Source organism: Pipra filicauda, unplaced genomic scaffold (genome assembly GCF_003945595.2).
Source record: "Pipra filicauda isolate LSUMZ 115617 unplaced genomic scaffold, ASM394559v2 scaffold296_size2174093_pilon, whole genome shotgun sequence".
In the NCBI taxonomy this organism is placed as follows: Eukaryota; Metazoa; Chordata; class Aves; order Passeriformes; family Pipridae; genus Pipra; species Pipra filicauda.
In genome coordinates, this window is record NW_024104416.1 from 404878 (window position 1) to 543895 (window position 139018).

General features: G+C 43.4%; 2 protein-coding genes and 1 non-coding gene across 4 annotated transcripts; 1 reads left to right on the plus strand and 2 right to left on the minus strand.

The window, feature by feature from the left end:
- Positions 1 to 43416: 43416 nt before the first annotated feature.
- SLC7A10 (solute carrier family 7 member 10) lies at positions 43417 to 84432 on the plus strand. 2 transcript variants are annotated; one of them, XM_027732863.2, is made up of 11 exons: positions 43417 to 43725; positions 68496 to 68700; positions 74259 to 74410; positions 75144 to 75269; positions 76409 to 76562; positions 78192 to 78315; positions 78412 to 78515; positions 79540 to 79636; positions 82570 to 82719; positions 83070 to 83247; positions 84105 to 84432. In XM_027732863.2, exons 1-11 carry the CDS (start codon positions 43632 to 43634, stop codon positions 84230 to 84232), a joined length of 1512 nt encoding a protein of 503 aa, XP_027588664.1. In that variant the 5' UTR covers positions 43417 to 43631; the 3' UTR covers positions 84233 to 84432. The 2 variants fall into 2 exon arrangements, with proteins under 2 accessions (XP_027588664.1, XP_027588665.1); XM_027732864.2 differs by lacking the exons at positions 78192 to 78315; positions 78412 to 78515 and having other exon boundaries at positions 43420 to 43725; positions 84105 to 84430.
- Positions 84433 to 93001: 8569 nt separating this feature from the next.
- On the minus strand, positions 93002 to 116904 carry LRP3 (LDL receptor related protein 3). The gene is made up of 7 exons (XM_027732854.2): positions 116750 to 116904; positions 111854 to 111901; positions 106041 to 106179; positions 97445 to 97653; positions 96073 to 97159; positions 94775 to 94907; positions 93002 to 93830 (listed from the first exon to the last, which is right to left on the minus strand). The coding sequence occupies exons 1-7, from the start codon at positions 116814 to 116816 to the stop codon at positions 93027 to 93029; spliced, it is 2487 nt and encodes an 828-aa protein (XP_027588655.2). The 5' UTR covers positions 116817 to 116904; the 3' UTR covers positions 93002 to 93026.
- Positions 116905 to 131730: 14826 nt separating this feature from the next.
- On the minus strand, positions 131731 to 131804 carry TRNAT-AGU. The gene has a single exon. It is a non-coding gene; the product is annotated as a tRNA-Thr (tRNA).
- Positions 131805 to 139018: the final 7214 nt, after the last annotated feature.

A 139018-nucleotide genomic window follows, 5' to 3' on the forward strand; every position in this document is an offset into this window, starting at 1 on the left:
CCCAAACTCATTCAGCCTTTTGCACATGAGCAGCCCAGGTGGCTCAAGAGGTCCAGATGGGTGAGTGTAGATCTTTACATCTTTAACACAGTGAAGCTTCTGTGTGCAACACAAAATGTCTTCAGGACTCAAAGACAACTCTGTTACAGAATATAGCAAATATAATCCATATGGTCATGTATTGCTTTAAATCATCTCTTGCTTCTTTTACACCACCAGTAGAAAATTAGGATTTTTCTAGTTATTTATCCTTATTGTCCTCTCTTGAAACATATCAGAGAGTGGCCTAACATTATTGGCAAGATCAGTGACAACCACACAGCTGGGGACTGCTTTGAGCCCTTTGCAGTGCACTATATCCATGTTCCTTCCGTGGTGATCCATGGGAAGTACAAACTTAAGAAACATGTGATTTGTGTTGAGCTCTGAGGACAGGTTAAATAAGCCAAAGGCCATTCTGACTCATTAAATTTAAATTTAAAAATTAAATTAAATTCATTCTGCATGTCAATAGGATTGCCTGTCCTGTGATAATTGCACAGTTATGCTCATGGATCACATAATTAACCTGCAATTTTGAAAAACAGATAGACCAGTCAGACAGCCCAAAAGAGGGATTCCTGTGGCACACAGCATTATGCACAATTACTACCCATTAACACGATCCTAATTATTAATCTTGTGTACTTGCGTAGTATTTTTCATCCATAAGTGCTTTGAAAGCTGCACACAAAGAAATCCAAAGAAATGCTGGAAGTTCTAGAATCCTGAGGCAAGAGCTCCCTGCCCTGGGAAGCACTCAGCAGATGGGGATGAAAGTCCTCGGCCACTTGCACCAAGACAAACCCTGACACAGAGGGAAAGTACCACAGGACTCCCAAAGTCCTTGCAGAAGCAGAGGGGAGCTCTGCTTTAACACTGAGGAAGCTGAAACTTTTGCATTTGTCTTACTTGGAACAATGTAATATTGAGATACCTTACAGGTGTTTCCACACAGAAGGACAGACACCTCATGTCACACCTCAGTTCTGTTTAAGCACACGCAGACTTCTGAATCAACTGGATTAATTGCACACCTTTTCCAGCCTTTTCCATGTCACTTCCACACTGGCCCCTTAATGCTGGGAACAGTTTTATTTTCCATGTCTTGCTTACTGTGCTGTTCTGCCACCTTCTACTCATTCAAATCCTTTCTCACAAAGCCTTGAGCAACACTAAAAACAACAAGCAAAATACATGTGGCTCACTATCTAATTATGAATAAGACCTCTCTCACCCAGATGATAAGTTCTGCAGAACAAGTTTTGTTCCTTTTTTTTTTTACTGTAATGGGACAAGCAGTTTGGTAGTTTGTCATCTTCTAATACGTGTATTTTTAGGCTTATGTAACATCTAAAATATACATATCTATTTGGTATTCAGAAAACATCAGCTCTTAGTCAGTTAAATCAAGTACTCCACTTGATAGGAACTCTCCCAGTCATTTACAAAACACATCGTTCAGCCACTCCATTGTAATAACTTCTTTAAAATACCACAATAGATACCACAAGAATAGAACAGTTTGAATTTTAATACAGGGGTATATCATACCCAGAAAACAGGTCCTGCTCAAGCACATCTGTACAGTGATGTATCAGTGAATCAGAGACATTACCCTCTGTTGGCATTCACCTCCTTCCAGGCAGTCAGCAGGAAAACTTCTGCCCAAAACAACTCCCACTTTCATGCCACAGCCATGACATTGTAATATAATCAGACAATACCAAAAATAAACATATATACATAAATAAATATTGTCCGTGCTGTCTCCTCACTCTTGTTTACATTTTAATGAACTCTCCTAGCAATAACAGTTTCCTCCACTTCCAGAAAGCCAGCACTCCATAAATATTGAGTTGTACTATTATCTGCTGATGTACCAATTTTCTATAAACAGAGAAAATCCAAACTTATCACTAGGCCTAGCTGTTGAAAAAGGTTAGTATAACTAAATAACAAAACAGGAATGTTGTTTACTTGTTAATGCTCTACTAATGAAAAAAAGCTGTTATGGCTTTGATTAATCTCGACCATACTGGACAATTCTGGCATAACTTTCCTTGAGGAGTGACTATTGATTTCCTTTTCATTCTACACTTTGATACTACATATCTGGAATCTAGCCCAGGTTTCATAACTGCTACTATCTCCACATTAACAGCCTGTGCAAGATTAGAAATAGCTTTTGAAGATACATGCGAGGGTGAGGCAATCCAAGAATTTTCTCCGTTTCCACAGGTTGAGCTTTTACATCTGTCTCTGTAAGAGCTTTTAAGGAATTAAAGGTGTTTGTAGGCATGATCAAATTCATCAATGGCAACTAATGAATTATACCATTGTTTAATCTTTTAGCACTGCATTGTTTTTTCTCTTCTCTCCTCTGTCTGTATTTATAATATCTGGTGCAGACACAGTTATTGCCAGATCCTATGGGATGGTGACTGCTTTATCAGCATGAGCCTGGGGGAGCTACACAGTCTCATAAACGGTGGTGAGCAAAACCATTGGTCTCAGGTAGATGCCAGTAAAAATCTTTGTGCTACCCCCCTCCATCTCATATTCTCCCTGATGATGGTCTGTATGCAAATCTGTATTCTATGTGGATCTCCCCTATTGATCATTACACACACAAGGCACAGGCATAGCTTGTCCAAGACTTGGAGGTTAGTATTTAGTAGCTTTCACCTATAAAGATCAAGGTATTCAAAAGGGGCCACAGGAATTTGGAAACAACAAGAAAAAATCCCTTTTAAAGAAATATAAATACAAAAATATTCAGCGTAGTGTATTTATTGCTTGGCATGTGTGAGACAAAAAAAATGTATTCTAGTCATTTCTAGGAACATGGAGCACAACAAATGACATGGTATTAATGACTCAGACAAGTCTTCTTTGAGAGCTGGGATGTTCCTTTTTTGCATTTTACTTCCTTTCTCAAGTCACAGGATAGCTACTCTAAAAATCCTGTGTCTGGAAGCCATAAAAGGCCATGCAGTGCTGGGTTACTAACCAAAGAACTGCAGTAAATTAGGAGTTCATCAGTTTGCAACAACAAAGATTAGGACCTGGCCCATGGAATGATTAGGGAGCAATGACACAATGCCCAAATTACAGAGACAACTGTACTTCCAGAATGGATCAGAAAAGGCTCTTTCAGCACTTAGGCAAATATTAGTGCCATGTAAAAAAACTCTTAAGTTTCCAGTCTCCCAAACAAACTGGTAATACTAATTTATCAATTTCTCTCAACTATCAGCAACTGGCACAGTTAAAGGTAATGAGATGGCCATTCTTACAGAAATATAGTTTATGGATCCCCTTTTTATAAAAATAATACCATTAAAACTGCTCTTTTTAAGTCTAAATAAATGTAGAAGTCAAATGACCCAAGTAAGTAATAGTAATAATAAATTGCTTAAGACAAAAAATGCCGTGTAAATTTTTTTACACCCATTATTGCTGCAGTCTGCCAAGCACTCACTACCACAGGGAAATTTTTCCTATCTAGGTTTCTGTTGGACAAAAAACATCAGAAAATGAAGCTGTTACACAGCATCTGTAATTATTATTTTGCAATTGTCGCGAACTCCAGAAGGACAAGACATGTGACAATAACTGTCAGACACAGAAGAGAAAGCCTGGTGAGTGGCAGGCTGAAGGAGATCTGAACAGTGCCCTGCTGTTGCACAGTGAGCAATCATCAGGTTGAGAAGCAAGAAGAAGCTACAGGTACCATGTGCTAGAGCTCTCTGCTCAGGTGTGGATTCAGGGGCAATTCAGAAACCATAAGGCTCAGGGAGCCAGAAACTGTGATCCATGCAGACACTGTGAAAGAATTAAAGCTGTCTCCAAACAGCAGAAAATCAAGTATTAGGTGAGGAATCTTTAGGTCTGTAAAAGGTTCCTGCTTGGACAGTATCAAGCAGTGTTGCAGTTCACTATTAGACAGTGCTCTCTAACACAGGGCAGGAGGGGCATGGAGTGATCTGCGGGCACTGGAGCTCTTAAGGGACAATTTACAGAAGTCTCTGTCTGAAAGGAGCAGAAACAGCAACAAAAGGTCCTTTCCAGGCCCCTTTTCCCCCCTCCATATACTAATGACCTTAGACAGTGCACACAAGTTTTCTACTTTCGTTGTTCAAACAGCAGAAATAAGTGAGGAAAGGCCCACTCTCAGCTTCCAGTGACACTGGACAAAACAAGTAGCAGTATTTGCTTTGTAGCCCTAAAAACACCAAGCCACACTCTGGATTTGGTTTCTGCCAAAGCTCATTTCAGAAAAGCTATAGCCCTAATGGGAGCACAGACTGGGCTTTTCTCACTGTAATCTAGTTTCCTGAAAAGCTAAAAAAACACGCTGAACTGAGCTACTGAGATGTTCCCTAGTGTGGAGATCAAAGGTCATGGGACTGGGCCATATTTCAGTGAATATGCTCCCTGTTAGTGATGAGATCCAATCTCTGTGCACAAAGTAGATTATTGTGCCCTCGATGACCAGTTGCATTCACGTGGGGACCCACTTGAAAAACTGAAACATTTGGTTCTTATATTTTAACTGGATATTACAGTAAACACTACAGACAAACACATGAAAGGACACAAGGGAAGCAGCAGTTTTAGACAGGCAAAATACATGCCATCCATTTTTAACAGCACAGGTGATTAATCAAGTCGTTAGGGATGTGGTGCTGAACTCTTTACATCAAGGTCAGATGCCTTAGCACCTAACTAGAGGATGCTGGTTTCCTGCAGGTATTGCCTGATGAAAGTCTTGGCCTTTACCATACAGGTCAAAGCATTCCCTTCCAGCCCAAAGAATGTGATTAATAAGGGCAGTAAAGGATGGAACAAAGGCGGCCACGGGCAAGAGCAACAATTAATAAATAATAGTTTGCAACACTTTAATATAGCCCTTCACATGTCCAATGTGATAACTAATTAATCATAGCAACAACTCTGTACTCCATGCTGCCTTTCATCCAGCACCTCAAAGTGCTTCACAAATGTTAATTAATATGGAGGCTGTACTTTGAGGAAAGATGTCATGGCATTGGCCCCAGCCACTGTTAATTTGTTCTTCAGCAGCACGGCTTGTGAAATCCGGTCGACTTTCCCAATGGAACATAAAATGTGCAAATCTTCCTGGCACAAGGTTGAAGATGTGTTTCTCCATTCAAATATAAGCTATTCCATTGTATTGCTGACAATATGGCATTCTCCATCCCTTCATGTTGTATTCCAGTATAACTCACATAACACAGCATGGTTTAAATGTAAGAGGAGATTAACTTTTCACAAGAAAATTGGATAACTTGTATTTTAGTCTGAACATCTGGCACATTTTTAGCTAAACTGTTTCTTTAAAAAGCTACTTTATTTTTTTTCCTCTGCATTCACACACTACAAGTGTTTGACTAACTTTAGCTCCACAGCTGAGATGAAAGCTAATTTCTTTGCTGCAGTGACCAGACTGGGGCTCCCCAACATGACTGGAGGTCTGCATAATTTACAGTTATTCTAATTCCTCTATTTAGCACTGTAAGTTTACATGACATTCTGTATACATTCAGCCATTTTCTGCTCATACAATCAATCTCCTGGCTTCAAAGGGGTGTGTGCTTGAATAAGACACACAGAATTTACCCAACAGCCCCTTTAAAAATCATAATAGATTGCTCTTTAAATTCTTTGAGTGTTCACATTGTGCACACATCCCCAACCACAGAGCTGCTGAAGCAGAACTTTTGGGGCCCCTATGAGCAGAGCTGGGAAAAGCCAGCTAGTCCCCCTCTGTTACACAGGTTAAGTAGAAAATGGTTAATAGCTGGAAAGCTTTAACCAACTGTCACAATTTCTTTTTTCTTGTCTTCTTAAAATCTCATGATAGCATATCCAGACAACCTTAAATTTACAGTTAGAAAGCTCTATTTAACCTCCAGAAAAATAAACTGAGGATACCTTATGTCATTCAGAGTTTGCATCAAAAACGTTTTTGCAAACATAAATAAACACACACACACATATTTGATTTGTTGGAAGGAAATGCTAAGGAGAGGCAATACCAAACTAAAATCTAAACCTAACTAATCTAACTAATCACTAAAACATCAACATCCTAGAAAAGACTGCCTAATATTCTGCATTAAAACATTTACCATTTATTTTGGGAACCAATTCCCACCTATTTGGTATAAAAATACTAGCAATGCAGGACAGAACGAGAACAAGCAGTTCCTAACTTTTGGAAAGAGTGCACAGGAGAGCCAAGTTTCACCTTAAGAGCTGAAGAAGAGAAGGAAGAAGGAAAAGAATGAAAAAAAAAAAGGGTGTGAGAGAGCAGAGTACAAGAGCTATCATTGAACAGGTGTCTGCATAATAACAACATGACTAGAACTAACAAGCTTAATTTCAGTGAGCTTTGAAGTCAGATGCAGGCTATTAAGAAAAACAGTGGGTTAGCATTCCTGGGAGCAGATTTACTAATAGTATTACACAAAAAAGAAGTGATCTCTTTACATCTTGAACGGTATAACCAGCTAGGGCTTAGAGCTTCCTTTTATCAATAAATTGAATAAGACGACCCCAGTCTGATGTAACCTAAAGAGAGACTCACCATGAACTGACACACTCTGTGTGTGGCTCTGTCTGTGCACCAACTGCTTACAAACTGTGCAAAGCATCTACCTGGGGTACATTGACCCTGAGTGGTTTAGAACTTACAAAGGCAGATCATGTAAACTGGAAAAAGATGGAAACCCCTATCTACTGATCAGTACCATGTTTCAATAAATCAGAATTATTCAAGGGGCACACCTAATACTACGGAACAGGAAAGAGTCAAACTGTTGCTGGGATCAGGAAGCAAGCAGCCTTCTGCTGCTCTTTATTCAAGACATATTTCAATTTCTCATTATTTCTCTTATCCTGGAACTTGACAAACCAGTTGTCTTAAAAGAGAAAGACAGCATGTCCCAGTGGTGCAGAGAGCCTTTTGATACTGTTCCTGTCTGGGAGTTCACATGTGATTTTTAATAAAAGTAAGAGCAATCCTTTTCTCTTTGAGATAATAAGAACTTATGAATGAATGCAACTTCCACCTAAACACATTTGAGTGTGTTGATACAGTATTTGAAATCTTAGGAGCACACAAAGGGCAGCCTCCTGACTTCAGCAAAACGCTGCCTTTACTTCATTGACTCCAATATTTTCTTCCATGATTACATCATTTAAAGCCTTTTAGACTAAACATAAAGACTGCACTATCCAAAACTTAGCATTTATGGCATAGCTGGAAATAGTAGATGTCTCTATTAAAACAACCTATTCCTCCATATATCTTTCAGTTCACCAGAAACTCTGAAACTTAACGAAGAACCATGATTACATCAGTTTGTGACACACTGCGTTTCTGGTTAGAATTTTTTCTTTTAAACCCACACTAGATACCCATTGTCAAGGTCAGGGATATTAAAAGTGATTTGTTAGATGTAAAATACTGTTTATTATAGTCTAAAGAGCAAGCCAGCTTGAAATAATAAATTAGTGCCAGATGAAAAACTGCCAGAATTCTCTATTATACATGCATTTCCCTGGAAAGCATCCCAGATTTTTTTCTTGATAGGCTCTTTTACTAAAGACTCCCTGACTTATGGAGTGTGAGCAAAAGTTATAGCTTATAAAAGGGTCAGCAAGGAGCATTAAGGGGCTCTGAAAACAACAACAACAAACAAAACTCATGTATAAACTGAGCTGTGCTTACAGCTAAATGGTACAAACTGATGAACTGCAACAAATGCTAAGAAAAACTTATGGAGTTCACTCACATAATTGCACTGGGTCAGATACTTGTAGCATCATCAGAAATCTGAAATCTGCATGAAGGAAAAAACCTGAATTATTCTCCTCTTCCCCACTGTTCTGCTCTGTGTGGTTTTACAGACAAGACGCGTCTCAAATAAATGAGTACTGTGCCTGAATCATGCATTTCATTCTTAACAGGAACTGAAGTGATTTGGGAACAACATACCTTGGCACCATGAAAGAAAAAAGCACTACTGGTATTAGCAGGAAGGCTGGACTTCAATGAAAGGCTGTTGTCACCAGGTGCACTGCAAACTGTTATCTGTTGATATTCTCCAATGGAAAATAGCATATTTCAAATTCATATCCTTTTTTTTTGTAACTGTGAGAATAAGGAGCAGTGGAAAAGTCAGCCTCTTTCTCTCTCTCTCTCTCTTCTCTCATGTACAATTATTGATTTCACCACCATGTGCTGAGAAAGCAGGGTGGGACCACTGGTCACTGCAAGGGACCCTTAACAGCAGGGGCATAAGGAAATGCTTAAAGCCAAGCAGCTGGCTGTGGCTGGGAACCTGGAGAGAGAAAGGGATGACCAGAAGTTTTCATTGTCCATATTGCAAATATTGTGTTGTTCCAGGTCTGTTGGCTTGCTGCATCCCCACAAATAAGCCAAAAAGTGCCATCAAAAGCAGCCTGCCAGCAATAAAGCAACAAAGAGGCCCCCACTGGAATGGCCAACGCTGAAAATAAAAGTCATGTTATAAATGTTTACATGATGTAAGTTTGGAGCGAGGAGTCCAATAATTCTCACTGGCTCTTCTCTCTCACTTCCGTTCTTGGCAGCTGGATAACAAGTTCAGCCAAGCAACTCACTTAAAATGTACTGACATGAATCCCCATAGTGTAAATAACATATCTTACCTATGAAGGGTGATTATGTTCCTTTTATTCTTTAAAATAATGCCTTCCTAGCCTTTTCATGAAAATCAATTGTTTGCATTCTTCATACAGTTTATAGCCTATAATCACAAGACTGAGTACTGCTGTTAATGACTAGAAGTTTGACATGGGCCCAAATCTAAACCATGGAGCTGACACCCCAGAGCAGAGAAGAAGTTTGAATCTGAACATTGCATCTCCAGTCTGTCTCTACGGGAAATGAATTCACAGAGCAATAATAATATCATAAACAGCACTTAACGTGTTAGGGCTGATCCTGCCAACCTGTACTCCTCCAGCACAAAAACTCTTGGCAGGTCTCACACACTGCTAAAGCCTCACTGAAACTCTCTAAATGGACCTTATGTGGGATTTTGGAATCACACTGCTGTCAAAGGGTGACATTAGCCCTTCTTGCCTGTACCACTGAAATCAGTCATCGTGCTGGTGTAAGCAATACATGTCCCATACAAGTAGATCAGGCCATACATCACCTCTGCAAGAACACCGGCCATCCCATTTTTGTCATCCTGCCTTTGGGATTTTATCACTAGGGCAGATAAACCTCATGAGCACAGAAGGCATGAAACACATTTGGGTCACCTTGTGCAACATAACAACTGCTGTTGTCTGCTCTGCAGAATCGGATCCCTTTTGTTGATGGTTTTTGCAGCTGACAGTCCAGTTCAGTCTGGCTGCACGTCTGTCAGGGCCTGGCCTGGAGGGTATCGTACAAACCGAGAGGGAAGCCAGCAAAGGCAAGTGCTGTGTTACTGGAGGAGCTGCAGACACGCTGAACATGTTGGAACAGCACAGCTCTGCTAGCTGAGATCTGTCCCCTGTCCTCACACTGTTGGCACTGACTGCAGTTTCATTCTCCAGCTGGCTAGATGTGCATCTTCCACAGCAGACCAGCATTATCCTCCTGAACACACATGCTTCTTGCCTGCAGACTTTCTCTGCTGAGATTTTCTTTTCTCCTAACACATGCACAGAAATTCAAGATTTGTCTGTATCTTAATACATTTTCTGAATATGAATTCCTGGAGCAGTTCTTTACCTTTCACTCTTCCACAATCTTCAATGAAAGCATTAAGAGTGAGAGCACAATGTGGGCAAAATTTCCAGACAGTGAAGAATGCTTTCAGTGCACAGAATGAACTGGCATATGCAAATACTGCATATGGATAAGATTACTTGCAGGGACAGGTACCATAAAGGTACTTGCACAGACAAGCATCTAAAGATATACACAGTATCCAATTCATACACTGTCACACAATGTTTGCACAAGAAATTCAGAGGTGTATCTTTATTTATTTATTGCATCTCTTATTAAGCTACTGACTTTTTAATGTGTTTCTTCACTCTAATGTGAAACTGAACTTCCAGGGATTTGTTGTGAGGAAAATGAGTATTTAGAACCATGGAAATTGCCTTAACAGCACTTAGATATTATCGTTGTCCAATTTAGGCAAGTATCAAAAGCTTAAAACAACAATAAAAACCCCAAATCTAAATACTGAGACACTTTCCAAGTTGAAGGATGCCAAAAGGTAGTACTCAGTTGCAGCTGCTCTAGGAAACTTAGTTCAAGACTAATCAGACTGACTTGGTGTGGATTCTTTTCAGTGCAGCAAAGGAAAATCAGCAGTACAGGTTGAGATCAGCAGGGGTCCAGCAGCACGGTTTTCAAAGGACACTTGTCTCCATTGGTTCTCCACTGGAACTTCAACAGGTCTGTGCCCTGTTGGAAGTGATGGAAAACCATCAAGGACAGAGGAGGATGACACTGCACTCAGCTGGTGTGAGACATGCTAACACCAAAGCTCAAGAACCTCCCTGGCACCAGCAGTCACAGGACTGATGTCACACGGCAGCTCCAAGCTGCTGAGAAAGAATTATCTGCTCTCATTGTTGTACTTAGCCCTTGATCTGCTCCAGGATACCAACCAGAAAACCTGTCACTGAAAGACAAAACAGTCAACAGGAAGGAGACGGGAGTTTCTGTGTTTGAATGCTCATGGCTGATCTCTTTCTTCATGACACATTCCCACCCAGGATTCAGAGGATACATCACAGAACTCATATAATTTGGGATTTATTCACTTGTTTTCTTAAGGATTCCTCAAGGTAACTTGAGAATAAAAGATTGTAAAGCTAACAAACTGAGCCACGGAAAACCCCAAGTATCTCAGATGGGATAACCCCTATCAGCAAAGATAGCCAACAGCTGAGTGTCAAACACCAGCAAACCATATCTTCGTGGTTAAATAAACAGATGAGCTTACTAAAATGTATCTTCATGCTATATATGTAATTTGAACAGAGCAGAGTTGGAACCCTTTCTTATCAGAACTATAGCAGACAGCCATTAAAACCTCTGCTGCAACACAGCAGTACAGCAGATCAGCTTGGAATTCATTCTCTCACACACTTAATGTTGTATGTGTTTTTGCCTTCCACTATCAGACAAAACTCTCAGAAAAGCACCTTTCTAACCAGCTGCTGAGCCATTACACCTTCCCTTACCACCCCTCAGCAAAAAAGCAACACAACTTAGGATAAATACGTAAGTACTGGTTGTACAATCATATTGCCCATTACTTTTAATAATGTTACCTCCATTATTTGTAATAATGTTTTCATTTGTTTCTGCTGTCTGGCAACCTGTGGCAATTTTCAAAATTAAGTCCTCTCTTCATACCATGATTGAGAAACTGCTGAAATACTACAGCACTGAAATACTGTTATAACTTCATTGCATGTGAAATAAATTCACCTGAACAGTGATGATTTTTTTGGGGTGTTTTCAGAGCTTCCATCTGAAGTGAGATGGTCCCACCATACAAACAGCAGTGTGTGAGATTTGCTTAGCAGTTGCATAGACCTTTTCATCCACAGACATCAAATACTCCAAAGCAGGGGCAGAACTTTCAGCTTTATTTCACAGCCAAGGGAAAAGACAGCAAACAAGTACCAACTCTGCAGAAGAGCTGGTACTGAAACCCAGGTCTTCTCACATTTCCTGTTCCATGACTTACTCACTGTGATTGCATTCCTTCCATTCTCTGGGCATCTTTCCACCTTTTCATTAACCTCCAGTAGCAACCATTAACTTGCCCGGAATTACTAAAGAAAGGGGAACTGAAGGTCATCTGTGTTTTTGAGGAGATGGGCTAGAAGCCCACCAGCAATCTAATATCAGGCTCACTCCTGGCAGGGAACACTGCCACACGGTTCTTTCAAACCTTCTCTGGCAGCAGAAAGATACTGAAATGCAAAATACAGCCAGGAGTCATGAAGTCTAATGAAGAGCCAGAATGAATTCCTAGGCTTTTCCCACCTCAGTTCCTCTGATACAATGAAGTGATTCCCAACAAGCAGCACAATCACTCCGAGTGCCAGAGCATGAATCAGCACATTGGTCCTCTCTGACCAAGGATTCTCCAACAGTTATCACACCATTCTGTAAGGCCTTTGCTCTGCTCAGACCTCCCATTGCCAGCAAAATGAAACCTTCCGTGTTTTATTTGTAGGATCTGTCATAGCACCTCATTCAGGGTAAAGAAGTCTCTCACTAACTTATTCTGCATATTTCAGTGCTGTGGAGTCTCAGATCAGTTCAGACACTACAAGAAATCTTATAAAATTTATCCTTAAGCACCAGTGGAACAATGCTAACATGCTGTCATGTACACTAATTGAACACATGCTTCTCTCAGAGTCTGACAGCCAACATTCAGGGACTGTACTGCCATCCTCTTGGATCTTTTCACACTTCCTTTTTGACAGAGTACAACACTACCAAGAGCCAGTCACTGAAGGGTTTGCAATAACTAAGTTGAAAGTATAAGGTATTTTGTGTCCTGTGCATAGTGTAGTGCAACTGAAGTCAATTAAAGCACTAGATACAAGAATTCTGAATAACATGTCACTTCAGTTTACAAAAATATGTAGGGGGCTCGGGGTTAACTCTCATGAAAGATGCAGGCATTTGCAGTATCATTTAGGATACAAAACTGTCATACAAAAACCTGATACCTCAGCTGGATATGCCCTAATTCCAGAGGAACTCGTAATTTTTACCTTATTGTCTTGTTGCTTGAGTTCTGCTCAGAACATCTACAACCACTAACTTGGATTGGGATGCCCATAACTTGGATTCAGAGTCTGCCCATCAAAGGCTCTTGACAAATGGTCTCTGTCTCTGACAGCAACCAGAAGACCCCACTTTTCAAAATGCAGTCAGACAGCAACACACTGTCAAAGTGCCCATGTGCAAGAAAGAATTCAGAACTCACTGGACCAGAGAAGAAAGAGAAGAAGCCAACAGAAACTTACCTCCCTAGTCAGATGCTCAGAGACCTCACCTGGGAACTGCTTTGAATTGGGACTGGACCCTGATTTCTAGTGAATTCTTTAGTCACTGACAGATTCATTCCCTTCCTTGCACTCTCTCATACTGTCTCATATTCCTTCTTAGAGGCAGCTGGCACAGCTCTCCTGGGAGGAGAAAGATGCAGGCTGAAGACTGTCCTACCTGAGCAGGCTCTGAATATCAGTGTCCTCATTAACCTGCTGGATTATTATATACAAAAGTGGCTAAAAATCATCCTTTAAACCAAATTATTTCTACTTAATTCTTTGAAAGAATGGGAATCAACATCTGTCCTTGGGAAGGTGGCTTGAGCTGTGAATCCACAAATCCTGTTCTATATGGGTCCACTGAACCACTTGCCTACATATCCCTGCTGAAGACCCAGTGCCCTCCACTCTCTCTGTGGGTCACATGCTGGAGGACAGGACAGCCCTACAAGACACAGTGTAAAGCCATTTGGAGAGGCAGCAACGAGCTCTCAGTGTCTGATTTTAGGTACCAGACACGATAGAGGTGTGTTAACTTCATACTTTGCATAGGCAGGTTTATCCTGACCAGAAGGATGGCAGGCTGCCCCACAGGAGCACTGCACCAGCACAATCCCACTGTTTCCCATATCCAAACCAGCCTGTGCAGCAGTTGCTCTGGTACCACTGCACAGCCCTGTGCTGCTCCACACAGGGCATTGAGCCACCACTGCCTAAGAACTGCATTCCTACCTGGATCTACCCTCCAAGACTGAAAGCTCTACACAAAGGACTCCAATCAGAAGTTTCTCCCACCTCACTAAGTACCCACATGAACACCAAATCTTGCATTTCCCTTCCAAATTGATCCAGCTTCGATCCTTTGCAAATTGATCGACTCTTCGATCCTGTCCACTGTGCTGAAAAAGGTGTCATGGCAGAATTTCAGTGAGAGGAGGAAAGGGCTGAAAGGATAAGGAGGGACTCCAAGCCCAGAGTATGAAACTGTTGACCTGGAGCATCTCAGGAGTTGGCTGAGAGGAGATGGGGACAGGCAAACTCATCTGTCTTAGAGGTAAAAGGCAACCACAACAACTAATCCATACAAACAGGGATCTTCTCTACTTCTTCAGAGTTGCAGTGCAACATCTTGTAGACTGAGCCTTTCAGGGACGCAACATCAACTCAATTAAACTGAAAAACATGAAAACCTTTCTCTGTGTTCAAGGTGTAGCATTAGGAAACCAGTCTCAACTCTGGAAAACGTCTCAACTCTGTACAAAACCTACTGCAAAGCTACCTGAACCAAACTGTGGCTTACCAATAAGAAAACCTGACAGAGCTATCCTTCATTTTTTCATATGTTGTGCTTCTGCAATGAAAAGATTGAGTGCACCTTTTAAAATAAGTATAAAAATTACAGTTACAGTGTGTGAATAGGGAGAATAAACTTTGACAGACAAAACCAGAATTCTGCAAGAATATCTGACAGACATTTTACTGCTTTACAGTGGTTATAGCCAGCACTTCTGCAACAAAGGGGAGTTTCAGTTACTCTGGGGCACCAGGCACAGATTGAAACTCATATTTCCTTATCTATTTAAAGTTGCTCAAATAAGCATAAAGCAGTGGTGTAATCAGAGAAGCTGTTTCCATTAATCTTTATTTAGACTTTTTTTCTTAATCAGGCCATAAAGTTAGTTTATAGGGATGATCTTTCCTTGCATGCAATCTCACAGTGCACACAATACCTGTGGGTTTACCCAGGCAGAATTCCCATTCAATCTGCAGGGAATTTTTTCCTGATTATAGAGCACAGTCATTTCCAGTATTTTATATTAGTTATCTCTGAGATGAGCATTGCCAGTACTGGAGCAACTTTGAGCAGAGAAGCAGGACTAACTCCATAGTAGCTCTTGCCTGAATTCTGCTAGCTATGACATTTTGTAAGTCCAGAACCAGCTGTTATTAGGGTCCCCGGGTGTGTGCTAGGGCAGCCCGACTTCTGACACTCTGCATTTAATTAGAACTTTAGCTGAAATATATTGAGACAATAGTCAGGATAAAAGGTGCCCATTCCCTTCATTCAAGAGAAATTATACTCTCCAGCACACATGGGAGAAAATTATATTGTTGCAAATTCTAATTAGGAAAAAAATAGAAAAACAATTCAATTACCTCAAATGTATTCCTATAAATTACTCATACAGAGCACATGAATGCTTGTATCTTCGTTACAAACAATACAGACATGCATTTATTTCTACTCTACTAGCAATTGCAGGAGATGATGTAATGCACATAAAGCAGACTGCTGAAGAGGACAGCCTCATTTGGTAGGTTTACCTGGAAATAGGAAAAAGTGCACTAATCCGGGATACTCTCATTAACTTCAGCAGGCTTTGGATCAGGCTCTACTTGCCTGCCTAATTAGGGCTCTTCTGCCTTCCTGGCAGCGCATTTCCAGCTGGCCACCCTGCCAAGAGCTCTCCTACTTGCTGCTGACTCTACTACTCCCCCTCCCCAAGGAGGTGGGGGTTCTACAGCGCAGAAACCAAATACATCCTTTACTGAGCTGCCAAAACATGTATGAATCCAAATGTGCAATCCAAAATTCGGTTCAGCTTTAACAATATTTCCTTTGTCATATGGAAATTATTGCACGCTCTACTCCAAGGAAAACACAGATATCCCAAAATCTTACTCCAAAGTCCAGCTTTTAACACTTTGAAGTAAGCTACAAGAGTCGAACGCGCGGCGAGCGTTGCCAGCCGGTTTATCCGATGGGTTTTAATTGCCATCTAGCGGGAATAACGTGCAACTCCCGTCTCTCGGCCTTTCTCACGTTACAGCCCTTCACAGAGAAGTCCCGTCCTCTCCATTCCTGAAGAACTTGTATATCTGCAGGACGTAAACACCCAGAAGGCGTTTTTACTGGCCCGACTCACCTGGATAGTGACTCATTTTTTTTTCTGGGCCAGGGAATGTCTATCAAAACGAAGAGCTGGTGCTGTCCTTTTGTCCTCAAAGTCAAAGATACACCTAATCAGAATAAGCCTCACACTGTTCTAGGGTCTGAGAAACAAACTATTCCTCTATGTCATTCCCAGCGTGAGGCTTTCAAAACTCTGGAAAGACTTAAACTGAAAGGCCAAGAGCCTAGACTAATTTACAGCTACTCTTAGGCTGTATCTTAGAAGATACTGCAATGCTTAAGAATCATCATCAAATCCCAAATATTTATAGAGGAATAAAAACCATAATTCTTCACTTATAGGTTATTAAATCTTTAGGACTAACTCAACAAGTAGGCTAGTCCTAATTTACAAACATATAACCAAAAATCTTTTCTTATTTTCTAAGTGTAAAGCACTGAGCCCAACAGCGAACTCATTAAGCAAAAGCAATTTCCATTTATAAGAGCTTAGATTCAGCTTTCCAAATACCTCATTTCTATTCCTCCAATTAGCATGCCACATATGGAAGATATTATACCAGATACCCTTCACCTTTTGTCCTCAGAGCTATGAGAGAGACCAAGTGTTCCTTATTTCCTGATGAATCCTTAATTACCTGCAATGTGACATATTCCTCCTTTTTTTCTTTTTGATCCTACGATCTAAAAGGCAAAGCCAACAAGGCACAGTGTCTTACTCTGACCCTTTCATTCTATATATTTCCTAGTAACAGACTTTAAATAATAAACACTTGCAAATGTACAGTACCCCTCTGCATTTCCTTTCAGCCTGTCAGTCTCTTCACAGAGCCTCTCAGATAAATTCGTGTCCGTGATCAGTTATTCCACAAACGACAATGGAGATGTGCCACACAGCAAAGGGCTGTGTGCCCAGGACAGTGCCAGACCCACCAGACCCCAGGCACCCGAATGGTCACCGGGCATTACAGCACAGTGAGACTTTAGGCTGTGACATGACCTCAGATCTCAAACCCTACGTGTGGACATCACAGGGTGACACACACAGGAACTGCTGGAGTCCTCACATATTTCTGTGCCTAATCCCTGCTCTGAGAATGTTCCGGCACCATACCACTCCTGACAACAGCAAAGTGCATCAAGTAACCTTTTTTATCTAACAAATCTTACAAAATGTGTGTGCCTCTTCATTTGGTATCCTGTCCTACAAATAAAGTAAACCAAAGACAAAGTGCCTACTTGTGAGAGAACAGCCAGCCAGATGTGGCACTCAGCTATCAGCCTGGAGTTCCCATGTTAACAGACCTCCATCAGGGCTGGATTGGCATTCGAGAAACACTTCTAGTGTAAGTTTGGAATCCTGAACTATCTGGTCTGTGCTGGCAAAGAACTCTATTGCATAAAGTTGACAAAGCTCACTTTGGCCAACTCTATGCTACATCCGTCAGGATTATCAAATGGTACCTTATACTTAGGACAGAGACAGTGGGGACAACTACACCACTCTGAAAGGTTTTGCTCAAGAGTGGTTTTATCAGAGCAGGACAAAAATGCAGCTCCAGTGGATGAGCTGGGCCTGTGTTTTGCTTGGGTAGCACTGTGGTATGCACCTGCATGCTGCACCTAGAAAATGCAAGAATAGCATAAACACGCTCATGTCCTTTTTATTTTTATGCTCTAACCTACTGTAGAATAGGATGGCACCACAGCAGCCCAAGCAGTTTCCCAAAAACTATGTCTAACACCCAGGTAAGTTGTTTTCGTTGCATGCGTGGCCTTGACTGGAAGCGCCTCTGCAGACACTGCAATGAACACAGAAGTCCTGTGTGTGAGAGGAATTGTACAGTCACACTTTACAGTACATGGCAAGTGAGGACAACAGGAGTGTGACCTGCCTATAAAACAATAACCTCATTGAAGGAAGTTCATTATCCCAAAATGATCTGGCCTTATTTGTTAATACTGCCTTTCTATTTCAGGCTCCTGAACGCTCGGCTGCAAGAAAAGCCCAATCACATGCTCAAATCCATGGTGAAGTACAAGCACAGTTTATAACTCAACACTTTCTGACTTACGATGTCCTTGGGGTACGGAGTTACTGCTACAGTCAGTTATTTTTATGTCTCGTGTAGCAGTGATTCCATCTGGACACAACACAGTTATCTCCTCTCCAACAGGACAGCGTGCTTCCATGTGCTACGTGTCATCCCCGGTATCTCGGCTTTCCCGGGACTTCAGCTGGAAAAAAACCGGAGCAGCAGGGAGTGGCCTGTTGCACAAGGTACTCTCAGCTCCCCACAAGACTGGCCAACAGTTAAGGAGGCACCAGGCACCGATTGCTGGGACAATTTTCTGAACGATTGCTCCATAATGGTGTCTGGGTCAAGCCCGACCAGCTGCAAGGAAATCATCGACAGAGACTTTGCAGGCTGTTATTGCCGGGCTATTTCACTACATTTAGAGGCAATATGACCGTCTTACACCCAAGGGAATGATTCAAGGTGCCCAAAGTATCAAAACAGCCACACATTTTGTGACAATCTGCTAACAACCACTAACATTCACAAATAAAAATACATCTCCGTGCCAATATTAGTTTAATTACTTGCTGTGCTCTTAGGGACTAACTTTAAACCATACAAACAAAACTGAAAAGCAGTAAGTACCGTGGGTTTTGGTTTGGGTTTTTTTTTTTTTTTTCAAAACATGGTTAATAAAAGAATAGTAATAATGTATCAGAAAAACACAGACGCAACATAATAATTATCCTTCGCACTTGCACAGCACGTTTCATCTGAGAAACACAAGGTACTTGAAAGCCTGAAATTAATTCTAATTAAACCTCTCAGCCTCCTATGCAGTTACATGACATCTACCGAGCGGTAAGAGAGACTCAGAGGTTCGGGAGGTTGCACAGGATGATACAGCTTGTCATTGGTGCAGTCAGAGCAAAAATCAAGATCCTGGCTTCCAGGTCTGTTTTGACTGCTGGGCCACTCTGCTTTCTCTGGTCAGCACCAGGTTTTCTGCTAAAATAAAATGACAGATGGGGCAAAGGGAAGAGCAACCTATTTATATTCAAAAATTGTGAGATTTAATGACGAGCTAAATTGTTTTAATAACTGACTGCTTTCTTCAGGCTCTACATATGCTTCTCCATTCCCCAGTTTTTCATCTCATACGTAGTCTAAGCATGTTGAATCAAGCACCACGAGGATAGAAATTACCTCTAGAAGGGAAAGGTTTTGTCTGTCCACACAAGATGCATTTTCCAAATCTAGAATGATTTCAAAATACGTATAATAGCAGCAGCCATCACAAGCAGTGTTTTCCATTAGAAATAATTGTTAAAACATACATATTTAACTAACTGTATTTTAATGAGACTTTTTCTTTTAATTATTATTCAGTTCTCAGAGAAAAAAAAAAAAAAAAAAAAAAAAGGAGGGAAACTGAAGAATCCAGACAAGAGAAAAGATAGAGGGGGATGAAAAAGAAAGAAGGTGCCCATCAGATAATTGTTTAGACTAAAGATAAACACTTTTTAAAGTTTCACTTTGCAAGAGATGTAACATCTGCAAAAGACCAGATTTTTTTTTCACTCTTTTTTCTTACCTTATAGTTATTTAAACTATAATGCAGAAGAAAAGCCTTTTTCAACCAGTGAAACTTGTTAAATGTCCCTCAGATCTGTTATTTGAAAAATATCGGCAAACTTAATAATCACAGCAGTTATTTGCAGGTCACCAGGGAAAAGACATCATGTAAAAGAACCAACCATTCTGAATGCTGATGCCTCAGTTTCAACAATGTCATTCAAAATGTAATTAGTTTTGATAAAAAAATGTGATACATAACATAGACATTTGGGATATGGGAAGAAGATTGTTACTAATTCACAAAGAAAATTCAAGTTTCACAGTCCCATACTCCATATAATTCCTGGCCAAGTGGCTGCAGCTGACAGTTTACATGCAGCTTAACACTGTTGGCCCTTTCTACATGAAGGAAAGCAGGATAGAAAATTACAGATTTGATTATAGCCACCCATAAAAGGACAACATCAAGGGAACAACAATAGACAGGACAAACCATTGCGCTTAAAACAATTAAAACACATAACACAGGGTTAAATCTATTTAAAAGTGTGTATGCTGAATTCACCCATTTTTTCATAGGAAAAATTACTTATCCTGGTAATTTTGTTTCACAGTATTGAAAAATCTGGTCTATGATAAGTCATCAGTGGAATGAAGATATGCAGAACCAGATACAGGTGACAGAACAGCTGAGACTGGAAGGGACCTCTGGAGGCCCCAGGTCCAGCCCCCGTGCTCAGCACAGAGCCAGCCACAGCAGGCTGGGCGAGGATCAGCTTTTGAGCATCCCAAGAGCCGTGACTGCAACCTCTCCAGGCAGCCTGTTCCAGTGTTGGACCAGCACCCTGGTGAGAAAGAACAGAATGGAAAAGTATGAAATAGTTCCTTGATGGGCCTCCTTTTTCACAAAGAAATAACTAGCACTGGCTATCTGAACTCCTGGATCTTGCCCATATAACCCACAAGCATAAGGATGTTTGGTTTTTTCTTTCTTCCTGAGTTTTTTTGAGTTGAAGACCAGCTATTTCATGTGGCTTATGAGCAAACTGTAATTAATTAAACCAAGTAGCTGGAATCATCAACAGAAAAACCTTAGCATGCATTCCAGAATGAACAAGTAAACAATACACACAAAAAAACAGATGAAGAACTACTGTAACAATAAGCTGTCACTAATGGCAAAGACATTGCTGCTACAGAACCCTCACTTACCACCCAGACCATCACACAGAACTTCATTCTTTGCTGTTGTTCTTTGGATTCTAGGTGCATAAGGCACACAGAAAAACTGTGATCCTGGTAGAACTCTGTGTTGGGACAGGGGGTTGGGGGGGAGGTGAGAGATGAAAGCTGCTATATTGCAATAGCAGATCACCTTGCCTCACATTTACCAATCTTTTCCTGAGGAAAATGTCTTTCATATGAACTTCTACTTCCTAATTTAGCAATAAAACCTTCCTCTTTTTTTTTTTTTAACTCTAGCAGCAGCTGTTTAAAATATATTTTGTAATTTTGTCCAGTCTTTTCATTAAGGGGAGAGGGGTATTTTTTTATATTTAAGTTTTTACCTGAAACTGTAGTGTTATGCTGGTACAGGACACCATAAGGAGTAGGATAGGATACCATTCTCCAAAGGCCAGAAAATTGCTTGTTTTCTGCTTATGCTTGCTACACCTGAACACTTGCATGACAGAACTAATCCTGTTTAATAAGCAGACACTCATTTTATGAGAGTTCTGCTTTTACAATCCTCGATTTCTCAGAGTCTGTAATCCAATTTTTATTCACTTCCATCTACAAAATAATTGAAACTTCCACATACTGGTTCTTTTTTTTCTTTTTTTTTTTTTTAATGAAGAGACAAGGAAAAAGGAGCACAAAAATTGGATTCATTCCACTGGAAAAATCCTAGTTTCACTGACCAATGTCACTGAGAGAAATCAAGACACAAAAAGTTTTTTTTGTTTCTTTGCAGTGACAGTTGTCAAAACTGAGGGGACCAGAATGGAAACAGTGTAATAGGGTTTCTGTTTTGCCACAAGGGCCTGCTATATTATTTTCCATGTAGCCATTAACCTCTGAAGTAATGGATAGGCATGTCAACCATTTCATTAGAGCAGCACAAGAAGAAGAATGACTCTGTGGTTAATACAGAGCACTGAAAGGCAACGAGAAAAGTTCCTGTTCGTGCCTGGTACACCAACAGTGTGTAGGAATCAGGGCTAAATTGGATCAGTGATCCACAGAAGTGTTAGCCCATGGTATCCTGCCCAAGATACCTTGACTCTCAGTCCTTCAGGGCACTAACAGTTCCTGTGAAGAGGACTGTGTTCCTGGTCGTCCACTATGGTCATCATCACCCAAATCTAGGCACCCAAAATTTCAAGATTTACTTTGCAAATGTAAAGGTCTCAGTGTCCAGGACTCAGAAGTTGTGTTTGACATGTTTACATGCCTCTCAACTAGGGTGCAAAAATTGTGATGGGATCAGAGGCCATTGGCTGAATAATCCACTAATACAGGTAAAGACACTTCCCATAAAGACCTGTTTGGCTCCCAGATGCTTTCAGATGAGTATTGTTGAAAAATAACCATAACAGTGTTTGGAAATCAAAATAAGCAAAGGCTTACTACAACAGGCACTTAGAGATTCTATTTATGAAATGATAGTGTCAGGACCAAGGAACACACACAAGAGAGCAAAGTATATATTTTTATATACGTGTCACACGTGTGCAGTTTACAGCATTGGGCAAGAAAAGGGTGTATGTGGGTTTGATCTTTGTGGTGGGTTTGGCTGGGGTAGAGTTAATTTTCTTCACAGTGGCTGGGCTGGGGCTGTGAGTTAGATCTGTGCTGAACATGGGGTTAAGAATAGAGACGTGTTTGGGTTGTTCCTGAGCAGGGCTTGCACAGAGCCAAGGCCTTTTCTGCCTCACCTACTGCCGTGCTCAAAGGGAAGCTGGGGGTGCACGGGAGGCTGGGAGGAGACACAGCCGGGACAAGAGACCCCAAACTGACCACAGGGATATTCCAGACCACGTGGCATCATGCTCAGTATATAAAGTGGGGGGAAGAAGGAGAAAGGGGGGGTGTCTGGAATGCTGGTGTTTGTCTTCCCAAGTCTCCCTTGTGTGTGGTGGGGCCCTGCTCCCCTGGAGATGGCTGAGCACCTGCTGCCCATGGAAAGCAGGGAATTAATTCCTTGTGTTGCTTTGGTTTGGTGTGTGGTTTTTGCCTTCCCTGTTAAGCTGCCTTTATCTCAACCCACAATTTTCCAGCTTCTGCTGTTCCACCAGATTCTGCTGGTGGGGGAGTGAGTGAATGGCTGCGAGGGGCTTGGTTGCTGGCTGGGGTCAAACCATGACAACCTTCTATTTTTCCTCATGGCATTTTGTGTACAGCTTAGCTACTGTATTTGGTCTAATGTAAACAGCTATACTACCACAGATTATCTGTTACTAACTGCCTCTGTATCCATTTCCATTTTCCTATTGTGTAAAACACTATTTAGTGTATTTCTTACAGAGATACTAACCTTATTTCAATAAGGTCTCAAATACTTTTGTAGTATCAAACTGCTTGGATAGGAGCTCTTCCTTTCTTTACAGGCCCAGACTCTTACTGTTAATATTTTTAATTCAGTGACAATACAAAAGGGCTTTTTGCTGAGATTGAATTAGCAGGGGTAGATTTGTTTTGGAGTTTTTTAACATGAAAACCATTTGTGACCCATGAAGATACCCAATGGCTTACATATCACTGGTTTATTTTTCAACTTTTTTTAAAACCAGATTTTGCAACATAACAGGGTATCTCAGAATAAATAAAGAGACCCCAGATGCTGGGCTAGGGCACTCAGGCACTTCAGCAACAAAGTTGAAAAAAGCCTCCATTAGACTCCAAGAATTAGCTATCCAGTATTACCATTTTGGTTTCAAACAGTTGGTCTCACAAATCTGCTCTCCATACTTCCCAACATAGCGACGGTTTTCTTCCAAAAGTTCAAGTTTCTGACAATTTATTTTTTCCCTTACCACAAGTCTGTCCAGCTCTGGAGTCTCATCAGCATTTCATCTCAGAGAATGCACGAGACTCTTACCACACTAGAACCATTGCAGCTCTGGATTTCAGAACACACCAGCATCCTGGTCCACATGGCTCTTTTCAGATAACAGTCTTTGCTCACATCCTCTCCACCAGAACAGAAAAATGTTGTGGGCAATTTCCACAGAAGATCATAAGTCCTTGCCTGACTCATCAGGTGACTCACTCGAAATTTATTATCACTTAACTGCTGCTAAATTGTGAATATTATCCAGTGGCAAAAAAAAATTTGCAAGAGCACTAAGCATTAGGGCTGAGTCTCATATTTAACATAAATCTGGGATCACAAACTCAGCACCCTCTTGTTGATCTCGTTCAGAAAGCTCATTCTCAATCCTGGAGCAGACCTACCACACTGGACCTTGAAGGTACATCTGAAGGCAGACACAGTAGTTTTGGTGACCCTTCTATCCCACCAGTCCAGTGCACTGAAAATTTATCTGCAACGTAAGATATCTGACACATGTCCCATAGTCTGTGTGAGGGCCTGAACTATGTACACTTTTCAAGGCACAAGGTCCATTACATTCCATTGGGATTCCCAGTATGATGCTCATGGTGCAGCAAAGAGGATGAACCCTTGGCCGATGGTTGCAGCACTCAGCAGCCATGGACAGCAAAACTGAGCAGCTTAAGAGGCCCAAAGAATCTGGCAGTGGCACCTTTCCTTGACAACCTGGCTGGGAGAGCACTGGTGATTGTGTTGCCCTGGCTGAATCACCCACCCCGCTTCCTGGGGGAAGGCCCCGGTGTGCAGGGCAGGGTGATGGGGGTACAGCACAGGCTGTGTTGGTCTGTGGCTGTGCACAGCACCACAGGGATGCAGAGGACCTTACAAGTGGCAGTGCTGTCCAGCACACCCCCCATGCACTGCAGCAGCCCTTCCCAACTGCAGTAAATCCGAGCTGCCACACAGAACCACAGCAGCTCATGGGCAACAGCCCCAGCCACACACACAAGGACAGGGTCATTTCTGTGGGCTTCAGCCCACAATTCTGAATACAGTGAATTAGGTTCAATCCATGTGAGATAAGTTGATTCTTGGAGCTGAACTTCTCTTCAGTAGTATTCCAAGTCTGTCTGTTCTGCCTGTGTAACACAAGTTCACTGGTCAGGCCTTGCCACCCAGAAGCAGTTGATGCCTAAATATCTAGGATACAGATTACCAGAGCGGGTCCTCTCATTGTCTTTTTCACCTCTGTTCTGTTAGTTTTTTGCCCTAGAATAGAAGTGAAGAGAAATTTTTTAAAAAACCAGATAATTTGAGAATTTTCAGGGAGAAACCAGTCCTGTGTGCAGCATACATGTGTGTATGGGCACCAGAGTGATCTTCTTTATCCTTGGAGGCATAGGAGAAATTGAGCTTTTATTCTCTTCTAGTGTCTGCCTCCCTGATTCATGTTACCTTTTCACCCCAGTTAACATTCTTGCAAGGAGCATGCAAAAATCAAAGAAACAACCATGTACAACTAGGGGCAGTGCCCTGTTTTACAACAAAAAGCAGACAGCTGTAGGCATTCTTCAGAAATTGAAAAGCTAGCAAAAAAAGGGTGTGTTGGGGTATATGAATTTTAACTTCATAATTACCCTGTTATTTAAAGCTAATGAATAATTACTACAGCAACCTTGCTGTCATACAGCATACACCTACTTCACCCACAGCTCAGGATGAAACCAGAGAACCACATTTGGGGCCTAATCCTCCAAATACGTCTTATTGAGTTTAACACTTGGTTTGCCAGCATCTCATGGCATTAACCACCATTTACTGAATTAGATCCTTCAGTGGCATTCATTGGTCTCAAAACAGTTTCGGGTTAATCACATCGGGGTGTGGGGGGTTATACTTCAAAATTCTTGACAGTAACTCTTCCATTTGTGGTTACATTCCCCTTTCAATTCTTCACTGGAATTTCTTCTAACATTTAAAACTTGTCACGCGCTGAACTTTCCTTCAGAGGTGCTGCTGACAAGGAAAGAACGAACCCAAAAACCTTCATCAGTGCATGTGATTCACAGTAACTGAGGAATCCCAAAAGTGAAAGTCAATTCAAACAAACTGAGGTGAAAATTTTGCAACTCTTACAACATTAAAACTTTGAAAAATCAAGACACAATAGGGCCAGTACTAGGAAAGTTAAAATGGTTCTCCTATAATCAAACTTTATTTGCATTTGCCTTTAAGTAAAGCAGATTTTCTGACTAGTGTGTGCTCCTGTATGAGAATCAGATTAAAACCAATGTTTGAATTAAAAAAAGAGAAAATGCTAACCTCAAATGTGCTTTCCCCATATTATACCCTCTCCAAGGAAAATACAGGAGATAGGTTGATTCTGGTGAAGAGCGGTGCAAGTGCAGACAAAATCCCACTAGAACTCTGGGTTACCAGGAAGGAATAAATACTTTATTACCTTAATGGAAAGCAGGTAGACTTTATTCAAGTGCATTATCAACAATGAAATCACTGTTTCAAACAGAAAGAAAACAGAAATAGGCCTGCTTTAGGCAAATGTGGGGTTTTGCAGGGGGAAGGGTTAGATTTTTGTTTCAGGTTGGTTGGTTTGTTTGTTTGAAAGACATCCATGGAAGAGTGCAGGAACAGAATGCAAGCTGTCTCACATAGCAAAGCAGTGACCTCAGCTCACTTCTGAGCACAGGGAAAAGAATGTGTGCAATGTCTCTCTTGTCAGAAGGGAGGAACAGGCCAGCCCTTCTCTCACCAGCACAGGAGGAGATGCACACAGACATTGTGAGGACCAGAACCCAACGTACAGACTCAAACTCACTCCATCTTTGATGGTTCCTGGCATCACAATTGCAGAGTTCTGCCAAAACACGCCTGTTTGTGCATTCTTTTGCAAAATAATCAGGGTGATCTATTTGTTATTACCACTAAAATTGAAACATGGATATTAATTGGGACTACCTATGCTGTAAAAGAATTTGAGACTAATTTCTAATGCCCTTCACTTAAAATATCTGTTCAGAACTCATACCTTTTCTGCCCATCAACACTGTTTTGATGACATTTCTCAGCTAGAGTTGCTGTCTGCTGGTATAATGTAAAAAAAAATTATCAGCTACATGTACAGTGTAGCAACATAAAGCAGAGTCAGTTAAAAGATATGAGATTGTACCGTCTTCTCTGTCAATCTCGGAAGTATTTTGATATTTCTGATGTAACAGGTTCTTTCAGTGCAGGCACACAAAATAGCCATCACTGACATCACAGCAGCCTCACAACCTGCAGGCCATAATTTCCAAGGTGGCTTGGTCATTTGCAGCTCTCTTTCCAAAATCACCTTGACACAGCTGTCATACTCCCCACAAGAAAACAATGACATGTGATCCCCATTTTGAAGCTCACAAAGAGACCTGAGCGGATTTCCAGGGACGAGAAAGAGAACAAACGGAAATTGGGCAAATTTCCCAGACTCCATTACTACAGCTAAAACCATTCCCTTTAAGGACAAAATGTAGATCCAGACCTCCTCACTTTTATTTCTCTAACAAGGTGAAGTACAGGCTAAATGCATATAAACATCTGCCATCTTTGGAACTAAAACACTGAGCATGATTGGCTTTGGACATCGAATTTATTTGGTCCTCATACGACATCAGTCATAAGAAAACTTTACCCCCAGTAGGTGTTTCTTACCTGAAAGGTAAACTTGATATTATTTTAAACAGCAGAAATATGTTTGGCACTGAACAAGTTACCTGAAGACAGGAAATACATGCGTAACGTTAAGCCAACTGTTTGTTGGAACCTTTATTTTTTTAACTTCTTTGTTAGGGAGCTTGAGTTCTCCACAATAACCTGGTCATTCATTGCTGTGCAGGTCTGAAGCCCAGGATAGATCAGCCAGTGTCAGCTGGACAGAGACACAAGCCTAAACCACTAAGGAAAGACAGGTATATGATAATTCCAGAATGCACAGCAGCAATTTTAAGTAGAAACATTTTTTCTCGCTGTCCTTCTTTGACTGCTTCATAAAGAGCATGGGCTGTGTCCCCTCACCAGTTCTCAGTTATAGAGACCAAAATAAACCAAACCCCCTCTCTGCTGATGTGAGCCAAGCAACTGAAAAATCAGGACAGGATTGAAGGCCCACCCTGGAAGTCCCAGCCCTTTAAGTGATATCACTTGTGATGCGCTGAGGGTGGCAGACAGGTGCCAGCACGGAGACAAGCAAGACATCAGCCTGAGCTGAGCAACTTCACATGCAACCAGCACAAGAGCACGAAAGCTGCCAGACAGGCACTGCTGCTCTAGTCAAGCCTGCTGGGGCACAGAACAGAAATTCACTCTTCTGACCACGGCAGAAGACACACACCACCAAAAAGCACCCAGGAGGAGAGGTCATGGTGTTTTCTCAAGGAAACAAAGTGGGGCAAGTTTGTCACTCAAAGTAAAATAAGTCATTATTAGAGTGGGCACTGTTCTGCTCTTGGCCCCCTCTTAGGACTGCTTTTCCCCCTGTTGAGGTATCATGCAGACAGGTCCAAGTAAGAACTCATCACACCACAGGGCTTCTCCAGTGGGTTCTGAGCTACCTCTTCCCTGGGAACTGTTGCAAAACACAGCTTGTTGCTCCACAAGAGGATGGTGGAGTAACACAACACAGGCCCTGACAGTTGTCTGACTGTTGTCTTTAAGAGGGGAACACTGTGCATGTCTTCACATGGAACCTGGTTTATCATGGCTTTAGTCCCCTCAGGATTTTTCCACCTCCTCCTCTCCTTGTCAAGAAGAGGATGGAAACTATGAAGAAAAGAATAATGAGTGTAAGGCACAAAGATAACAAGAGAGCCTTTTCCACTGAAAGGGGTGGAGGATGAGGAAGGGCAGCCTAGGCATGGAAGGAGCAGTCCAGAGTTTGTTTGCAGGGGAAGAAGGGCAAACTAAAGGGTCAGATACTACTGACCTTTAAACTCCTCTTGAGGTGCTGTGTCCAGAGTGAAACAGCAGTGGTGTTTGTCACCTTACAACACCCACCTGGCCACCTTGCTTCCATCTGCTTTGGGCATTGACTCCCTTTCCATGTGTGCTCCTCAGTGTTGGTTGACTTACACCAGCTCTCCTGAGAGACCCTGTGGAGACAAGAGGAAAGAGAGGCAAAGAAAGGCCAGTCAAGTGAAGACAGTGATGCTGCATCACGAGCTCTGGTTCTCAATTCACATGCAGGGAAAAAAAGAAAAAGACAGTTGGATAGGACAAACATTGCTGAATCTTTGCTATTAAATGAAACCAACTCTCATTATTTCTGCACCTGCCTTGTAATTGTGACAAGCAGGGTAAATGCAAATGCACTCTAGTTAATTTTAGTTTTCTGAAACCACATAAAAATGAAACAAAATTTGGATTTGGAATATTATCCATGTTGAAACAAAGCTTTACAACACCTTCTGAAACAGCCATAAAGCTGTTGCTGCATATCAAAACAATGTCAAGACAGCCCAGTGTGTGTTAATGGGGCAGCTTTACAGTACATTACACCTCTTAGCTATTTTTATAGATTTATAAGAACTGAATTTCCCAGTTGTTCTATCTTCCCGCAGGCATGACTGTCATGGATATAAGTCCTTCACCCACTCACTGTATGTAAAATGTTAGATACTGAGTGCCCAGGACCACACTGATTACTCACATAAACAAAAGGACCCTGTGGGTAAACACTCAGCTTCAAAGCTATCGTTTTCTTCCCTTAAAAATACACTTCTTTTCAGAAACGCAGAAGCTCTGACAAACCACAGAAACAGAACGAGTGAAGCAGCCACTATTTCAGTTTCGTAATATATCCTAGTACAATAACTCAGTACCAAAAAGGGTGGACATTGGAGCCTGGATGCACAGTTTTGGAATACCAGTTAGTGAAAGGGGCCTGTAACAAGCTTTATATTTGTATAGTGAGCAAACCCACTGTTCAATATCCTTAATAGTATATGCTGGATCTCCTGGATTAGGAGTTTTTATGAAGCCTTTGTAACACGCTTCTCCCCAGCTCTATTTCTACCTATCATTAGTTTTTGTTTCCATGGGAGCTCTCCAAGCATTAACCTTACAAAAGTCACCTGAATTACTGAGAAACGGGGAACAAAATACCTTCAGGGATTTCACAGCTGTGTTCAGAGATTTAAACCATCATGTACATTTTTTTCAGATGACTCCCAGCTTGCAGGCATTTGGTCCACATGGAGGTATCCTGTTGATCTATTGTGTCTTTCAAGAGCCCCCTTCCTGGTCTGTTGGGTTTTTTATTACATGACATGAACTTCTATTTATTTCCTAACAGTGAAGCAGAAAATCTCTCGTGATTTAATGAGTTTATGGGTAAAAATAATTTTAAAATACATGCCCTCCTTGGAGATTGAGAAGATTGGGCACCATTTAAGACCCTGCATGGTTTATTAAGCAGAGAATAACACGTCTCAAAAGACATTCAATAAAGCAGAAGAACGCTATTTAAATGATTTGTGGATGGTCAGCCAGGGAACATTTAATGGATTTCTGATGATGGAGCATTATTTAATACATGTTCAGAAACAGACAGGAGTAGATGTATGAAAAGGCTACTGGGAAGGCATCCACCACCACAAGTCCTCAACACCAGAGAGTTGTTGGGTGCCCTATGTTTGGTGGCAGCAGAATTTTAGATTAACAGAAGCCCATGTCATAACAACATTTTCTGAGTCGTGCCTCTAAGAAAATTCAGAAAAAAAGCTACAGCAAGTCTGTCATGAAGACTTTAGCATCTCCCCACGGAGTAAGTAGGAAGCCAACTTCTGACTCACCTGCTCCATCAGAGCTTCGGGCTGTAGTCTCAAGCACCTGCTCTTTGAAAAGCCAAAAGAAATTCAGATGACCCAGATAAGTGTGTGACAGGGATGGAGGAAAACAGCATGTCCTGCAACAGAGGAAGATCTTGAATATCAGACTATCGTAAAAGCACAAGCTAAAGCTTGTGCTATTACCTGAGAAAGCAGACACACATGACAAGAAAAAAATAAAAGGGGGGGAGGGGGAGGTTGGAAACTGTAGCCAGAGGTATGCAGAGGAATCCTTTTGGTGTGATGCCAGGCTGCAGTGGAGCATTGATTCAGGACTTCCTTTCTGTACATTCAGCTACTTTTTAGGGTGAGAGAAAATGGCATGGATTATGTGCTCTATTTTGAGCAAGGAGTTCTGGTACTGGTGTGATCAATAAGCATGATCTAAAACTATCAACAAGTATGATCTAAAAGATGAAAAGGAATTTCTCAAGCTTCAGTCAACAGACAAACACTTGAATTTACAAAGCCTGAGGAAGCCCATTCCCCCACCTATTTAACAAAAACATGGTCTTGTAGAGTATTCCTTTTTAAATAGGAACCATCTACTATTCTAATTAACAAATATAAACAAGTCTTTTGCCTCCTAGTTTCTTTTCCCCTCTCCAATCTCATGTTCTACCTCTTTGTGACTGGGGAAGACTTCTCTCTCCCACTCTGCTGGGCATAAAGCAGACATGGCATTGGCAAAGCTGAAAACTGTTCACATTTGCTTGTCAAAGGACAGCAGCTCGTGTCAGCAGCACCTGGAACAACAGAGACCACGAGCAGGGTGTGAGACTTAAAGAGGACTCGATGTGACCCCCTGTTCTGAGTTGTCTTCTGCAAACTTGCCTGGTCAATCTGCCCTGTAACACAACCTGCCCCAGAGGGCTCTTGTAGAGCAGCTGTGGCAAAGACTGTGAGGCATGCTGAGGGCAGGGGATGGATGCCAGCAAGGAACTGCTCTTCAGTCTGTGCACTGTGTTCCTTCCCCTTCAAGTTAACAGGGACTGGAGCAAAGCCTTTTGTAATGAACATAACAAAAGATGATGAGTTGGCCTCAAAGCAGTAATAAAAAAAAAAATTTAAGAACTCTTATAATAAAAAACGCATTCATATAACTGGGTTTTATTATTTCCCACAGTTTTATTTTAATATATGACTCAGGGTGTGGAGATGAAGGTGTGATTCAGAGCAATAATGGGACTTTAAAAGCTTGTGCCACAGGGGTGGGCTAGGCCCTCTGGTTGCCAGTTACAGGAAGCCTCTAGTCAAACAAAACTACTACCCAGGTCCAGGTATACTTTGTCCACATAAGATAAAATGTGCATAAGGCATGGTAGGTATACTGGAAGGAACACACAGGAGATGTGTATATGAAGATAAAAAATCGTGTGACTAGAGACCAGCAGAAATGAAAGTACTTTAGATGCTGTTCGGTATTGGTAGCATTTAACTTAAAGTACCAGCAGGAACACCTAGGTACACATTGGGTCTTAGCCCTTGCAGAGTATTTAACCAGACCCTTTAGATTTTAGGAGGCTGAGCAGCCTGCAATCCATGCACCACATGGTGCCACCAGCAATCACTGCGGGGTAAGCAAGGAGCAATCAGGTAAAGCAAATGTATTCAGCCAGGGAAGCATGCAGGTGTTCATCCAGCACACTTGTCTTTGGCCTTCTGCACACACCTGCCATTGCCCCATTGAGAATCACCACCATTTCAGAAAACAATATTTGCTCCCCTTCCTTCCAGAGGTCACCTCGGGAACTGTCAGTGAAAAGAAGCAGATGTTGTTTGTGAATCAAAGGAATATACTCAGCCTCACAAGGAAGTGCAGCATTCAACCATAGCCAAGTTAAACAAGATCCTTTGATTTGTCACTGGCTTCCCCAAAGCCCCAGAGATTTGCTTTGAGCTCAGCTTGAATGGCCAACAACTCAGGTAGAAAAGCACCAATTTGTCTGAGCTGTCAGCAGATCCCTGAGCTATTCCTGAAACACTACAGGACTTAACTCCACAATTTGAGACTTTCCAGCTGAAAAGATTCCATGTCAGGCTGACCAATATTCCAGTTTAACAAAGCACTTAAGCACATTTCATTAAGAGCACTTGCTGGACAGTCTATTTACCAATAGTTCCACAAGTGATACAAGGTCTAAATTATCAATATTTTCAACACTGTGCACCATGTAGTGCTGGATTTCTGCACCCCAGTGCTTTAGGACTGGCTGCACTTGGATACTTTTGATTTCCCAAGAAAAAGAGAATTTGCAGTCATGCTATGGGTATGTCTGTCCACATCTTCCAAGTTTGAAAGGAGGATAAAGATGGTCAGGGGGTATGTAAGCGCATATGCAGGGTGTCAGGAAAGGAGTACTAAAGGCAGAGTACTGAAGGGAGGCAGAAAGAAGCCACTGAAATTAGGGTGAGCAGCACGGAGGGATTCTGCAGCAATGTTTGTTGTGTGAACGTACAGGATACTACTGGAAGACAGAGCAGCAAGATTACAAGTAAAACTCTGGATTCTGGCCCTCCTTTCTGTTAGGGACACAACCGTTCAGAGTGTACAAATTCCCATCCCACTTCCTTCTGGTGATGTGCAGACAGCACGTGCATACCAGCACCTGGCTGACCCTGCATCCTTCCAAGAGGCCGATGTGATCACACCACGGATGATTGGCCAAATGCACACACTCAGAGAACAGTCCAGCTGCTTCCAACATAATCTTCTCTATTGGCAAGTTGCTCCAGAAAGAAGAAACATGCTGCCTTGGAGAATCTTCTGGTTCTGGTTGCATTTGTGCAGGCTGCCCCGTTTGGATTGAGGGCCCTCTGCCCTCTCAGTAACCCTGCAGAGGTGCAGCCAGAAAATCTCATTGCACCCACCCACCTCCTGAATTTCGTCAGGCAACACCCAAAGAGCCTACCCCTTTCTAGGGAAAAGGGCAAGCAGGAGAAAAATCTGATGCTATCATCAGAAATGTTTGGGATGATGCACTGCACAGCAAATCCCCCACCCCTGTAATGACACTGTCAAAGCCTAACACGAAGAAAAGGCATCCTGTGCCTTCCCCACTTGAAAAAGTCCAGGATAATGCAATACATACTGCAAGTCTCCAGGAAGATTGCAACAGGAAGGAAACCTCTGGTTGAGAGGTAGGCAACCAAGTCAGAGAGGTAAGAAATTTGTCTTAGATCACGTTATGCACCAGTGCCTGAGCATCACTCACTGTTTGCTGGGCTGGGGCACGTTGCAGATGTGAGTGAATGGGCTTACTGGCAGCCCTACACACCCACAGCATCCCTGCTCACAAATTGGTTTTCCTGGGAACTGTTCAAGGCTGACAGTTTAAAAGAAGGCCACTCAGTACTGACGGGAATCCAGCAGTGCTGCAGTACTCTCGCAGTCCATATTCTTGGAAAATGGTGTGAGGAAAGAAAGGTTTGGTGGTGCTGGTGTGGTGCACTCGAGTGGGACAGGTGTACTGCACTGCACACCCACATCTCACCCACAGCTCCCTCCTGCTCTGCTCTGGGTGTGAACAAAGCTCAAAAGTAATGCAGTCCTGTCTGTCTGAGTGCACCTGTACCCTGCAGCAACCAGAAAGGAGGGGTGGGTGCATGACCCAATGTACTTGCGAGAGCCTGTCATCTCTGTCTCAGCAAATTTTGGGGCCTGAGTTTGTCATTAGTGGGGAAGCCAAGCCCAGATTTTAACTTCCTTGCAGCTCTGTTTTCCCTGTTTACCAGAGAAAATGATTTAATAAAAATTATTCCAGCAGGTTTACGGTGTAGTTTCTGTGAACTCTTTTAATAAGTAGGTACTGGAGGGGATGTGTATGAACTCCAAGCACAATGCACTTAAACCAAATGTAAATTTCTGTCTATAAGACAACCCTTCATCTCGTAGACAGATTTGCAAAGGGAAAATCTATTTTATTTGTAGTTCTCTGCGTAAATATTCACCTATACATTAAGCGAAGAGCATGATACATGTTCTAACTTTGTTATTCTTCTCAAAAGTGATAATGTTGTACAGGTAAGAAGTGTTATAATTTCCTTACTATTCCATGGTACAATAGATGCACGAACTTACTAACAGAAATGTGAAAAAAGTGCATTTTTGTATTTCGGCCACTGTTAGAAAACCTCGTGTGCCAAACTGCCTTCCCCATTCTCTGAAGCACATAAGAAAATAAGGTTCTACAGCAGAGTCTCCACCTACAGCAACCCTGCAAAGCACATTGTGTGGCTCCACTGGACACCTTCAGGCACAGCAATCCTATGTGTGCTGCACAGATAAGGAGCACACCTTTGCAGGAATTACTCCAGCTGGCAGCTGAGACATGACAGCTTCCTACAGAACCCCTCCATGGAACAGGCCACAGAAGCACACCTTGTCTCCTAAAGGGAAAGCCAACAGGCTCATGTAAAGGCTCTCACCCAGGGCATACAGTTCACAGGCCTCTTAAAAGGCTGTTCCTCTGTATTTCTCTGCTGTTAACACCTTACAGCTGAGTCCCAGTAACTGGCTGTGTAAGCACTTCTAGTCAGTTCTAGGGCAAAGCCAAACAAGTTCGTTCAAACCACTGCCAGGTGGCTCAGCTAACTTGTTTTATTTTGTCCTGGAAGACTCAGAAGTCTTCACAGGTCAGGAAGAGTTGAGAGGGAGCTCTAAAATCCCGGATGAATGAAGTTAACTGGCATCCTAAGCATTGCCCTTTGAAGGCAAAGCCAAGACAGGTTAAGCTAAACACCATGACTTTGCCTTGACACCACGAGTTATCAGGAGGACAGTATCCAAAAAGGCAGGAGGCAGCAGTGTGCTCCCTCGTGTCTCAGTGGAAATCACTGAACTAGCAGTCCAGAGATCTCCTCTGGCAGCTGACTTGCCCTCTACGTGCAGAAAGCTGCTCTGCCCTGGCACCTTGAGTGCAAGCCCAAAGCACACCAGCACAGCCACACAGACATGCCCTGGGCCCCCAGAGAAAGCAGGGTGCAATCCTCCCTTCCCAAACCACTGCAGGAGCCTACAGAGCACTCAGCAAGGGCAGAGCCAGCAGATCCCAGCTGTGGTCACACCATGCTATTGAAATGAACCACTAGGTATAGTTTCAGGCAATTTAAACACAATCAGAAACAGAATTCCAGAGCTAATGCCATTAGCAGAACTAACGTTTCTTGAAGTCTTTAACACAGATTATACCTTTTCCATGACCTGTGGATCATGGTGATAATGGTTGGCCTGATCAAGCTCTGTGCTTTCATGCCTTCACCTAAATTACAACTGAGCCATACTCAGACTGGCAGAACACATGGCAGAATGTTCACCATCCTCTGCTCTTCCTATTTTGCTTCTCCATGCATCAGCCATGGACACACAGGTGCATTGCACAGCCAACACTGGACTGTCCCAGCTGCCCTCACAGAGCGGGCTCCCTCCCTCGATGGCACATAACATAAAATTATGCTTTGCAATATAGGCTGAAGGATTATTTGATTTTTTTTTTCGATGACAGCATGAGCCCAAACCCACTTAAAAAAGACTGTTACTACTACAGTAATTTCAATCTTAAACTTAGATGCCAAACTTCAAAAAATAAGCACTTAAAATAATCATCAGAGGAGACAGCTGAGATCACATTTACTGTAAAATGCTGAGTTACAGACCCAGAGTGCCATCTAGTGCTCTTCTCCGACAAGAAGTGGAAAGAAGAGATGATGTGAGTCGTGGCTTCTGTGTCCAATAGGGAACTTCTTTCAGAAGATAAAGGGGAAGTGGTAGATATTAACTAATTTCCTTTAAACTAGAGTTTTTAACTTATATTCATAATTGTCATATTCATAATCAAGATGATATGAAATAAGAGCCAAGTGACAGTGGTCATGCAACCTGTTTAACTGGTTTAAAAACACAATAATAAAAAAATCCCTATCCCACTTGGGGTAATTATTCACAAGGCACTGACAAACCAGAAAGAAATTTCAAGGTGGGTCTCCTGGAATCTATTCAGGAACCAATATAATTCATTTTGAGTGACCAAACAGACTAAAAACTCACGGGTTCACCAAGTGCAGAAGTGAGGAATAAAACTGAGGATGATCTCAGCTGACTGGTGAAATGGTGTAAAGTCAGGATGTTGGTATTTAGCTGAAAAAGTGCAAGAAAAAAGAAAGGATCTAGCACACATAGGCAGAACAGAAGGATGTGGTAGGCAGCAATGTAAAGGAAAAGGACCTGGGAGCTCTCTTCCTTCTGTAAAGGATATGAAAGCTTACAATGAACCTCAAGCTAGACACTTAAGTCAACAGGCAATCTAAATTAGATTGGTGATTTAAAAAAAGCTTTTTGGTTGTTATAGTGGTGAAATGTTGAAATACTACGGTGTTGTCAGAGACCTTTAAAAAACCACATAAAACAAGTGCTCATTCTGAAACTTATCCCCCATTTCAGGTCCTTTCAGCACTGCACTTCAGTGTGCTCTGATAACACACCAGTTTGTACCAGTGCTTAACTCAAACTGGGTTCTTTTAATAACTCTAACTCCAGAAATCTCATTCATCAACAACCTACAATTAGCTCTTTACATAATCTACTTTTACTCATCTGCTTATGAGCTGTCATGAAATGTCTCTGAAGGGGTAATAAAATTTGAGCATACAATGGCCCACTTCATATAGATGGAAATTTAGAGTTTTTATACAGGTATCTATGTGTCTAACAGTTCATACCTTGTGAAGTACTAACCTAAAAGACAGCAAACATTCCAGTCACCAGGATCTACAGATAAAAGCCTGCTGTTCAAAGGGAGTGAAGCAGCTGCCCCTGAATGTTCTGTGCATTGTCAAAATACTGTCCTTCATGGAGGCCGTGGAGGGAGTTATCAACACTAGCAAGCCTCTGCTGTGTACAAGACCCAACCCCCCTTGGTGGCCAAGGGAAAGCCAGTTGATGTGATCTTTTTGGATTTCAGCAAAGCTTTTGATCCTGTCTCTCCCAGTGTCCTTCTGGACAAACTGCCCAGCCCACAGCTGGATAAACACATCCTGTGGGGGGGGGGTGAGCAATTGGCTCGGGGGTCGGGCACAGAGGGTGACAGTGACTGGGGTGACATCAGACTGTGACCTGTCACTAGGGGTGTTCCACAGAGCTCCATCCTGGGCCCTGTGCTCTCCAACATCTCCAGCAATGACCTGGACTCAGGACTGGAAGGGACACGGAGCAAGTTTGGAGATGACACAGAACTGGAAGGGCTGTTGAGTCCCTGGAGGGCAGGGAGGGCCTGCAGAGAGACCTGGACAGATCCCAGGGCTGGGAATCACCACCCATGGGAAGTTCAACAAGGGGAAGTGCTGGATTCTGCCCCTGGGATGGGGCAACCCCGGATGGACAGACAGACTGGGAATGAGAGGCTGGAGAGCAGAGCCGGGAAAGGGCCCTGGGGGTCCTGGTGGTGCCAGTTGTCCCTGAGTCAGCAGTGCCCTGGCAGCCAGGAGGGACATCCCTGTCCTGGGGCACCAGGGAGGGGATTGTCCCACTCTGCTCTGCCCTGGGGCGGCCTCACCTCAACATTGGGGCAGTTTGGGGGGACACAATGGAGGGAAGGGATTGAGCCATTGGAGAGTGTCCAAAGGAGGGACACGGAGATGGGGAAGGGTCTTGATTGGAAGCCATGTGAGGACACTGAGGGCACTTGGTGTGTTCAGCTGGAGCAGAGGAGACTGAGGGGAGACCTCACTGCAGTTCCAATTCCTGGGCAGGGGCAGAGGAGGGGCAGGGACTGAGCTCTGCTCTGGGGGGACCAGGGACAGCAGCCAGGGAAGGGCTGGAGCTGTGTCAGGGCAGGCTCAGGTTGGATCTCAGCCAAAGGTTCTTCCCCCAGAGGGTGGTTGGGCACTGCCCAGGCTCCCCAGGGCAGTGGGCACAGCCCCAAGGCTGCCAGAGCTCCAGGAGGGTTTGGCTGATCCTCTGGGGCACAGGGGGTGACTCCTGGGGATGGGCCTGTGCAGGGCCAGGAGTTGGACTGGATGATCCTTGGGGGTCCCTTCCAACTCAGCATGTTCTGTGATTCTGTGAAACACAGTGACAACTGCCTGAAGAATCTCCTGAGCTTCCTAAATTAAGGGATTAAAGTTCCCGGATCCTGCAGAGGACCGTGAAAGAATGGCATCTGTCAGCCCAGTCAGTCTTAGCTATGGCTCTTCCCAATGCCCCACAAATGCAATAAATTACAGGATTCAGGAGATATAATTCACCGACTGTCAGAGTTCAAGAAGCATTTGGACAATGCTCTCAGGCACATGGTGTGATTCTTGGAGCTGTTCTGTGCAGGGCCAGGAGTTGGACTTGATCCTTGTGAGTCCCTTCCAACTCAAGATATTCTATGATTCTATAAATTAGCCTCTTTATCGTATTTCAGAACAGTTCCACACTTGGGGGAACCTTTTTCCTGTTGCCATTATTGCAGAGCAGGGTAGCTGCCCAGAAAACAAAAGCCACTCTGGACATTTTCCTCCTTTACTGAACTAGAGAAAAAGATTCTGCCTTCCCTTTTCAAACGTACATCCCCCATTTTCTTGTGTACGTACTGGGGAGTCACAGAGGAGTCACATCCTAATGCACCTTCCTCTACTGTGGCTTTCTGAAAACACAGAGGTACAATGGAAAATTGTATTAGAAATACAAAGAACACCATTTCCCACCTTTATCTTAGAGACTGAACACAACAGAGCAAGGTGACGGAGAATGGGATGCTTTCAACAAGTAACTTGTATTTTGTACTGGCTTCCCACAGACACTATCCAACATAAAAACCTTATTCTCAAGTCTATTAGCAATTCATAAACACTTTACAATCCCATTACTGCCCAAATTTCCTTTTGCTAAACCAGTCAGCCCACTGCTCTATTTAAAGATTCACCACAAGATATGTTACCCTTCCAAGTAACTATTTCCCATCTGCTGTTTATGGTGACCCCATTAAATTCAAAGTCGAATTATGCTTTAATAACTATTGTAAGTTTCAGTCATGTAGGATATATTTTAAGACAATAGAAATTTCTTTAGATGGATACAAAAACAGAGTGAGACTGGAAAGAGTGTCTGCTATCATGGAGAATCTTTATGTTTCTTTAACCTTGCCCCCTTCCCATACATCAAAGACCATTCAGTTACATCACCCCTTTAAAAATGGCATATTAAATGTCCTTCATTATGTCTTCTCAAAATACAAACCTCAAACTGCATTGTTTGCTTCTGGTTTTTTTGGAGCATAAGTAGCAATGAATGAAACAACTCTTTCCAACAGCTTCAATAATTTCTGTACATTTCAGAACATGGAGAAAATGAGGACAAAAATGGCAACAAAAGAGAACACATGCAAGCTTCATTGCATCCTCTCTGTGCAGTTGCTATGCAGCAATTGCCTTCCTAAAAAGAACTTTGGCTTTTTTGCTTACTAACATTTCGTCATTCAAGTAGATACAGTATGTTCAGATCCAAAACGATTTAAATGAATTCTTTGCTCCGAGAGCTGTCTCAGATAACTACTAATTAGAATGTACATGCCCTCTGACTTGCTCATTTTGAAACTATATTCACAGTGGGGCAGAATACACAACCTAAATAAGCAGCCAACGCTGCCACAAATGGAGAAAAGTCGTCTCTTCACTCTCATGCAAAAAACACAGTGAAGCAGGCAGGCACTCAGCCTGAAAAGAAAAAAAAGAAAGAAAGAGCATTTTTTGGCAGTTAATGTGGGCAACTTTTGTCACTGCTGTCTTTTCCAACAGGTTTCTGGCCCACTGCTGTTTTACACTCCTGTGTTCTGTTATGGATATTGTGGGCATATCGAAAGCCTGTGTTGTAAACAGCCACCTGCTTAATTGTTCAGCTGTAGTAAAACACTTAAAACTTTGTAAAGGACAATAATTTATTATACACATGCTGGGAAAAGAATGAGTAAATCAGTGGTCTTTATATGGATTTAGGTAAAAAATGTATCCTCTTTCCAAGGATAAATAAGAAAAATTAATTACTCTACGGGGGTCCAGTATTACAATCCTAAATTAAGTTATAGCACAGATTTCTTGACTGCACCCCCTTGCCCATAAACTTTAATCCATACAACATGAGCTCAGTCTCGTGTGGCAGGAAGGGGCTGTGCTGTTGCTGCTGCTGCAGAGCCACCATCCTCTTCCACCACCAAGACACCCCTTGCCCACCAGGTAACCAGGCTAAAATGCTCAAAAGCTCGTGGCCTGCAGTACAAAATACATTCTGGCAGAGATACCACAAAGAAGCACCCACCAAAATAATGCTGAGCATCTTGAGACAAAGGCAAACATATACCTTTATTTTCTGCTCCTAGGGCAAAGGTACAGATCCCTTCAAAAGGACATTTGTAAGATCCCTGCTTGGGTGGGCAGCCGAGTGTTTGGGTCTGGCCTGTCACAGGGCTCTGTTGTGTCCCATGGAAGCACACCCTGCCCAACCACGAAGGCTGCTATTCCTTCTGGGAATAGCCCCCCCACAAAGGTAAGAGCATGGATGCTGCCCTCCAGGATGAAAGTCACAGTCAGGGTCTGGTGCTGAAGTTGTGAGGTGTAATACACAATATCGTGGCCTTGCTAAGCCCCAGGGACAGGTGACAGCTCATTAATGGTTCTGCTGCAAAAGGTTTCATTGGGATTCGCTCCATGGTTCTCTGGTGCCAGCTCTTTTAGCCTTGTTCAAAATGCATCTGATGTGAGACTGGATAGGAAGACAGAATACTCTTAATGTCCCTCTGCTTTTCACAGTTTTCATGGTTTGTTGACTACCACTCCTAAGGAGAGGTTTCTGGTGCTTTTCTGTTAGGTTCTTCCTTTCTTATTACCAGTAAAATACAAGAAAACATATCAGTAGAGTCACTCAGTTGTTCCTTGTGGCTTTCAGTAAGGAGGAACAAACGCAGAACAAAATATTTATATCAGAAGACAGAGTGCACACTCTATGAATTCCTAGAATTTTCCCTGGCAAAGCCCTCTAAACTGGCCAGAATGTTTAAAAGAAAACAAAAATCCTGCAGCTACTGCTCAGTTGATTTAAAGAAGATTATTAGAGTTAATTGAATTCTGGTATTCATCATCCCATAGCCAGTGTGCTCTGTTGCTCACCAATCACCAGAAGAGGGCTGGACTGGGATTTTTATCTTCCTCACAATACCACAAAGTTTATACACATATTTCAGAGAAAACCACCATTTCTACCACAGCCCCAGAAACCAAGTCCAGTCTTATCCTTCTAAGTGGTCATTCATTTAACAGATTGTTGGTGGTTCTGTAAAGGTTAATTGATCCTAAATTTCGTTAGGTTGTTGGAACTCAGTAATACAGCTACAAACACAGTTAGCAACACCATTCATTCATATGTTTCTTGACTTTTGTACTTTTTAATGAAATTCAATCTATTTTTTAGACAACTTTCACAAAAGAAATTATAAAGTCCATATAAGGCTAACACATAGAGACTTGCACACGTACCAGAACTTACTTTACTTGCTACCAGGACAAAACATAGCTCTGAAGCAATCAATTAAACCACGTAAATAATCCATCAGGTTACTTCTGAACACCTGAAACTTTGTTTCCAGTGTCTTTGCATTTGTTTCCTTGTCTTTGAAAGGAGAAGTAGTAATGTTTACATAGTTCAGAAAGTGACTCTTCTTGTAAAATATATAAAAAATACAGAGTAACTCAATAAAAGGACATTTTAAAAGTGGTTGGTGAGACAGTTTAGAAAAAGAGCGATAGATCAATTTAGGAAACAAGCCTCAACCTCTGAAAATCAATTAGCCTTTCTATAACAGCAGCAGTGTAAAGCAGCTTTATAAGGTAAAATCGCTCGCAATTATCAGCTTTCTAAGAATAGCCCATGGACTTTCTCAAATGACTCCAATTTTCAGATAATACTTTTCATTCTAAAGTCAAAGATAATCAGACTGATGTCACCACAGAAACTTCCCACCTTCCTTCCCTGAGATGTTCCTTCTCCCATTGACACCACCTCACCACAAACCCATTTCCATTGCATCGTTGTTTTCCCCACACTCTGCCAGTTACCACTTAATCTTCTTAGGAAAATTTTCTATCCTGTGCATTTTCAGAATGGGCCACCCACATGGGGCTCCTCTCTGAGCACAGAACCGCTCTCAGGAAAGTGTTCTTCTCATAAACAAGTAACAAACCAGGGATTTCCATCAATAAGCCCTTGGTCGTTACAGCCTGGGGGAAGAGCCCAGGTTCCCAAACTACCTTTCTGATTTCATCTGAGAGCAGATGAGACCTCATTCACCGACATTCCTGTGAAGGCAGTTTGTTCACAGAGCAAAGGATTCGCAAGCAGACACACATCACAGACACGTCTGTGCTCCATCCCCTGTGTGAGGAGAGGAAACACTTATCATGCCCTTGAGCTCCCCAGCAGATAACCAGCCCCGGTGCCGTGGGAACCCCTCGGGTGCGAAGGAGCCGGTGCGGGCACGGGCTGGGGCTGGACCCGCTTCAGGAGCGGGAAGGAGGAGCGGAGAAATTAACGTGAAACACACAGAAAGCGACCGAGCTCGGGCACTTGGCTGGGACCGCGCTCGTTCGTACTGATGACAAGCAGTAAAACCTTTGTTCTTCACATTATTATCGCACCGCCCCGACGAATAAAAGCGCACCAGGAGGCGGCCGGCGCGGAGCCGGCGCTGTGAGGGGGAGCCCGGCGCGGCGCCGGGCGGGCTGGGGGCGGTGGTGCCCGGCACACCGAGCGCGCGGCACACAGAGAGCCCGGCACACCGAGCGCCCGGGCCGGCTCCGCGGTGCCCGCGGCCCCTCGGAAGAACACACGGCCCCGTGAGCCCCGGGCACTGCGGAGCCCCGTGAGCCCCGTGAGCCCCGGGCACTGCGGAGCCCCGCGTCCCCTCAGGGACCCCCGTGTGCCCTCAGGGACCCCCCGCCCGGCCCGCCCGGCCCGCGGGGCGGCGCATGCGCGTTGTCGGGGCAGAGCAGCGCGGGCAGCGATGGCCGGCGGGGAGCAGCGCGGCGCGCCCGGCGCGGGGCGGGTGGCGCTCAAGAAGGAGATCGGGCTGGTGAGCGCCTGTGCCATCATCATCGGTAAGGGCCCGCTCCGCTCGGCCGGCGCGGGGGGCAGCGGCGGCGTGCCGGGGTGCGGTGCGGTGCCGGGCAGGTGACAGAGCGCTGCCGGGCAGCGGCGAGCGGGGCTGCGGGACAGCGGGTATCGCTGTCACACACGGTCCGTCTGGAGGTGCCGGCAGGGCAGGAGTGACGGCCCCCTCCGCCCCAGAACGCGAAGTCGTGAGGTTGTTCTGGAGTCTTTTGCTGGTGGCACGCGAGCTGCCGGGGCTCCTGCGGCGCTCCCTTCTCGGGCTGGGACAGGTGGATCGGGGTACCCGCGGCCGGGGCTCTCCGCAGGGAGCTGTTTCTCACATGCCAGCGGGGCTCTCGGGAGGCGCTCTCGGGGTGTCCCGGGACCCGCAGGGTGTGTGGCGCGGGTTGGCAGCGGTGCCATCGCTGGCGGGGCCGCCCCGCTCGGTGCCTTGTCCCGCAATCCCGGGTCACGGTTCGGAGCCGCCGCTCCCGTCCCTGAGCAGCCCCGGGACACTGGGGCGGGCTGTGCTCGGCCCTCGCCCCGCTCCATCCCTGTGTGGGCTGGAGGAGCGGGGCGAGCCTGGGCAAGGAGCGGTTTCCCAGGTGAGTACCAGCACCCAGTGAGCTCGAAACGCCGTGGGAAGACCCAGCGTTCACCTTCACCCAGAGCTGTCGGAAAGACTCGCAGTGACAGCTGGGTCAAAGCCCATGGCATCAGTGGGCACAACAGAGGCTGCTGCATCTGTGGGAATACACTGTTCAGTGGCAGAGTTGGCTGGGCCACCCCTTTGTGTCTCTGTGATTGATGTCACCAAGCCTGAGGAAGAGGACTTTACTGCAGGCTTCCTGTAGATGACCACACTGTCCTACTGCAATTTTTTGCTCTTAGTCTCGTGTCCCTTTTATGTCCAATTTAGGTGGATGGGGTCTTGCAAAAGAAAAAAAAAAAAGAAAAAGAGAAATTTCCATTCCGTTGAACAGGATCTCTTGCATTGTGGGCAAGGCTGTTATATGAAAGGAAAATATTTCATGTGGTTCCTGTAGTGAAATACTAAAATCTGTACCTGCAGTTTGTGGGAAGATATGTTCTAGGTGTACAGACATACCTTTACTTTGAATCCCGCAGCACATTTAAGGGAGAAAGTCTGTTTTCTGGATCTCAGTGGAGCACAGATGACCTTGTGTAAGAGTGGAGCACTAGTGGGTATTCAGTGCAGCACAGTGCTGCAAGTAAGGCACTTCCAGGGTTAGGTATTGCCTGAGTTGCTGCTGGCTGTAGGGAAAATTTATGGCAGCTATGTCATTTATTAGGTATTAGATGATGGTATCTCAAGACTGCTACCCTGCTCTCCCAGATCCCTTTACCGTCAGCCTTTCATCAACCTGACTTGTTTGCAACATCTTGCAAGCAGAATACATCTATGTAACACTTGTCCAAATTAAATCTTGTGAAACAGCCCCTTATTTAATCAAGGACATTTGAGCAGGAAAAAATATTGACATTTATGATAAAGTCTAGAACTCTCAAGTGGCTTAGGTATTAAAGAAGGTTACCTGCTCTGCCACATGAAGCCTAAAAATTCTTCTACAAGTTCCCCCATATTTTTATAAAAGACATTTGAAACACAACCCTAGAATCCTATTTTTGAGTTTGATTTGTCCATGTGCAGATGTGTGAAATTACATCGGGTATCACAAAGTCTTCAGTAACAAAGTGATACATGGTAAGAGTATAGTATAGCTTTGTAGGTGTCACTGCACAAAACATGACAGCCTCGAGGCAGAGGACGCTGCAAGCCATTAGTGGAGTTAAATAAGTGACATCTTATTTAAGACTCCTTCAGCAAAAAAATAAACTAATTGATCCAAATTGGTATTAGGCAACCAGACAACTCACAAATTTTCTATATGATAAAATTCAACATTGGGGTAAGACTTATTTCCAAATAATTGAATGTGGGGGGGAAAATGGGTGCAGTTGGTGTGTCATAGCCTTTGGAACTGGTGACAGACCAGGACTTTTATGTCAGCCAACATATTGAATTTCCTGTTATGAGTGGGGGAGGGAAACAAGGGTTTAGACATCAGATTCTGACACGTCCCACAGCAAAGTCACGTGTCTTGAGAACCCCAAGAAAAACAGAAATTGCCTTTAAAAAAAACTTCTTCTTGCTCTGCGTGGAGCTAAAAGACAATTGTGCTTTCTTATTTTTCTTTAAATGTTCTTGCAGGTTACCTTTATTCAAACAGTGTACGAAAGTGCTGCAGATATAGAAAATATAAGAATGTATTTTTGCATTTTCAAACGGAAGTTTGATGCTGTGATCTGCCAGCATTACACCAAATGTTGAGGTTTAGCAGACTGTTCTACAATTCTAATCAGCTGGAGGATGGATGGAGAGAATTATAATCTTCTAGTAATTAGGAAATAAGAGGAAACACTAGGGAATATTTGGAAAATACTCTAAATATGAGCTTAAGTTATTTTGTTATTTATGTTGTGTTATTAATAAGCTGCTGGTTGCCTTCTATACACTAATTCTGCTTGTTTAAAATAAAGCATTATATGATTTGCAGTTGGAGGTGGGGAGTGCTGGGGACCACTCAGAAAACAATGAAATTAAGTGAAAGAGAAGGATTGGAGGTGGGACCACGATTATCTGGCATATTTGAGAGTATTCCAGTAATGTCAGGGTCTCTGGATATTTCGTAGTCCATTAGCACCCCATCACAGTTGCAATCAAGGAAATAAAACCAGCCTTTAGATGCAGGTACATCACTTCATCCAGGTGGAACATGACAGGCTAAGGAGGTGCTCAGCCTGCCCTGGGAACGTGGGGCATGTACTGGTTCAGGAAACAGGGAGGGCAGATGCAGCCCTCATCCTGCCAGCTGCCCTGCAGCTCCCATACCCTCTGCTAATTCCCTGCAAAACAGGTGTTCCTTTCCAATCTTCTTGCCATGTTTCAAATTTTAGGACAATTTTCTTACTATGCTGTCTAAGTATACTCACAAAACTCATCCTTTCAAATTTTTATCCTCTCTTTATAGAGGTTTGAAAGGCTTTGACATTAGATATACCAGTTCATCTAACAGAAGATATTCAGAAAAATTAGCATAACAAAGTACATCAAATTAGGAATATAATATGCCTGTCTTATATCCACCCCATGGAACAGTCTCCTGAGTTCTTCCAGCAGCTTAGCCTTCTCACAGCCTGTCTGCCCTTCATTATTTATGTTTTTTAACTTGCATACAAACAAGCCTGATTAGAGAAGAAAGCTGTTTCCAAACTTTGTTTCACATGGAGGCAGAAGACACATCTTTGGAGTATTCTTATGTAAATGCAGGTACTAAATACAAACCCCTCTTGTTTCAACGCTAAAAAGAGACTGATACTTAATGACTGCAGAACTGAACAGTGTTTAATAGAAGTAACAAACCCTTCTGGCCACATCTCTGCCGCAGAATTTTGGGAAGTGCCTGAGACTTGCTGTAGAAGCACCCAAACTGCTCTGTCTCAAACATGGTTATGTACAGTGAAAGCAAATCTCTCATGGGGCTCCAGACATTTATAATCTTCTAAAGTACTCAATTACCCCACAAATCAAGCTTGCCAATACCCAGATGAAGTGATACAGCTTAAAAAGTAGTGACGTACATGTTTTATTATCCACTAGATAATAACTAGATAATTGTTTGAAACCCAAACTAGATTTTATTTAGCAGACACAGAAATCAATGCTGTACTTAATTCAACAGTTATTTTATGTACATACACATAGCTGGCTTTCCCTATCATTGGTAGAGCTATATATGTAATTAAGATTATTGCACGTGTCTTTTCTATGAGCACAGGCATATGAGCTATACCAAGAACCTCTTATCCAGTGCCTTCCTGACAGATTTGCCTCTGAAGATGAAAAGCTAAGTAAGAAGCTCCATGACTTGTCTACGTGTAGTTTCTATTGCATTCCATAGTTCTTTAGAAAACTACAAGAATTATAAACAGCAGCCTGATTAATATCTGATACCAGCCTGGTTCTTTTGGTCAGAATAACGAAACCCAGCATTCTTACATTAGAAATGTACATTTAACTGTATACAGAAATTGCATGTATAACACAGGTAACAAGGGATGTTTGACTGTTTATTGCACACCAAGTAACTTTATATAAAACAGTTCAGCATCTCTTAAAACTTTTGTTTATGTGGCTTGTAAAACTGCATGAATGTAGCCAGAGGGTCATACTTGCATTATGATGAAATCTGTTGAATACTCATGAATTAATTTGTGTCAGGCTATATAAGGCCTATTAGAAGACCTACAGATTGAGCCACAATAAAATATGTCAGCTAAAACTAAATACATCTCCTTATTTTGCTGAGCACAGGCAGTCAAGTTATCTGCATCGGCTGACTTGGCATTGCTTAAAAAATGCTTGCAGTGCTCATTCTACTCACACAGAAGCTTGGTGTAAGATCCCTTATAAAGTGGTTCCTGATTCAAGTCCAATGACAGCATCAAAACTGTCCAGCTGACCAGTGAGCAATATGTTCAGTTGTGGCTGGTTCTGAAAGTAACTTTCTGGAATTATCTATCCGTATCACCCAGAAAACAGCACACACCTACTTTCTTCCATAGCTGACTGGCTTTATCTTTTGCCTGTTAATTCAGGGTTTAGACACTTGAAAATACGTGATCCAAGACAGATCAGTGAGAAATCAGACAAGTAAGTTTATTACTACAGAATTGTAATTGTCAGTTGTCCTCGTGCTCGTTCAGGTGTGATGCTCCTCCACAGGGGAGAGAAGGAGAAATCATTGCCCCTGTTGGCTCTGTTCCAAGAGCATCAGAGCTTTGACCCCTCCTGAGGATGGGGACCATCCCAGCAGTGTGTCTGGGGAAGCATCAGCAGGTGGCTGTGAATCCCCTTCAATCAGCCACCCTATGGATGCTCTCAGCAGAGTGCACACAAGCTGAAAACCTGCTTACATCAGACATGCTTACATATAACACTTGCTTCTGCATGTACAGGGGAATTAGCATTTGCAGCAATATCACTTCTAAGGACAGCACTTCAGTGGGATTTTTCCTCCTTGTCATTAGCAGAAAACTATTTACCAGCCTTCCTGTGTGTCAAGTTTGCTCTCTCATTACCACTATGTCCCCTCCCATTCTAACATGCCCTAAATCCCACAGTCTTTATAAGCAGAAACCTAGTACAGGTTTAGTTCTCTCTAAGTTTTGGTACTATTCTAAAGAAAGTGTTAAATGAATCAGAGCAATTCAGCTGTGGGGGTTATTCCATTACTCAATGATACAGAAATTCCTCAGGCTTAAACATCACCAGTATATTCCTCTCCACCTGTCTTGCTAGCTAAATGTTGGGGAAGGAGAATATATAGAAGTGGGAATAGCCTTCGTAGTACTTTTTCATAACATACAAGAACTGAAGTGGAAATGGGTAGGTATTAACTCCTGCTGCTTGGGGAATCCTCTCTGATCACCTTCCATGTGCCACCATTGCTTTAGGCTGGGGTTTGGTCATTGAATCAATGGCACCCATCAGATCCTTCTGTTTATCAAATCATTAGGAAATCATTCCTAGTCAGACACAATGGACTTCACTGGAGTAGTACTTGAGTTAAAGGGCTGCAGCAGAAAGAAAGATGTACGAAAAATACGGCAAAAAACCCACCCACAGCTCTGGGTGGTTTCTTCTGATTCCTGTGATCCCACCTGGGATCGTAGAAAACAGTGGTGTTGCAGCAAGAATTTTCTCCCTCTCTGAGTCCATGTGAGAGCATTTCACTTTTATAGCTAGCTGACATTTCAGGACACACTTTTGTTCACTGACTTGTGAGAGTAATACAGATCACACTTCAATGGTTCTCAAAAAAAAGTGTTTCTATGAAGAGCAAGCCTTCCTTATCTCTGTTACACACCTTGCTAACTGATCTTTTCGAGCATCCAGTTCCACATGGCACCTGCTGACATAGCACACAAAATATTTATAAATGCACAACTGATTTTTTTTTCATGGTGATAGTTCAGGATCTGTCTGTGGACTGTAGAGAAATGTAATTCAATATCTTGTCCTCTTATAAATGCAAATTATGGTTTGGTAAAGTCAGCAGTCGATTTTTGTTCAAGATCAATGGCACTTCTTCCTTACTAGTGAGAAACCACAAAGAGACTTTTGAGGCACTTGTGAATTTTTTTTCCATACTACTGAAAATTACATGTCCAGGTTCCGTGTGTGCATGAAAGCTGAGAGGTGTCTGTAATTTGGTGTGATAGCCAGTATGAAAAGGAGGCTGGTAATGCTGAGAAAGGTCAGACCCTGCATTTTGAAAGAAAGAAACCTAGAGATGCCCATCCAAAATGCAAGTTACATTTATGGCATGAAATTTTAGGGGCAATGCCATGTTCTCACGTTCTCCATCAGAATTGTTTGGGGTAGCCTTTCACCTGAGCTCAGGGAGCTGAAAACAAGCTACAGTTTCATTTGAGAGTAAAAAAGTATGGCAAAGCTCAAATTAAAGTGTTAAAAATCCAAGGAGATTCTGCAGCTTCTCTGGGCTGGCAGTTTACCTCTGAAACTAAACTTACAGAGGAAGGCAAAAAGGAGCTGTAATTAGAAATTCCTGGATGAAACAGAACAAAATAAAACAAACAAACAAACACCACCTCCCCAACAAAAACACAAACCAAAACAAAGCCCAAAACAAACAAACAAAAACAAACAAAGAAAGAAAGAAAAAGAAAAAAGCCTTAAGGTTTTTTTGGTTTGTTTTTACTGAGTATTTCTGGACAAAGTGAAGGGTTTTGTTTGTCCATGTGCCTCTCTGTTGCAGTCTATGTCCAGGAGAATTCAGCATGTGAAGTCCCACATATACAGTACAAAGAACAAGAGCCAAAACAGTAGCAAAAAGACAAAGTAAAAAGTGTCAACATGAACGAATCCTTCTCTTATCATCTTCAGGAACAGCAGTTGGGCCTGATGAAAAATATTTTGGGGAAAAAAAAATGTACTTTATTTTATCAATTCTGTTTCCAGGTCGTTAACTATCAGGTGTTCATTGACTGATGGTTTTGGTTTGGGTGGGTTCAGTTTGGGTGACTTTTGCTAGTTTGGGTTTTTTTTTTCCTTCTTACCTTCTAAAAAAGTAGAAAATTCTGGTTGGGACACAGTGACTCTGATCACAAGGCTGAAGCAATGAGCTTTCTGCAATGGATGTTGGTAGTTTAGATACCCTGCAACAGAAACTCCTTCTTCCTTGATAGATATAAAAACGAAGGTAGCATCCTTTGGTAAGTGTCTTACTCCTGATCTGGCAGTACAGTGCCTGCTTTCAGCAGTGCCATAAATCTCCACTCGTGTTCCCTTTTCCTGTGCCCTGCAGCTCATTTCCTTCTAGCATAATGTAGCCTTTTCTGTTGAGAAAGTCTGTCCTGCTTTGGCAGGCTCACAACAAGCAGAAGTGGTTTGCTGGAGGTTTAACTTTTTTGTGTTTGGAGCTTTTCGTGTGCCAAACTTTTCCTTTTGAGCCCCCGTTTTTTTGTTGGGCTGCGGGGGGAGTTTCTCCTCGCTGCCACCCTTTTTTGTCATCTTGATTGCAGCATGATAAAATGAGAAGGCATTTGTCACTACTGAAGTGCCCCAAATATAAAACATCCTAACAGTGTTTGTTTTTTTCTGCTGGTCCTGAAAAACCCAAAAGTCTCCCAAAGAGTTCTTTAGCAGATGCTCCATGGCGAAGAGCAGGGAGCCAGCAATCCAGAATGGACTGAGCATCTCAGCATCCTAATTCCTTTTTCAATGCTCCTATCCCTCTCTGTATAATGAGAGAGCATACAGAATATCCAAGCCCTGTTCTCCTGCTGAGGAAAGCCATATATAGTGGTAAATACATGTGTTCACATGCCAGCCTCCACAAAATCTCTTTATGCAGTATTAGTTTATTCTCCTGATGTGTTCTTCTGGCACTGGCCTCTGCAATTCAGGGCTGAAAAGCAAGATTTGAAGAGTGGTTGTCTACAAATTGTTCCCATCTTCAGGAACTTGTAGATTCTTCAGGAACTTGTAGATTCTGTTTTTCTGGTTGCAAGGTAATGAATGAACCAATCTGGTGTTAGGCTGAGCTGCTTAAATTCTTGTTTCTGGACATGGTTCATCATCCCTTTCAGGCAATAGAGACAAATTCCACTGGATCTCAGAGCCAGAAAGGTGGAGAGGAATATGCTGATGATGTTTAAACCTGAGGAATTTCTGTATCATTGAGTAATGGAATAACCCCCACAGCTGAATTTCTTCGATTCATTTAACACTTCCTTTAGAATAGTACCAAAACTTACAGAAAACTAAAATCTTTCTGCATCTGAAAGTTAGGTTGAAATTTTTTTATCTGACCCTGAAATACTGGTGTAATCACACTTAAAATATGGGGCTAGAAGATCAATACTGTAAAACATAGCATTAAAAATCAGTAAAACTCCAGGAATCAGGAAACTTCAGTTACTTCTAACTCCAAGAAATAGGTCAGTGATCTGGATGAGTGGCAGTTTTTCTGCTGTGAGAAACAATAACTCTTTCATCAGTTACATGAAGCCGCTTAATCTAGATCAGGCCAAGCATCTTAATATAGTATAGCAGAAAGAATTATGTGTGAACAATGTAAGGACCTTGTCTGCAATCACGAAAGCCAGGAAAAATCAAGTTAGGGAAGAGTCTCGTTCTCTCCAATACTCTGGATCAGAGAGCTAAAATCCCCAATATGATGTGACCTGTGACAGTGAATGTCACAAGGCTGCCCATCACAAACCCTCTAATTCACCTGTAACACTGCTCAACTCATGGGCTTGTTAATGATGCCACATTGGCTCTGGCTTAGATAATCACACAGGGATGAGCAGCCAGGCTAGAAAAAGTTGCTCTCTAATTACAGAGATGTGTCCAGACAGTGGAGCACAGAAGTTGAGGTCTGAATACTGAAAAGCCTTCTCTGCAACACAAGCAGTTTTGTGAAAAGGCCATTGCACTCGGATGCATCATGATGCTGTAAGCTACAGGTCTGACAAGATAAAGCATCCTTAGCTGGCTGGTCTCCTGTAATTCCTAAGTGTCTTCCATCTGTTAGCAACCACCCTGAGAGAAGGAGAAAACACTATTAACACATGTCACATGTGATGGGTTTTTAATGGTGTTGTGCCATGAGATCACTCCTGCTCAGGCCCCACAAGGCAGGCTGATGAATCTAGAAGAGTGTTCCTTGCCTCCCTGCCCCCCCGTGCCTTGGAAAGGATCAATAGGGGCTTCTCCTTAAATGTGAAGATAATGACTGCCAAGGAATGAGGACTTACAGTTTAACCTGTGTGCTTTTATATCATAAAAATTCATTCTGTTGTACAAAACACCCAAGGGATCGTTTTTTCTTAGGGAGTTGCAAGGAATGGACAAAAAGAATAAAAATGAGGGGTCGAGTTCCTTCTCTGGATTATTTCAAAATTCTTTAGCAGCTCTCCTGAGAACTTAATAGAACAGGATTTGCTTGTTTGTTTTAGGGGAGGTCACCTCAGACTATATTTCATTTCCATTTCCCCATGACTTATTTTTTTGTCCTGTTTTGATAGCAGATTTATTCTTTGTTAGCTGGGGTCTCAAGCCTTGTTTTGTTACTAATTTAAACCAATGCAGACAGTTCTGATGTCCATGAAAAGTATATGAAGCCATATCAGAAATATAATTCTAGGACTCCATAAACACAAAAGTTTCATCTATTCTGATACTCTTAAATGCAGTCTGAAAACCTGAAAAGCCATACATTTTGGAAATACACGTAATCAACTTTTTTTACAAATGTCTTGAAAATAGTAATAGCATTAGTTAGTACAAAAGAGCAGAGATTATCCAAGCTTGTTAAGCTTCCAAACACTGCACTTTGTCTGAAGTTAATTAAAAAATAGCTGAATCAATATTTCAAAGAATAAGGAAAAGAAGTATTTTATTCTGGTGGTGTCCTCATATGCGTAGCCTTCAGCTTGGATTTCCATTTGTGTGACAGAATTAAAAATTTGTAATTAAAAAAAAAAAGCTGACAAACTATTTTTTTTGTACTCTCGCTAGTAGATCTCGTTGCAGTAAAGCCATTTCTTATGGTAAACTCTGCCAGAAACCAGTAGGACACAATGTCTACATGTTTTTTTGGTTGTGGGCACAGCCAGTTCCCTAGCAACGCATTAAGATTTAAGCAGACTGCTACAAAAGGTACCCAAATCCTGTACATACTATGAGTGTGTGCAGAAGGAATAGCTCCCCTTAGCGTGAAAAATTAAAGACCCTCTTCTTAACAGGTCCCAAGTCCCTCAAATCCTACTGAAGGCAACGAGAGCAGAGGACTTCAGTGCCTCATAGGATCAGGCCTTAAATTAAATTAAAGCAGTGAGGGAGGTACAAAGCACATTAATTGTTTGTTGCTCACATACCTGAGCGAGGCTGGCAGTCACACTGCAGTGAAGCTGGGTGTGAATGAGCCTTGCTGTGTTCAGGTTGCACAGTAGTGAGCAGTGGCAACAAGTGTAATCTGTTCTCATTAATTAAAGTTATAGGGGGCCAGTCCTATACACTCATTTTACCACAAGTCTAAAATCAACACACTTGTCGTCGACCAAACACAGTCAGGAGACAGGAGCAGCATCCTGGTCTCCCTCTGCAGCAGGAAGGGATCACCCTCCTGTATTTCAGACAGGGAAAATGGCACAAATGGCAAAAGGAGCAAATTCACTTCCAGCCATCAACTGGCAGGACCTCCCTGAAGACAGGTCTGTGAATACACCACCTGTGGAAATGCCCCATCTACTGAAATCCCTGTGTTCTTCTTTGAGGCCTTCAAACACTGATCGGGCACTGGAAGGGAGTGGTCCCAGGGAGGTGGGGGAGTCACCATCCCTGGAGGTGTTTAAGGACAGACTGGATGTGGCATCAGTGCCATGGGCTGGGTGACAAGATGGGGTTGGGTCACAGGTTGGATTGGATGGTCTCAGAGGTCTTTTCTAACCTGGTTGATTCCGTGATTCTGAGACACTCTGAGGACCTCTTGGCTGAGATTTAGCTGCTCAGAACTGAAAAAAACCCAAAACAATGACAAAACTTCTGAAAATTTATAAAAAACCTGCTTCAAACAGAGGTCTGTTGCTTTAGGAGACTGGGAAAGAATAAAACCAAGACAAATCAAACATCTCCAATCTGTTGCAAAACTAGAACAGAAAGTGTATTATAACCAGGGCCCAGGGGTGTTCAGGTCTGTGTTAACATGTATTTCGCAGGATTATCTGATTTAATTCCATGTGTCTGTGTACTCAAACCATCCTGTAAACAAGTTTTTCCATCCATGGGGAAGGAGTGACACTCTTTTGACAAATTTTTTATACAGCTGGTCAACTGCTGAGATAAACCTGCTATATACAGACATCAGTGGGCAACATGAAACCCACTAATTCTGAAGATACTTTACTTCAAAAGATAGTTGTGATATTTGCAAACACAGGATTCATATACACGAAAGAACATAGTAATATTGCTACCTCTTGACATCATATTACAACAAGCCCCCAAATTCCCAGATCATAGATATTTAAGAGCTTCAAGAAAAGCTGCTATTTCTTTTGGAAATCCAGAAGATTCTAGTTCTCATCGGTAAAATTGCCTAAACTGATTCTTTAAAAATAAACTAAATATTTAAAAAAAGAGTCAGTATAGAAGTCCATGCCGTTTTGTAAATACGTGAGGACAGCAACACAGCATTGTAAGTGCTGACTGTCAAAGTGTGGACTGAGCTGATAGGTGTTTGTAAATCTCATTTCAACTCAGGCTGAGCTAGTTACCAAAGTGCACCTGAAATTCAGTGCAGGCTTTAAATCAGAGATCATTGTGCAATAGTTGTACACACCCCAGGAAGCATAAATACCTTTTTTTTTGCTTTTAAATTCCACCTCAGTTCGTTGAGCATAGTAAAACATAAGCCTATCTTTATATTCTTTGCTAAAATTGAGATAAAGCCACTTAGAGATGTAATGAGACCATGCTGACAGAGGTAAAACTAACTACACAGGTTTTGCTAACACAGATTTACAACCAGAAGAACGTAAATTTGAGAGTTTGAGTTATTTCTGATCAAGGAAAACCTACAGAAACAGCAAACTTAGTGCTAAGGAGCTCATGTCTTGTCTACTTCTGCATCCAAAATAAGGCTGTGTGAGATCCCAGGCAATGGCATTAGAGCTTATAGGGGATTCTGAATCAATCTTTCTTCTCAATAAGGTAACCTGAGCTAAAACACAACAGTGGGTGTTTATGGATGACTTGGTACTGCCGTTTTCATATTGCTTTGTTTAAAATACATATTGCCTGGAATTTCAATCCAGGAAAGCACTTTGCTGTGCAGGATAATATTGAAGAATAAGCTTTACCTTGAGAGTTTAGTATGCTTAAGTTCCCATTAAACCCCTTCAGAAGTTTAGTGATGCTCTTCCTGATGGATCCCAAGGTTACAGAAGGTCCATAAGCACAGTCCAAAATCCACCAATTGGCCTGAGTCTGAGCACACTTTTGCAGGGCTCATCTTTGCAGGGTCAGAGCAGAAAGCATAAAACCCACTAATTTGAGAGAAAATCAGAGGCAAGAGTGGGAATTAAGTTTTGCCTTGTTTGCAGTTGAACAAATAAGTTCAGACTATGTCTTTTCTCCAGACCTGCTCTTTCCTGTGATGCTGCCCAAGGGGTCCCCCCCCATCCCTTGGCTGAGCATGTGTGGGTTCCTGGTAGCCAGAACTGAGGGTTGCAAGGGCATCAATACATGCAAACAAAGTTTTTCATTCACAAGGAGGAACATTTTTCACAGCAGAAAGCTGCAGAGATGCTGTGTGAGGTAGGCAGGGAGGTGTCACAGTGGCTGTGGAGCAGTGTGGGGGGCAGAGAGACGGTGCCAGCTTCCAGGCTGGTTTCTTCTGCTAGAGCCTAGAATTGCCTAACCAAAAAAATCCTTCTGTGTGCTTGTGTTCTTGTGCTGTGTAACTCTTGCCACTGCATACCACCATTTTGTTTAATCTTTCTAATTAGGCAAATGGTACTTCCATGAGGACTGACAGCTTTCAGGAATGGACAGGAAGTGGTTTTCCCACTGGGCAGCGGCGGCTGATAAATTTTCCAGACTGAGTAATCTGTTCACAATCACAATGAGCAAGAAGAATAGAGTTACAGGGAGAAAAAAGGGAAAATCCCCACAGTATTTTCCATGAAACAAATTATGCTTCAAAGGTGGTGCCAGGGTCTCTACCATTGGCATGAGTAGGGCTGAAGAGTCTGGGCTGCCAAATAGCTGTATCTGTCATACTGTCCTTGCCTGACCCACAGCACTGCCCAGCACAGCTGAACTCCTTGGCTGTTTTTAAAGCTGGGTTGGTGAGCTTTACAGCAGCATTTTGTAACTGCTTTTCCTCTTGGTAGATACTGAAAATCATTGCAGGTGTAGAGGGCACCATGAGAGCCCTCCCAGAGATGCAGCTGTCACTTGTGGGATTTCTCAGCCAAGCATTAAATCAGCTGGATGGGGTGGCATCTGCCACTTAAGCCACTACAGAAGAACCTATCTCCACTATCTCCACTATCAGTGGCTTTCCTTAAAATTAGGATTTATCTGGTAGTAATCACCCACACGGTGTCCTAGAGAAGATCCCCCCATCCCCCGGCGTGCACGCAGGGCAGAGCTTTACAAACTACCCATTTCTACATCAGGGGATTTAAGGACACATTTCTGCTGTTTGCAGGTAAATTTCCAAGTCAGGATTTTGATATCTGGAGAGCACAGAAACCAGATGTTGGACAGGTAACAAGGGCCAAGACAGCATAAAGTTGCACTGTTTATAGGGAACAATCAGTGTGCAGTGCTTATCGGGGCAATCCAGGCATTTTAGGAACATTACAGGGGAAACCCTCCACATCCCTTTCACAGCACCAAGGTAGGTTTGGCACTCAGTTTCTCTTTGGAAATGAGTGGTAGGGTTGAAGCATCTCTAACCCCACAAGAGTACTTTGCTTCGAGGGTCACTGTAGCTCCTTTATGTGCTGAAGTCCCACAGTCAGGGGGATAATTTGAGCCCCTGTTCCCCACAGACTGCTGCCAGCAGGGATGCAGTGGGAACCACCAAGAAGGACTGCTCTGCACCTCTCTGTGGCACTCCCTCATCTTCAGCTGGCAGTGATGCCATAAACCCTGACTGCCCTGCCATAAACCCTGCTCTGGGTCCCTGATGTCGGGGAATAAGGCAGGAGAGGAAGGTGCAATTGAAGCTCAGTAAAAGCAGCTGGTTTAAGCCCCTCCTGGACACAGCCCTACTGCTGCACAGGCTGCTTTCAGTGCAGCAGTGTGGGAGCTCACTTTGAGCACATCCCAAGGAAAATGTCACCCAGTCCCCAGGAGAAGCTTTGCCCGACATTTCTGCCTTATCGTTGCAGCGCAGAGGCAAGGCACAGCAGGCTGAGGTTTGCTCTCCGTGGTAATGAAATGCAGCCCACATATCCCAACACTGGCAAGAGAAGAGGAGAACAAGTCAGAAGTTAAGGAAGTGGAGAAATCAGACCAAGTACAAGAGTCAGAACAGAGGAGCAGGAAATAAAGCAGTGGACTGTGTGCCTGAAAAGAGCAGACAGAGCCTGCAGCCTGTGAAAGGATTAGCAGAATAAAAGGGAGTTCTCAATTGAGAACAACAACAAAAATCCTATCATACAGGCTTTAACTTCTCCTTTGATATAAACACATTGTAACTCAAATAAAACTGAATAAAACCGCGCACTAGCAGACGTCTGTCGTCTTCTTTATTATTTCTCACACTCCTGAGAGGCCTGGTCCTGGCACCTCCTGGCCATTTTTCTGCCTTAGTGCAGATCTGTCCTCTGCACACATCATCCAAATATTTAGTCTCCAGCAGGTGGGGACCAGCACTGACTGACGGGGACAACAATGTCTCCTTCCAGGTGCTCAATTAGGCCCTGCAATTTTGGGCACACAGATTTGTGAATTAATCTGTCATACCTGATGAGTGCCCACATGGATCTCAGGAGAGCACGATGCTTGTAAGCCAGAGAACGGGATCAGACTTTCCAGTGCTGGTTTTGGTTAAGAGAACATTTGCATTTGACTCTAAGTGCTATACTGAGAATATCCCCACGTCATATCTTTTGCATTGAGGTCTTTCTTTACAGTACAAATGAGCCCTTCCTACAGTTACAGTCCTCTGAATGCTGTTGAAGCAGCAGATTATTTTGTGACCACCATGTTACCAAGACAGAGGCTTGGTGAAGTTTCTCTTGGTTAACCTGCTTCTGCAGAAGAAAAGCAACTGACAAATTATCACTCGTTTTACAAATAGAAGACACCTTTTAGAAAAGTAGAAGTTTTAAACCGCCACACTTTTGTGGTTTGAAGCTGTTGGGTACCTTGGCAGAGGTTGGGCTACTAATGGGCTGAGCATGGTCAGCCTCCTGTGACAAGCAGCAGGCTTCAGCTGAACAGCAAAGCACTGCAGTCCCATAAATGCTTCTTGCAGGATTGGAGCACTGCTTTCCTCTGAGGCTGCTGGTGGAAAGGGATTCCAAACTAACCATCGTCATTAAGCAGTTTATACACCTTAAGCCAGAGCCAAATGTGCAGCTTACTGCTTTTAAACAACTATTCAAATGGCCCCAGATACATTAAGGGGCTCGGGAAGAGGTTAACACAAGTTTGCCTCAAATGCTCTTCTCTAGGTTGTGAATTTTATCTGATTGCAACACAGCTGCCTAACACCCCCCAAAATCATGACAAGGCAGCTGGCATGTCCCAGTTGTATCCACTTGCTAGTTCTGTTCATCAGTGATCTTTGCCATTAAATCAGTCTCACGTTTCCTTAAAATAACAAAGATGAGCAGGCAGAGGTTATTCCCTCTGGGGGAGGATGCACAACAGCACGGACTGGTTGATCACTGGGGAGAACAGCAAACCAGAAACGTGTTGGCCGCAGTAACATTCCCTAAAACTCAGGGTGAGGATGACGTTCCACCCTCGCTGCAGATAACAGGCACCTCCAGCCCCTTTCCCGAGCGATGGGCGAGGCGGCCTCTTCCCTGCCCCGAGTGCGCCCGGCAGTGCCCGGCAGGGGGCCCTGCTGAGGGTGCTCGTTCTAATAGAGATGGATTAGTGTCTAATATATATATATATTTAAATTATTTTAAAATATATGGATATTTAAATGACTTACAGATCTCCCCAGTACCCTGTGTGATAGCAATATCTAACCCCTAGTACCAGAACAGGCTGTTGCCCCCTCTGTGAGGCCACGTCAGGTATTATTAAGTAAAATCATGCCTGAAATATTTACTTTCCTTTACTCAGTTTTCCATTCTTCCTTGTTTCTGTTCTTCACCTTCGTTGCTATAAAACTTTAGTTCTTCCAGTCTGCCTGTATTGTGGTGCTCAAAATGCAAATACCTTCTTTGTACACCTACCACAAAAAGAAAATGCTTTTTTCAGTATTTTAAGAAGCCTGATTTTTAAAGTCTTTAAAGTTGGGTGTAATGTAATCAGATTATAAATTCTTAACCCAGTAAAATCCAGTTGGAATGCTGGAATAGCAGTTTACAATGGCTGGTCATGTTCTTACTTGCTAGGAATTTTAACATAAATATTTGAACTGAAGTCAGGTTTTAAGATAATTTAATTTTGTTAAATACTAAGCGCTGCAGACATTAATTATCACTGTTATATTTATAGCCATTTTTAAGGGTTGGTTGGGTTTTTTTTTTTGCAACCATATTGGCAGAGCAGCCGTAATTCATTTTCTACTGGTACAGGACTAACATTTGTTACGTGCATATGAAGTTAAATGGCTGTTATTTTAATGCCAAGTTTTATAGATCCTTTGTAGATCCTTTATTAAGAGTTTTCTGAATGCTATTTAAAAGCAAAGAAATCCAAGAAATTGCATGAAATAACTTAAACACTGCCACATAGCCTAAATTCATGCTCGACCAGAGGTTAAGAAAACACACGTGAAGTGTTTGCCAGGTTTAATCCTGCAGAGTCCCCGCAGGTAATTTCTCAGGCCTGACTGCTTTGTTGATTCAGAATTTCGTTTACTCTTCGTGTTTTAATTGGGGAGGGGCACTTATAATCTCTTGTATTAGGTGTTAATGAGCTGGAGAGGAGCCTGAGCAGCACCTTGTGCCCGTCCATGTGGGAATGTCAGAGCTCCAGGTCAGCCAGGGCAGGGAGCAGCCGGTTTGTTCCCTGGGAATAAACAGAGCCACTGGGACTGGCTGTGCTGCCACAACATTTCCGGTCAGCACCAAAATTATGAGCTGCACATTTTACCCCTTGCCCGGTTTTGTGGATGTGTCATGCCCTGGGTTCACAAACAGGCAGTGACAGTCAAACCCGGCCACTAATGTCCTCAGCTGGGAATGCTTAATTCCAATTAGCTCCCAGGGCAATTAGCTGTACTGGAGGCTGCTTAATTTAGCAGTTTTGTGCTCAATAAATATATAAATAAATATATCCACGATGAGTTACATCGTTGCCATTATTGACATAATCCACCTCATATTTAATTTGGATTTAAACAGTTTGCAAAGCACGATTCCTTTTGGCTAAGATTTTTTTTGTTGTTGCCAAACAGGATTCTCAATTCTTTACGGTGCTTCCTACTCAAATAAGATTGATTTATTTATAATTCCCAGGGAGGATGCAAAGCTTCAGCATTTGTTTATAAGAGAGCTGTTTTAAGCAATGACACAGACTGTCATCCTGTTGGCCTGAAAAATGACTCTGCCTAGATGTGGGAGTCCTGAGAAGATGGGCAGACTTTTGATTATTATTCCATTCGCAGCCATCACTGAAAATTCAGTACCTGCTGTTGAGGATACGATGTACCAATGTATCAGAAGAGAGCCGTACCTGAAACCAGGTTGGTCTCAAACATTTAATTTAAAAGGAAAAAAAAAATAATCTAATTTTCTACAGCTTCATTAAAAAAGTGACAAGTAATGTCTCACGTTGCCCACATTGGCACTGAGGAAGGATGCTGGACTTGGTAGTCAAACAAGTCTCAGACCATCTGTTACAACCGTGGCAACAAAACCCCCACTGTACAACTGGGGATATGATCTTTGATGACACTGTGACTGACTACTGTGTTATTGATTCCTGCTCTCATTCCATAAACGTGGGAGGCACCTCCCCAGCCATGCTGAAGGGAGTAGGACATTCCCTCTGCCTGCCTTTGGACATCACATCTCCCCACCTCCAGCTGTGCAGTGCCATCTCCTGAGGACAACAAACACACTCCATGAAAGCAGTGATCTGGCAGGATTCATGTTCATGAACCACACACAGGTTTTTTTTAGGAATTTTTCCTGCTCTAACCCTTCGCTGAACAACTACTCACAAAGTGACTTACCTCACTGCAGCCAGAAAAGGCACAGAATGTCTTTGTTGTTAACATTTCACTTTGTAGGGTAAAGAGCTACATAGTTGAATTTCTGCTCTGTGTTACAGACCCATTCAGAATTTCAGATGTACAACAGATCTTCAAAGAAATGCACACACGACAAAAGGCATGAGTGGTATCTTTCTTTGCTGACCACACAGGAAATTGCTCGGTTTTATCCATCCATACAGTCAGTAAGGCCATTTTTAAAGAAGTGATGGATACATTCAACAGGCTGCAAGACCCTTTATTTTTACAGTCTCTGTTGATTGTATGCTGGAGATAGAGAAGAGATGCCCTAAGGGCTTTGTGTGCTAAGTGAATACCGGGTTAATACCAATGTTACCAGGTCCCTTTATTTTCTCACGAGCAGTCATATTTACTGTTCTCCTTCAAAGTGCAGTTCTTGAAGTGTTTTGATGAGAATTCAGCTTTTGTTAAAAGACAAGTTTCAGTTCTCACAGTTACATTGAGAAACACCCAAACCTGACCCCAAATGCACTCTCACAGTTCAAAAGCCAGAGGCAAACTGAAAGCACTGGGTTTTCAGTAAGCCCCAAGTCCCAATATTCCGGTCAGTGCCATGGTTCCCAAAGGGTTTAGCTCTACACGAGGTGCTGACCTCAGGCAGATCTGCATTCTGTGTGTGTGGGACACCCAGCCCAGGGCCGGGTCACAGAAGATCCTAAACATAATTAGGTAAAGGGCTGGAGGTTTGAAAGGACAGGGGATTTAGCATTCCCTTCAGCCCAAAACAGGTGTGAGACCCACTTCCATCAAGACAGAGGTGGAGCATGGCTCACAGGAGAGACTGAGCCCACTTCACCCCCGGGTCAGTGCCACGTTACAGCAGCTGGTTTGTGTCTGTCCAACCTCCTGGGCACCAACAGGCTCATGGGGTCGCAGCCACATACGGAGTGGAGCTGGGCAAAGATGTGCTCAGTATTAAAAACAATTTAAAAGCATAAATTCCTATCTGATAGGACTTTTTCCTTTGTTATCCATGCCGTTGCCTCCCTGTAGTTGCTGCAATATGTACTTTTCCCCATACAAAGCACAGTATTTGTCATCTCTTGTTTGTAGGTGTTTGTTGCCTTTTTTCCTCCTTTTCACAATAGGACAGAATAAGTGGTATAACAATACCATGAGAACTTCAGCTTTTGTTTAAAAATTGTGTTCCTAACCCTTATGAGTCATTTTAGAAAGTTGTCTAAATCTGAAGTCTAAGTTTACAAAACACAGAAGGCAAGTGAAACAGCCTGAAGTATATCACTTCTGAGATCTTACCCAGTGTCATGTTTTGTTTTGGGTTGTTGGTTGTTTGTTTTTTTTTTTGAACAATGTTGAGAGCTCTTTTCACATCCTAGAAAAATAGGAAAGGGGGGAGGGGGAATTAAAAAAAAAAAAAAAAAAGGGAAGAAATATCGGTGTTTTCACCTCTGCAGTCAAGTGACACATCCAGCAGTGATGTGCAGCTGAGCAAGAGCACTCTGGGGTCTTAGTGAATGTCTGCAACCAGCAGATCACCCAAGGTCTTGCTGGCTCTGCCAGTCCTGCCAGGGTTATCTTTTCACACCAGTGAGCAGCTCCTGAGCAATTTTATGGGCAAGTTTCTCTAAGTAAAGAACAAAAGTGCTTTTCTCTAACATCAAGCAGGCATAGCTGCAAGGTTTACCTTTCTCCTTGCCCCCAACACAAACCATTCTCATAGTGGATAAGAAAATAAATTTAAAATTAAAAAAAAAAAAAATCCCATCCAAAGAATTTAATTTGTCAAGTTCAAGGCTCTTAAATACCTCTTGAAAACTCTCAACTGATTAGAGCAGGAAGAGGGTTTTGTTCCACTGGTCAGTATTTTTGCAGAATGTCTTTTCAAGGCTCTTTGGTGCTATACAACACAGTTGTTGAGGACAGCTTCTGTCCTGCAAAAAAACTGATTTATTTTTTTTTAAGGCTAGGAATATGACAGGGCTGAGAAAGTGATTGGGTTTTTTTAGTTGTAGTCGAAACATTTTCACATGCCAAGGGAGCAGAGTTGGGCCAGCAGACAGACAAATTTGCATTCATCATCCCTCTCTCCCCACCTTGGCACACTTCATCTGCCCTTTTCATGTGATTCCATCTCTCCCCATGTTTCATTTTTGGCTATATAATTCTAGACATCCTGTTCTTTATTATATTTATAAGGTATGCCCATGACAGGGACACATGAAATTCAAGCATTAATTTCTTTTTGGTTCAAAGAGGTAGTTTTGCAGCAGAAAACTCCAGTAGAGGCCATGAAGGAGCAGAGAAAGTGGCTGTTTTACAAGAAGTAATTAGTTTTTTTCCCAGCATCTTAGAAATAAAAAAATGCACACAGTGAGTGTCAGGAGTACCAGCACTAATAAAGTGAAAGAATCATCCCTGACCCAGCACAGCAATGACAGTTTCCTTGAATTGCCCAGCAAATTTCTGTCTTACCCCAGAGCTGCTCACCAAATTCCCTCCAGTTCCTGCTGACCAAGACTTGTTTTGAAATATCTACGTGCATGTGAAACATCTGCCTTACTGCCAAGCCTTCTGGCCTGAGGATGTTGGCTCAGGGACGTGAGACCTCCTGAGAACTGCTGCTCATCAGGCAGTTCATGACATCTCATTTTCTGCAGCATTCCAGCATCTCCACCATATCTATTTTTAAACATGCCCTACACCAAGTGAAGAGAAGGTACCTTCTTAGGCACGTTTATCACTTTCATGGCAGGTTTCCATAAGAACATTTTGTTGTCAGAAAGGGTGTGGCACTTCCACCGATATGGTTTTTGCACGTGTTGCAAGAGCAGAGTCATGGGAAATCCACAGTGAATTTGGAAGATAACTTTGCCTTATCACTTATTCATCCATGGAGGACATTAGATTGTTTTAAATATGCCTAGTTACTTAATTTACAACAAAAATCCTATGAATGTTTGTATGAAAGAACGATCCAGAATGCTGCCTGGTCCTTGCTCTGCTCCTTCAGATAGATGTACCCAGAAATATTCTCCTTAAACAAAAGAAGTTCTGCTGTTTCCAGCTCAGACAGACTTACAGATGAGGAGGACTGCTTTGGCAGTCTTGCCATAAGAGGAAGCCCTCACTCTAATCAGTTTGGGTTTGAGTAAGAGCCCCACTGCTGATGCCCCTCACTGCCCATCACCAGGCTGGGCAGGGATGAGCCATGCCCCTTCTTGGAGGCAGAAACTGGAAGCACAGAGATATTCAGGCCTTTGACAATGCCAGGTGCAAGCATTTAAAAAACACACCAGCAGCTACCTGCCTGTGCATTTAGACTGCACTGTGGCACCCCTGTGCCAGGTGACTGCTGCCACCTCATCTCACCAGGACTCGCTCTCCCTTCCCTGGGTCCATCACAGCATGGCCTGATCACACTGCTTCCCAGGGAGCTGCTGATGCTCAGCTCCCCATTTCCCCACCCTCCCCAGCCCAGGGCAGCTCTGCCTGTCCCAGGTCAGCTCACCCCACAGTGGAGCTCAGGGGTCACCCTGCCAGCACCACACAGCACAGGTCTGCAGAGACACCACCTGGGATTTCCTGTCCCTCACCAGTTTGAGGGACACTGTGCTGGGTTTGGATTGTATCCTTCCTCCACATCCTGACACAACAAAAAGGGGATGGAAGCTCTCACCAAGAGCCTGGTGAAGGATGGGCAATGGCACCTGCTCTCCGCTGCCAAAACCAGCAGCAAAGCTGAACTAAGGTGAAAGAAAGCTCTGAGCAGGAGGAGAGGGCAGGAGAGGAGCCAGGGGACTCATTTAGCTCCCATTTAGCTCCATTTATTCTGTCTTTGGGCAATTCCCATTTTTTTCAGTACTGGGGTTGACAGAAGGGAATATTGTCCCATCCCTAAGAGGCAGTGGAAAGCTACAGATCTATTTTGGTAAAAAGCACTCTGTGTGAACTTCACATGTGTGAACTTCAGCATGCTCTCCAAAACACCACTGGCTCCTCCCAAAAGCACAATGTTTCCATGTATATTGGTTTTTGAAAGACAGAGACACATGGGTATGTATGCTGACAGGTAGCATATGTACATTCTTAAGACTCTTTTATATCTTAAGCCCTTTCTCCATATGCATGAGTCCAACTGTTACAAGTACAGCACACAGCAGTACCAAAGACTGTCAAGACAGTTTTTAAACTCCCAAGGCAGGTTTTTTTTTTTCAGCTTAAACTCAAGATTTGTTACAGTTCTTGAACAGGGCATCAGCAGTCTTCCAGAAAAAACTTGTTTGTTTAAATATATTGCAATGCTTCAGCCAGCAGCAGAAACCATGACCAAAAAGCCCCATAAATTCTATTAAATAAAAAGGTATAATAAAGTATTAAATATGCTTTAGCAATATATTAACTCTTCATCTATCTCCTTGAAAGATTTCACCACTGCACTCCAGCCGTGGAGCTTCTCAGTAGGGAAGACCCAGAACAAATCTATCAGTGCAATGAAAAATACTGTGCAACAGATCTGCATCAAAGCCCATTCCTTCAGCACAAGCTGCTGAGATTAATGCTGTAGCAGTGCTTAGGGCTCCCTTTGCTACTTCAGCTGAGGAATAACTACGTTTAATCTTACTGTTGCTCTAGTATGATCTAGTTTTGTTAAATCTACATCCCTCGTCTGATTTTTTTTTTTTTAATGTATAGAAAATGCTTCTGTGCCTATGCCAGCTGCACCAGGAGAGTCTCTGTCTTTCCCAGGGACTCACTCTCTCCATAGCTAAAGATCTCAATGCTGACAAGGTTTTCCAGAGTTCAACCATTGATCTCCTTTAAGCCATTAATTTCTGGCTTCTCCTTACCTGTGCATCATGAACATTAAAAAAAAAAAAAGCAGCCCATGCACACAAACCAGGAATTCCTTACAAATATTGTCTGTATATTTGCAGACTTATTGTCTTCGATTCAGCTCCTCTCCAGAGGCCAGGAAGCAGCCACCTATGCCATCAGAGCTGTTTATTTTCTACCTGAATTCCATTCCAAACCAGAGATGGGGTGTCTGCAAACACACAGCTGTGTGCAAGCACGACCAGGGCACACCTGCTGCATGAGCTGCACTTCAGCACCTGCTTTAAAGAAACACGAGGACAAAACTGAAGCCAAACACAGCAAAATTTGGGATAAGTGGGTGTCTTCAGGGAGTTCTCATTTGCAGATGAAAAGCATTTATAAAGCAAAGGGGAGGAAGAGCATAAATCTGATGACATGCAGGTTCAAAGGTTGCAGAGAGGCTGGTTTAGGTGACAATACCTCATTAACAACTACACAATATTTTATTTGTGTGACTGCACTGATAAGAAATGCTTTTAAAGTCAAGTTTATAAGTGAGGATTTTAAGACCAGCTCATAAAAGAGGAAAGCCTGCCACAGAGTCCTACAACAGCAGGGTCTTCACATCCTTTGGGAACAGTGCTCTTTAGATATTGCTCAAAAAAATCTCAAACCTGACAAAAAAACATCTCCTTCAAAGGAGGTCTGACCTCAGTCTCCTCTTCTCCAGCCTGAACGAACCAAGTGCCCTCAGCCCTGGCCCCACATGGAAAAAGAGCACTTGTGGTATCCAGCACTCCTTTCCTACTCCCAGCACTGTCTCAGCTCCCATTGTCTCAACTGGTCATATTGTCCAATGTTTCAGTCACCCCACATTATCCCTTTAAAATCTGTGGCTGATGACTAAGCAGCACAGGTGTTGCAGGTACAAAATGTTAATGGATTTGTACTATTTCAGACCTTGAGGTGACTTTTTCAAGCACACTCTTAAATCTGTCCTGGTGGCAAGTGCATATTTTGGCCCCGTCATTATAGATGATGCTACATTTTTCCTTTGATCTCCCAACCTCCCTGAAAATGGGCCTTAACTTGTTCAAATTCCTCTTAAAAGGGGATGAAAAATCTTCACTACAAAGTCAGTTCTAACTCCTTTTGAGAAAACACTTGGCCACGGCAGGTGAGAGCAGACAGATGAGTAAGTTCATGCCACAAAACTCCAGGATCCTCCCCTGAGTCTTACCTTGCTTCAGCAGAGCTGAGTACACACTTACCATCCTTGATTGCTGATAAATGGCAGCACTTTTGCCAGGGTGTAATCAGATAAAGTGCAATCATGCGAAATCTGAAACCGAGTGGGGGCTGTGGGCTTGCCTGCCTTTAAAATAAATTAAAAAAAAAATAAAAAATTCGTTTCTTTTACTTCACTGCAAACCTGTTGTCCTTTCCAGGTAATATCATTGGTTCTGGGATCTTTATTTCCCCCAAAGGAGTCCTGGAGCACGCCGGCTCGGTGGGGCTCGCCCTGGTTATTTGGGTGCTTGGCGGAGGCGTGGCTGCCCTGGGCTCACTCTGCTACGCTGAACTGGGAGTCACCATCCCCAAATCGGGAGGGGATTACTCCTACGTCACAGAGATTTTTGGTGGGTTAGCTGGGTAAGTACCCCATCTCTATAAACTAATTTTGAGACGTGTTTGTGTCGTGTGTTTGTCGTGGAAAAGCCACCTGACCTGGAAGAGAAAACACCTGTCAATAAAAACGCTTTTTGCAAAATCAATCTTTCTGTTCTCATTAGAAACACCAAATTGCCCCCACACGGACATCCCAGTGGCACTTCCCAAGGGAAGGTGATGGACCCTTTTACTTCCCTCACTGATTCAGTGAAGTCCGTGGCAGACAAGAGCGATGCTGTGTCCCGGTGACATTCCCGTGTGCCAGCTGGGAACGAGCAGTGCCTGGTATTGAGGAGCTTCACCCACCAGGGAGGCCGGGCTGGAGCTCCTTGCCATGAATAAAGCAAAGCTGCTTCACTTACTGCAGCTGTTCAAAATAACCAAGAGTTGTAAATACAGAGAGGAGGGAGTGCTAATCCAGGGAATGCTTTCTCTTTGGAAACACCACTAGTGGAGTAGCATGGCTGAGGTAGGAAGGGACAAGTGAGAAGAGGTCATCTTTTATATTTGAGTGTATACTTTTTTGTGTATTCAACAAGATAAATTAAGCTGTCAGCCTGTACTCACAGCTCACTAGAGAAGCACCAAAATGCTCTGACCAGCTCTCTCATCAGCAAGTGGAGAGGCCACACCACATGCTGGTGGTTTAGTTATGGAAAATAAGCAGCATAACTGAAAACTAGAGAAAAGTGAAGGGGAGATTTCCATTTGAGAGGGAAAACAAGCTCCTAACAGTTGAGCTGGCTGCTGAGCAAAGGCAAATCGGAACAGCCTGTCACCCTGTCCCACAGGAGGCTGTCCCTGTTACCCTGTCCCCCTGCTCGTGCCTCAGCCACATGGGCACTGGGCACAGCCAGCATCCAGCCAGCTGGGTGAGCACATTTCTGGTGCTTGTCAAACTCCAGCCACTGCCTCGTGCTGGTTCTCATGGAACCAGTGTTTCTCCACTGGTGGAATCACTCCTCTGGACCCTGTCCTGCTGTGCAGTTACACTGACATCACAGAACAGACTGAGGTGACAACTTTACCTTGGTTAACCAAATCCCAACTCATCCCCACCGAGGTTTGTTCCCTCACAGGGGCAGGAGCTGCACAGTAAAGGCCCTGCTCCCCCAGGACACTGCAGCAGGCAGGCAGCAGCTGCCCTGTGACCTGCTCCCAGGAACAGGGTCTGCAAGGAAGGACCAGGAAAATGAAGGAGCACAGAACCTCACAGTCACAAGTGATGGAACATCACTGTGAAGGAGGCCAGAAACCACCAGAATTTCACAAAACCAAAAGATTTATGCTTTCTAGGGGAGAAAATGAGTACTTAGGAATCAAGTACAACTAAACCAGGCTTTAAGTTGTTCCTCAGCTCACTCTGTGCCACGTCCAGAGAATTTACCTGGTACCAGCAAGCACCAGGCTGAGCAGCTGCTGTAACAAACCACACACCAGGTGATCACTCACTGCCCAGCATGTGCCTGGGGACAGTGTCACCTCCCAGAGCAGGATTTTCTGCTGGGGCAGTGCTCTCTTGGTGTCCAGGTTTGTAATGCTCAAGCAATATCCAAAAAAGCACCACCTGTCACCTGAAGGGAAGCAGTGCTCCCATTCTTGCTGTGTAGAGACTTTACCTTTTCTCCCAAGAAAAGTCAGCTGTGCACTAGTGTGACAAAGGGTTGCATTAGGCAAGAAGCCTTTAGGTAGGTTTTGGTGTAAAAAGGGGGGGACAGCTTCTGAGAGTTGGTTGCATAAATTAAAAACCCAACCAAACTGAAACACAGTGGTCACATTGCTTAGGTGTGATGTGAGAAGGTGAATGGAATAAAAGAGAGAGGCAGGACAGGGCCATCTCCTGAGCTGGCAGGAGCTCAAAGACAGCACAAAACTGCTGAGAAGTTGTGGTGATGGCAAACTTGGGCTGGAGATGACCCTGAGCAAGGACAGTCCTTGGCTCCTCTGGCCAGGGGAGAAGGAGGAGGTGAGGGAGGGCTCCTGTATCACAGAGGGAGGGCTCTGGTCTGGTACCAGAGAGCAGACCCATGCTTTCATCTTCGTTTAGAAACCACCTTTTTGAAATAGCATTGTGTGTGACACACTAACTGCAGGGGATGTGTCACAGCCCTTGCTGCTGGAGCCACCTGAGCACAGCTCTTTGTACACACACGTGGGCTCGCTGGTCACTCAAAGAACATTACCCAGAACAGTAAATAAAAAGCTCTGTGTATTCTTGCAGAAGACAATGAATAAATTCAGCTTCATGAAAGAAGTGTGTTTCTGACAATACAGCTTCTTCTGAATGCTCAGCAGTAAGGTTGCAGCTAACACAGCTGCTTCACCAGCAGAGACGGGTGGCTGGACATATGTCCTTCCTAAAATCAGTCAGCAGAGAGTTTTCAGCCAAAGTTTTGCTAAGTGTCACTCCTAACTGCAAGTATAGCATGCTTCAAATATAATTCCATGTTTCCTTGTTGTTACTGCAAAAATCTGGAGTTTCCAGAGGCAGTAAGTCCTTCAGCAAATAGAATAGCATTAAAAGTATTCAAACTGGCTCCAACTTTCTTAAAGCAGTTCTGTTTTCCCTGTGATACAGTGAGCTGTGCTACAGCATCTGTTTCAAACACTTTTCTTTTGCTAATGATGCACGAGTAGGGTACACTCTAATTTTATATTTTCATAGGCTGCTTTTACTCCATAACATTTTATATCTGATGCAAGACCCTCATGGGAGTACAGGGACATCCCAAATACATGTTGGAGAACCGATTTCACCAAGTCCACTAGACTATTAAAGACCCAGATCAAACCAGGCTGTTCCAGGTGAGGAAATTAGTGTGCAGAGATACCAGCAAAACAATTCAGTTTTGGATGACTGGCACTTCACATGAATGCCACACCTTCCCAAAAGCAGCCCACTGCTCCATAGATTGTCACTTATTCCAGCCTGTTCCTAAAATGGCAAGGCTGGACTCTAATTAGGGACATTATCTCATGCATATACACTCTGATGGGAGGATAGCCATTGACTTCAATGAACTTTGGATCAAACTCAACAACAAAACACACAGCAGAGGCCAGCCAGCCATCAGCTATTGATGCTTGCTACTCACAACTGTGGTTTGCTCAGAATACAGGCAGGGAGGTTATTTTACCTGCTCTCTCACCACCACCAGCACATGCAGGAGCCCAGATTTCTCCTGCAAACTCTAATGTTCAGGAAAAAAAAACCAACAAGCAAACAAAAAACCAAAACCAACCAAACGAGAGCAGCTGCATCTTTTTCTCTGCATCCGTCTCCCTCAAGCCTGTTTCTAAAGATCTGATCAATTCTTGGCAGCAAGAGAAGATTTAACTTCTCATGTTCTTGTAATCTCAACTACTGGGTAACTGTGAAAGGCTCTCAGCTTCAGCTGACAGGTTCAGTTGTTCAGCTCCCAACACCCTCAGGGGCAATAATTCCCCCACTTTCCACTTGAAGAGCCAGGCAGAGTAATTCCAGGTGTGCCATGGTGACATCTTCCTGCCTCAAGCCAACACCATCTCCCCACAGGCAATTTAAGTCAGGTGGAGCCATTCCCAGCTGGCTGGGCCTCTGGCTCCTCATCCTGCCTGGACAGCAGCATCAGCACTGCAAGAGCAGGGCAGTGCCAGTGGTGCAGCCCCACGGCTGGATGGCCAGGGCTGGGAATGTGAGCTGAGGGAGCAGAGTGCAAATCTTTTTCTCAGAACGAGGTTTTGATTAAAACTTACTGTAGAAACAAGATGAAAGTGGGCCTACATCTTAGGCAAGCTTCCTTCTTGTTTTGTTGCCATCTTTTCTGAGAAAGTTTTGAACTTTCTCCCCCGCTGCTCAAATGATGCCTGTACTTTGATTTGCATTCTCAGTCCTGCATTTCAAAGGCTGCATAAAACAAATAGACTGTCAGAAATCTATTGAATGATCCCATTCCCGTTAAACCACAGTCTACTTACCACACTTCATATCACATCATAGAAAAAAGGGCCAATTTTGCCAGCAATTGTGTCATTCTTCCCATTAAACATTTTTAGCTGAACACAGTTCTCAGCCTGCATAACTTTTATGGGCTAAGATAACCATGTCAGGGAAGAACTTGTGGTCTCTGCCCAGGCATCTCTGCCCAGGCATCTCTGCCCAGGCCCTGCCAGCTGACAGCCACACTGCCATGCACACACCAACCTGATGTCACTCAGCACCACCAGTATCCAAACCCTATCAGCAAATTGTTATTGCAGTCTTTAGGTCCTATTTATTCTTCAGTGAGGACCAGCTGAGTTAACTCATACAGCAAGCAGAGTCTGCAGAGATACCCCAGATGGTGGGTCCATCATTCACACCACCAGATAGCACAAAGCAATTGCTGGAGAAAACTGTTCTGAACCTCAATAAAAAATTTTAGCAGTCGGGGAAAAAAAGGAGTAACACAACAAAATAAAAAGAAAGAAAAAAAAACCACATAGTTTATTGTAAAAAACAACAGTGCCAGGTGGGAAGGTACCCAGATCTTGTATCAGCCCAGTTCACCAAATTAACTCTGGTGGGTAATAATTGCTCCATACTCCTCAGAAGCAACAAGGCAAAGTAAAGGATGGGACTGAGAGACACTCACCTCCTGGCTGAGGAGCATCCAACAAGCAGCACTCCATCTCTCTGGGTTATTAATGGCACAGAGAGGGCTTCCCTCAGCTGTGCCACATTTATGGGGCTGGTGCCCACCTACATAATATAGAAATTATCCTGTCTTATTTGGAAATATCATTTCAAATCCTCATTTGTGCTGGGCATCCCTGTATGTTACATTTGTGCATGTATGTGAGTGAGTGACAGTGAGTGTATCTGTGTGTGCATGCATATGGGCAAGAAAGACTTCACTTTCTTGCAATGACTACTTCTCACTACAGAGATAATAATGCTTCAAATATTTTAAAGCACTAACCAGATCCACTGCTGCCTTTGGAACTTTCTTTTTCTACTTCCCAGAATGAGAAGCCAAAATATCTCACGCTTTATATTTGCATGGATACCTTGCCATCCCCTTAAGCCACAGCTGGAGGCAGACAGCCAAGCCAGTGCACCCCAGCTGAGTGATCCATCACAGGATACTGCACACTGACCTGCCCTGGCCCAGGTCACAGAGGCAACACAAATGGTGACAAGAAACCCAGCCTGTGACTGGAGGCCCTGCAAAACCCCTCATGTAGGGACTGCTGCCTGTGTCAGCCCAGGAGCTACAGAGCTGCTTTCCTTTAGACACACAGAGTTAAATCAAAGCGTGCCTGCTGGGCATAGTCCTCGCTCTTTCACACATTCCTAAACCGAGCTTTGCTTTACAATGTTTCATTTAAAGTCCAGATCGTGCTGAGGATGTGGGAAAAGGGATGAGGGCAGTCACAAGGAGGTGACTGTGAGGTGTGACCAGGATGAAGGTGCTCAGCCCTGATGCCTCAGGAGCAGGAGTGCTGCAGAGCTGAGCGTGTGTCACCTCCTGCAGCACAGCCCCAGCGCTGCTTTCTTGTGCTTCTCCTTGTCTTTCCAGGTTCCTGCTGCTGTGGAGCGCGGTGCTCATCATGTACCCAACTAGTTTGGCTGTCATAGCACTGACCTTCTCAAACTATGTCCTGCAGCCCGTCTTCCCTAACTGTATCCCCCCCTATAATGCCTCCAGGATCCTCTCCATGGTGTGTTTACGTGAGTATTTGCTCCTCACACACACACAAAGCTTGACTCGGTTTCACAAGGGGCCACTCCAGCCAGGCTGGGGGCACGGCCACAGCTCAAAAGGCCAGTGGGGAGGTCCCAGGACAGGCACTGGGACTGCTGTGGGTTATTACATCCCTTTCCACTTGCCTAACAGCAAGCACGGTGGCCTGAAGTGAGGCACAACAGCACCCAAAATGCAGTGGGTCCCAGGGAAAGTGGCAGCAGGTGAGCATGTGGGATGGGACAGTGCTGTGCTCCCTGCAGAGCCATGGGCTCCTGGCACCGGTGGTGGCACAGGTGACCCACCACCTTTGAGCCCTTCCTAGTCTTCTTTCACGTTCCCAAAGGAGTGTGCAGGCAGAGCAGCACGCTGCCAGCTCTGCGTGAGTCACTCACAGAGCCAGCAGAAGCAAACCAGAGCTGCAGGGCTGAAGGTGTTCACTGTTCCTGTGAGGAGGGGATGATCCCAGCATGCTGAGCACGACTCAGGCACAGTTATTGGAGCTGAGGAGAGCCCTGACTGGCAGCACCCGAGGAGTGAGGGCTGATGGCTCCCACAGCTGGGAGTCTCCTGGGGAAAGGCAATGCTCCTCCTCACCCTCGTGCCCGGCCACGCTAGAGCTCCCTGCAAGAACATGCTCATCAGTCTGTGTTTTCCAGTGCTGTATGTTCTTAAATAAACGTAATTTCATTTCACTGAATTCAGTCTTTTGCTCTCCAGTTCTCCTGACCTGGGTGAACAGCTCCAGCGTGCGATGGGCAACGCGCATTCAGGATATATTTACAGCAGGAAAACTCTTAGCCCTGACCCTTATCATTATTGTGGGCTTCATACAGATCTTTAAAGGTACTCTGTGAGACAGCTGTAACATGGGTATGGTACTGTTGATAGACTTGATTTCTTCCCACTTACTGCACTGTTTCCTCCTTACAAACAGACCTGAAGGTGTGGTGGATGTAGCTGAGCTCAGGGCTGTACACTCACGGGGCTGTGGAAAGGAGGGAGTGTTGAAACGGAGGGAGAAATCGGCTGCATCAGTTTAAAAAAGCCCCTTTTATCCTCATGGGATTTGATAGAATAAAGGAGGGCAGCTGAGGATGTTTCAGGATAGTTACTTAATTTTTTTAATCTGTTGTGTTTTCCTTGAATTTGAAGTGCTCTGGATCCAAAATGAATAAACAATTCCTTGCCCAGGGCAGGAAGATACCTGCTTCATTTCAGGCACTAGTCCAGTTCCCTACAAAAAATCACTTTTAAGATTACACATGGGCAAAAAAGGTCTCACTGATTCACCACTTAACGAAAAGCAGAAAGCACAAAAGATTTACAATTTTTTTTATCATGTATATGATGAGTCATATAAGGGAAGAAGAAATCCACAGAGGGCAAAAACCTTGTTTTCTCAGTGGTAACAGTCCTACAATCTTGACAGATCTTCCAGCCCCACAGACATTTTATTTTTCAAGTATTTCTACTAAACAACACCAAACTCTTGTAAAAGAGAGCTGCGTTGAGAGCAGACAGGAATTTACACTGCCGAGGAGCCACCCTCAGGCAGGGCAGGCTGCTAAGGGTCCCTTGAATGGTGACAAGGTGCCCACACAGCCACCCTCAGGCAGGACAGGCTGCTAAGGGTCCCCTGAGTGGTGACAAGGTGCCCACACAGCCACCCTCAGGCAGGGCAGGCTGCTAAGGGTCCCTTGAATGGTGACAAGGTGCCCACACAGCCACCCTCAGGCAGGGCAGGCTGCTAAGGGTCCCCTGAGTGGTGACAAGGTGCCCACACAGCCCAACATCCCTCAGCAGGACCCTGTCCTGCAGAAAGCACTGCGAGTGCAATGCCAGCCCATGGGGACAGGAAGAGCATGAAGTCTCCGTTCTAGTAAGGAATAAAGAATAAAGAACTGAAAGCAGAAGTTAACCTGTTTTCCTGTGTCTCTGGTAGGTAGGGGTGGATTAACCTCTTGCTTGTGCTCTCTGTGCAGGAAACTACAAAGAGCTGACGCCAAGCAATGCATTCAATTTTTGGATGACTCCGTCCGTGGGGCATTTAGCTTTAGCTTTTCTTCAAGGGTCCTTTGCTTTCAGTGGCTGGAACTTCCTGAACTACGTGACAGAGGAACTGGTTGATCCCCGCAGGCAAGTATCCATTTCCATGCCATCCACATATTCTTGGAGTGCTGAGGCACTGGAGTCATCTGGTAGAATTATTCATTTCAAGAGATGTTATTCTGTGTCTGTGGGACTGGTCCTTCTAAAGGAGAAAGATTTTTCTTTAGAACAGATAGCAGGCAAGCTACAGAAACAGTGAAATTAAAAATACACAGCACAAAGTATTAACTGAATCCAGGCAGCCTACAGACAAAGCAGGATCTTTATGGCACTACTCAGTCATACAGTGCTCCTGCAGCAGAAAATTAACCATTGAGGAGATACCACACAAACATCTACTGGGAGAATCACCTCTATTAGAAAAATGTTGAATTATCCTGGAAGTTGCTTTGCTTTTTCACCCAAAGGGGGTCTCCCACAGACACCTGAAAGAGAAGATCAGTTGTGCAGTGAAAGCCAAGGCAGCTGACACTGGGTCACTGCTGGTCCTGGGTACGGGAAGGGGCTTGGAAAGGATTCATCACAAGCAGGTTGTGAGGGAAAGGGAATTTTGGTTTAGCAAGGTTCAAGTGTTTCAACATTTCTGAACTGATGAAGTGCAATGACAAATGCCAAGAGCAGCTCTTGGAGTGTTAGTTATTTCTGGGCATCCAATGCACACAGCAATTAGACAATGAGGAATTTAAGCTACTACACAGCCTGGACAGAAATGACTTAAAGTTGCAGCCTTATGAGTGGCTCTGCACACCAGTGAGTGGCAAAATGCATGTCCAGAGATCTTGGCAGAAACAAAGAAATGTGTTTTCTTAATAATGTGTTTTCTTAATAAACAACAACATTTTAATGGACCACCACAATTTCAAAGCTGAATAATAGTAAGTTATGACATAAACAAGGTAATTACAGCCTTAGCTGAGAAATAAAGAGAAATTGGAACAAATAGCCTTTTTTTTTTTAATGATTTTTGCAGCCTCTGAGGGGAAATTAAAATATAAAAAGCAATTGGATAACCAAAACCACTTCCCACTTTTACTAAGTCTGTTCAAATTTACGAAGGTTAAATATGCTTTTTAAAACCTTTTTTCCAAATCTGACAGACAGAGAAAAATTGCATTATTTTGTCAGTTACAGAACAGACCAGGTGCCCTCCTCTAAGGAGGTCTCTGGGTTGGAGACCAGGCACAGCTGTACTACTGCAAGTTGCCACGCTGTTGCCTTGACCAGACCAGGTTTATGGCACACAATGGGCCAAGGCAGCAGCTGAACAACAGGACCCCCTTCTTTTTCAGAGCAGGTGAAGGTAAAGCAAAGCAAGGCATTTAAGGCAAAAGTCCCAAAACTTCTGGGAAATGGCTATTTTGTTTTTTTCAGTGACAGGCTGCACCAGTCCCAGTCAAGAGCCCAAAGGGAACTCGTGGTATGTTTGTCCCAGGGTGCTCCCTGCAGACATGGCATTTTGTAGCACTTTCAGCCTTCTCCACCCTGCAGTGGGTCAGAGAGCCCCTGGAAGCAGGGAAACTTCTCCAGAGAAACCCCCACGGAAGCCCAGCTCCCCCAAAGCCGGCCGGGTGAGCTCCCCCGGGGCCGGACACGGTTGTTGTGATCTCTCTGTGCGTGACCGTCATTGCTTATCTACCCTCCCAATTCTTTTATTAGGAACCTACCTCGTGCCATATTCATATCCATCCCACTGGTGACATTTGTGTACACGTTCACCAACATTGCCTATTTCACTGCCATGTCACCCCAAGAGCTCTTGTCCTCCAACGCTGTGGCGGTAGTAAGTAAAACCATTCCCTGGACGTCTCGAACACACTTTGATTTCGGTTCTGTGCTTTGCAGTGTATTTCAGTTTCTTTGCCTTCTGTTGCTTTAGACATTTGGTGAAAAGTTACTGGGCTATTTTTCCTGGGTTATGCCAGTCTCAGTGGCCCTATCTACATTTGGAGGAATAAATGGATACCTTTTTACCTCATCAAGGTTAGATGGAGTACAATTTTATGAACATTATCTGATTTGGGGAGGGGCTGTTTTAATTTCCTTTGCTAAAGAAATGCTAGCTAATTTTGGATGTTGTAGAGCACGAGGTCGTTGTTGGGCGTGTTGGATACAATCAGTGATGAATTGCTCTGTTTCAAACCAGCAAATGTAATACTGAGTCATGAAATCTCTTGCAAATTAATCTATGTAAGTTACTGGAAGTGCCTGCAGATGTGGAATAATTCACATTAAGAGCCAAACACAGCATTAGTGTGAAACCAAAGTAATTTTACATCAACAAAGTTCCAGTAACTACAAGCTAAACTGTGCTTAGCTGAAAGAAGAGTTTCAGGGCCTGGTGCTGTTCCCAGTTACAGGCATTTTCACACCCATGCTGGAAAAACTTGGAAGCAAGGTGCTTTGCATGCATACTGCTGGTAGTGGGGCCAGAATCTATATAGTCTGTTAGATTGTAGACAGTAAAGTCTATTTGTAATAACCGACCTCTCTGAACCTAATTTAAAAGTTATAATTTTTTATTATGTTTTTTGAGGAAGCAACTCAAGTACCTTGGGAAAGTTATTTATCTCAGCACTTTCATGAGTATAACGAGATGCAACAAATCTGAGAGCACATGTAACGAGTGCATTTAAAATGTTTAGGCATGTTCAACCTCACCCAAAACCCTTTTGACGCTGGAAATATCCACACAACCCTCAGGGTACTCATCCCTCCCTGGGTAAAGAGGCAATGCTGGCCAGCAGGCAGGGACAGGGCAGATTTCAGAGCTATTCCAGCACCTCAGAGCAGGTCATTTCACAGGTAACATTAGCTGTTCAAGGCCTTGTGTGCTGAAGGGGGTCTAGTTTGAATACCTTTCACCAGGTGACTCAGGCAGTCTCTGGTTGTCTCCCCAGTTCAGCCACAGCTCCCTTCCATGGGAAGAGATGAGGTGTTATATGGCTAAGGACTGGAGAGCCTGTTGCACACCCAGTGGATTCATCATTACTCTTCTTGTTTCCAGGTTGTGTTTCTCTGGTGCCCGAGAAGGCCACTTGCCGAGTTTGCTTGCCATGATCCATGTCAAGAACTGCACACCCATTCCTGCCCTGCTCCTCTGTGTAAGTGTTGCCCCTGCTCTGTCACTGTGTAACCTGCTTTTGGAAACATTGAATCGCAGAGAGGAGAGCTGGAAACCCCCTGGAGAGGCCGTTTTACCCCAGAAGAGGAGAAGCAAGCAGGCCTGGAGTGCTGCTGGTGTGTGCCAGCTGAGCAGGTCCAAGTGCCCCAGGGAGAAGCAGCCTTCGGCCTCGGAAATAATCCCCTTGACACCTGCAGGGCTTCCCTCAAACCTGACCTGAGCTGCAGTGTAAGCTCATTACCTACTGCATTTAAGACAAGATGAGCTCCTCAGACCAATTTCACCTGCTTCCCACAAGCATTTGGAGATCCCCATGGTCACTGCTAATCCCACTCAGGCAGGGCAGCTTTAGATCCTGCCACCAAATCCGGAGACATGGTGGATCCCAGGGAGCAGACAAAGTGCTCCTAAAATTACTTACTCTCAACAATCAAGACACCTTGTGAGGGGTGATTAGGCAGCTCTCTGAGGGACACAGATATTTCTTTTCCATGGGCCAAAAAATTAAGTAGAGGCAATGATTACAGTGTCCCTGAATAATGCATCTGCTGAATGGTACATCAGGCAGACATCGGGTCACCTGCAAAGATCAGACACTCATGGGCCAGCTGTTGAGAGGGCGTGGGACTGGTCCAGTTGCTGGTGTGTTGCTGTGGGAGGAAGGTTTCTCTCACTTTTTAGGCAGTGTGAATTTCCACAGTACTAATGACTTACAGAAGTTATTACTTGAAACAAAGATCTTCATGTTCTTTTACCAGCAGTGAAATTAGAACATGCAATGGGTTTTATGTCATGGGCATAGGAGATGGTAAAGAGGAAAATGGTTCCCAGTGTGGTTGTCCCTGGCTGAAGAGCCCAAGTGAGGGAATTCCCCAAAGGGCATTGGCTTGAAATCTTGGCTGCACCAATGGCTGCCAACTGCAAGTTTGCCACTGATATCAAAACCACCCCAGATGCACTCAGAAGATCCATGTTTACATGTCTTCTGGCTCCAACAGCAATTCTGGCACAATACACCCATACAAAATCTCACCAAATAAGTCTCCTGTAAAATTACCATTCTATGACAAAATACACATCTTGCTGAGGCTTTACAGCATTCCTGGGTTTAGAGCCCCATCACAAACATCTCACTGTTGCTTGTTGGGAGTTTGGGGTAAACTGCCTGTGCCTGCCCTGCCCCAGGGCACCACAGGATCCCAGTGGGCAGCTGTGCTCCACTGGTGCCCATGAAGCAGAACTCCTTTGTCCTTAAAAATACATGGGCTGAAATGATACACTGAGTCCCAGAGGCTGATTCACTGCAGAACAGCCCTGACCAGAGTGAGCTGACCAATCCATCAGGCACAGCCCCCTGCACTGCTCCAACCATCCCCCCTGAACCACAGTGCAAATCCCAGAAGGAGCTCAGCACATCAATTCATCCTTTGCTACAGGAGCAAACAGGGCTGGACTTTAGGCAAACCTAATTAATACATCAGGTTCCTTTTCCCTCCCAGTGAAACAAACCCACCTCCCTGCATGGAGAAAGGGTTCTCTGTACATGGAAAAAGGCTACTTTAACATCACCAGTGAGACCTTCATTTTTACTAATTTACTATTTTACTTCCAAAAATCAAGGGGCCGAGCTAAATGTAAAATAAACAGACTGGGGGTTTTTTTGCAAGGCAGTGGGGAGTGACTGGCCCCACGTGGCTGTGGCCAGGCTGTGGGAGAGCAGCACACCCCTCTGCAGCCACAGCACTCACACCATGAGCAGATGTGACACGTCAGTGTCACCTACACATGGAACCTTGTGCTCTGAGTGACATCACTGCAAAGCCCTTCAGTGGCAGCAGAGGGTTGCACATGTGTGTGACACCGTGTCAGGGGAAAGTAGAGACCATGTTAATGACACCAGTGTGAAACTGTGTCCAATTTTAAACCCATTGTGTGGTGAGACTGCTCAAGGTGTTGAAACCCCCCTGCCAAGCCTGCCAGGCTTTGAACAGGGGAACAGCAGGACCAAAGGGGCATTTGGTTGTGGTGGTGCTTAATTCCTGGTGCTGGTGGTGCAGAAGCCTTCCCTCCTGGGAGGACTTTATTATTGAAACAGCTGATTAAGAAGAACGGACATAAGCAAAAAGAGAGCCTGGAGTAAACCAGGCCAAAATCCCGAGTGCTCTCTGGAGGGGTTTGGATGTTTAGTTTCCCCCAGGCTCTGGGCCCCAGCAGACAGTGTTCACTGGACTGGTATGTGATGCAGCTGAGGGCTCAGCTCAGCCCCTGGGTGGGGGACTCAAGGATCAGCACCCTGGCCCCCAGGCCAGCTCTCCTGGCTCTACAGACATAGAGTTCAAAAAAGCAAGTTAAGTATGGAAATTTCTACAGTCCATCTGCCAGTTGCCAAACACGAATAAGACTGATGGTCCTGATCAGCTGTGACACACACCACGGGGGAAAGGGCAAACCTCTAATGCTTCGTAATATACAGGCCACCTGCAACAACAGAGTCCCCTGAACAGAACACGTTAAGTCTGCAAGAAATCTTTTCACCTGGAGTCCTCACCACAGGGCTCAACAGCTTTTTAAAACACTTAACAGAAATGGGTGGGGTGAGAGCTCTGCCAGTCCTCCCAGCCCTGCCTGCCTGGCCATGGGCAGCAGAGACAGCTCTGCCAGCACCCCAGGGTATTTATAAACAGTCCCTCTGGTCTCTGGCTTCAGCATGCCCCGAATAACCCCAAATCCTCATTCAGCCCTGGTGGCACAGCTCAGGGATAATGCACCGAGCCACAGGAGGCAACAGATGCCCAGCAGAGGCCATGAACGAAAGGAGTTTTAATGCTTTAATGGGATTTTTGCTTTGGTTTGTTGTTTTTAAGCTACCTTTTCTAGTAAAGGCTCAGGAAGACTGTGCTCCTCTCTTTGCAGTGCTTGGCCACGCTTATCATCATGCTTGTTGGAGACACATACACACTAATCAACTACGTGTCCTTTATTAACTACCTCTGCTATGGAGTGACAATTATAGGCCTGATCGTCTTACGCTGGAGGAAACCCAAAATCTTCAGACCTATCAAGGTGCCGCTGTTAAAGCTAAATTTCTTGGTTGCAGTGGTGATGCAAAGGGTGGGATGGGAACATCAAACCCTCCACTGTCCTGTTTTGAATAACAGTTTATTTTATTTTGAAGTAGTATGAATGTTTTAAGGTCCCAAAGCATGTCCCAGAGTGCCATTGGTGCAGAAGTGGGATGCACGAGTTCTCGTGAACTTGTCGGGATGGGCAGAGAGGAAAACAGTGGTAGAGGGAATGGGGGCACAACCTGTGGGGGGGTCCTGAAGCCACAGCACTGCCTGCAACCCCCCACAACCAGTCAGCCACTGCTGTTGCTCTGCACAGTCGTGCTCTGCTCTGCTCTCTCCTGGTAGGTGAACCTCCTCATCCCCATCACTTACCTGGCGTTTTGGGCATTTCTGCTGATCTTCAGCTTATACTCGGAGCCTGTCGTCTGTGGGGTTGGACTCATTATCATTTTAACTGGAGTGCCAGTGTTTTTCCTTGGAGTCTACTGGAGAAATAAACCAAAGTGTGTAAATAGGCTAATAGGTAAGCCAGCACTGTGTGCCTCACTGCCCTCTCAGGGCCACTGACTGTGCTTGGGGTCTGCTTAACCTCTGGCACAGCGGCACTAAAACAGCCAGGGACCTGCCTGCCCGAGCCTGGCCACCCCTCTCAGCCCAGGCACAAAGCAGGCAGGCAGCACTTCCCTCTGGGCAGCTCTTTGCTCACTGCTGGGTGCATCTGCCTCCTCTCGTGCCCCTGTGCAATTATTACCCACCCTCTCAGCTTGCTCTCAGCAGCCTGTCCCAGGGTAGAGGGACAGGGGTGTCACCTTAGGCACATGAAGGCCAAATGAGCCCTCACAAAGGGACTGGGATGCAGGTTTGTCTCCCCCTTGCCCTGCCTTCCTCCGCTGTGCCCCCAGCACATCCCCCCCACGAGCCCCGGGGAACGTGATGAACTCCAAAGATAAGAAAGCCTTACACATAAAACTTAAACTACCCATAAGCCCGGTACGTTTTGGTTGTGTTTGGCTTGTCATCGCTCTGCTGCAGGGCAAGGACGTTCAGACAAGCACACTGCAGCCCCCTGCTCTGCCCAGAGGGTTTCCAGCAGCTCCCCGGGGCCAGTGGCCACTGCAGCAGGGCTGGCACGGTGCCAGCAGGACTGGCAGCCACCCCGTGCCATCCCAACCCTGCCATGGGCAGCTCTGTGAGGGACTGGGGAAAGGTGCCCCTAAATCCGCCCCATTTAATCTGCCCTGGCTTCACAACCCTCGGTCACTGAGCCGCAGATGGGAAGGGCTGGAGGGGCTGGGGGGGTGCAGCATCCCCCCAGCACCACACTTTTGTCTGGGAGGGCTCGAGCACCCCCGTTAACCCCCCGTGCTTTGCTCCTCGCAGAGTCCCTGACGTGCTGGGGGCAGAAGCTGTGTTTCGTGGTGTACCCTCAGTGTGGAGCTGCTGAGGAGGAGGAGGCCTCCTCGGGCCACTCTTGGCGGCCGGTGAGCGAAAGAGCAGCGAGGAAATAACAACCTCTGAGGCTGAAGTTGGCTTCTTGTTTACATGCTGATTTTTGAAAAAAAAAAAAAAAAAAAAAAAAAAAAAGTTTCTGGAAAAAAAAAAAAAAAAAGATATATGTTTTTAGAGCTCCAATAGCGAAGCCCATAAAATGAGCTACACCCTTTGTGGCATCTGTAGCTTTTAGTTTTTCCCTAAGAAAAAAAAAAGAGGAAAAAAAGAAAAGAAATAAAATATAAAATAAGGCGCTGGTTGTTTGGTTGTTTTTTTTTTCTGGCAGCATATTTGCTCAGCTTTGGAAAGCAGCACAGACACAGCTCCGGAATACTGATTTTAGTTGCCATGAGGGTCCACCAGAGACATACAAATTTAGGCATTTCAAAAGTAGGGCAGTTCCCAACACAAAATCAAAATGGAGAAATCAAGAGAAAGTGAGGAGACCTGTTGCTGTCGCTGTGCCTGGGTGAGGTGAACCCCCACATAACACACGAGGCATCAAAGTTACAGTCCAAAGGATCATCCCTTCCCACACCTGCTGCCAGCCCAGCACTGTCACAGCGGGGCAGGGCCACTGTGCTGAGCATGAACCTGCCCTGGGGGACCTTGGAGCAAAAGCTACACCACCAACAGCAGGCTTGACTGTTCAGGCATCATGTGGTGACACGGGAAAAAATATCCAGCAGCAGTGATGCCAATGCCACATATCTGAGTGCTGAAGCATTGTTCAGAGGTGGAGCGGCGTTCCCGCACCCCGGAGGGGATGGAGCTCCCGGCACCATCCAGGAACTCTTGCATGAAGCTCTGCACGATGCAGGTGCCCACAGGAGTCGTGGAGGGGTTTGCAGCAGGCTCAGCAGTGGGGGCTCAAGGGACACACAGGAAAGGAGCCCGATGTTCCTCCTGTCTGCTGGCTTGGGCCGCGTTGCTTCAGAGACCAACTCCCCAAGTAACAAGCCCGAGCCATTCACACATCAGATGCTCCTTAAGAAAGTGCTTTGCATATTTTATTTGTGGCATACACCGGGAAAAAAAAAAAGTCTCGTTCATGCACTTTAATTAATATATAGGGATTTGCTGCTGCAGCAATATGGCCACTTTCACACCAGAGAATCTCTGGAAAATGCAAAATGCGAGAACAGCTCTGAGCTACTGTTCTTTGGCAGGTTTTGAAAACAAAAACCATCATGTTCAGTAGCCTTGGTAACAGCCATGTGAATTTAATTTTAAAAGTATCTTTCTGTGTGTTACAGGCCCTGGCACAAAAAGTAAGGATTTCATTATCTCTTAATTTGTCACATGTCACACGCTTTACAACGATTTAAGAATAGACTCAAAATAAGGAGCGAGTTCAAGGACTGTCTCTTTCCAACACAATTAATTATTAAGAAATATTTTTATTTTAAAATATCTATAGTAATAATATCTATATTTCAAACATCTGTCCGTATTTTAAATATCTATCCATCTCTCTCTGAACTTGCAGATGGTAGATACTAGAAGGAACACAACTCGCATTCTTCTCTTTGTATAAAGCTGTTAATCAGAAGAGACCGAAATGTATATTTAGCTGGAAAAAAAGGTGTGGTTTTGCGTGCATATGTAAAGACAGATTCCACATTCTAAATAATGGTATGAACATATAACTTGCTAATGAAAATCATATATATTCAGCTTGCTGTTTAAAAAGAAATTCACAGCAGACCTGCCCTGTGGCTAAACCTGAACCCTTAACTCATGTTGGAGGCTCTCATGGCTGAGTCTCATTTTCCACAGCTCAAAATCCACTTTCCATGGTATAATTTCCAACAGAATAATTTTTTCAATACCTTCGTTATTTAGTGGAAAAATTAAATGTATTACAGTACCAGCAATAATGGTTGCTTTCAGAACTGCTAAGTTTCGGTGTGGGTTTGTTTTTGTTTGTTTAAACAATTAAGGTATGGAGATCAGCCAGCATGGAAACATTGCAGCTCTTGAGCCAAGTCTGTATGGTAAAGAGAAAGGTAACAACAACAACAACAACAACAACAACAATAATAATAATAATAATAATAATAATAATAGTCCTGCAGCTGCTACCAAGGCTTTGCCTGGCTGTTCTTTAGGGAAATAAAAAGGAAAACTAAAGAACCAATTGCCTCAGAGTTGTTAACTGGATTTGACTCAGTTCTTCCCTGATTGTACTGCCATGCTTTAAAACAACCAATATTTGGCCTTAAATCAGAAGGCTGAATTTAGAACAGGATTGTTTACTAGAGCTCATCTTTGAATTACTTGCCAAGCCCCAAAAGGTGTTCCACGGTGTTTCATTTTTATGAAGAGCTTCATCTCTGCTCCCAACACCACAGACATGAAAGGCTTTGCAAAGTTTAGTGCCTAATGTGTAGAATCTGTAATCATAGCAATCAATGTATGGAATTAGAGAGACAAATTGACATGCTAAATTAAATTTAGCACCATGCCCAACACATAGAAGAGGGATTTTTCCAAAAGGCAAAGCAACTGGCCCCAAAGGAGACTTAACTGGTAGCATTTTAAATCCCAATGAACAAAAGAAAAGCCTTGAGACAGCTGACAGTACCAGCATGCTGAGAATATTGTAACACTTGTTATGGAAAAGCAAGTTGTTTCCAAAAGAAAGGAGTTTAAATAAAGCTTCAATAGCAATGAAATACTACATAAACCTATATATTTTTATATATATATGCTATTATATTTATATAGCATAAAATATTAGAGGTTGTAATGCAGAAAAATAGCCTGGGGAGCATCACCTATAAGTCATCCTAAGGAAAAGTCAATAAAAGATGGATTGGATTATTCTTATCTGTATTATCACAGGATTGAGAAAAGCAGCAACAGATCATGTCATCACTGTGCCACAGGCTTTGCAAGACAGAAAAAATAAAATTCCACAGGAAATAGGAGCTGAGTGGGCACCAGTGGGAAGCAGAGGCACTGCTGCTGGCCTGGCCACTCTCAAGTGTTTTCAAAAACTTGATAAAGGAATCAGATGTTTTCCATTCACCTTGGTACATAAACCAGAGGAGTTTGATCTCAGCAGGGTCAAGGGAAGAGACTTGTTTCAGTTCAGAGCTTTCATCCAACTCAAGAAGGACAGATGAGTCACTGTGCATCTTTACAAAGCATGTACCCAAAAATATGCAGACAAGGTTTCCTCAGTCACACTCACTCACACTCACTCACTTCTGAAACACAGCCCCTGATGCAGCTTTTCACCCCAGGACTGAAGCTGGTGGCTCCAGAGGAGCAGCACCATCACCTGGCGAGGTGCTGGGGTGGGTTGGGAAGCCCATGGCACTCCCCTGAACAACCCAATGCTGGGAGAGCTGAAGCTAAATAAATAATTCAGCTTTGAGGGAAAACCAACAAATGAACAACCAATGTCCAGCAAACATGTTGTCCCACGCTTCACATTCAGAGGGTTTTGTCAAGGTTATTTCACAGAATCACAGAACACGCTGAGTCAGAAGGGATCCTCAAGGACCATCCAGTCCAATCCTCAGCCCTGCACAGGCCTATCCCAAGAGTCACCCCCTGTGCCCCAGAGGATCATCCAAACCCTCCTGGAGCTCTGGCAGCCTTGGGGCTGTGCCCACTGCCCTGGGGAGCCTGGGCAGTGCCCAACCAGCCTCTGGGGGAAGAACCTTTGGCTGAGATCCAACCTGGGCCTGCCCTGACACAGCTCCAGCCATTCCCTGGCTGCTGTCCCTGGTCCCCCCAGAGCAGAGCTCAGTCCCTGCCCCTCCTCTGCCCCTGCCCAGGAATTGGAACTGCACTGAGGTCTCCCCTCAGCCTCCTCTGCTCCAGCTGAACACACCAAGTGCCCTCAGTGTCCTCACATGGCTTCCAATCAAGGCCCTTCCCCATCTCCGTGTCCCTCCTTTGGACACTTTCACTCCCTTACTGTGAGTTCTCAAAACTTTGAAAACCAATCACGTTTCCTTTCCAGCCCCTTGGTGCCAAGGACCGAATGAGTTGTTAGCAGTCATGCTGCTGCTGAGGAGTTTTAAGACAGATATTGAAGTACATGTCTTAAGAGAAAATTGAAAGAAAAACGAAGGGTAAATGTTGCTTGGAATTTCTCTTTTCCTAAGGCTTTAGAGTTCAGGCGGTTGTGTCCTGTCTCCAACTCCTGTTGTGAGCACAGGCAAAACAAACTCTTTGGTTTTGAAACCTCCTCTCCTTGGTCCTTGACACCTCTCACCTGTGCTCTGTCTTCAACGAGGAACTTCTGCACTTGGACAAACAGAAAAGGAAAATCCAAGGAAAAGGATTAGGAAGTGAACCAGAGATGCTGAGAGGACAAAACCAAACTTGCCCTAACATCCTACAGTAAGACAGTGATAAAAGGGATCTAGAAGGCATCATAAAGCAGGAAACATAAAATGAAGAGGGAATAAAACAAACCTCCACCACTCACCTCAGCCTTGATTACCATTCAATTCCTGTAGCCAAGAACACAAGAGCCAGACTCTGAAAAGGGAAGGATGGCCCACTGAAGAGTTTGCAAGGGCGACAGACTGACAAAGGACAGGACACAAGGTGTGCTGCCTGCCAGGTTCAGACAGCTGTTTGTAATAATTGGATTTTAAATCCCAGCACCTACTTGGAGATTAAAAATCAATTTCCTGCCAAGACCACAGATCTTAAATAAGCAAAGCAGTTTTTCCTCTCAGAGAAACGTCTGATTAAAAAGTACTTAATTCCCTCCTGGCTTCTCGTGTTTGCCCCTTGGTTTGTTGTAAGACACATCTATTGCACTGCACAGGTTGTCAACAAACCTGCAAACACACAGGTATCATTTATTACTCCATTTCCATTTCATGGATTATTCCCATTTCAGCCTCATTACATCAGGGAATGGTGGTGTGGTTTGAAGCTTTAGTGCTTTGCCACTGTTGTAGCTGAACGAGCACTGCAGCCAGGCTAGAAGGTACCACCCCTCTGCACCCAGCTGTGTCCTTCCACACTTTAGGGTCATCCCAGATTTATCTGTAGCCATGAAGTCTGTCCAGTTCTCTTCAATGCAGATGAAGATTTCCAAGTCTGTAGGGTAAATCTCTGTCAACATAAAATCTCTGTCAGCCTCCACCTTCTCCTGAAAAAGAGCAGTACCTCCAAGGAGGTGGGAAAGGAGAAGCATCAGCAAAACAAGCACTGCCCTCAGGAACAGGAAGGAGAGGCTGCACTTTCAGAAATTATTTTTTTTAACCACCCTAAAAGTCATACCACTTCAGGGCTTCTTTTTGTTACCTGGGGTATATGCACAGACACATTTTAAGGGCAGTAAATACAACAGGGAATTGCTAGTGCTAAGATTTCACATCTGTTATTTAAAACAGTGACATCCCCTCCACCAGATTCAGCTACAAGAAAAAGCAGATGATTAAGAAAAAAAACACCAAACCCCAAAGGTACAAAACCAAATCAAAACACACCCATTCCCCTTCACATTCATGTGAACACATGGAGCCACAGGCTGGCAAAAGACTGTGGGAATATAGTTTAGGAATCCCCGAGCTCTGGTGTTGGAGTGATAGTCAGAAACCCACAGGCTCTGGGCACGTGAAATTTTATTAAAAATTAAGGGATCCAAAGCAAGAGCAAAGTATGATGATGCCCAGCATCTTCCTTGCTTAGCATCTTGCTCAGTCCAGGAAGCAGCAGCAGACACTGGCAAACACGAGGCCATACCTGAACCTGCACACGGTGTGGTAAAATCTTATAACCAAATTAGGATATAGAACACGTGAATTAAAAACAAACAAACAAAGCAGCCACGGAGAACAGAAAGTGAAAACAAGTACAAGGCATGCTACAGAGTCATAGAGAAGCTGAAAGGTGCCAGACTTTCTAACAGAAATGTTCCCTTTGTTTTAATAGCAGTCAGTGAAAACATAAGGGGGTCACTTTTCCCTTTATGCTGCCTCTGAGCTTGCATTCTTTTTAAACCAGTAGATATTCTTCTCTAGTCAGAGGGGTTTTTTAGGGAGGACTTTTTTTTTGGCTGGTTGGACAGGGGAGTTTTGTATCTTAAGAAAACCAAAACTGAACAAAACCAACTTTGCTTCCCATCTGTCTACAAAAATCTTAACAGAGTGCAGAAAAGCATTATTAAAATAAAAATGTTAACAAGTTTACTAGCTAGTTAACTTTAGGTTGTATAGTAGTTAAAGTGTTATATTTGCACCTTTTTTTTTACAAGCTTTTTTTATAATTTTAAGAAGTTCTGAATACAAGGAGGCAGTTTGTATGAAACAGAACCAAGATGCCTTCAAGGACAGTTGTTTCCCTGTTTTACAAGAGCTGGAGGAAGGGCAGACACGTGCTAAGGCAGACTTTGGGATTTACCCGGGTATTGACATTCCAGGGCACTGCAACACACCTGTTTGTGCAAAATTAACAGTAAATTTGAGACTCTTTGTGTTAGCTGTTCAGTGTTGTTCCCAAAATACAGCATTCTGAATTACATGAATTATATGAATTACATATCTCAACTTTATGAGCCTTATGGTGGTGATGGTTTAAGGCATGGCATGATTAACATTATTTTATTATAGAAATACTTTCCCGTAACAGAATTAAATATGCACTTATTTCTAAGATCCTTCATATCTACACAATATAAGCCTTGAAATTTAATCTTTCTCCCAGCTGTAGTTTACAACCTTATACATACAAGTCTATCTATTTAAAATTACCTTTAGACAATTAAAAAAAAAAAAAGATACTAAAACCTGTAGCTTTTGATGCAACCAACCACCCTGGCAGTGTAATGACTACAGTACATAGCCTTGCAAAGGTGGAATGTACCCAAAATGTTTACAAATGCTTTGAAAGCAAGATCTCTTTCAAAACTACAGTTTCTTTCATGAAATGAATTCTGATCACAGAAGCCCTTGGAAAAAGTGAGTGAGCAGTATCTATTTATTGCAACTATGACTCTTGCTTATCACACATTTTGTCACAAGCCCTTCCTGCTATTAATGCCCTTAATGAATTTGAATCTTCTGCCTCTGGAATGCACAGTACAAAACCAATTTGCCACTGAAGAGATTTAAAAAAATAACCAGTTCTATTTAATTTCTATTTAATTCTTCTGTGTTACATTTCAGTAAAGCCAAAGTCCTATTCCTTGTTCTTTTTTAAGGCACTCTCCCAAAGACAGTCCCAGTAAAAGATCCAGGGCAAAATACAGCCCATTCAAAGGAAAAAATCTTTGACACTTTGATGTAAACTCAACTGTTCCACCACTGTTTGCCTTTACAGCCAGCAGGGTCCTGTGGGCAGCAGAGCCCAGGCCCACAGATGCCAAAGGCCACCCCAAGTTTACAAGTTAATAACTCTGGGCAGTTTCAATTCCTACAACAATCAGGCTTTGGAGGACCCAGGTGCTTACAGCAGTGTCAAGTTCCTTGTTAATCCTATATAAAGCATTTCTGTTTGTCACTGAGTCCCAGGGGAATTGAAGAAGAGCTCTTGTTAGAGCAGGGGGAGTCCAGCCACCAGCCCAACCACCCCAACAGGACTAAGCCACCACACAGCAGTGTTCTGTCAACCCACACTGATCCCTGGTTAAGCAATGCCACCCCTCTTCCAGGTAAATAACTTGCTTGCTTTTAATTACACTTTAAAAAACCAAAAAGGCACCAGTGTACATTTAAGGGTTGTACAATCCACACAGTGTCAGCTTTGAAAATGGCACTGATCCACTTCAGTTCTTAAAAGAAAAAAAAAATGAGCAAAATAGCATCCTCTAAAAAATAAAAAATAAATAAAATCACTGGTTTACACACCTGCACCTGCATAGCAGATTTACAAAGAAACTCGTGAGACACATTTTATTTCAAACTAAAACAAAAGTCTGATCCTGACAGTTACCAAGTGCTTGGTGCTTCCCACTACAGTTGCCAGGAGCTGTAAAGCCTCAGTGTCCTTCAGGGCACACTCAAAGTGGCATCAGCATAAAGTCCCTGAAAAGAACAAGGGAGGAGGGGGAAAAAGAGGGTAGGGAAAGAGCAAACAACTCTGCAACCTTCACAACATCACTATGAAGAGAATGCAACACAGAAGAGAAACATTGCTGCAACTGGGGTTCAGTGCACTCCACTGACACTGAACACTGCTAAACTCTCATTACAAAGCTTCAGCAGTAAGACACCTGGTTTCATTCTGGGTATTCTATACAGAAACTTTGGGTTTAGTGGATGCTTCAAGGTCCATATGGCCATCAAAACATTTCTGAAGGGAGTAAAGAAAGTGAGCAATTTCTATAAAGTGGAAGCTGCAAAGGATTTTACTTCCTTCGAAGTATTTGTAATTAAAATTATTACATTTTAATTAAATTATGTCTGAAAAGACAACAGTGTTATTTCTGGCTTAGTCCTCAGTGTTACAATGACTGGTGTGTGCCCCAGGTTCCAGCAGAGTTCTCTCTAGTTCAGTAGAAAAGCAAAGAAACACTAATTCCCTGAATGCAGAGTGAATAAAAGTACAGAAAAGACAGCAGAGGATGGAGATGCCTCCAAACTACAGTGACACATTCCTGCTCTCCTAGCCCCTGACATCACACACTGGCCTACTTCTGCCCCACTGGAGTTTCAGGAATAGCAACCAAGACATAAAGTTGTCCCATTTAGCCTCATGCTGCACTCCCTGTGGGATCAAACCCGGCGCTTTGAAGAGACAAAGTGGAGAGCGCAGCCAAACCACCATCACCAGAGTGCACTGGCACAGAAACAACCAAGTTACAAAAGTTACAGGGCCAAACCAAAAATTTTATTAGCAAACAAGTAAAGACTCATCATCACTGGTATTGATTTCAGGGAGGGGAGCAGAGGGCTCTGACATTGGCACTTCCACAGAATGGCAACAAGCCGCGTGAACACCCAAAGGCTCCTCCCGGTACGAGTTAGGGCAACATTGGCTTTGTCCATCCACATGGATATGAACATTCACAGGGCTGTCTGGATAACCAGACTCCCACTTTTTTAAGGGTAACCTGCATGGCTCTTCACTCAGTGGATGACTTCCACTTAAACTACTGTCCTCTGGGCCAGTCCTCCTGGATGCTGACCCTCCATGGATCGTTTCTGTAACACTTTCAGACAAAGGATCTCTGAAAGCCTTTCCTGAATCCACTTTACTGGGCTGCTTAAGCTCTCTGTCAGAGTCAGCACTTAGAGGTTTATTGGCACGTCCAGCCTCGGGCTCTGCATGTGCTGCTGCGCAAGTGCTGGGTGAGACGCTGGCAGGCGATGGCTCTGTGATTTCAGTCTCTGGCTGCGGGCTGCTACATCCAGCTTCTTGTGGGCCCCTGGCTTGGCCATTTGCCTCTTGACCAGGTCCTTCTGGGGAAGCTGGGGGACTCTGAGTAGTCCCATCAGCACGGTTGATGATGCCATCCCCCAGTGTAGTCTGTGAGGTGCGGGCAGGTGTGAGGAGGGGGATCTGTCCCCTGCCCCGAGGTCTGTGGAACAGTCTGTTCCAGAGCCTGCCCAAGCGCCGCCGGGACGAGCTGCGTCTGGACGAGTGGCGCCTCATCTGCCTCCTCATGGCTGTTCGGATGTTCTGCAGCACAGAGGCCTGTAACACAGTTGGAACAAAATATCATCTCACACATACTCCAAAGGCTTCCCCTAAATCCCGTTCCCCCCACTAATATCTCCACTTGACCAGAATTCTCAGGCTCCATCCCTACGCTTCCTTGGAAAATGTGCGTTTTCTAACAAAAACCAAAGACAGATCTGCCTGTACCAAAAGACTCTCAAAGAACCACAGACTGGTTTGGGTTGGAAGGGACCTTAAAGATAATCTCATTCCAACGTCCCTGCTGTGGGCAGGGACACCTCCCACTAGACCAGGTTGGTCAATGTCCCATCCAGCCTGACCTTGGACACCTCCAGGGATGGGACATCCACAACTTCTCTCCCTTACAGTGTTTCCTGTATGAGTTTAAGCTCTACCTGTCTGCCCAGGAAGGTACTTTTCCACTGGAGTAACAAACTACAAGTGTTTTATCACACTAGGAACTGTATCACAGTTGGATAATTCTGACAGGGTACAGGAATTTTTTGAGAACTCAGCAATTACAGAGAAGAATGATTTAATGGCTTGCCACTGTAATGTATCTGTAAATGGAAAATAATCCCAGGATTTCCCCAAAATACTGCTAGGGACCTTACTTTCTTATCACTTCAAGTACATTCACAACTTCAGCTTGAAAAGCCTTTTTTCTATTTACTTTCTGACCTTTCTCTCTAGTTCATTCTATCTTGATGTGCAGCAAAACAGCATGTGTTTATCTCACTGCTGTTCCCTAGCAAACACATTTAATATGCTCAAAAGTACCCACAGCACCAAGCTGTGTAACTGCAGTCCTTCAGCTCCATGTAACACACACACACATTTTCATATCACTGCCGTATAATTGGCACAGCCACAACTGAAACACAGTTCCAGATTGATTCTGTGTCATTTATACAGTAGTTTGGCTGCTGAAATGTTCGTTGGCACTTGTGTCTGCATACTTGTGATGCATTGTACACAGGGAAATCTTCGACTGGGGGGATGAGTCCTTGTGCAATCAGCTGTCCGTAGGAAGGTGGAGCTTCCCGCCGCACGAACTCTGCCTCCAGCCGTGTCATCTGGGTCTCGAATGCTCTGGAAACAGAACCAGAGAGAAAACATGGAAGAGAAGGAACAGTCAGTTTGTCCTGCCTCCCTCATGTTAATGTGTAAAAGCACTGACAAAGGGTGCTAGCAGCAAAACCACAGACCTTTGACTAAGCTCCATGAAAATCTCATCAGGATGTGAAAATAAATAAGAGAACTCAGAGTACAGGGTATAAGCACCCGTGAATCAAACCAGCAAACTGTTTGGTGCAGCCTCAGGTTGCACTGCTTGGCAGTGAAAGTTTCTTCAACTGGCCAGTAACTTGTCCAGCAAGGGCCCAAAGGTTATTTGTGCAAAAGACAACACTAAGACCTGGGAACAGTCACACAACAGGGGCAGTTTGCAGCCACAGTGAGCTTTGGTTGTCCTGTCAGGACAGAGGCACTGAGGAGATGAGGGGACATCCTCCCAACATAGCACAGTGGCTGTTTTCCAGCTGTTTTCCTTCATCATGCACATTTGATCAGGAGAGAATGTAAAGCACACTGCTTAACACACAGACAGTGCCAGCAGCAGGGCACAGAGCTGGTGCTCACGACAAGAGATGGGAACCAGAAAGTCCCTTATGACTCTCTCCCAGAGGGCAGAACTACACCTGCACAAACATCTAACACAGGCAAAGAAACACACACTGCACATACAACAAGGTACATAGGACCAGGGAAAGGGGCACAGCTTGCACCACAGACTGCTGCCCAGAACAGGCCCCAACACCGCAGACATCACTTTTAGCAGAACTAAGGACTAAGGAGGGGAGGGGTTAGAGGTTGTTCAGTTCAGATTCAGCGAAGACTTCACTGTAGCAGTTCAACATTCAGATTTTAGTAGGGGTAAGGAGTTTGTTGCAAGGAGAGGAAGAAGAGGAAATAACTCAAGACAGATTAAGTTAGATACAGATTCTGCCATGCTGCACAATAAATGTGTATTTCTCATCGATCACAGAAGAGCTGACATTTCCCTCACTACTTCTGAGAATCTTAATACTCTTCTCTAAGCCTAATGCAGTGACTGCTATTTAGCTGTCAGCAAGTCCTTGGATTTGATTTCACAGTATTTTGCAAATTCTCTGGTTAGCAATCAATTTTTTTCTCTTTTTAAAAAATGGAAAAAACCACCACAGCTATGGAAGCATCACCAAAGCAAGATGCTTACCTGTATTCCCTGGTCCTCAGAGAATACAATTTAAATGCACAACCCAGCGCTATCACCAGCAGCAAGCCACACACGAGACTCCCAATCAGAGCAGCTGTGATGACCTTCCTGGGAACAATCACCAGGCAGTTGTGTTCATCACTTCCATCCTGGCAGTCCTCTTGGCCATCACAGCGCCAAGTCTCAAAGATGCACAGATTTGTCCCACAGTGGAAGTTTCCTGGCTGGCAAGTGAAGCAGTTTTTTTCATCTGAGCCATCTGGACAGTTCTTCTGGTTATTACAGCGGTCAAGTATGGAGTAACAAAGCCCACTGTTTCCCTCACAAGGGTATTCGTTCTTCTGGCAGGCAGGGCAGTTCTCCTCATCCTTGCCATTTGGGCAGTGCCACCAGCCATCACAGTGCTGCTTATCGGTGAAACATTCCTCGTCGCTCCCACAGGGGTGCTCCCAAGGGAGGCAGTAGCCTTTCACCTGATAGGTGGCATTGAATCCATGGCCAGTGCTCTTGGAGCGGGCGTGGTACGAGACAGTGAGCTGGCCCTTGGACGACTCCACGCTCACCGAGTGCCTGTTGTTGTGGTGGGAAAACGTCTGCATGAGTTTATCCCCCCTCTCCCCGATGCCGTCGTACACCTTCACGTAGTCGTTGTAGCCCAGCTGCAAATCCAGCTGCAGCAGGACGTGCCGGTTGTCCTGCGTGTCCACGTACCACGTGCAGCGAAGGTCCGACCTGCTGTGGTCGGCACGGAAGAAGTCCGGGGAAGCAAAAGACCCATAAAAATTCCCCAGCCTTTTGCCACAGGAAAGATCAGGACAATTGTCTTCGTCCGAGCCGTCGCTGCAGTCCTTGACCGAGTTACACCTCAGCTCGTTCACCAGGCATTTGGTGGAGTGGGCAGCGCTGCACTGGAACATTCCTGAGGGGCAGATGCTGGAGGGAGGGTCTGTTGGAGGGACAGTGCAGTTCCTCTCGTCCGAGTTATCACCACACTCATCCATGGAATTACATTTCCAAGTACTGGGAATACACTTCCCGTTTGCACAGCGGAATTCATCCGACTGGCACACAGCCTGACCTATCTTTCCTGTGAAAGAGGACAAGAAGAAAGAAGTCAGGATCGAAACTTTTGGAGCTTTCTGATGGAATTTTTTAATGTCTACTGTCCTGCATGTCACAAGTCAATCAGTCAGGCCAGCACACTTCAGGAACGCTGTTTAAAAGCCCAGTGCAAATATTATTAGTGTTACCATGCTAACACTTTACAGTCATCAAGACTGGCCCAAGACTCCTGCCGAAAAAAATAATACTACCATCTTCAAGTTTTGCCAGAGGGAGCACAGGAGAAGGCAAAAAAACTGTAAGATTTTACCTCTAATATAAGAAAGGCGAAATCCCTGAGCCTGTCCTGAGCTTGATGCATCTGAGTGAAAAAATATCCAAACATGGTCCCTCGCAGAGATGAAAGACGGAGGAATGGAAGATCCACACACTTTGTACTCCTCCCTCTTGGAAGACGGGCCGATCATCAACCAGTCTACTGCACACTTCTGAGACTCTTCCAAGTCAAAGTTCTTAAAACTGTTAGGAACAAAAAAATATACAAGTTACAGAGAGGCCATGCATGTGGAACAAAGCCAAACAGAGAAAAAACCAACTCTAACAGTTGACTTCCTGTGCCAAGCAGTGCTGACATAAAGACATCACATGCAAAGACAGTGAAACATCTACAGTACCTTGAGTATATAGAAACAAAGCACATCCCCCCATCTGGAAAAGCACCCATCTCCCAGGCATAAACATCATGCCAAGTAGCTCCAAAAGCTGAAAGAGTGATTCCTTTTTTACTCAGTCCTTAAATAAAACTGCTTTGTAAAACACAGATATGAGGAAAAGCAAAATTCCAGAATACATTATACAGAAGATAGATTAATTTCAGCAGTTGTTTCCAACTTTAACAGCTATGAAACTAGGGATGACAGGGGTCACTACTGCCTTGGAAAAAGAACAGTAGGAAGCAGTACAAAGAACCCTAAAGGGTTAAGTATTAGAGACACAAACCCACTCTTCAAGCTATGGACAGGCAGGGAGAGAGCAAGAAGAGAACAGGGGTGGAGATGGAATCTAAAATCTAACACCATTATTTTTTAATTCAAAGACTAAAATATTCCCTTTCTGGGAATGCAAATGCAGAGCAAACAAGACTATAACCTTTTAACAGTCAAATTTCCAGCCCTTCTGCTGACCAAAGCCCAGTGATTTTTCAGTAGCAGCTTATCTAGTGCAAAGAGGTGCCCTGGTTGTTTGCAGAACGCTGAACACAACCAGATAATACTCCCTTAACTTGTGGCTCAGGAACCACACGTGGTATTTGTCCTCTGATGAAACAGATTGAATTTGCATTCAGTAATCTGCAATGGCAACAGCAGATTGCACAGCAAATCACGCTCAGTAGGAAAGGGCACACTGCTCAGAACACTTAGAAATGAATTTTGGTCCTCTTTCATGTCCCTTTTCAGCTACACAAAATGTTTTGCAAACACTTGGACAGAAGTTTCAGAAAGGCTGAAGAGCTGCTGCGAAATACAGACCTCCCTCCACAAAGGACTCTTCATAAACATAAAAGACAAAGTCTTTGAAAAAGATAAATGGAAAGGTAATTTTCTGATATCAGTGTGTATTCATAAAAGGCTGTCAGTGCCTGCCAGATCCTGCCCTTTGAAGGTGAAAGGGAAAGAACAGCAACTATACAAACTAGCCAATTTATTTAAGCAGGAGACCCAGCCTACAGCAGCTGTAGGTTCTACCAAGCACTCCAGTTTAATAACCCTCAAAAAAAATTATCAGCAAGAGCATAAGAAGTGAGGGAGCACTGAAAGTGTTAAGTTAATATGGAAATTAAGAGACGTCCAACAACATAAGTGCAAGGACAATCCACCCAGAAATACATCTTTTCTCTTTTCTAACTCTTTTTCTCCCACCACGCTCTGTGTGCCTTCCCAGCTGGGAAGAAATATTCCTACAGCACTCAATTCTTTGCTATAAGCAATCTCATCAAGCTTCTGAAACCAGCATATTTTGCAAGGAAGTTTTAGATGACTGTGCAGTCAGAATGAAAAGATTGAAGTACTCAGCCATGCAAAGATAAACTAAAGAGTATTTCTGTCACAGGTGTTCAGCAAAAAACGTTTTTAATGACCAAGAAAGTGTATGAAAAGCACTGCAGCATGAACTGGAATTATGCAGAGCATCAGGGAAACTACAGGCACCCACATCAAGTCCGTTACAGGAGATGTGAGGCAGCATCACTGAGCTACCACATTGGCTTTGCACTCTGAAATTCATTTTGGCACCAGACATCACCTAGGGTTTCTACTTGAAGGACTGTTTGTAGGGATTTCTTGTCATAAAGACATTTTGAAAAAGTGTTAGAAATACCTATCTGCCCAAGAACAAAAGTTTTTAAGAATAGGGAACAGTCACTAAAGAAATGGAAATTCAGAACTTGGAAGGGAGGGGGGTGAGAATGAGTAGAAAAACTTCTGCTTCTGCAATACAAACAAGATCATTTACTAAGTCTTTTGATCTCTTACTTCTGCAATTATTTTAGATGTACCAGGATCAACCCTAAAAATATAAACAAATTGTTCTCCTATCCTACCCAGTTCCCAGCACTTCAGCTGGGTCCCACAGCCACTGTTTTCCCCACTCTGCCAAAAAGAGCTACTTTTGTCTATCAAGTAAATAATTCACCCAGGGCAGAATTTGCCTATATAAAAAGCTGCCTATACCTTACAATATAATGCATTTCTTTCTAGGAAAAAACAAAACAAAACAAAAGGTTTAACACTTTTAAGATTCACAAAGAATATAGAAAAGTCAGCTACAAGCACATGCCTTGCTTACAAACTCTTCTGCAGATGACAGCAATAGCTGTCGAGTATAATTAATATCTTTTACTTGCACCTTGAAAATTTAGTATTGTACATTACTAATAAACATCTTTTTTTGGTTTATTATAAAAGGTGTGGAAGGGGAAGAACCTTTAGTCCCACTTTCCAACGCAGAAGACCCGGAATATAGAGGATAAGTGATTTTCCTGAGTGCCAGCTGTGGGTCTCAAATAGATTCAGAGCAGAATCCCACAGTTCTCCACTAAAAAATCCAAACTTTAGCCACAAAGCCAACAGAGTAGAAGGGTGATGAGGCAGAACAGACTTGCAAGGAAACACCATGTTTAACAGATTCATGCTTCTCAGAGATGCACGAGCTACTGAAACAAAATACCTCGGTATTTGAAAAGGGTCAATACAGAATATTCACAAGAACAAGCTCTTTTACAAAACCAAGTATATCTTAATCCCAAGTGCCCAGGAGTTTCAAACACCACTGAATAAACACAATTTCTCTGAAATACATTCTAGATCCAGTGCAAATAGATACCATAGCAGTTATAAAATTTCTTCTTCTAAGGGCAAAAGCAAAGTCAAAGGAATTATGTTCCACCTCACGCAAACTAATCAACAGATGTATTTTGAACAAATTTTCCTTTGATTAAGGCACTGTCACTTCACTCCAGCATCTTTTTAAGTTATACTGTCCCCACTAGAAGGAAATTTTTCCTCATTTAAATTGATGGTGATTTTACCCAAGACCAAAAGCATGATATATTTGAATGAGCCCTTACCAAAAAAAGCACTCCTTTGCAAAAAAATACAAAACAACATGAATACATATGTCTGCACCTATAAATACATACAGTTACTTTTCACTTCTGTGGAATTTTTCACTTTGTGCATTCGTGACAACGAGGTTTTGTGTCACAAGTTTCTGCCATACTACTCCTGACATTAAGTATATAACTGATTTATTTTAGCTAAGAGTCCTGAATACTCTGCTCAACCTCTGCTACTTCACTTCTTTCATCATCTGTAATTAGATCTAGTGCTGCTGCTGTTACAGTCTTCTGAAGAATAATTCAATTCTGCTACCCACAAAATAGAGCTCAGGGACATTTATTTATTCAGTTGAACTTTCTCAAACTGGAATGCAAATTTTTTCTATCAAAAGGATTAACCCAGTGGTTGAATGAATGATAGTATGCAGTGGAAATAAGGGAGAAAGTCTTGTGCTTGTAGGACTATACAAACAGTCTTTGGAAAAGTACTGAGTTAAGTCTGTGGTTGCTGTTGTTGAGGGAAGGCCCTTTGCATCCAAAAGCTGCATTATTTTTTGTGACTAAAACAAGAAAGAGGATCGAGCCACAGTGAAACAGAGCACTAATGCATAATGTCACCCATGTCATGCACTGAACTCCAGCCCTTGCACTCCTCAACTACAGCCTTCCCCAGCTGCTCTGGACATCCCCCTCCACCCAGAGCTTCACTTCTCTGCTTTAGCATCCCAAGTGGATGATGAAGGGAAGGAGGAGCTGGCTCTGCTCCGTGCCCAGAGCACACAGCCCCAGCTCACAGCGCAGGGAGAGCAAAAGCTCTCCAGCATTGGTATTTCCAGCACTGGAACTGCACCACGAACAAAACACAACACCCACCACAGAACATCCTTCAAAATGCTTTGGCCCTCAGGCTGTTCTCACTGCTGCCTGTGGATCCCCAAAACAATACAGGAAGAGGGAAGGAGGTTGGTATACATGACCAAAATTATTGGACCAAGTTTTGCAGCTTCTGCCTCTTCTGAAAGATTCTATTCAAAAGCACTTACTCTAGTTATCTTGCTCTTGGAATGTCTCTTCCACAGCTAATTCCTTTAAAAATCTCCTACTTTTATATAAAAGTACAAGAATTGTCTAGTAAACGCCGTCAGTATTCAGACTTTGAGGATCAAAACAACTCAGTGTGAACTGACAAACGCAGCACTAAATCTTGTTTTTACTGAATTCTGCAGGAATCAGTAAATTCATCTGATTTTTCTTTCAGTGGTATGATACTGAAAAAAGAGTTACCTCCAACAGGGAGCAGAACTCCAGGAGCTTACAGAAAATTACAGGGTCAGTCATATATATCAGTTCTTGCCTATGTACTCAAATGAAGTAACAGTAGCCTACAAAGTCCTATTAACTGACAAGTATTTTATGTTGCTTGAAAAGAACGTCATTAAACCAGATTACCATAAACACACATTAACAGCCTGTACATACAAGAAAAATGTGCTACCTGCAAAACTTACTGCTTAGCAGAGCTAAGCTTTTTACCCTTTGCACTGAAAGGAGCGGTAGCAGCTAGGAAAAAAAAGTACTTCTGTAAATAATGTAGGGAATTCTCTACACCCCTTATGGCAGTTTAAGCATGAGTGACTAGAGATTAAAGCAAAAAGAAAGAACCCCATTCTTAATAACTGGAAAAGGGCAAACATGGGACGCAAAATCTGAATGAAAGTAATTAGTAAATAAATGAAAAAGTAAATGTCCAATTTGGCCCTCTAAACTCCTTTTAAAAATTGGAGAATAAACATTATGTAGTAGAGCACAGTCCCAAAATAAAACAGAACTAGCCAATTAAGCAAGAAAAGTTACTTCTATTTGCCAACTTCTCAGAGCAAGTGCAGACTGTGAACAACTGATGACTTAATTGGCTCATTAAAAATTTCTGCTTAACCACTGAAGCACAAGGATCTGAAAGTCAGGAAAGCTCTATTCTGCTCCCAGCTCCCAAGCACCAGCTAACTGCATAACCTCAGGCAGGAGACACTGGGCCTGCTTCTTCAAAAGCTGAGCACATGCAACTCAAGTGGCTATTATAAGGTTTTTTTCAAATTAACATCAAGTTCTGAAACCCTGTGAGTTTGGTAAATAGGCTCTGAAACAGCCCCTTTAACCATCCACACAATTACAGACCAGCAAGCCTTTACACGAACAGGTCTTGGTTTTACTCAGAAATTGAGACACAAATCACAGAATCACAGGTTGGAAAATACCTCTGAGATCATCGAGTCCAACGTGTGACCCAACCCCACCCTGTCACCCAGCCCGTGGCACTGATGCCACATCCAGTCTGCCCTTAAACACCTCCAGGGATGGTGACTGTACCCCCTCCCCGGGCAGCCCCTTCCAGTGTCTGATCATTCTCTCTGTAAAGAACTTCTCCCCAGTGTCCAACCTAAACCTCCCCTGGTGCAGCTTGAGCCTGTGCCCTCTTGTCCAACTGCTGGGAGAAGAGACTGACCCCCACCTGGCTCCCCCCTCCTGTCAGGTACCTGACAATTCCTTCTTCCAAAACCAATGTCATGAATCACTGAAGAGAAAGCCAATGAAGGTGATTCCCCCACCTCAATTAATAAGAGACAACTTGAGTGGTTCGCCAAGCAGATTGCTTTTCAATACCCTCATCTGGAATTCTGAGCATGGGGAAGATTTTACTCTCAGTCCCATAAATTCCAGTAATAAAATAACAAACTTATACTCTGCCTGCATCAGGGTTTATTACAACCATCAGGTAACAGCAACTGCCAAACAAAAATTATTTTGATCTTTTTCTCAGATATGAGGAAACATACACCTATAAAGCCTGTAACGGATGCTACAAAGGCAGTTACTGCATATGACATCTTTATCTGATCTTACAGGATTTTATGTAGTCCTCCATGAAAACAAGCATAAAAATAGAGAAAATAGGTGGGAAAAATCAAGTCGTTTCCAAAACAATACCTAAAAGACTGATTACCTGAATTTAAAGAGACACAACATAGCCCTGGAAAACAGTGGCTACAGACTTGTTCCCAGGTGTCAACAGAACCATTCCATCAGACACACAAACTTGGAAGAAAGGACTGAAATGTGTGTAACTAATAGAGAGGTATAAGCGTAAAGAACATAGATTTCCTGTTCATGGGAAATCTCCCTCAAGGATTTCTAAAAAGTAAACTATAAAGCAAAACAATAAGCATGGAAATGAGAGGATAGGAAGAAAATCAATACACCCACATGAAAGGCAGGCATTAAGACAAAGCTGCTAAAGGACATGCCCACGGGAGCCAGCACCTTACATCCACAGAGAGATCTGGGCACTGTTCTACTGAAAGCTGTTGAATAAACAGGTTTATAAAAAATGACCACCGACTGCAAATGGTTTAGAAATTAAAAATACTTTCAACTGCAATTTTATCCCTTAATGACTCCTGCTGTATCTCATTATATATATATATATATCCCTTATATAACACTGCTGTCTCACTGTCAATAAGGACTCAAGATCAAAGGACATGCATTCAGCCTAACACAAGACAAAGGAGAGGGGGTTTTTTGGAACCTTTCAAAATCCAAATGTTAGCGTAGGAGCTGTGTTTGATTTTCCTAGGAACATTCAAAAAGCTGCTCTTATGCATGGCCTTACCAACACCCTGTTAGGACAAGAAGCACACCCAGCTACTCAGAGGAAAGAATGTTTGTATTTGAACCCTCTCAGCTTGCCTATGTCATGTTAGCCTGGGCAAGTCAGCTGCTTCTTTCATGTCCTTGGCACCACAAGGGGTACAGCCTTGGAAAGAAACCCTCAGATGCTGCAACATTTTGAATTTCAGATGCTGCAGTGAGTCATCCCAAGTACATTTATAGTCAGAAACGTAACACCACAACACTACTCCCTGGGATGTAGACACACAGCTCCCATTGTTTGCATGTGCAGAGGAGGGCAGGATATGGATGTGTACTCAGTGACAGAAAACAAACCCATTAAGGAGAAATCTTTCAAATCATATTGCTGTGCACACATCTCAACTGTATACACATCACTACCAGTTTCTGCACCTCACTTTCCTTTATTTCCTTAGCCTCTGCTACACTCACACTTGCAGAAGAGAGCCCTAATTCTAACTGGGAGCTCTGAGAAGCTTTCACAGCACAAACTTTAGTATCATTCTCCAGAGCCAAGTCCTGTGTCTCATTTGTATGCTTTCTCAGAGTTTCCCACAATCTCTGCTTTGAAACAAATTCCCCAAGTCCAATGCAATGTAATGGGGTTTAAAAGCCTGTTTCTATTTATGGATCTCAAATGCTGGCAGGTACCTACTTCATTACTTTTGATGAGTAGTTCCTATTTTGAACTACGGATGGTGGAGCCCTCCTATTATTCCATCTGTGGCAGATTTGTTTTTAATTGCTGAGCATCTGCAGTTGAAGAGGTTTGCAGTCCTTTTAAGCAGCTGAGCAAAGAATGAGCAGATGGTGTCAAATACAACAGTACTAAAAACAAAAAAAAAACCCTCTCCTAGGGTTTGGGGGTTTTTTTAAGCAAGAAATTCTTGGTTTGAGGATTCAACAATTAGCCAAGAGAAATTAAGTAAATTCACAGTATGCTCATATTATAACCTAAACATTCTTAACAAACCATTTGTAGTATATTTTAGTCTTTATTGAATAGTATTTTTCCAGAATTGAGCTAAAATTGTGCCACAAATGCTATTATTTAATTTGTTAGAAATTAATATTAAGCACAAAAGCAAGTGTCTTTTGGTTAACAAGTAACAATAAGCAATAAGTATCTTCGACTATTTATTAAATATAGCACCATTTCAAGATGTTAGAGAAAAAGCCATTTTTGCTGTAAGAATTTTATATATCCCACTGGGGCTGTTCTAGGTTTTATAGCCTTCACCTATTCCTATTTATAAGTGATGAAGAGAAAGGGGGCTATTTAATGTGAGTAAATATATCACTGTTTCCCATCCCCTCATCTATCAGAGGTACATGAAGTCTCACACGGGCATTGTGAAGATAAATATATTAAAAGCCTACAGGTGACTTGTATAATAATGGATGTCAGGAGTAGCCTGGACACAGTGAAACCTTTCTAAATGAGAGAGGTGCCCAACCTGTAATCATGTTCCAGTGTTATCAACTTTGACCACCCAGCAGCTCTGACAGACAACCTCACACTGGTATATCAGGTAAGAACTCGCATTTTCTTTCATTTCAGCAAAGCAACTCTTTACCTCCACAGAATATCAAGCCATACCTAATTGTTATCATGTCTCCATGATCTCCTTGAATGTACCAGCTGCAGTTTATGGCTGGAGGATAGTTCAGTGGCCAAGAAGGACTATAGATGACTCCTCGTCTCTCTGTGTGCTGTTCCAGTTCTCCACTGCAAGCAGCTGTTAATAAGGGGGGAAAATAATATTGTTAATGCTTTGTCTAATCAGCAACTCACATCAGCTACAAGAGCTTTCATCAGTTTTTGGGGATTGCAGGCAAATGAGAGTCAACACTTTTATCCTCTCACTGCTTTCTTCCCTGCCCTGGTTTTTAATTAAGACACCCACAGCAAGTGTAGGCAACACAACCTGCACTTCAATGCAGGACTAATCAATAACCCTGTGTGAATCTACCAAAGGCTACAATCAATATTACTGCACGATCTGCCAAGAGGCTGTAATACAGAAAGCCTTCCTACCAGCTCCCCAAAGCCTGGGTAGGTCACCCAGCAGCTGAAAGAGATTCATATTCATTGTACAGTAGCTAGAAGCTCATTTTGTTGTAACATGTTCCTGGACATGTTTATTCTTCTATCCATATGACAGACCTGAAGAGTTTGTAATGGTTAAAAAAATACCACCACCCCCCCAAAAAAGTAAACTGGACTCTGATGTCAAACGTTTATATTGAACATTACTAAAGTACTTTAAATTCCTTCTGAACTCACATAGATGGGAGAAATTTTCCAGACAGGGAGAGGAGCAAACAGGGCTAAATAAAGCTCAGCATTTTCAAAGCACTTTTAGTTCTTCCCATGCAAAACAGCAGGTTACATCAAATACTTATAATTTGTAATTAAGCAATTCAAAAATGAAAGTGAAACGTTCTAAGGAAAATTTGGAAAGCTGTTCTGATGGGAAAACATACTCTTAGCAGGCTACAAGAGGGGAAATTCTCTGTAATGCAATAGCTATTCTTAACATTCTCCAAAACTATTTTTTAGACTATTTTTAAAACAAATTACTATCTAGAGCATGACTTGTGGAGTGCAGCCAAATATTCCAGTTTTTGACAGAAGCTTACATTCTTGCAGCTGAAAAAGGTAGCAAGGGAAAAAAAAGGTTGCCTGCACTTTCAGGTTCCTCATACACACACCCCCCAAATAAACTGCCTTATAAATGACAGGTTTGCAGCACTGCTTGAAATCCAGCCACATAAAGACATCATTTCCAATTCCCAGCTGGGGTCAGATTTAGCTGCACTGGAGGGATGGAGGGAAGGAGTGCCTGCAAAGCTGCCTGGCTGCAGTCAAGTCAGGTGGCAGGGCTGCCTGCAGAGCTCCTGGCAGGCGCTGGGGCTGGGCTGCAGCACGTCCCCCCCAGGAAACCCGGGCCTGGCTCTGCCCTCTTTGTTCACAGCAAGTGAGAACCACAGGAATATAAAAAGCATGAGGTAACTTACCTGAGGCAAAACATTTTAAAAAAAAGCCATTATTTTTATTCTCCGAGTAGGGCATTCCACTGAAATATATATGCATATAATTCCTACTAGTTTCAAAAGCATACAGACTACATAAATACACAAAAACATCTATTTTCCAAACAAACATTTTGCAGTAACGCAGTTACAAAAACAAGAACATTTTTGTTGTCACAGAGAGGCTCCACTCTAGGTGCAGGAAAACACTAAGATGCAGATGCAAGTACAGAATTATAAAAGCAAATGTAAGATCCACAAGATTTTTCGACTGTAGTTCTCAGTCTGTTTAGGTCTAGAAATGTGCTCCTCCAAATACTTGTTACTGCATCAACATATCACAGTAGCAAAAGAGGACCTAGAGAACCACATAAAGGAGCTTGAAAGGGCCACATTTCCTCACTGCCAGGTTACTAAAACTCCAAAATGGGAAGGAAACAGGATGCACAAAGCAAAATAGCAAATACACCACACAGCACTAGCCAGAGCTTCCAGCAACAGCTCTGCAAACATTTCTGTTGCCCTTGGACCAAATACTGTTCTGAATTAATATCCCTTATCCATAGTAAATGCACTAGAACAGAATCACAATTGCACAAAGCCTATTTTAGTTCCATTCTGAGGACGTGCCATTGACTGGTGGTTCCACACGAGCACCTCCATTGGGGCACTGTCAGTGCAGTTAAGCACAGCTATTGTTCTCCCAAATACTTGTTTCTTTAGGAAGTAATTACAAAGATCGTGAGCAATAGTTATCTGAAGTATCCCAGGTTTTTTTGAAGTAACACTGAAGTAGCATTTTTTCTTTTGCAATAATGTCCAGTTTCCTAATGTGTCAGCAGAGGAACTGCTGTAACATCCCACTTCAGGTTTTCAGCAAAGAACACTTTTTCTTACATAGCACTGCACATCTGACACAAATGTGGGGCGTGGAAAGAACCAGCACGAAGAGAAACAGATTTTTCCTTTCAACAGAAGAACTGTGGCTGTGAAAATCTCAAGACATGGCACGGTGAGGGCTGCACTGACACTATATGCCATTTTGGGCAGATCATTTGACAATGGCTATTGTTGCCCAAGGCTTTACCCCTCTGATGCACAACAAGCATTTCAAACTTGCCCCACTCAAAATCAAAAGGACAACTGCTTTGCTCTTGCAAAGGGTCCTGATTTGAATGGACCACTAATCTGAATTCATATTGCCAACATTTAATTACACTATTTTAAGGATACGTCCACAGTCCCCTAAAGCTGTTGGAGCAAACTGGGGACACATCCCCCTACCTCCCAAAACCAGTACAGCGTTTACCCAAACCTTACTTAATTGCCTTGCTTTTGATGCCTTTCTTTTCCCATCAGTGCTCATTACTATGGGATTTGCAAATATCAGTTGATCTCCTTCCTAACCAGTCACCTGCCTCCCTACTCCTTGGGCACTGACAAGGTGAAGTACCCAAGTGCTGCTTTTCAGAGGCTCTTCTTTCACCTCCATAAATTTTGTAAGATATTTATGTACTAAACACGGCCTTCAGTGCTGGCAACAAAACGGTAAAACCACACCAGGGCACAATTTTATACTCTTGGAGCTTCAGTATCAATAAAAGGGCCCCACTTCCCTCCTCAGCCCCTGGCCATGAAGTCTGCAGAATCACACACAAGCCCAAGTACTGTGTTATTAAGCTGGGCTTAAGCATGACAGTGTGATTCCTTAAAGAAAACAAACAAAATCCTGTTCAAATTGCCAAGACATCTAAAGGAAAGGGAAGTTCCTAAATAGAAAGGCACAGCCCTGGATTCTGAAGGTCTTATCATCAGTGACAACACACAAGAATAGCAGCGATAACACACTTTCAACCATTGTTCTGTGTCCTTCTGCAGCCTCTCTGCAAAAAAATGGAAGAAAAGTGAACCCCCAATTAACTAAAAGCTCCAAACTCCCAAGTTTTCCACACTTAGCATTACTGGAGAAACAGAAAATAACACCAATCCCTGGATTGGCAAACCAACCCACTAAAAATCTTACTGAGATGGTGTTTTTAGAGAAAAGATAAATTCTGGGGACAGACAATAATAAATCTTTCATAAATTAAAAAAAAAAACAAACAAACCCAAACACCAAAAAACAAACAAACAAACAAACAAAAAACCACACAAACCAAAAACCAACCAACCAACCAAAAAAATCCCAAACTTGAAATAAATGCCAGAAGAGATTTGAATTCAGAGAGTTTCTGTCAAGCAGGCATAAACCTTATTGAGGCTCTTTCTGTAATAATCAAATGGATTTCTTCCACTGTGAACAGTAGTAGGTTCCTTCTGCCAGTTAAATATGGCACAAATACATGCAATAAAGTTTCCAAAAGTTTTATATTAATAATACTACTCCTATTTTTGCAAGAGCACCTGTAACAAAACAGACACTGATCTTCACCAAAGGACAGTGCTGTGCAGGAATAAATTTTCAGATAATCCCAGCAGAAAACAAATCCTGCAGCTTCACACTTCTGCCATGCCCCAGGGTCTGTCCCAGTCTCAGGGGACACATCCCAACCATCTGCTCCGGGATAAAAGATGGTTTGCACCTGCCACAAGGAACCTACTCTGGAAAGCAAATGCTTGGCAATATACATTTCCTCAAGTAGCTGCCTTGGAGTCAGCAGGAAACTCTCCCCAAGTTCTCAAAAGGCTCTCCTAAGGAGGGCTTGCACACATGGTTTAATGCAGGTCCCTTATTCCTGTGGAAAAGGAGGACTTCAGGCTCCACTGTACATTGCCCAGTCTCCAGCTGGCTGCTCCTGCCCCTGATCAGAACCAGTGAAGGCACAGTCCAAGGGTTCGCTGAGCTGACAAAGTCTGAGCTCACACTACTGGATCAACAGGCTGAACCAGCTCCCTGTGAGCCCAGGGCATGGGGGCTCTGGGACAGCACTGCTCCCAGGCAGCAGCAGCTTGCCTGGCTCAGAGGCACTGAGTACTTACAACCTCTAAACACAGCTGAGATGGTGCCTCCACCTGCCTTCTCCAGAACTCACCATTTCTGCTGTTATTTGCTTTCTGAGAAGAAACCGCATGACAGCTTATCACAGAGCCCAACTCTGCAACAAGCTGCTTTGTCAGGACGTGTTTAGGTCAGCAAACATTCCTCCCAACTTTTATCTGGGCTCCTCAGGAACATCTCCTGGCGAGACAACCCCTGGCAACTTACAACTGTACCATCCTAACCTGCCATCCTCCAATGCACAGGTGAGAGAAGGTACACGTGGGTCACACCACTGCAGTGACCTTTCATGATCATTTTTGTCCCTAGCCCCAGTTAAACTGCCAGGAGACAAGGTAACTCCAAACTGGATGAAGATAAGAAAGCACAAAGGCTACAGTACTCTGAGGTTTTCAGCATACTGGAAAGAATAAAAGCCAGATGTTACAACTCTGCTTCTAGCAAAAAAATCAGCATTAGAAAGCAGCAGAGCCAACTGGATGAAGTATTACATATTTCAGGCCAAGGCAGCATCACCAGTCCAGGCCAGCCACTGTATAATTACTTAGTTTACACTTTGTAAACTCATACATCACACAGCCAACAGATGCCAAACTCCATCAAAAGCCAAAGAACCATTCAGACAGAACAGACTATGACACAGATGACACTCTGCATTTTTTCCAATGCAAGAATGGAAAATACTGTGTGGCAAACAACACATGGCCTACATGGCTCATCCACACTTCCTCTAAGCTAAATTTAAGGAAGTTACCTAATCATAAAATCATTACCTTCTGATTTAAACCTTCTTAATTGATCTACCTCCTTAGAATTATTTTTATGTTTCCCCATATCCTTTCCTACTATTCCCCTTATTTGGCTTTTTTAATTTAAGCTGCAGCTTCTTTGGACACAAAGTGAGCCTACACACGTGATTGTGGATTGAGAGGCAGAAGAGGGCCCTTATCACTAAGGGGACCCTGATTGCAGTGTTCCCATAATGTCAGTAAGTCACAGAACTGTCACAGAGAAGGAAATTACACCAGGTGCTGCAATTCTGGTTGAATTTCCAAGTCAACATTCATAAGACTTTTTTAATATTCTTGTTTTAGCTCCCCCAGGAATGGGCCACTATCCCTGGCTTGATATTCCCAGACACATGTTCTAAACATAGTTTTCCCCTGAACATATCAGCATGTACCATTCTTTTCTAGTACAGTGACACTGCTGGAGTCTACAACCCCAGGAAGACCTAAAAGTCCTAAACTTCCTAAATTGTCATTGTTAGTCTCTCTCAAACAAAGGTCATACTGTTTCACTGAAAGATCCCTTTGTGTGGGAAGAGACAGTAACAGCTCAAAAGACCAGTAAATACAAATAGGAAAGGTATGTCTTACCTAGTGAGGTAACAGCACTTTCGATTTTCCCAGTCAGGAAGAGATTCACTGTGTAAAGACAGAAAAAGAATGTTCAGACAGGTTCCAGTGGCACAGGGTGGCAGTCAGTAGTTAACCATTCCTAGGTGTTTGCTGGGGTGTTAACAGAAATGCATAGCAGTTTTCCAACAAAATTCTGCTCATCTACACAAGCAAATCATGTAATCAACCATTATCTTTCATTGTAGCTAAAACAAAGTCAACACACGATGTTAGTTTAGTATCTGTCAAACATGCTACCAAAAACTGCCAATCTCTTCCAAATCGTCTTCTGTGGGATTTTTTTTCATTGGGGGAGACAAGAACAATTCCACTGAAACATTCATCATCACAGCTAGTGACTTTACCTGCTTAACTGCTGGAAAATAACTAATGCCATTATTATCTTCAAATACATCTCCCCTGAATAAAGCGAAGTTTGTTCCTCTCAGGTAAATGTCACCTTAAAAAATCAACTGCTAAAGCTAACATGATTGCCTTGACTGAGCTAAAGCAATGAAGCTTTCAAAAAGCTCTACTGGTACAATCAAAACAGGATGAGGCAGTACTTGCAATACACACCCGACTTGCAAATTAATTTCCAAAGACTCTTCACTTACTCAAAAGTCTCCCTCCACGTTGTAGAGTGATCTGGTAAGAGTAGTTATTGCCAAAAAAAAAATTTGTCCTGTGTGATTCTTACTCCAGAGGTCAGCATTAACACTAGTTCCATATTAGCTTCCCCATACATTCTTTAAGGTACTTCTCTAACAATTACAGCGTGTTCCACTAATTGCTCTCATTTCAGTAGTAATCTGTGCTCTACAAAGAGAGCCTATTAATAAAGTAACAAATGTTTAAAAGAATTAGAAAGGTTTAAAAGGTTACCAGAAGACTTAATTGACAACATCCCAGTCCAAGCACTCACTCTGGCTTTATTTTGTATGTGTTAAGTCCTAAATATTTTAACAGTCGATCCGTTTGCAAGCATTTAGTAAAAATCAACAACAGAAGAGAGGAAGAGAAGCTGTCTGTGTTCCCAACAGTCACTTCGGAAGCAGATGACAATTAACACTATTTATGCCTCAGAGTGGGCCCCCATTGTCTGCTCCACTGTCCAAACACATCACAATGAGCCTTGCCCCACCACCTTCTGGAATAACTTACACCAGCACAAGAGGAAGAAAAGTACGGACCTCTAAAGAGGTGGAAATAAAAAAGCTAAAAACGACCCCTTAGCTTGCCAGTTCTGGTTTTCAGTTTGTGGTGGATTTGAACTACCACCACACTGCAGCAGTCCAGGTGCCTACAGCTGTCTTCCCCTGACTTACACCTGGCTGTCCACAGCCTGGATTTTCTCCTTCCTGAAGCCAGAGCTTTTTGCAGACAGCGATTCTGGGAGGTGCACAAACTGCTACGGACCTCAGGCTGAGGCCAGGCCCAGCAGAACAGAGAGAATGACTGGTGTTACTTGTCACAGAAGTCTTCGGGGCTCTGCCACAGGGCAAGGACAGCAACCTCTCCCTCCTTCTAAGTGGTCGTGGTCCTAAGAGCTTTCAGGAACACATAGAGGAGGGCAACTAAATGGCAGCCCACGTATGCTATGGCCTGAGAAGAAACACACCTGAGCCACAGATTTGTGTTTAAAGCATTAACGTGATGTTCAGAGGACCTTAACAGCACTGATTTTATGACATAATTAATGCCCATAACATTTGTTCTCTGATAATGACGATGTAATTATTTCCTGTGTTTCACAGCGCTAGCTCGCTCCCACAGGTCAGGAAGCCTACCTAGGAGCAGCACTGCCATCCTGCCCCAGGAAACAGCAGGGCTCTGCTAACTCCTGCTCTGTGGAGCAGCACATCCGTTTGTGACAAGCCCTGGATCACAGCAACAACAGCAGCACATCATTTCCTCACATGGTTTCAAAGCAGGGCTATTCCGGTAACCATAGTAATGCAGTCATAAGGACTGAGAAGAAATTAATCAGTGATTAAGACACAACATTATATTCGTGAGAATTAAAATATTTTGTCTTGCTCCAAAGAAAGTACACGAATATACTCTGCATAACCATTATCACCACAAGTGAAAGGAGTGTCTGAAGGTACATTGTATAGAAAAGTCCGGGTCTGTACTACCATCCTACAGTCTTTCTTCATGTTTTACACCTGAATCCTCCCAAAAACCATAAGAGCTCTGAAGCAGAGGTTCCCTGGCACAGCTGATGAGGGGCCCTTATGCCCTTTAAATGGAAATATGTAGGATAAAGACATGGGGCATGACAAAGTGGAGTTACCCAACTCAGAGCTATGTTACTGGGAACTGGGAAACAGGGAGCCCTAGTTTACTACCAGAAATACAGTTATAGGCAGCTTTGCACACCAGACCTGGCAGATACCTAAGAAGGACAAGCCCAAAAAAATACTCTTTTACCTCTGCAAACACAAAACTTCTATTGGCTGAGTTGCAAGTTCTTTGCTCTCATTTTCAAACCCTTTCTTACTAAGAAGTCAGCAGTCAAGAACAGTTTTCTACGTATAAATCAGGTACCTTCCCCAGCTACTGAATAAGCTTACAGTTTGCAGTATGTGTTTTGCTCACTCTCAGTCTCACTCTAGACCATCAAATCAAACCACAAGAGCACTGTAAAACAGCATTTTCTGAAGCACTCAGCTCTCAAAACTGTCAGAGGCTCAAAAGAAAGAACAGCCATTCCCTGCTGGTTTTCTTGTCTCTTGTCAAAACAAGACCCTGTCAAAATAAAAACAGGTGAGAGACTAAGGTCTATTAGAAAGTTTTATAAATGCTTTTTTTCTTAACTGTTGGGAAGCTATGGGAAAGTCAGAAAAAAACCCAGAAGTGGTTCAGTTGGCTTGAACTCCCTGTAGGAAACTTCCTGTGCCAATCATTTGGATTGCTAAGTAATTCTCAGGGTGAGGTTTTCAGCTGGGAAAGAGGTTTATTTGGATCAAAAGGGAAAATTTACATCTTGGCACCTCTGAACCAAATGACAGCTACCAGGCTTTTCCCACAGCCAGAAGGACAGACATCAGCTTTGCTGATCTGATTCCTTCCTGTGAAGGAAACTTTCTATGTCCTCCAGAATTTCTCAAGAATGATAAACAAAATGGCTTTGCAACAGAAGAGTTGAAACAAACCCAACTCCAGCCTTGGGAGCAGCAGTTTCCAGACAAGGTCACGCAGCAATGGTCAGGGGCAGTTGATACAGACACCAAACACACACACACAGGCCATGGGGAAACAAAAAGTAAAAGAAAAGAACAGCAAAAAGCAAGAACCAAAAGCAAACATGAAAGGAAAGGAAACAAAAGTAGGAAGTAAAACACAAAAATAGTTAAAGTAGCAGCATTATATTCTTATGGGTTCACTGAAGCAGAATACCTTACAAGCTTCCCACCTCTCATGTTTCTCAACTTCCACTACTGTCAGTTGTGCAAGGAATAGGAATAAAACATTCCAGCTGAAAAGAAGAGCCAGACAGTGAAATTCTAGAAGTCACAGAAAGCAGAAATCTACTAAACTTTCAACCTGGCATCACCCACATCTAACTACAAGAAGTGTTCTCATTTCAACTCTGGAGTTTACATAATCTTTTATTATCTTATTAGTAATTTTCATAAGAACTGTGCTATTTCTGTTAAATAACAAAAGCTTTAACAAAGGTCTGACTGAGCAACAAAAAAACAAAACAAAACCCCACAAAACAACACCCAGAAAAACCCCAAGAACTTTGGTGGAAGTTTGGTGGAAATTTGTATCTTTTTCTAATTTTAAATAAACAATGCAGCAGACGTTATCCTCACGCTGTGCACATCTCTGAAACCCCTTTAAGACTCTTCAAAAAAAAAAAAAGTACTAGCTACAAAGGATGTTGAAACTGTTTTGGAATTTTGCTAGCTTTTAACATCGTACTTATGCTAATTAAAATAGATAGATTTGAAGTAACCAGAGCAACTCTTAAACTTCAACTTCCTACATTTCTCTAGGCAAGCACCGATGTTACGGAAACACTTCTACAAAAAGAGAACAAGCAGCCTGGCCACGGACATACCCACTTCTGATCGTTTATGTAACAAATAGTAACTGCCTCTGAGGATTATTAAAAATGAACTCTAATCCACGTTATTAGCAAGTAGATGTGGGTTTAGCACATTCCGGATGAAGGAGCTATGCCAGCTTGCCCTGTGAGTGTGAGGAGGGCTCGGTGCAGCCCCAGCTGACCCACCAGGACCCTCGGGCAGGGCTCAGGAAGGGGGCAGCTTTAATAACTCCTAATTTCTCCGTGTCCCTGTCCACACACGCGGGGCCTGTCTCGCTGCACTCAGAGGTGCCAGCGCTCCTCCCCGACAAAAAACATCCCCCGACAGACCGGGCTGACAGACTGGGAACCAGCATCGCGCTTCATCGCGCTGCCATAACTTAACACCTGCTGCGAGGCAGCGCGGAGAGCATCGCTCCGAGCAGGAGGAGGGGGGCGAGCAGAACATGGCAGGGAGACGGAAGGGGAGAAAGTGTTTCTCCAGAGCAGCGCCGGGCAGTCCCTCGGCGAGCCCCGCAGGGACTCCCGGCCCGGGGAGCCACAGGCATCAACTTTGTTGGGTTTTTTTTAGCGCCGTGCGGGGTTACGGCAGCGGCTCCGGAGCCAAGGGCAGGGCGCTGGGCTCCGCAGCGCCGGGGCTGCCCCAGGGACCCGGAGCGGAGCGAGGGAGGGGGCTCCGCCGTGCCGTGCCCCCCGCGCCGGGCACTGCCCGAGGGCAGGAGGGGCCCCGCAGCCCCCCGGGGTGCCCGGACCTGCCCCGGCGGCGGGAGCGGCCGGGCCGCGCTGCCTCCCTCCCTCCGTCCCTCACTCACCCAGGCAGATGGCGGTGAGCGGCGCCAGCGCGCCCTGCCGGAGCTCCGCGGCCGCTGCCTTCTCCATGGCGGGTCGCCGCCGCCTGCCCTTCAGCGCGGGGGGGAGCGCGGCGGCTCCGCGCCCGCCGGGCCGGGATCACGCCGAGCCGCGGGCGGCCCCCGGAGCCCGCGCCGGGAGCGGGGCCGGCAGCGGGGCCGGCGGTGCCCGGCGCGGCGGCAGCCCCAGCCCCAGCCCCGGCCCCATGGCCGCGCCGCCGCTCCGGGGCAGGTGGAAGAGGACGGAGCGCAGCGCCAGCGCCGCCGCTCCCCACGTGACAGCCCCGCCGAGCGGCTGCGGCGGCCGGGCCGGAGAGCGCGGGAGGCGGCGAGGGGAGGCAGCGCCGCCCCGCTCCGGAGCTCCGCGCACCGCGAACCTGCGGGGCCGCCGCCAGCGGGCGGGCGGAGCGCGGCCCGGGGCGGGAAGGAAGGCGAGGGCCGAGCCCTGCCCGGGCTTCCTGTGAGGCTCCGGGCGCCCCGCGGCCATGGCGGGCCCGGCCCCGCGCCGGGCGGGGCGGGACGGGACGGGACGGGACAGGACGAGCAGCAGCAGCAGCGGCGGCGGCAGCAGCAGCAGCAGAGCCCCGCGGGCCGAGCAGGGCCGGGCGCTGCGGGAGCCGCGGGCCCATGGCGGGAGGCCGCGCCCAGCGCCGCCCGGGCCCGCCGGCCCCCCCTGCCGGGGGGCCCCTTCCCTCGGAGCTCCCCCCGGAGCTGCGGGAGGCGGCTGGCGGAGTTGGCTCCGCTGCGGCTCGTGGGAGTGAAGGCGGTGATCGGCTGTCACCGGGGATGAGCCTCCCCAGCAACCCGGCTGTGCCCGGAGCTCCCCCGCTCCCTTCACCCGGCCTAAGGATGGGGACCGGGACCGTTCCGGGCCCTGCCGAGCGTGAAACAGGTCACCGAGCAGGGTAACGTACCCATAGCAAGGCAATGGAAGTTGGAACAATATAAACGACCTGAACCCATCCTGTCCCGCTGAAAATGGACAAAGCCTCGTGTGTTTACAAGCAGCAGGACTGCAAAAGTTAAGTGGGAACTTCATGAGCAGAATCTCAAAGCAGCGGGAGATGACGGGTACCCCTGTTCAGGTAATGAACAGCTACAATGAACCAGCTCTGCCTCACATATTTCTGAACTTTTCCTTGTTTTCCATTTGCAGGTGCTCACGTCCTCCCCCGAGAACCAGTGCCGGCTCTGCTGTGGTTGGCACAGCTTCTGTCCCTCGAGGAGCAGCCCCCGATAGCACTGCTGCACGGCTCTGGCAGGAGTGCTGCAGCCCACTGACCAGCACTTTAATTTGGATACCAACAGCGATGGAAAACTCCGTGACAGCACCAGTTCTTAATCCACACAAATGAGGCCTGTGCTACTGGGCATCGTTTAATCCTCCAGGGCAAAGATGAGGTTTTACGCATTTCACTGTGAACACGGAAGATCTTCCCTACGTGCTCTAAAAAAATTGCATCTTTACGTTCTGTGGCTGTATCGCAGAGACATGCAGTCTGTGGGTATTTACAACAGAACCTGTTGGATCACCAGATTAAACATTAATTAGTAAAATGAACATCATAAAAAAATCACATTATTGTACTCAGTTGCTCATTAAAGGGATGCAGTTCCCAAGTAGAATTCGTATGTAAGGGGCTTCCATCTGACATTAAGGTCTGGCTGTGCCAATGACACACACACAGACTCACAGACACTGGCACAGCCTGCAGGGCGAGGTGTGATTCAGTTATGAGAACAGTTACTCTGTCATCAGCAGGCCCAGGTTCAGCTCTGGCTGGACCTGGTGGAGTGATCCGTGTTGAAAGGGCAGCATTCCTGGGGAAGAATGAGAAAAGCGAGAGACAGCAGTAAGAGGAATTGGGATGCTGAGGTAAAGCTGAGGCGTTTGCTGACCTTTAAGCAGCACACACACCATGAGTTACGATTCTCACTAAAGAGATGCAACAGCATAAATTACAGTTTCTATACTGTGTTGAAAGCTTTGTGCTGTTTCAAACTTTGGATTGTCATCTAAGAGTCAGGTTTAGATCAGGTGCTGCCCAAATAAATTAGCAAGAGCTAATTTAAATAAGCAAGGTTAAATAAGCAAGAGCAAGAATGCTCATACCCTGGTGTAGTAGCAGAAGTGGGTGCAGGAAGGGAAGTGAGTGGCTGTGAAGGGAGCTGCGTTTCTCAAGCCCATGACAGGTACATCAGCTGTGTACATCATTAGGCCTCTCATGCCAAAGGTCCATTTGAAGCACACCCAGGTGCACATTGGGGCAGATATATTTCATATATTTGTTAGTTCTGTGTGCCCCATCAAGGAAAACAGCTGCACAATTCTAAGCATCAGTTTGTGCGGTTAAAAAATATTGAGCAAAGCACACTTCATTTGCCTGGGGTGCCATGCAATTTAAAAATACTAATTAAACTATGATCCTCATGTGTCCATAAGCTCATGAGTGTAATACTAAACACACAGCTCAGTTAAATACTTTCAAACATGTCTACAATAAAACCACACACCTATGCTCATGGCATCATGTATTGTTTAAAATTAGCAGAAATCAGCAGATAGTTTCAGAGTCAGATTCAGCCAGGGAAATGGAGAAAAAGACCAAATTATAATGTGGGAAGGAAACACCAGATAAGAAAGAAAAGGCAGAAATGGATAAGAAAATACCAGGCCAGGCTGAAACTATTTTAGGGCAGCAGTGATGACAGATGCTTTCTGGAGCACCTACGGGAAGCAGATCATGTTGGATGTAGAAGGTGCATTAAAGCAGACTCGGGTTCCCTTTTGCTGATTCTTACTTGATAGCAAGAATGTCTGGCAGAGTGGTGAAACAGAGGGCTGAGGGCTTTACTGGATGCCTGGAAACACCACAGTTCATCAGAGGACATCTCACAGCTCACAGAGATATTGCTTTGCGCCTTTTTATTCCAACAATATATATAAAGTGTGGCTACAGTGGGATGTCAGGGGTTCAGGAGATCCTTACCCTCACTGAGCTACAGACTTGTGCCTTATCTTAGCAGCCCTTTGATGGAATTATTATAATTGTAATTCACATTTGCCTACCACTCTGGATCTTAATGGATGCCTAATGGATGATTGGCCTGAGGATCAATAGTATCACGTCCTGTCTACTTGGGGTGAGAGAACTAGGTGTTAAAATAAATACTTCTGCTATGCTAAAGATGCAGAAATAATAAGTGGGTCGATAGAAACAAAGTTTGCCCGCAGGTGAGAAGACCCCACACTCAGCACAGTGGTGACCTGACTGTTCTGCAGACACAGCCTGCTTGCCATGTGTCTGTGCAATTTGAAGTAGCACAATAAACCACACAGCATTTTTCACAACTAAGTTCTTCCTAATCTAGCCAGACAATTCTTAAACCTTTAATGGGCCCATGATTGCAAAGTCATTGCATCTGGGTTTTTTCAAATTATGGGTCTGTAACAGCAATAATGGAATGTGTCATAAAAGAGGTTTTCTTCAATGAGTCTATCACTGTAATAAAACAAAATATATCTAGTCACCTCTACATTGTACATTCACCCTTTTTATTATAATTATGAATAAAGTGCATCTTTCATTTCCATTAAATAACACACTTGCATCTCACTGAAACAGTAGACTGTATAGGACTGAAAGCAAAATGCACATTCTTTTCAGCAGACTCTGTCCATGCCACTAACTTGTTTGTAAGATAAAGCCCACTCAGTTTAGAATTATACTTTTGTGTTCATGTAGGACTAACTTAAAATTCTGAGACCTGATTTTCAGCCACACATGGGGTTTTTTTCACAGAAATATATGTGCATATTAGAAAACTATATATATGCTGGAACTATAGGCATGTTCATTCATTTTGATGCTTTTGACAGAACTGGATCACAAAATAATGATGTAACACCACCAAAATAAAGTTCTGATAAAGTTTTACCGAGTGTAATCTAAGGATGTCACAATTAACTTTTTTAAATATGTAGTAAAGAGATGAAGACATAAAATAATACGGCTAAAAATTTTAAAATAGCTTGGAACCTTATCCTGTCCGTGTGTGTAATACCTTAGGCAGATTACATGTAATTTTATTATGTTTTCTACGTCAGTTCCCCCTGCATCTAGTTTTTGTAACTCAGAAAAACTTATGTTTCTTCTATAAGCATCTCTATCTATGGATTAATATCGTTGAGATTTCTTTAAACTAAGACTATAATTTTACTGGTTGCACAGGTTCTTTCTGTGCATTTATCTCTTTTTCACTGTGTATCAGTTTCAGTACCTGTACAGAGTTGTGCAGATAACCAAGCCTGTAGGTACACGTATTTTAATCACTATTGTTCTCTTTTGAAACTTGGCATTAAAGTTGGTTAGAAAATATTAAGCGTGGGAACATGCATTATTTGTCTCAGCCTCACACTGTTTACCTCTAGTTTTATTGCACCACTGCTGGATAAGGTTTACATTTAATGACAACTACACTCTCCCCTAAAGGGAAGAAAATTCTCAAGAGTACTCTGCTGCATCAGCTTGAACACTATTCCTGCCTTGATCCATTATAGATCATTACTAAACTTCACAGAGATTTTCCTTCCTATTTTTTTTATTTTTTGTTCATGAATTCTATGTAGAGCTGAAAAAAAAAAAAACCTGTTGTAGTTTAATTCATTTTATGAAATGTGATGGGAATAAATATAAGCAATTTGGTATTACAGGAAGGTGAATCCAAATTGTTTGATGGAGAAATACTATAATAAGATCACTGATATATAGGCATTTTTCCAAAGAGAGTGCAAAGCCGTGATATTCCTCTGTGACACTTTGAAGGTTCAATGAAATCCTGAATTTGTATCAAGCAGACAGATTACAAGTAGCAATTACATTAGAGTAACTGTTTGAAAAAATAAAAAAAAATCATTCTCTGTTGAAAGGGTTTAGTTGTCTTTGTAACTACTATCAAGGCAGCATTAATTGCATATTAATTTTTTTATACTTGTAGCTTAGCTCTCTTAACAAAACTGAAGGTCCACACAACCTTCATTAAGTAAATTGTGTCTCGTTTTTATTTAATGGTGTTATTGAGATCAGGGTTTTGAAACATGCATCATAATTACAGAATAGGATTAGAATTGTCTTTCATTTCAAATCCTCACAGAAATAATTGGAGGAAGTTTATCAGGGTTCCTTATCAAAATTGTTAAGCTGCACTTTATCAATAAACCCCACTGGACAGCAAGTCATTCCAGTCATTCCACCTGAAAGAAAAAGCCAGACCGAGAGCAGCATTGTTTTATTTTTCTTCTTTTTTTGCCTATAAATATTTTCAGCATGATTTGGTTTTCAAAGTATAGTCTGCTTTGTGTCAGCAGTTATGTCACCTGCTTCAGGAGGCTCTGGTCCATCCCAGGCCCACACACACACCTTGTTACCTGCAGGACGTCCCTCAACTCTGGTTCTGATCTACCAAGATGCTAAATTGATTTCTCTCTTCTGCCCATTCCTTCATATCTGTTAATGAGCTGAGTCTGGATGATTTAATTTAGTTTATGGTAAATCCTTTTGTGCCTTGGTTGTATTAGGGGCTTACTCACTCTGGTAGCTGGAGTCATAAAGGATTTACTATTCTCCTTGACATACAAGATCTTTGGTAAATAAGGACTAAAGTAACTCAGAAATAAGTCTCTTGTGCTTGTGAATGATAGAAGAGCAATGCCAAAATATGGCTGGATTGCATGTCAGGTGAATTAATGTGTTTTCAGATTCCCCTTCACATACAGAAATCATGGGAAATAATAGGCTCTGTTGTCTTTATTACTTTACTTTTTTTCTACAGAAGAAAATGGAACAAGCTATCAATACATTCTCAGTCAACATACACTAGCTGCATGAATTACTACAGACTTATTTTAGAACTGAAGTAGGAGATCAAACAGATTGTAATTAGAACCATGAAAGCTCCTCTAAGTCACAGGATGAACACAGTGAATGTGCATTAAAACTATCTCCTAGGGAAAGAACAAACATTTTCTTTGCTCAGAACGCATGTTGTTATCAGAGCAGATGAAAATAGCCACCTGAGGTTGCTCAGCAATGTGCTTCCAGCCTTCAATCCTGTTAAAAAACAAAAAAAAAAAGGAAGAAAAAAAGAGAAACAAATAGAAATTAGTTGAGACGTTGCATGCAATCAAGCTTATCTAAAATCGAACATGCATGGAAAAGCAAAACATATAATAAGGACTGAACAGACACCTTGAAATGAGTTCAGTTTAGTCCAGTTCTGAACTAGACTCTGAGCACTGCAGCAATTCCACCGTAAACTGAATAACAGTTATAGCCTATACTATCCAGTATATTTCTTATAGACTATTATCCAGTATATTTATTATAGACTGCATTTTACTTGCATCCAATTACCAGTTCAGCAGGAAAAGCACAACAGAGAGTAAGAATAACCAGGCTTCTCTCAATATTTTTCTTTCTTTTCCTGCTACTTGCTATGTTGCCAATACCTAAAACGTAGCCTCCATGGCCATTCTTCATAAAAATTAGGCCCAAAAAACCTTCCTCAAAGGTTTTATTTGGTCCTAGAGAATGCAACTTGTGTTCCACCTGTCCCAGGGGTTGTCACTAAGACTGATTTATGCCTTTGTTTCCCTTATTTGTTTACTACAGTTATGCTTTTAAAGTTCTAGTGGTATGTCTGTGAGTATAAATGCCCATTAAACCCATTCTGCACAAAGCATTGCACTTCTTATTCACTGCAATACCCCAAATAGTTTTAAAAGTCCTCATGGTTTTACAGTATGAGACTATCCTTGAAATCAGCTAAAATCATTATTACTTACAATTCTTCCAAATTTTTTTTCTCAAAGTTCTCAATACAAATTCCTAGTACAGTGATTTTTGGGCTCACACAATAATAGGTATTTTTTGTGTCAACAGTGTCCCAACCAAAATCTGGTAGCATGTCATCAGGGATGGTGGTCTGGCAACTAGGGATAAGAAATTATCCCTGCCCTGAAGGTGTAATGTTTTCATCTCTGTTCCTTGCTGCTTAGACTGTTTTTATTATTATACAGTGTACAAAATTTCTAAAAAGTAACAGTTGTCGGAAGGATGCAAGCGAACTCTGATTGGTATGAAACCCAGTTCGACAAATGAGCGTGCTAATTCAGACCATATTACTGAAAGAGGTGAAGAAAACAAACAAATAAATAAACAAAAAAAAAGAGGATAAGCATAGACCGTGGAACAAAATGACTGTGAGAGATCTGCAGAAGAATCAAAACTGTTTCAACCTTCAGTGGAGCTTAAAACCATGAATAGTCAGATTTTCTTTTGCATAAAGAAAAGCCCCTGATCTGATGTACCCTGTAATTATGACACAGTCTGAGCAGCAGGGCAGATCCTAGTTGTGTGTTTGTGTGTTCTAACCAAAGCATGAAAATAAAAGGACAGTCTGTGGTAAGTGGGCTGAAGAAGGTGAAGGGAAAATCATTGCGACCTCTGAACAATGAACGAGCCAGAGCAGCAGCCCTGTGGATTCGTACACACGTAGGCTGTGTGTCCAGAGAGAAAACAAAAAGAAAAAAAAGACAGTGAGCATGAGGATCTCCAGTGATTTAGAGGATCAAAACTGTTCCAGGAGAGCACTGGTACTTGTTTTCCCAAAGCTTTAACCGTTCATATTGTTATGATACAACGTCCCGTGGAAATACGATGCCAGACAGGCAGCAAGAGGTTTGTCAAAAACCGAAAGACAAAGCCAAGAAAAATGTGAGACCATTTCTGCCCTTGCACCTCCCCTTTTTTTTTGAAGGTTGAGTCGTCTGAGCTCCTCTTTCCTGGGCATCAAGCCCTCGCAGGGGATGGATGGCGCTCCCCTGAGCTGACCTTGGTTATTTATCCTCGAGGGCATCGGTGCCGTGGCTGCTCGCGCTGCTGCCCCGAGAGGGCAGCCCTTCCCAGGGCTTTGTGCCACTGTCAGAACAGCCACTGATTCCCTCGGCTGAGCGGCAGATGAAGGTGCCAGAGAGAGAAGTTAAATTAATGAAAAATATTATTTTAATGGAAATAAAATTGAAAAAAAAACCTGCAATAGAACCACTTAAGATAATCTCCACCAGTATCCGGAGGCAGATGAACAGGAGTGTTACAAAATGGTACCTACTTAAAATCAGAATTACATGACGGTAACTTCAACCTTCCTGAATAAATAATTTCTGTACAGAGTTCTCACTCTGGGAAATCTCAGATCAATCAGATATTCCCGAGGACCTAGGGGAGAATCCTGCAACAATAATAAAAAAACCCCAATTTATATATGTATATTCATTACACGTTTATGAATTCTTATAAACAGAAAGCAATCAAGTTGGTAGACAGAACCAGCAGGGTCACAAGTTCTAAATTAGAGTAGCTAATAGAAAAGTTCTTTGATCTTGTACAGAATTGAGGGGAGTCCAGGGTAATGCAATATACATAGCACAGAAATTCCCGTGATCCCCATACTGGCATGTGCATCCACAGCTATCAGTGTTCAAATACCCTTCGTTAGAGCACTTTTTTCCCAGGGCAGCACATTATTTGGTTTGTCCATGTCAGGGGAGGTGCTGGAAAGATTAAAACAGCTTTAAAACCTATTTGAATAAAAGAACAAGATTTATTTGTACTTAAATTTGTATGCAGAGTGTCAGAGTCACTTATAGACTCTTCAGACATTTATAGATTTTTCAGTTACTAACTCACCCAACCAGTTGTTTTGGGAGTTTGCTGTAATTAGCTTTTATGGACCTGTAATTATTCACAGACCATCTTGGTACAAATGAACAAAAGTATTTCTATTCATTTGCGTTGCCGAATACTAAAAATATGGCAGCTCACATATAATTATCATGTAACTTAGGAAAACCTATACATTTTAAAATATCCCTTTACTGTAGTAACTTGTAACTTGTCAGCTTTCATAAATGGCAACAATTACAACAACTGTTATTTTTTAATCTTATCTATGCCGTGCTCTTCTGCTCTAACTGCCAAAAAATTGTGGTAGGTATGCCCATAAAAATGGTTTTGTACTAGCTTGAACAAAGACAATGATTCAAAGAGATATTTAATACCATTTTTTCACTGATCCATTTCCACAGGCACAGGACTAAGAATCACAAATTCAGCTCTCCTTGTCTCTGCTGTTGCAGGGAACTGTTGTGTTCTGCTGAGTTAGCCTGGTACAGTCTCACAGCAGTGCCCGTGGACGGCAGGGATGAGTCACAGAGGCTGCCAAACTCTCAAAAGCAAGGCCCACTGGCAAACGCTTAACTGCCAAGCAATTTTTAATGTTTCATCCCCTGTCTACAGGTGTACTGAAAGCACAGCGATCCCAGCTGGGAACAGTTGCATCCCTCCCCGCAGTGCCCACGTTCGGCTCGGCTCCGCTCCCGCTGTGTTTGCCGGCACTTCACTCCCTGCATCCCGGCACAGAAGGGCTTGGAGAGACCCCTGCAAAGCTCCACACACACTCCTGGCTTAATTCAAAACAAAAGGTGAATTCAAAACACGTCAGTGACACGTAAATCTTGACGTGCAGGCATTCACAGTTTCAATATTACCAAAATATACCTTTGTTTCAAAAATACTTGTGTTTACTGCATGAAGTATGCTCTTCTTCCTCACAGGCAATTTTCACTCCACCGGTCAGGAATGTTCTTCCCGAAGTTCTTCACGGGGAAGAACAGATGCAGAGCAAAGATGTGGATGAATTTCAGGTTACACAGTACCAACCAAGAGCTCTGTGGCCACATTACTTATGATCACTGCCAGGCAGGCCCAAAGCCAGTGGTGCCAAGACAGCCCCAAATCTATTTTCGTGCTCTCCTGAGGGCCCTGCATTCAGAACTGCTGAAATACAGAAGCCAGCAGCAGCTGCATAATCAATTTATGTGAAATTGTTTTGAAATTATTGTCAGAGATTCAACAAAATGGTATCAAAAGAACTGACTGAATGCTTCTCTTATTTCTAGTCATGAAACACTAAATTTGGATTGCAGCACCTAAATGACGGTGTTAAGGGTCTTACCAGCACCTTTTTTGGGGAAACGTGGTACCTCATAACAGCCTTGGCCTCTAACAATTCCAAACTTGTGTTTGCAACTGCTAAATCATTAATTCTCCTCTCATCTTCCAGGTCCTGTTTCCACAGACCACAGCCAGAGAGAACACCAGAAGAAATCACAATTAACCTCATGGGAAACAATGTTTAGGAGCACATGAAGTTCACCCTGTTCTTGCCATCCTGGAACAGGGCTAGCTTTTGGCCATGGCAACCAAGGCAGTATAGATAACACTGTACAGGGGTTGGGTTTGATTTGCTTTAAAGGTAGGGAAATAGTGGCATATTGATACCCTGCTCAATTAAGAAATGGGATCAATACATAGTTATTACACAAAGATAAATTGCCTTGAGAAACACATAATAAAAGAGCATAACCCATAACAGGGAAAAAACTGAGTGGTTCTGTTTTGCCTGAAAATGGCATGCAAAATAAAATGTTAATTTAAAAAAAAAAATTAAACTCTAGTACTGAAAATAATAGCCACTTAGGGCTGGCCAAGGAGACCTGACTTAGCATCTTATTTGCAAATTTCTGTTACTGACAGGAAATATTTATTCTAACAGAAAAGCACTAGTTGTAATAGAATTCATCAGAAATAAATATGCAGAGTTAAAAGAATAGTTTATATCAGACTTTTTTTCAAATATTAAGCCATATTCATAATAATTAGGGACACTGTAATAAATTCTAGGCTGTGAGGTTGTATTATGTTCCTTCAGTGAGATATGTCAAACTAAATAATAGATATGAATGGTCATATTCTTTGTATTTTTGATAGTTTTAATTATTACATTTTCTCAGAGGAGAAAAAGAGAGAAAGATTTCTGAAACTTTGTTTTAAAAAACAAATCATCTGAAAACAATAGCAGGTCAACATTTACATCATTAAAAATGCTGTAATTCAGACAGTTTCAAAATATTTCTTGTTTTAAAATATTACCAAGAGATTTTCAGAAAAAGTCATCACTCAACAGTTTCCATTGACAACAAAGAGCTCAACACACACAGTGGCAAGAATATTGTAAGGACTAATTGTGTTTAGTCATTTGTAAGTAAAGAATAACCATAAATAGTACAGCAGATAAGGACAGACCTTGTTGTTTTGATGGCACTGCACAGTTAATAACACAGGAAAAACTCTACCCACACAGCTTGGGCTGATTCATCCCTTCCTCCCTTTGTTATGAGTCAGATTCTTTATTACCTTTTTGTTGAATGAAAAGCTCACTACGGCACAGGCAGTGGGAGTTTTGACATCAGTGAGGTCACGGCTTGATTACCTCACCAAGCAATATTGAAAATATCCTTGTGCATTTAAACCTGTGCAATCTAACACCTCCAGAATTAGAAAAAAGCAGGTACCTGCAGGAATTATGCTGCAGGTGCAACATCTGCACCTCACAACTTTAATCACAATGAGAGGTGTACAGAGACTGCAGAGAGACCACAGCCATTAACAAATTCCTTCAAAATATACTAAGTTTCAACTCATTTGAGGATTGAAAGGTTCTTTGGCCAAAAAGGAATGCTACATGTAGGAGGCCTCATGTTGTGGTTTAGGAATGGTATGTTTTTTAGAGAGAGAGAGAGAGTTTTATATATATATATATATATATATTTATACAGTTTTATAGAGAGAGAGGTTTTTTATATATATATAGGGGTTTTATATATATAGTTTTATATATATATTTTATATATACAGTTACATATAGTGTTATATATAGAGAGAGACAGGATAGATAGATAGATAGATAGATAGATAGATAGATAGATAGATAGATAGATAGATAGATAGATAGATGTGTATATATATGTAGTATATACACACACACACAAGCACAGGTATCATTTCCTTAGTCCATGGCTGTCCCTCCAAAATGTCTGTTATGTGACAGAGGGCTCACAATCTGACTGTAATCTGGCATATTCATCCTCCAAAACCCCACAGCACCTAGGAAAGCCTGTGTTTCCTTCTTGCTGATTGGTGAGGACATAGCAGCTATTTTATCCTGCCATTTTATTCCTGAAAACTGAATTTCCTGGGCAGGTCCTTTGACCTTACTTTGCTTTATGTCAAAACCAGCCTTCAGGAGGATCTGGATTATCTTCTCCCTTCTCTCAAAAACGTCCCCTGCTGTGTTGCCCCACACAATGATGCCATCAATGCATTCCAAGTGTTCTGGAGCCTCACCCATTTCCAGTGCAGTCTGGATCAATCCATGGCAAACTGTAGGGTTGTGTTTCCAGCCCTGGTGTGTTGGTTCCAGGTGTACTGGATGCCCCTCCAGGTGCAAGCAGAACGTACAAGGGACTTCTCTGCAAGTCACTGTCTTCTCAGTCAGACACTCTGATGTCACTGCTTACTTTGTAAGAACAGATAATGAAAACCTTCCAACAAGCCTGCAAGCAGCAGGTATCATTTCTGCAAATTACTTACAAATTAAACCACCCCTACCAGTATTTTCTACAAGCAGCAAAGGAATAACTGGGAAATGTCTTTGTTTACTGCTGACTGCAGTATCCCAAACACTTCCCCTACTCCTCAAAGTTCAGAGCTGACATGTCACACTCTGGCAAATCCTTTCATGACACATCCATCACATTATACAGGCATGACACATGTAGCTGGACATGCCTGTCGAAGCATGACACATCACAGGAGAGCGTGTGGGGAGAGCAGCCCTACAAACTGGGGTTAACAGGCGGTGTGGCTTCACTTGATGTTTTTATCAAATGATTTCACCCAGATCCTTGTGAATAACATGCAGGCAGCAATGCCAGCTCCCGGGCAAACTGGAGATGTCTCCCCCTGAGCCTGTAGCCACTGTCGCAATAAAGAGCTACTAAATATTTGACAGCCTCTAATACTTCCCTTCTTCAGGCGACTGCCCTTGTGATAAAAGATGTCTCCAATATGCACCATCTGCCTGCAGGAGTCACTTCGCTTTTTCCTCTTCACAGACACGGAGAGATGAAAAATCAGACTCGATCAGGTGTGCACGTGAGAGTCGCAGACCCCGAGCTGGAAATCCCCAGAGGCCAAGGGGATATTCTGGCAAAACATCACCCCCCAGTTGCCCCGTGTTCACGTTCTGCCCTGGGTGTGTGCTGTTGGCCGTGGTTACAGAGAGCACACTGGGCCAGAAACGGCTTCAGTCTGGTTCACTTTGACTCCAGGTACTTTCTTAAGTTAAGTAATATTTAGCCATTATTGTGATAAGCTCTGGATCCAATTTCATGATAATGAAACTCCTGAGAAAATTATTAGTCACACCGGCACAGGAGTTAAAGATCTTCTGGAGCAATTGTGTCACTTTGAGAATTCCTTAAAATGCCAGACATCGGCTTTTTATTTCACCACTTCATATCTTGATATAAATGCTAAGCTGTTGAGATATTGCTTCACATGCTGTTCTTCCGTAGCACCTTGATAGAATCTCAGCAGCTGATTCTCAAGAACAGGTTAGTTTTGTGCTCCTAATTCAGCTATAAATCAATAACAGGTACAGATCCTGGAGTTTTGGCAACTGTCTAGGGTAAAAGCTTATTAAAAATATACCTACTAGGACAACTTAAATTTATTACCCTACAGCTCCTCAGAGGTACTGTGTCTGCTGTGATTAAGTCAAATAAAGTGTGGCAATATATCATATTTTTTGACCACCTTACACATGCAACTCATTTATTAAATGTTCACAGCATGTCAGTTAGGCAGCAAAAGAGAAGAGCTGTAGCAGCAGCAGCAGCTGAGAACAAAGCTAAAACCTAGGCTGACACCTCTCAAAATTTAATTTCTGGTCTTTAAAAGTCACTTGACTCAATCAGGGTTCTATAAAACAGTGTTATTTCAACAAGCTGTTAGTCAACAAGAGGAAACATATTTTATTTTTAAATATACAGGCAGGCAGATTCATTGTTTCTCTCTTTTTCACCTCAGTAAATTCACTATTATTAGGATAAAGCATGAAAAGCTGCTAGAACACAAATCTCTCTTCCAATTACATACATTAAAAATATGTTACTTATTCATCCCAAGTTAATTTTTAAGGCTTTCATAAAAGCCCGGTACTATGATCTTTTCTATTCCAGATGGAAAGTGTTTTATCAGACTAATTCAAGACAAGACTTCACTTTCAACTCATAACAACTGAGAATGTCACATGAAAACCAGTAAGCATGTTCTGGCCAGAGCTGGAGTCGCCTGAGCAAGTTCTCTTGGCTTGTATTTTCCATGTTTTGTGTTTAGACCACACAAGAGCAAGTCAAAGGTAGGTATCATAAGAACAGCCACTGAATACAACATGTATTCACGTACAACATACTAAATGCAACGTGTTCAGTTATAAAAACTCAGCTTTTCTAAGCTGAAACTCTTTTTGCTGAGCTCAAGACTGCACTGTATGACTGACATGGGGATCCGGCTGCAGACTATGCATGAACAATCCAGAGCCTCCTGAATTCTTTGGGAATTCATGTCTCATGTATTTCCTCCTTGCCCACACGAGCTGGAAAATAAAGGGAAACATGAATAACGATTGAGAAACACCGTGCATTTCAGGAACCATTCAAGAAAATCATGGTTAAATTACCTACATGTAATATCCACAGAGAGAACCCAAACAGTTACTGCTCAAGATCTTATACCGTTGACTTTATCACGAATTTTCAGAAGCAAATAACAACACACTCGCTACCGGCAATTAAATTTTTGTTTGGTTCCGCCTTGGTGTGATTCCAGAGATTCGTTACAGCTCTGAAACTGTGGGACAGCCCCGTCCCGCCCGGGTAAAACAAGCGCAGGGTGGGAAAAAAACTACGGTTGCCACCGCGCAGGCACCGCTGGGATTCGAACCCAGGATCTCCTGTTTACTAGACAGGCGCTTTAACCAACTAAGCCACGGCGCCGGGCGGTGAACGAGGCGCCCGCGCGGCCCCAACACGGCTCTGCCGCCGCCCTCTGCGAGCGGGGGAAGAACGGCCCGGGACGGAGCGACCGCCCGCCTTTGGGGCGGCACAGAACACGGAAAGACCGCAGGGAAAAGGTACATAAATGTCGGCCTTTGGGATGCGGAAATGAAGCCGCGGTGTGCACACGCCCCGCCCTGTGCGTGCTCTGTGACCCGCACACACACACCCACCCAGCCGCGGGTCGGGACAAGCGCGTGTTCGTACGGGCTAAATAACCAGGAAAAGCGGTTTGGGTGGTTTCTAGGGAGCTGGTGAGAACGGTTCACACCTCAGGGAAGCGATGGTGCTCCCAGGGAAGCCCTGCCGAGCCGCAGCCCGGTGCTGCGGGGCGAACAGGACAGCCCGCACCGAGCAGTGCGGGGGAGCCGGGCCAGCACCGCACACGAGATGTTGCCTGAAAGCGGCTCTTAAACCTCGGAGGCTCAGTTCGTGAGGTTTAGAAGCCAGGCACTCTTTAATCAGCACCTGAGCACTGGCTATCGTTTCACCAAGGTGCACACCGGGGTGTTTTCGCTGCAGCTCCTGTGTCACATCACATGATTATTCATTTTTCGTTCCCCGCATTGCTGTTACATATTCCCGATATTTCCCAACATATATGCACGTCCTTATAAGGTCTCTGAGGGTCTCCATCAGGGGTCTTCAGTGGTCCTTCCGTCTGAAGCTCCCCCAAAGTTCTAAGTAACCTCTTGTGAACTTCTTCAGGACAATGCCCCTGGTTAACATTAACTGGGTGTTTCCTGGCTGGCTGCCTCAGTTCCCTCCTCACTGCTTTATCTTTAAATCACTTAGCTCAGCTATCTCTAGTTTTCTCTAGTTTCTATGTTGTAAATACCATCAGTTTTTGTTACATTTCTAAACCCCAACATTAGAGCCAGCCCCTAACCCGAGGTCAGTGGGAAGGATCCCATCAGGTCCCCCATCAGGGGCCTTCCAGCACTTGAAGGGAGCCTTCAATAAAAATGGAGAGAGTATTTACAAGAGTGATAGGACAAGGGGGAACGGCTTCAAAATGAAAGAGAGTAGGTTTAGATTAGATATCAGGAAGAAATTCTTTACTCTGAGGGTGGGGAGGCCCTGGCACAGGTTGCCCAGAGAAGCTGTGGCTGCCCCATCCCTGGAAGTGTCCAAGGCCAGGTTGGACAGGGCTTGGAGCAACCTGGGCTGGTGGAAGGTGTCCCTGCCCATGGCAGGGGGTGGCACTGGATGGGCTTTAGGGTCCCTTCCAGCCCAGGCCATTCTGTGATTCTATAATTACTCACCTGGAGTGTAATCAGAACCTGCAAAGCATAGAAACTGCTGTGGCAATTTTACAGGCACCCAAGGCATATTTACAGCCAAATTACAGGTGTTAGTCTCCAAATAACTCCCAGAGGAGAGCAGCACCCTTGGCTTAGTCCAAAATAGCCTTTCAGCTTTCTCATCAGGTACCTAAGAATGGGGACTGGGATAATTACTCAAACTACAGTGGCACAAAAGCCAGAAAAAAAGACAGATAAATCTCCTGCTTATGAATTGTCCATAATTACCACACTCTCCCCCAAACCTACCCTGCACACAGATGTGAACCTGCTGCTGCAGGTGAGAGCAGTGCAGGGCTGGAAACAAGCTGACTCACATGGCACTAAACAGGTAATGGGCAGAAACCAGCAATAAGTAAAACTTGCTGCTTTTACTAAAACCAGAATGTAGGAATTAATTCTTCCTTATTTTTCTCAATTTGGGAAATAGAGTATTAATTCAAAAGAAAACTTCCAACCTGCTCACACCACTGATGTGAAATGAACCAAGCCTCTACAAAGCTACTGCTTTTCTTTTCCTGTTTCAGTGGGAAAAATTGGAGCTTTGATTTTCCAGCTGAAAGGAGAAAGAAAGAAAGAAAGAAAGAACACTTTCAATTCTAATAGAAGATTAATTATTCTAGGACTAATCTTTTCTAAAATACAGAAGTTACTTCTGTATTACTAACGACTTTAAAGCCAAATTAATTCATCTATAAAATATGCATATTTTATGAGATCTGTTTAAAAAAAACCAAAACATGGGGAGCGCAGACACAGCATTTTCTTTTAGCCTCTGTAAAAAAAAAATTAATTGAGCAGCAAAGAGGGGAAAGATTGCTGGAAAATAACACAATTTACCACCTAATACTTATTCAAACCATAAATCTGTACAAAAATAGTATACCCTAGAAATAATTTTCATTTAACCTTCACATAATTTAAACAAGGATGGAAAAAAAAACCCCTAGCTACTAAGATTTCTTTGTATTCCACAGCTTAACTACATTCCAGGCTGTCACATGCCCAGTCCCAAATATTTTCTCCAGTTTAAGTTCCTTTTAGAATGAAAATATGAAAAGGTCGAAACCCCTACTTTTAGGAATAAGGCTTCCAAATATTTTGAGACATTAAATTTTTTATTAATTGGCATGTATACTGAATAGGGCTGATCCTAATAAAGGACTTCTGCCCACATTCCTCGTTGGAGGGAGCCTTTATTCCACAGAATTCATTTGTGCTGCATCATGCCAGACATGAACTTACTCTCAGTGCCTGAAAGCTCCTTTACCAGATTTTTGTGAGGGGTATGACAACAAGTTGGACAAAAGTTCATGGTCTTATTCACTGTTTTACTCAAAAAAACTCTTCCTGGTGTCCACTGACAGCAAAGATTCTTGTTTGTCGTTGTAAAGGGGAATGGGTCATCCAAAGAACAAAAGGCAACCTGTCAATAATTTGCATAGAAATGTATTTTCTTTGGCACGATTGAAATAGTGTATTCATTTAAAATTGTTTAAAGTTTCCCAAAGGACAAGTAAGCAACTCAATTCCTTAGCACCATGCAGCATAAGTAATATTTCTACTCCTGGGGATTTTATTCTTCACCTGATGCATCACAGCTATTAAATGGATTAGTGCAATGTGTTTTATTATTCTTCATACAGACTACTGTGGGTAGAGCAAGGTTAGGGCAAAGTTTTAGCTTTCTGTGTCTATTATATACAGCTGTACAGTCCCAAGACTACCAGATTAATTCAAAGATCAGGAGAAACAGAAGGTGGAAATGGCAAATTTTTTCTCACTGGAGAAGCCAGATGACAGAAGGAGCAGTTGGATGCTGCTTCAGAGTCACTTTATTGCAGGCATAAGAAATGTTTCTTACACTCTGGTGTAAATGTAACAAAGAATGGCCTGTCAGTCAGACATTGTACCTGATGTGCATTATTTCACTTGTGCAGGCACAGCTTTGTGCACTCACACACATCAGCTGATATTTAATTAATAATAAATTAATTTCTGTGGTGAAGGGTTCAGTCTTTTTCCTGAATAAAACCACATTTTATGTGAATTCTGATTTTATTTTTTCAACCAATACAGTATCGTACTTTACTTTTTGGATGGCTTGATTGGTGTCCAGTTTTGAGCTGTTCTGTCTTGGTGGTTTGGGGCTTTTCAGGTTTACTCTTTTTTACCTGACCATTATCTGACTAAAGGAGACACACAGAAAGAAAAATTAAAAGAAAACAACAAAAACAAAAACAACAAAAAAACCCCCAAAAACCCAAAACCCCAAAACAAAACAACAAAAAACCAAAAAAACCCAAACCAAACCAAACCAAAAACAACCCTCAGATGGATACATAAAAATAATATTAGATTAAATATTAACCCACTTCTATCAGAGTCAACATAATTTGATTTGTAATTTACTATTCATGAAATTATTTACAGGAAACAATTAGACATTTTTCTAATTGCCATACTTTAAGAATTACCAAAATGCAACCAAACAACTCCTGTACCAATTTTAAACATATTCTCAAATTTCTGTGTATTGATGCTTTCAGGAATGTACACATTTTCACTGCTGCCACATTTATAAGACTTATCTAAAAACTTAAAAAGCTGCTCACTGCTTTTAATACCTGCTGTTCAACAAGAAAGTCTGACAAAAATATTACAGAAATATAAGAAAAATAAGTTCTTTTTCATGCAGTTTCACTTAATGGTTACTGACAAGGAGGAAAATATACAAAAGATCTCACAAATCCCATACCCAAACAAATTGAGGGACTGTAATGAAAAGCATGTTTCAATAGCATTAAGCTTAATATTCTTTCCTTCCTGACACCTCTTCAGAATTCATGTTTTAAAAATCAGAATACATAATCTCAGCTTCAAAACACTCCTCAGAATTCTTATAAGCTGATTTCTGTCCAGGAGAACATGACTCTTACCTGCCCTGGTTTAGTAATGCTCCTGTAGAAGTGGCCTGTTACTCTGCAGGAGCATCACGTGTAGAAAACCAAAATATGTGTATTTTCAGAAGTACACAGGTGGCTGTGCTTCCTAAAAACAAAAATGCACCTGTATATGAAAATTGATGTCCTTGCCAAAAGCACTGTTTAAAAAGAACTGTTGCTACTACATTCCACTTCCAAAAAAGTATTTGACAATTTTTGCAGAGAGAAAAACACAACCAATCTGTGTTTTGAGACTAGAAACCTGCCAGCTTTCCTTTAACCCTGATATTCCCTTTCTGCATAAACTATGACGTGTGATTAAACAACAAAGTGATAGAACTGAGCAATTTTTGAGCCTCTTGCTTTTCTGGTTTCTGTCACTGAAGGAATATGACCCATCTTTTCAACATTCCACAATCTTAAAGTAGAATCCTGAGAAAAAGGTGTCATATTGCATATTACCAAAAGAGGGATTGACATTATTTCCATAAGGATGAAATCTTATCTCAGATGAGCACCTCCAATATGAGAGTTAAACTCTCTCACAATTACATATCACATCTTTGGAAACAATCTGTAGCAATCTGAAACTGCCCACATGTTTTAAAATAAACAAATAAACATACTTAGAAAATTCTTTTAAAAGTTTTCTGTATTTATTGGAGGTAAATGCTGATTACAACTTAGCACTTTGATGAGCAACTTGACCATTGTTTAATTGCATTAAAAAAAAATAAGCTGAAAACTAGGGATGACATTTTCACTTCCATTTAGAAGCTGGATCCTGAAACCACATCAGGAATTCATGGTTACCTTCATAGAGTGCTAGAATGGGTTGGAAGGGACCTTAAAGACCATTGAATTCCACCCCCTGCCACGGGCAGGGTCACCTTCCACTAGATGAGCTTGCTCAGAGCTCCCTCCAACCTGGCCTCGGACACTTCCAGGGATGGGGCAGCCACAGCTTCTCTGGGCAACCTGTGCCAGGGCATCACCACCCTCACAGGGAAGAATTTTTCTTCCTAATATCTAATCTAAACCTCCTCTCTTTCATTTTGAAGGCATTCCCCCTTGTCCTGTCCCACATGCTCTCATAAATTGTTTCTCTCCATTTCTTGTTTTTCCTCATCACAGCATCTGTCACCCAGCCCCACTGACCCTACACTAAAGCAAAATTTAACTTTATCACCAGGAAAAAGACCTTTATTAGTTTTAGTATAATAAAAGCAACTATTTGTACCATACATCCATCATGAAAAGCAGTCAGAAAACTCTAACCTGACTGCTTCATATCCACTCAAGTTAAGATGCTGCTGTGAAGTTCATACTTCCCTGAAAGCATCAGCTGTTCCCATCCCTGGTAAGCAGCACACAGAACAACAGCCACACAGCTCCTCTGGGTTTAAGCTCCATTTAAACATAGGTATTTTCTACCTTTTTAACAATTTAATGAGGAAATGTTAAGAGAGAGTTGGATCGGTACCTAAAAAAAAAAATCTTGGGGCTGTCGATTGTGTGAGAATGGAGGGAAGAGCTGTGGGAACAGACAGTGGCTTCCCCCCATTTTAAGGGAAAGAACCCCCTTCTGGAAGCAGGCCAAGCCAAGCAGCTGTGTTGGATATCCTCATCCTGACAACAGCAGCACAGCTGGTTTGAGGTTAACAGCATTCAGTTGGCTTAAGAATAGAAACAAGTTAAAATACAAAATTAATTATTTACTCCAACTGGGAGGCTACCCAAATGTGAATGGTATTAACAGATAAAATTCCTACAGTTTAGGAAGGCACAGTGTCATTTTGATAGGCAAATGCCACACCTGAGAAATACAATAACAAGAGGAACATATATTTTTCCAGCACAGAGTAATCAAACACACACACATATGACATGGGTTTTGCAGCAGAATCTTTAAAACATGTTTTTAAATTTAGTTAGGAGCCCAGAATATAATTATACCAAAGCACAGATACTAAACTGGAATTCTCCATAGTTACAAAGATATCAACATTTAAACAGATGCCTTCTTTTTTTATGGGAACTCAAGTTAGCTACAAGGATTGCTGTGGATGGAAATTTGGAGTAGCAGTGTTAGACTCTGGAGGGTAGGTCAGCTTACCTTTAAGGTAACGGGTGTGAGGCACAGGCTTCTCAGCTCTCCTACATAAAAATGAGATTTTACACGTGACAGCAGTTGAAAGCTGGTTTTAAGCCCAAGGTTTCGAAGGAAAGTGGTCTTTTCTGAGCTCTTCCAGGTGGGAATGTCCATGAGTGTTTAACTAAGCCTTGACTAGCATATGCAGAAAGCAAAAAAAGCTCCGTTAATGCTGAGGAACACGTGTGGTGCAGGCTGAGCCCTGGGCGGGACCCCAGAGACACAGAGCCCGGGAACCTTTGCATGACAAAACCTTTGCATGACAAAACCTTTGCATGACAAAGGGCACGAAGAGCGGTGGCACAGCCGGGTGAGGGACCCTGGCACACAACAGGAGCCCGGGGCTGGGGAGAAGAGCTGAGACTTACAGGCTGTGAAAGCCCAGGGGCCCTTTGTTTGGGTCCCTCCTCGGAGGCACCGCCTCGAGATGGTTTTGTTTTACTGCGCCGTGGATAAATGACTTTGTGGAACGGGGCATCTCAGGCTCTGCCGAGGGAAGCCACTAATATTAGGATAACTCACCTTCTTGGCTAAAAAGACAGGAACCGACAGAATCCTCATGTCCTTGGTTCAAGGGAGCAGGTTCATGACGCTGAAGTTCTCCTGTCTTTACATCCCATATTTTAAGCTTGCTTTTTAAGGCTGCTGTGCACAAGTAACGACCATCAGCAGCAAAGCAGCACCCTGAGATGTCACTGCTGCCCCTGAAACACAGATGAGGAACACGGGGAGAGTGAGCTTTGGTAACCTAAT

What these genes read in the sequence shown, in the direction of transcription:
- SLC7A10 (XM_027732863.2), top strand. Translation starts at nt 43,632, where the DNA reads ATGGCCGGCGGGGAGCAGCGCGGCGCGCCCGGCGCGGGGCGGGTGGCG. An exon ending in CCTCTCCATGGTGTGTTTAC is followed by an intron (nt 74,411 to 75,143) that starts GTGAGTATTTGC and finishes TTTGCTCTCCAG; the next exon opens with TTCTCCTGACCTGGGTGAAC. An exon ending in TTCCTGCCCTGCTCCTCTGT is followed by an intron (nt 79,637 to 82,569) that starts GTAAGTGTTGCC and finishes CTCTCTTTGCAG; the next exon opens with TGCTTGGCCACGCTTATCAT.
- LRP3 (XM_027732854.2), bottom strand. Translation starts at nt 116,816, where the DNA reads ATGGAGAAGGCAGCGGCCGCGGAGCTCCGGCAGGGCGCGCTGGCGCCG. An exon ending in GCTCACCGCCATCTGCCTGG is followed by an intron (nt 111,902 to 116,749) that starts GTGAGTGAGGGA and finishes GTCTTTACACAG; the next exon opens with TGAATCTCTTCCTGACTGGG. An exon ending in TCGCCTTTCTTATATTAGAG is followed by an intron (nt 97,160 to 97,444) that starts GTAAAATCTTAC and finishes CCTCTTTCACAG; the next exon opens with GAAAGATAGGTCAGGCTGTG.